This window comes from Thermobia domestica, chromosome 13 (genome assembly GCF_964235325.1).
Source record: "Thermobia domestica chromosome 13, izTheDome1.hap1.1, whole genome shotgun sequence".
NCBI lineage: Eukaryota > Metazoa > Arthropoda > Insecta > Zygentoma > Lepismatidae > Thermobia > Thermobia domestica.
The window spans coordinates 204,388,088-204,532,266 of NC_137466.1; positions in this window are offsets into that span (position 1 = coordinate 204,388,088).

The following is a 144,179-nucleotide window of genomic DNA, read 5'->3' on the forward strand; positions in this document are numbered from 1 at the left end:
GAGAGCCATAATCGAATTCTTAACGACAGAAAGAGTTTCGCTTGCCCAAAGTTTTCGACGGATACAAGTTGTGTAAAGTCTGCGTGAACGAGAGAACCGTTCGAAGATGGATCAATACAGTTAAAGGAACCGACTTATACCACTCCAAGCTTACTGAGAAGACTCGGTCTAGAAGGGTAGTAGGCCTAACTGTCACTGACATGACACATTAAGAACCGGTTGATAAGTAGATGCACGTATATACACGAATCTAGCAGAAGGAGATTATACTGCAGCCCAATATCTGTAAGGAACAAATAGAGTTCATAATCAAGGAACTGCTGAAATAATGGGAAATGTGCACAAGGTGGGTTCCAAGAATGCTGACAGATGAGATTAAGGTCCGGAGGGAACGGATGTCAAAAGAAAATCTGCGACGATAGGAGGCTTAGGGCAACGCTTTTCTGTGCAAAATCGTCACAGGTAACAAATCGTTGGTCCATGACTAGGAAGAAGAAGTCCAGGGAATACAGTCAAAGGTCCTCTAATTCCAATTCATATATGTGTATATATATATATATATATATATATATATATATATATATATATATATATATATATATATATATATATATCAAGGTATTGAATTCAATGATGACTCTGTTTTTCGATGTGGATGGTGTTGTGCACATTGAGTTTCTTCCCGAGGGTACCACTGTGAAAAAGTGGTGCATTAAAACCCTAAAAATGCCAAAGGCTCGACCGACACGCATCAGATCTGACAATGAAGTCCTTCTTCTTCTTCATGAGAACGTTAGACCCCACATCAGCAAGCTAACCATCGAAGCAATATTGAAGCTTGGAGATACACTTTCTTCTTCCCCCATAAAGCCTTGATCTTATACCCAGCGACTTGTGCATCTTTTCTAAACTGAAAGAACACCTTAAGTTCACCCATTACTCATCAAATGAGGACGTCCAGCGTGCTGTACGATCGTGGTGTCGGTCCTAACGTAAGAATTTCTATCATGACGCCACGGAAGGACCGTTGTGCCGTTGGATGAAGTGCATGGAAGCAAATAGTGACTTCCAGAACTGTAACCTGATATCAAGGTACACGTTCTTTTTTATTTCATTAAATTATATTCACTTTAACCCAAGATTTTAATCAACATAAGCAAAATTTTTCAGACCACCCTCGTACCATTAATTATGATGGAACAGGGTTTCGTATCATTCAAACTGAAGGTGTCCTGTATTTCTTTTTCTTCGTTTTAAAAATACGAATCTTCTGTACTACTACTACTATAACGCGTCAATCGTCTTTTAAATTCATTCCAACTTGACCAAATGTAATTTTGTTGTTAGGGTGATAAAACTGTTAGTAGTAGTAGTACTACTACTACTACTACTAACAGTTTTATCACCCTAACAACAAAATTACATTTGGTCAAGTTGGAATGAATTTAAAAGACGATTGACGCGTTATTATACATATATGTTCAGTTTCGTTGAGAATACGAAATAGTGAGCTCATCTTCTACGATAGCGGTCCGCGAGTACGTTTCAAACATAGATGTTCAGTTTCGTTAAGAATTCAAAATAGTCAACATGCCATCTTTTAGGACAGTGATGGCCAAATGGTAGTCCGCGAGTATATTTTGTTCGGCCTGCGTATTGAAATAAAGAAAATACATGATCTGTCCTTTCTTTCTTTTGTTTCTTCTAACAAGAAGAGTGAAAGTTGTCCAGCGCAGTGTAGTCACTAACGTTCTCGTCTTTGGTTCAAAAAGTTCAGGTTTCAATTTCCAGTTCGGATCATCGGCCAGAAAGGTACAACATCTTTTAAAAACCAGCCTCCTCAGTGAGATTTTTGTTGGGTTTTGCTGATTCACATCAGACGAATGACGGGACAGTACCTAACGTATAGGTCCTAGGCCTCTTCTACTCCGAATAGTATCCTCGCGATGGACGTCATTCCTTATACATGACGAGCTTTAAGGTCATAGATGACGGTAATACGCAGTAATGTGCATAAATAAATAAATCAGTAAATAAAGAAGAGCATAGCTGACAATAATAACAAGAGTCGGCTTTTAAATTGGATTATGTTTTCTTTAACCTTTCAGTTACCTCGCCCATTTTGATTAAGTAAGGCCGTTGATATCGAGTCGATTTTTAAAAAAATAGAGATTACATAGAGCTACATTCTAATATTTATAGTTGAGGTCCTAATTGGGGGAGAAGCAGAATACGCCAGTACAAACCAGTTGAGAATGCTCCAAGAGTATTGCCAGATCGTACTTTAAAAAAATATAGAGATAGAGTGGGAAGTATAACTGTGATTTTACCTATATGTGAATATACACAATTTTATCCGCGCCTTCCTCTGTTTCTCGCAAACATTCGCAAAATATGGTCTCTGTATGACTTACAGTTCCCGAGATATGGCTGCTTAAATCTTCCAAATTCCAACTTTTTTGGCCAATATTTTTGGAACGGTTGCCAGTTGGCCTGTGGCCACCGGTTACTATTTGGTACCAAAATGTTCACCGTCCTCTTAGGTATTGATCACCCGCCGTGGCCGGTCCCAAGCCCGTGCTGAGAAAGGGGGAGGGACCCCCTTTGGTATGCCGGGTCACACGCCTTGTGGTGGCTCGGTAACTCGGAGGGGGAGATAGGGTGACACTGGTACCCAGCGCGCTGCCGGTACTTTAACTACCATATGGCAGCGAGTGGCACGCGGTGTCAACAACCTACCGGCAGAGGTAAGCTTTCGGGGAGCAACCTCTGAAATGAGCGACTAACTCGTGCCATTGGATCTGGGAGAGTACGTGTGACCCCATCACGTCCTCAGTGGGGTAAGTAGCTTCGGCTGCCGTACCTACCGGCGGGGGTGAGCCCTCGGGTATCCCCCGAAATGGGCAACTAACCCGTGCCCTTGGGTCCGCGAGATAAGCCTGCGTGGTACCCCAACACGCTAAAAAGAGTGGGTAGTTGGTGTGCCCTGGGTGGGCGGATCCAACGCCCTACCGGGAGGATGATATAGGTACTGCCCTCAAAGAGAGTGTAATGCGTTCTCTTGGGTCCGGGATGGGATACCTCGTATCTTAACGCATACTCGTACCTCAGGAGCGCTGAGGAAGTGGGTCCCTCCTTCGTCCCAGTAGTGTGAGCTGGGTGCAGGAGCCACGACCCTACCAGGGGAGCCGCCGCTCCCAAATGGCCATTGTCTTTAAAGGTAGACAGTCTACATCAGCCATTGGGTCTGGTAATGTGCGGTTCACCTCTCCCGTAAGAAGAGGTAGTTCCGAATGGTTTGGACGACCCTACCGAAGGAAGGGTGTGGGTGTCCCTTCTAATGGTGGCTTACACGTACCATTGGGATTCGGACAGGTAGCCTCGCTACAACGTGTACGTGGTACCTAAACACGTTAAAGATAGGTAGCCCCGTATTGTTTGGGCGGGCCTACCAGGGGAGACACGGCTCCCAAATGACAATGTCTGCCTTTGAGCAAACGGTCTACATCAGTCATTGGCTCTGGTAATGTACGGTGTACCTCTACCGTAACTAGAGGAAGTCCCGTATTGCTTGGACGTCCCTACCGGGGGGGAGGAGTGTCGAATTCCAGCCTGCGGGAGGACCAACCGGAGGTGGGGGAGGGGCCAATCCCAGGAATCTGGGTAACGGTTCTGATCCTGCTAAAGGGAGGAAGTTCCGTGGGACATGTGCCGGCACCAAACCCAAATGGTGACTCAACACGTACCATTGGGTCCGGGATGAGATACGGGAGTATCTCGACGTGTGCGTGGTACCTCTACACGACAAGGTGGTTGCCAGTTGAACGATAGAGGTAGGCAGGGCCGGGATTGAACAAACCCCCTCGGACGTTGCCTGGGGCCCCGGATTGGGTTGGACTCTGCCGGGCTGTGGTCATACCGTGGGATTCGGTAGCTTGTGGGAGCCAATCCCAGGAATCTGGGCAACGGTGAACACGGGCGGGAGGTGAGCTTGCCTTATAACGCTCGAGCGCCATGCCTGCAGAGCATGGTAGGACTGACTCGCTAGCAGTCTGCCTCAACCACTAGGTCTACTGGTAGGCACTCAGGACTTTGGTCTGGCCGCGCAGTGGTCGTATCCCACTCCCTCAGAGAATGGGGGTGAAACACTTAGGTGTCAAGGTTAAGGGACAAATCTTGACGGTGCACTTCGTGCACTAGCAATAATAGCGTATATTGTGCAACTACGGGCGGGATGCATTACATTCTTGCAGAACCCGTCCATTAAATAGACCGAACGGTCGCGGGCATGCTCTCCATGCATGCAATTAAGCGTGGCATAGTAGACCACTAGCTCACAATGTTCCTGAGGTATGACTCCCTAAATCTTTTGGCTTATATCTCGGGAACGGTAAGTCATAGAGAGATTATATTCGTGTTGATCAATAGCTTAGAGGATAGTAAAAAATTTGGTAGCAATATTAACTGGTGGCCACTGGCCAAACCAGTGACTAGTTGGACAGTGCTCATTGGTTACTATTTGATACCAAAATGTTCACAATCCTCTTAGGTGTTGATCAACGCCCATATCATCTCTCTATACTTTATGGTTCTCGAGATATGGTTCCTTAAATTTCCCGAAATTGGATATTTTTTGGCCATTATCTCGGGAAGAATGACGCGAAAATTTCCATCACTTTCTCAGTTTCTGATGCTTTATCAAATGGAGGGCTCAAAATTGAAAAATTCGAAAATAACAGACAGACACACAGACAAAGAGAATTCACTAATGATCTTTTTAAGTTCGTTGAAACCAAGGACATTCGCATATTCAATAAACTATGGTTCACGGAAAGGGCGAGAAGCAGAGAATGGAAAATAATCAGTAGAGCAACCCAAAAGCATAAAAAGCATAAAGAACATAACAGCAATTTATACACATACCTATGGTTGGTACCTTGAACATGGTTGTGGTTGTCTAAGGGTCCAGAAGAAACTAATTTTAAAAGCATAATAAAGCATAATTTTGGAAAATAAAGCATAAAGTATAATTTAAAATATCAAGCACAATTCTTGGAAACTCTTATTAGAACAATTGTTGGAAAATTCTGTTTAACTACAAGTTTAACATACTTTATTAATCTTTTCTAAAACTAATATTTATAATCCAAAATCATTAAGAACATAACAATACAACAATGAAAAGCTTATTTTCAATTCTGTAAGCTTTTCGGTGTAATCCCTTGGAGTGGAAAAACAAAAACAAAAAAAAAAAAAGAAAAAAGAAAAGAAAAAGAAAGAAAAAAGGAATAGAAGAAGAGAACTTTCCGCCAACAATGAATAAACAATAGTTTTCTTCTAAGTGTAACTGCACAGTTATGTATGAGGATCCGAAATGTTCAAAAAGTGCACAAGAACTCCACATTATATTGTTATATGTGTCTCTTGAACAGTAGCGTCATTTCAGATTTGGCTTTGGGGGGAGGGGAGGACCCCTTGGCATATGAAAAACTTCGCGTTTTTCACTGACTTACTACTATTCTATTGATAAAATCTATATAAATCTCACTCAGGAGGGGGGCAAATGCCCCTTCCTGCCCCCCTAAATGACACCCCTGCTCTTGAACTTCAACACTTTCTGCACTTTTTGGTGGCATCTTTTACTTTCTCTTGTATGTAGCTGTAAGAAGCACACAAGTGATAAGAAAAAACTGACTCGAGTAAAGCACCTCTCTTTACAGTGTATTAAGTAGAAAGTTCATTAAGTATGAAACTGTTTTCATAAGATATGAATAAATAGATCAAGATATTTAGAGTATTTAATGTATAGTAAATATTATACATTATACATGATTAATGTAAAACAATGAAATTAACAATAAAGCATAATTAAACAAAAAAATAAAGCATAATGTGGGTTGCTCTAATAATCAGCCTACGAAATGTCTTTATTGCGCACTCCAGCACATGTTCGTGCTTTCGTAAATTTGAGTGATTACGTATACGTGGACTATAGAAATAATAGTATTTTTATACATCACATTACATTTCTGGCTATCCCCCTAATACGGTTCTTATTTCGTCCTGACCAGAGCCGCGGAGACATCATAGGAGCCGACACAACACCCAACACTAGGTTTATTTGTATATTTTGGAAACGTACATCCAATTTTTTTCCTTTAAATTCTTTGAGGGGCCCTTAGAGACTACCTGGTTACTACGTGATCGTAGAATGAAAGATGGCTAAAATATAGAATGTTGAGCAAGTCCAGGATTTGCTGGTATCATAATAAACAAATGAGTTAAATATGCCTAATCAAAAAGATCAATGAACTCCGAATTAAGGAAACCTTTGACATTTAGAAGGGCACAAAGATATAAATAGATAAATACCAACAAGATTAAATGGGTGTTTCAAGACTAACTACTTCTTTAAGAATTAATAGAAAGTTTTAAGCTACTTTAACAGACCGGCGGAAAACAGTAATCATTTGTCAAGTGTCTTTACAAATTAAGGCTAAGAAGTTAGATTTATAAAACAGTTGTGCTCATTTTTGCATCAAAATGCAAGATGAGCCATCTCGGAGCATCCATATTGAATAGAAATTTAAAACTTCTAATGGAAAGCAGAGTTGTGATAAGTGATTCTAGGTCCTCAAGTAAAAATTTTCCATGGGAATGCTCCTCAAAAATTCCATTTTTAAGACAAAATTTGAAATTTTATCTTAAAAATGGAATTTTTGAGGAGCATTCCCATGGGAAATTTTAACTTGAGAAATTCCCTTTATATATCATTGCTTAAAGGGAGAATTATTGCATATCTATGAATTATTATACTGTGCTCATATCTCTACAACGCATTTGTGCTTTTGATAATGACATTCTCAAGCCAGGCTGCTGAAGTCTGGTGAAAAAACAACTTTGTCACTTTGTGTGTGGGATTCTGGAAAGAATGCCACCGTCTTTCGTCATACTGCCGCAGTACTTAGTAGCATAACACTTGTTTAAAAGCTAAAATTTCCTACATTTTATCTCATATTTGTAAAATCTCCCTTTTTCCTTCCTTAAAAAAATCTTTACTAAATCTCCCTACGCCGCGGGAAATTTCCCTCAAACTGGGATCGCTGGTTGTGATCAAAGAGCAGACTTGTTTCCAAAAAATCATTGTTATACTTGTGATAACCGCAGCTCTCAAGTAAGGTTAACGACGAAGTTATGAGGTGTTTTGGTTTTTCTGGTGCAATGAAGGAAGATACCAGAGTTAAATGTATCGAAATTGTTCTGATATCAGGGGAACTAAGTGTGACAGTCATCGGAGATGATTTGAAATAGAGCCAGTCTGCACGGGACCCTACTCCACACAATACGACTGTTGCATCTTTCTCAAAGTAGGGGGGATACAGACAGGGGCGAATTAAGGATTTTGAGGCCCTGAAGCCGACTATTTATAGGAGCCCTATTATACAAATAATTCCAACGCATAAATTTTCTTTGTCACCTTCCACAGCCTACCCATTAACTCTTTCTGTAGTCATGGTTTTCACACAGAAGATGCGTGTTTGTTGCGTAAATAGTCTTTAAACGCCTAATGTCTGTAAATGTGGGAAGTACATTTACAGATAACACTGTACTAGGAAATAAGGGTCATATTGTAAAATTGTCTATTACTACACGAAATATGATCTTAATGCCATTATTGATTGAAGATAAGAATGCTGACGCTGCGTTAGATTCTACTTATCAAATATCAATAATTAGAGAAGATTTAGTTTACATAAGACTAAGATATTGAATATCGATACATGAATAAAAATAATTACTCAGAATTCTCTTTGGATAAACAAGAGAGCAATTGTACGTTTCAAAATTAATGGGAGAACATTTCATCATGCTTGTCGCGTGTTAAGTAAGTTTTTCCAAGACCTATTGTTAGGAAATGACTTTTTTTATCTCACTCAGAGAGCGTAAATTGTTTTGAATAGGAACGTTTTTACCGTGTAACGTGGGTTCCTGTCACTACGGCATGGCGCGTCCTCAGGTTGCGGATCGAGGAGAAGACCTCTAGATATATAGGTTAGCTGCGAATATACTCAATAAGCCGTGGCGAACAGACGACAAGGAGTGGTCCTCCAACTTGGGGGTTTGGGTAAGGCTATCACCCTCATCCTGTAAAAAAAAGGCACTTGTTCAGAAACATTCACAAAAGCCTCGGACAAGGACTGATAACTTGGCACGACCTCAACATGTAACTATACGGTCTAGTTGATTAATTATTAATGAAGATAATTTTAATTTTTTAAATGAACCTCGTATAAAAGCGCTCTCGAGAATTTTTATCTCAGCCAATAAACGAATATGCATATGTGTGTGTGCGTCGCGTCTGCGACGGAGATCTTGGTGTTCCTCTCGTCTCCCCAAATAAGGTGCTAAAATTCAGCTCAGGAAGCAAACGTCGTCTCTAAAAATTCCTGCCTATGGGTTGTCATAGTTATTTTTAGCTTTGACATCACCAGGTTGCATCGAGAGCCGATCTACTGCGTAGTGACGCGAGGAGACGGGAAGAAAAACTAAGTTAGTCTGACAAGTGTGCCCGGTGAAACAACAACGAATTATCATGGAAGCTGTGTTGGGGCGAGTAATCATATAATATTTGTTGAACAGGTGATGTACGTGCATTAATACGTTAAAGTACACTAATCACAAGAAAAATGTAGTTTAAAGATGAAAGCTCGAAATCTCAATTCATTTATACATAATTGTTAAATTCTAAATCGTCCTAAAGACGAGGAGTAGCAGAGCAGTGAAAAGCATCCCGTTCATCGCGAAGAAGATAGAATGACGACAAGGGATTTCACCCCTAACCTTTAGGACTTCCCCCTGGAATCACCAAAAATGATCTTCCTTCAGCGCCAAAGCGAGTGAACAGTGACAGTGAAATTGTGGAAACCAACAATGTAACAAAATACATCCTGTAACCCGCGACAACCGCGTCATCCGCGTTTACAGCAATAATTAATGGGCCGAGTACTAAATCTAATTATCATATTCAGATCTAAATCAAAGTGCCAGAATGTAAAGTAATATGTGTTTATTCAGTTTTAGTGTTATTAATTAAAGTGAAAAGTGAAATCTTGAGTATCCTTTACCAAAACAACTATTATGACATAAATTTGCATTTGTTAGTTTTAAGAAATAATCTGATTTACTTTCCTTTTCAGCACAAATAACCAGTGCCTATGCAACGTAATAATTTCTACATTATTCAATTGCATCAGCACTGAGAATACAATTAGAATCGGTTTTTGAGTCGATTTCCCAGAACGTTCTGACCCGAATTCTGAACGATCTTGCATCATTTGGCCTAATCCTCGTTTCGCCTAACCAATTATCTGACACTTTTATGACAGATAAAAGATAAGCTTTATGGCCGCCATTTTAGGCGAAATAAGGATACTCGTTTGGCCTAATCCTCGTTTTGCCTAAAATGGTGGACTATAAAAAAATCGTGGAGATAAAACTGGAGGAAAATTTTTCGAAAAAAAATATTCCCTACTATGTGAAGAACTGAGAAATACAGATGCAAAACCAGTTAAATTACTCTTCCATATTCAGTTTCATAAACTGTTAAATCACAAACCTGCAAATAACCTAATGAGAAAAGCAGAATCAAAGCCGGTTAATACTATATTTCAAACAATTTAAGGTTTCGTACTGTATAGTATTAGTTTAGTAATCTGAATATTTATTGCAACTCTTCGTAAATCATTCGAAATTTTATTTGGCAGAATTTGAAGTGTGTGCTTTCATTATTTTTTTATTTTTGGACTGAAAATTGAAAAAAAAGAAAATGAAATCTTGAGTTTTACGTCCCACGGTTATGCCGGTTAGGCTAAAGGAGACGGTGATGATGAGAAATGAATGAAATGGTGGAATGAAGAAAGTGGGAGGAAACGGGAGAACCCCGATAAAACCCACCAGCACGGTGTTTTTACATCACAAAGTCCACATGGCGCGAGCTGGGATCGAACCAGGGACCCCGAGCACCGGAGGTGAAAGCTCTACTACTGAGCCACCGCGCACCCTGGTCTGAAAATGGAGACACTATACGTCTTAACCTAACTCTTCGTGTAACTTTTCTGTGCTTATTTGCTTTTCTTTAATAATTACTAGACAAATGCACGCAAAATCGAAAGAAAACGACACTCTAAGCAGCGATGATCATAATTTTGTTGTCAGACAACACCAAAATTGTCTTGAAAACGTACAAGACACATGAAGAACTGGAAACGAAATGTAGCCAAAAAGACAAGGTGAGTGGACTATGGTTAAAAGTCGTTTGTTTTGTATTTCAGGGCAACTCCTTACTTTGAACAGAACATTGTTGGATTAGGCTAAGTTCTTCTCTAAACGGTCTCTTTCTTAAAATGTCTCGTGTTAATTTTCATTCAAAATTATAACATGCTTCTGGTACATGTTAAAAAATTTTGCCACTTATTTACCATTTCTGATTCTCTTTTGGCCACTGTTTTGCTCAAACTCAACATTTGCATATTTTGTTTTGCTATATTTCAAATTCATATATTGGGATAATTGGCAAATTAATATTCACCCTATGTTAATCCATAAAAGGTTACAAACTCTTCCAAAATATAGTCATTCATATCAGAAATGTATACGGATAGGTATAATTAACTCCGCTTGTAGTTATGAAGGGTTTGACGATTGAAAGCAGCTCAAAGCTCACGTTTTAGAAAAGAGGTTTTTGAGGAATAGAAAACCGAGAAAATGGTGATGCACCAGAGGACGACGACGATATGGATTTCCATTTAGTAGATGATGATGGGGAGGAGGTTACATAATTCAATTTTTTGCACATTGGGATCCATTGTTTTCAATTTAGAACAAAATTAATGTAGCATTTATGTATCCATATTCATTTGTGCCAATCTTGTGCAATGTATAGTTGATAATACATTTCCCTCCCCCCCCAATATTTTAGTAGGCATAATACTCATTTCTGACTCTGACTCCTTTTTCTTTTTTTTTTTTTTTTTTTGATAGGTTTTGTATCTTGAGCCTTAACAAAAATGGCCGCTCGTCCAGATGCAAAATCTGTTATTTCCATTTACATACGCAAAACCTGTTAAATCCAAACTATTTTCTTCAATAACGCAATTCACAGACTAGTGTGATTATACACCTTTCGACAGACCAACACTCTCATTATTCTTAATTTTATAATGTTCTCTAATTTCTAATGTTATTTTACAATTATGACGTGTTTAAACAGTTTTTCTCGATTTGTCACAAATTTTAACCCTTTCCGGCACCTGGTTTTTTGGGCTATTTTTTAGACTTTCAGTCAAGCAGCTACTGCATCGTCACTATTTATCCTAGGATCATGGTTCATACCTCATTCTCTTCAGGATGGAGCTGGCTTTCAAATGATACCACTTGCATGCTCATACCATTTCCAGGATCGGAAAAAAGGATGTCAAATGGAAAATTTCGGAGGGAAATTTTTTTTCTCGCACTTTGGGCCCCTCTGGAGCGGCTCTGTCTGAACGTAGCCATCTAAAAAAATCTGATAAATAGTGCTTGGTATACTGAATGTGTGTGCCAAATTTAAAGTTTCTATCTTGAATACCAAGGGCGGGAGAAATTTTATCAGGAATTCCCACCATGCCCCAAATTACCGTAAAACACCATGATCTCAGGTAAAAAATTTCCTGAGACATCCCTAATTATCCTAGGGTCATGTTTCGCCCATCATCCTCTTCAGCTTAGAACTGCCTTTCAGGCGGTATGACTCACGTGTCTCCATCATGTATCTAAGGCGGGAAAATGAGGAAAAACGGGATTTTTTGGGTCTAAATATCCTTTTTTCAAATTTTAGCCCCCCTAGCCCCCCTGTTTTAACGCAGAGATCTGAAAAAATCTGGTAAATACTACTCGGTGGGCTGAATGTTTATGCACAATTCCAATTTTCCAGGCGCAAAAGTAAGCCCGCCATAAAAAAAATATACCGACAATGTCCCATATTCCCGTATACAGAGGGAAATTTTTAAACATTCCCTGAGACATCCCTAATTACTCTAGGGTCATGTTTCGTCCATCATTCTCTTCAGAATAGAACTGCCTTTCAGGCAGTACGATTCACATGTCCTCATCATGTATCTAAGGCGAGAAAATACCGTGAAAGGGATTTTTTGGTAAAATTTCCCTTTTTCAACGTTTAGCCCCTCTGTATCTCCCTGTTTTAACGCAGAATTCTGAAGAAAATCTGGTAGATACTACTCAGTGGACTGAATGTTTGTGCACAATTTCAATCTTCTACGTGCAAAAATAAGCCCGCAAAAATTAATACCGAAAATGTCAAAAATTCCCCTATACAAAAGTATATTTTGTTAAAAATTCCCTGACACTTCCCTAATTACCCTAGGGACATGTGTCGCACATCATCCTCTTCAGAATAGAACTGCCTTTCAGACGGTACCATTCACTTGTCTTCATTATGTATCTAAGGCGAGAAAATGAGGAAAAACGGGATTTTTGGGTAAAAATTTCCCTTTTTTCAACTTTTTGACCCTCTGGATCCCCCCCTGTTTTAACGCAGAAATCTGAAAAAAATCTGGTAAATACTACTCGGTGGACTGCATGTTTGTGCAAAATTTCAATCACCTCCTATGTCTCGACGTAGGAAGGTGTGAAACCATACGTAATGTCTTCTACAATGCCTCTGGACTTGAAGAAAAAAAAAACGGACGAAAAAGCTCAAATAGGAGAGTTATAAGTAATGTACCATGAAACACCCCGTATGGTACAAATTGTACCATGGGATCCTCAAAGGGTTAAAATGTGAATTTAACGGGTTTTGCTATTCACCTACTCATATACTATATTCGTATATATCCATGGTCCTAGTAAATACATAAAGGAGTTTTGGTAATCCTAACTCCTCGAAAATAGTTAATATAATATTAATCTATATATTTTGCATTTCTTAATTCTTTATATATTAGGGAATTTTCTCTTATATAATTTCCCTCTAGTTGAATTTCCACGGTTTTTTCTTATTGTCCGCCATTTTAGGCGTAACGAGGATTAGGCCAAACGAGGATCCTTTTTTCGCCTAAAATGGCGGACAAAAATCTTATCATTTATCTCTCATAAAAGTGTGAGATAATTGGTTAGGCAAAACGAGGATTAGGCCAAACGTGACGACACGATTCTGAACCGTGTTGTCCAGTGGCTATATTGTCGGCTTTGGTGGACGATCCAAACTGTTATTAAAGTCTAAAGGAGACACCCAAAAGATACAGGATCGAATCCCGGATCGTAGTAAATGGCCTAACCCTTCTAGGGAACCACAAGACACGAACCACTTACTGTAATATATGGCTTATCCCGACCAGGGACGTACCTGGATCGAACCCCGATACAGTAATAAACCAAAGAAAATGGACATGAGATTTGGAACATGGAATATTAGAAGTCTTTATAGGGCAGGCGCGTTAAAATCCGTAACGAGTGAGTTAGAGAAATACAGGATGGACGTAGTAGGAGTTCAGGAAGTTAGGTGGGATGGAAATGGATCTGTGAATTCCGGAAATTTTATGTTCTTTTACGGGGAAGGAAATAAAAATCACCAGTTAGGAACTGGGTTTTTCGTTCACAAACGAATATTACCAGCAATTAAACGGGCTGAATTTGTTACTGACAGACTTTCTTTTATCATTCTTAAGAAACGGCGGTGTGATATTATTGTTTTAAATGTGCATGCTCCAACTGATGATAAGGATGACGATATAAAAGACAGTTTTTACGAAGAAGTGGAACGGGTATTTGATCAACTCCCGCGATACCATATTAAAATTCTACTAGGGAATTTCAATGCGAAGGTAGGACGAAAGGATATTTTCAAACCGATTATAGGGAACGAAAGTCAGCATAAGGAAAGTAATGACAACGGTGTTAGACTCGTGAACTTTGCAACATCCAAAAACCTAATCGTGAAGAGTACAAAATTCCCACATCATACGTTCATAAATACACATGGACCTCACTAGATGGAAAAGTACATTATCAAATTGATCACGTTTTAGTAGATAGAAGAAGGCAATCTAGCATAATTGATGTCCGGTCGTTTAGAGGGGCTAATTGTGACACTAATCACTACCTGGTAGCACCGATAATACGAGAGAGATTATCGTTGAATAAAGGTAATATTTAATGTCCAAAAACAGAGAGATTTAATTTAAAGAAATTAGAAGCGAGCCAGGTAAGAGAGGAATACCAGACTGAATTTTCGAATACATTCTCGGTTTTAGAAGATTCGGAATGCACTAGTGTTGAGGATACTTGGATTGAAATTAGAGATAGCATTAAAATTTCGGCAAAAGAAAAATTGGGACACGCGGAAATATGTAGGAACAAACCATGGTTTGACCAGGAACGCATTAAAACAGGCAAAATTACGCTGGCTACAAAATCCGAATGAAATAACTACACAAAATTTCGCAGATATCAGTCGGGAAACTTCCAAAACTTTTAGAACAAAGAAACGAGAGTTTTTGAAATCTAAAATTAAGGAACTTGAAGATAATAATAAAAATAAAAACATTCGGGACATGTATAAGGGGATCAGCGAATTTAAGAAAGGCTATCAACCTCGTGTTTATATATTAAAGAAAATTGACGGTACAGTTCTCACTGAACGGATAGCATATTAAATAGATGCAAAGATTTCTTTGACGATTTGGTGAACACGCACCCAAAAACTAATGTGCGTGGAGAAAAGGAGATACACACTGCAGAACCGTATGTTCCAGAACCCAATCGAAAGAAGTAGAAACCGCAATAAAGAAATTAAAGAAACACAAATCTCCGGGTGTACATGAAATTCCGGCTGAGTTAATTTTAGCTGGAGTCGAAAAATTGTGAACAAGATACATAAACTCATTCTCCTTATCTGGAACAAGGAAGAATTGCCACGAGAGTGTAAAGAATCAATCATTGTTCCAATTCACAAGAAAGGCGACAAAACTCACTGTAATAATTATCGAGACATTTCTCTTCTGTCAACATCCCATAAAATCCTCTGAAGTATTCTATTAGCAAGATTGACCCCACACGCAGATGAAATTATTGGAGATTATCAGTGCGAATTTAAACGAAATCGATCAACTATAGAACAAATATTTACCATTCGCCAAATACTTGATAAAAGTGGGAATACAATACCCCGGTACATCAAGTATTTATTGATTTTAGAAAGGCGTAAGACTTGGTTAGGAGAGAAACTTTTTACAACGTTCTTACAAAACTTGGAATACCGAGAAAGCTAATTAGATTAATTAAGATATGTTTAAATGAATCCCAAAGTAAAGTCCGGGTAGGAAAATTTTTGTCCACGAGCTTTCACGTCGAAAATGGCCTGAAACAAGGAGATGCGTTGTCGCCATTATTATTTAACTTTGTGCTGGAATACACTATAAGGAAAATCAAAGATAGCACTCAGAGCCTAGAGTTGAACGGTATTCATCAGCTATGGCATGTGCTGATGATGTAAATTTAATAGTTGATGATAGGAGAACGATCGAAAGAAATGCAGAGATCTTATTAAACGTTTGCAGGGACATGGGTTTAGAAGTAAATGCAGAGAAAACTAACTACATGCAAGTGCGTCGGGACCTAATACGGCAAATTGTGGATGCGTTAAAATTTAAATAATACTTTTGATACAGTGGATACTTTCAAATATCTAGGATCAATATTAACAGACGAAAATCATATTCACGAAGAAATTAAATGTCGACTAAAAGCAGGGAATTCGTGTTACTATTCGGTTCAAAATCTCTTGTCGTCGCGTATTCTGTCGAGGAATTTGAAGCTTAAAATATATAAAACGATAATCATGCCTGTTGTTCTGTATGGTTGCGAAACATGGTCGCATACACTGAAGGAAGAACATAGACTGAAAGTATTTGAGAACAAGATCCTGAGACGAATATGCGGACCCAAGAGGAACGGGAATGGGGAATGGCGGAAACTTCATAACGAGGAGCTACATAATTTATATGGTTTACCCAACATTGTTAGGGTCGTCAAGTCTAGGAGGCTTAGGTGGGCGGGTCATGTAGATAGAATGGAATAAAGTAGAAACGATTTCAAAGTCTTGACTGGAAGACCAATGGGAAAACGACCACTAGGAAGATCTAGACGCATATGGGAGGACAATATTAAGATGGATCTCGCACAAATAGAGATACAAAATAGAAACTGGATCCAATTGGCTAAGGATAGAAGTCAGTGGAGAGCTTTAGTGAACGCGGCATTCAACCTCCGGAACCTCTGTTTTTTAGTTAGGAACGTTTTTATTGTTAAGGAAATTTTGTACAACTTCTGGATCTGCTCTAGTAGCTCTAAGTAATGACAGAGACATTCAAAGGAATTGTCACTACAAGCTAATAATTTGTTTGTAACAGAGGCCCAAAATAGCTCACTCCCTCACAAAATAAGTATTGTGAAGACGTTGGTGAAAGAACACTTAACTCTAGCGATACCGCGTGTGTAACGAGCGAAAAAAAAAATTAGCATGGGTCTGAAGTCTATAATATAATAAGTTGTTTCCTATATTTTAATATTAAAGAGATTTATTTTCGGGGTACCAATAAGCCTGGGGGCCCCAGAGCCTGGGCTTCATTGGCTCCACCCTTAACGCTTATCCAGGCAACAGGGGGCCTTCATTTTTTTCGAATTTCTCAATAACCATACGTATTTCGATAAAAATTCTGGTCTTCTATCTTTAGTCGAAGTTAAAATCATGAATATATCGAGTTGGTAAAGCTAATGGATTATTTTTTTTTAAAAAAAGTTGAAAACATTTTCCTAACGTAACCGGGCAACCGGGGTCTAGGAGAGCCCGTATATCTTTAGTACAATTCCTGTGAAATACTAGATCAAATGGTCACATAATTACATATTGAACGCGTGGCTATTGTAACCTTTAGTCGGAAAAGTATGTGACAATAGACATTGAATTTTACGTGTTCTGCACTTAAAATATATATTGGGCCTGACAGGCCCCGGTTGCCAGTTTACGTTACAAAAATGTCTTGCCCGGAGAAGGGTTAAATCGCTCTTGGATACAGAATCTGTTGAAGATGGACCCCGGTGGATAGACCAAAAAGCGTTACGGACGAAGCAACAACAATAGAAGTGTTCACATCATTTAGTAAATGCCCGTAAAAAACAGTGATCGTTTGTCTCAATAAAGTAGCATCGGTTGTATATACATGGGAATAGTAAAATAAAGTCATATCTATGCTTATGAGAATCATAATTACAAGTATTCGAAATGAACAAATAACTTCTTTTCAAGAGTGTAACACTCAGGAATCAATAACATGCTTCTGATATTTTATAATTTATTAGGAGATGCGTTCCCTGCAATACGCTCGTACAATCTGCTAATAATGAAGGGTTTCATACGTAGAAACGATTCCGGAGTTAGATTCTTGATTTTACATTACCTGATTATGAGACATTTTGAAACATAGATGTCTCCTCCACTTACTACTTTTTGGAAAGCCAACTTATTCTTTACTGTCTTCAGAATTTGGCATTTTTCTTAACATAAAATTTCATTTTTTATATTCTTCTTTTAGCTCTTTTTCCTTTCTTTAAATATTATCCATATCTAGGTACCAAATGATCTCTATAGTAATCTTATTCCAAGTAGTATCATACCAATGATTTTATAAAATGTGCTTTTTATTAACATTTGTATCTATATTTATATGTTTGCGTATGTATAGAATAGCTAAATTAGGGTTGGAGACGGAAAAAATATTAGAAAGCAAATTTTCATCTTAACACGTTCTATGGACTCCCCTGATACTCCACAGCAAAATCCCAAAGATTCCCACCTGGGCAACCACCTGAAATGACATCATCAATATGGCGGCCACGTAACTACGACTACTTATGTTTATGCGATAATATCTCATCACAGAATTGAGATACAAACTTCGTTTTGGTGCTAAATTAAAGATAAAACATTGCTTAAGTGATTTCAGTCAACATTGTTCTTAAGTGTTGCCGCCATTTTTAAATATGGCGGTTATTATCTTAAAAATTAATTTTCTTCGTTTCATTTTATTTTTTCTATAGTAGACTACTATGAAACTATCAGATATACGGAAAAACACCTCGAAGTAAACGTTATAGAGTAGAGTCTCACCTTTCTAAAGATGCCAATATTATTTCTGTATCTTAACAATTAAGCGAACTAGTCCATTTTATGTAGCGCATTCAGCACAGATTACGCTAAGCATGTGAGAATATTTTTAGAATGAAAGGCGGAAAAACGTTTGGAAAACAAATTTTAAAAACATTTTTTAAACCGCTGAGAATCTGAGAAAATCGTCAAAAATAGCACATGGGCAACCACCTGAAATGACGTCATCAATATGGCGGCCATGCGAATACGTTCATTTATGATTATACGATAATATCTCATCACAGAACTGAGATAAGAAGGTCGTTCTGGTGCCAAGTTAAAGGAACATGATTCAAATTATTTCAGTTAATATTGTTTTTGTGTTACAGCCATTTTTAAATATGCCGGGTATTATCTTAAAAATTAGTTTACTCCGTTCCATTTTATTTGTTTCAAATCAGATTACTACGAAACTACCAAACACATACGAAATATTTTTAGTATTTTAAAGTAATATTGATCCTATCCCTAATTTACTTTGCTTTGTAATGGCAAAAAGTCTTTATTTCACATTATGATATTATCAAACAAGATTATTATTTAAAGTAGAAAATATTAAACATTTTAGTGTTATAAAATAACACAAATTAAAATTTTGTTTAACAACATAATACATATATTTAATCAAAATTTAGAAATCATTTACTGCATTACAAATTACATAACCTAGCTCTCTACAATTGATTCGTTGAGTTCGAAAACTGGTCATATCTATCGAAGCTAATTTGAGAGGAGAGACGAACAAAACCTATAACACGCCGATTGTAATAAGATTGTACATAGAGAACATCCAATAAGAAGCGACACGTATTTTTTATATCAGCCAACAAGGGTCAAATAGGGGGCATAAAAACGGGGTGAAAATGAGATTATGGGGGAAATGCGTGAACGAGAAGAGATATCGGAAAACGTTAAATGTACGAACTACCATCCATAGTCGAACAAGGCACTAAGGTAGAACACACCCATGAGAAGAAAGTAGAATATACGGAAATGAACCAATCGCGTGTACAACATTGTTACAATGTCTTACGGAAATGAGCGAAGAGTGTGGCAAAGGAGCAGGAAGAAAGAAAAATGAAAACAGAAAATATGTAGTTTTGCTTTTTGTGCATACGTCGCCCGTATGCGAAAGAGACGCAGAATGATCTCAATGCACGAAGATAAGAGAATACCCAGGAAGGATGCAAGCGCCGTTCGTATAGGCAGCCAGCGACACAGTATTGAGCAGTGGGTTGCACCGCGTAATGGGAACAAAAATGCATAGCTCATTAGAATGTAAGAGCAGGTGGTCCACATACGTAAGATAAACAGCAACAGTAATATCAGTAGCGCGCGCGAGTATCAACATTACATCACTATGTAAATACGCGTACAAATAACGGTAATAATAACATTTTTGTTTTTGTGTTGTTACTGCCTATACACATTTTCGTTTCTAACATCCATCTCATCGTTGTCCCCATTACTCGATATATGCAACCCACTACTCAGTATGGTGTCGCTGGCTGTCTATAACAACGGCGTTTACGTCCTCGCTTCGTGTTCTCTCATCTTCGTGCATTGAGATGATTCTGCGTCTCTTTTCATACGGGCTACGTATGCACCCAAACCAAAAAGACGTATTTTCTATTTTCGTTTTTCTTTCTTCCTGCTCCTTTGCCACCTTCTTCGCTCATTCCCGTAACACATTGCGACGATGTTGAACACGTGATTGGTCCATTTTGGGATGTGCTGCTTTCTTTGCATTGGTGCGTTCTACCTCATTGGCTTGTGTCGACTATGGATGGTATTTCGTACATTTAACGTTTTCCGATATCTCTTCTCGTTCTCGCCATATTCCCCGTAATCTCATTTTGAACCCATTTTTATGCCCCTATTTGACCCTTTTAATGCGCTTGTTGGTCGATATAACAAAATACGTGTCGTTTGTTTTTTGGATGTTCTGTATGTCTGTGCAATTTAATCATAATCGGTGTGTTACACCGGAGTACCCTGACTTGTTAGTTATTACTTTCATTCGTTTCTCCTATCATATTTTCGAACGTTGTCAGTTATGATTCAAGTCGGCAGTCGGCAATTACATCAAAACTAAGAGGAGCTGATAAGCGAAACTAGTGTTCCACACCAACTTGCAAGGATATCAACATAACGGAACTTTAGTTCTTATAGCAAAGGAATATTTACATCGTTTACTTACAAAGAAAGATAAATATATGAATTAAAGCAAATCAAGAAGGGGAGAATAAGTAGCCCGGGAAATTAGGTAGGCCAAAAGGATGTTTCCTTTTTCTTCTATGAATAGAATAAAATGTTAGATTCACTGATAAATGTTTGTGTGTATCATATCACATAAGATTCACCAATCTGCAATGTTTGCCATTAAAACTTCAATTTATGAATAAATTTAAATATATTTAACTCTCAAACTCAGACGGTCAATTGCCCCCTGCTTCCCCGTTTTGTGCATAACCCCCTGAAACAAAATCCTAAATATACCACTGTAAAGGAGTAATACCTAGGTATTAGGAACAAGAAGTTTGATACGTAAATATTAGGTAAATATTCTTTTTGTAGGAGAGATAGCGCAACAATGTACGGTACAAAAGTATTTAAAATCATCCAGAAGTTATTACGGGTATTAATACTGAAGAAGAAAGTACGAAATAGTTTCTAATCATTAGTTTTAAGCTAAAATGTTGACAGCATTTTAAACGCGAAACATTACTATATTACCGTATATGAAAGAATCTCTTAGTCCGATAGTCAGAAGAATTGATTTACCTTATTTGGTGCAAAAGATGGATGAACATTTCTTTGTTTACATATGATGTAACAATCTCAGAAAAGTCGTCTTACAAAATTCAGGTAGTGAGCAGCTGCAGGATGACTTAATCAATATGACTGTCGTCATATTATGTAGTTGTTTCATTAAAATATGCAGAACTTCTCAACTTTTCATGGTACTAACTGATTATTTTTGTAGTGGAATTTAAATCGAATAGCAAATACCTTGTTTCATGGATTTCCCGCTTCCAAATTCGGAACTACTATTTACTATAGGAATATTGTTTCAATTATAATTGAACTACTACTACTACTACTACTACTTTATGATGTTTCCATTGCTACTGTTGCAGGTTCAGGTGACGATCAATTAAATGAAATACCTACCTTTTCACTTTTATTTACCTCAAGACCTGATGTTGGGATGCTCCATATCTATGCAGTTTCAGCTCAATGCAGCAGCCAACCTGCACAAAAGCTATACCAACGTTGTTGTATTCTGATGAAGATCTTAATGTATTAATATTTACTTACAGACCTGCACGGGACGAATGTTTCGGCCCGAGCTCAATCCAGCCCAAATGTACCTAGGCCCGGCTCAGCTCGGGTCCGAAAAGTTTTGGAGATTTTCGGCCCGAGCCCGGCCCGGTCCCCGATATTTTTTTAAAAATTCTTGGCCCAAGCCCGGCCCGGGTCGGATAAATTTTAAAAGTTTCATTTTGTAACATTTTTCACTGGCACACTTCAACTTTTGCCTTTATTCTAATTATCGTTTAAAGAAAATCAATAATTATTAAAGAATTGCAATTAATCGGCCCCAGCCCGGCTCGACCTGAAGAGAAATCAGTGTCAGCCCGCCCAAACCCAGCCCGGCACAAAGAAATAACAGAGTCGGCCCGCCCCGTCCAGGTCTCTAACTTGGGGTCACGGTAGCTCAGTGGTAAAACCTTCATCTTTGGTACGTGGTTCCCTGCATCAATCCAAGATTGCACCCAATGAACTTTGTGGTGGACAATCACCACGTAAGTGTGTGTTTTATCCGGGTTTTCCTGTTCCCTCTCACTTTCTTCATTCCACCATTTCACTCTTTTTCATCATCACCGTCTCCTTTAGCCTACACGACATAACTATAGGACGTAAAATAGAAAGATTTCATTTAATTTTATACTCCTTACTTGTTTAAAATACGATTATCGACTTTTAATCAACGTTAAAGTCAATTATCCCTAGATTTCATATTTGGCATATACATACGATATATCACTAGATTCTTATTTTGCGAAAAACCTCCTTTTATGGTATTATTGTATCGTAATCTCTACGTACTTGACTTTGACGGTTATTAATACTCATCCTTAATTGTAATTTGTCACTCTTCAAATTAATAATATCTCAAAGAACTGCGTTTATGTTATTTTCCGTCACTCCCGTCGTGGAGGGCGACACCTTGCCCTTCGGTTCAGCTTTTCGGAAAGGTTGCCTCGCGTACCGTGTAGGAATACCGGTACCTCGCGCTACTGAATATGAGAATACCGTCAGAAATCAGACGGGCATGGATTAAACAAAACTGCTCCTTACAATTGAATCTGTTTCACATCCATGCTACTGATTTACCTCTTTTAATTGTTTGGAAAAAGATGGTTTAGATAGAGCCATGAAGGTTGAATTCAATCCTTTAATTTTGGAGAATACCTTAAACTAGACCTCGGGAGACGTATTTTTCATAAATAGACTGTACCTGATCTTCTTACAGAAGAATATGTAGGATACCCTGCTTTGTACAGAAAATTTTCTCCAAACATGGGTGTTACCTTCGTTTATAGTTAGTGACGCACTTGGATTGCTGATAATTTCTTTAAAATAGTTATTTCTGCTCATTATTTCAAGTAGTTTAACATTTCAGACTTTTTCAAATGCAGCTGTGAAATCAGACCATGTTGAAGTATGGTATTTAGGTAAGGTTTGTGTCAGAGCATATCCAAGATTCTCTGCGATAAAACTTGCATCAATGATCTTTCTGGTTTTGTTAAAAGACTGTAAAGCAATCAAACCAAACCTGAGAGTTCATGAAATACTGGTGAGGGTAAATCAAGAATACCAACAAATCTGTATGACTTTGCTCTGACCAGAATATTCTTTGCTCGAACACTAGTATGAAATATATTTTGGATGTGAGAAATTAATTCTTTCGACTATCTCTTGATGATTGTAAGTAAAATCAGAAACCTCTGTTGCTTCAACACTACCTTCCTAGAGTGTCTGTATGTAACATTTAGTAACTGCTCCAACAAAGATAGCTCTGTCAATTAACCCACATTAAACTCAAGGTTGATAGAGTAGCAGGGTTTATGAAAGGTTTTTGAAAATCCTTTCTATTCACTTGGATATATATTTTAATTACAGAGAAATGATAAAGACAAAAAATCAACTTAACAACTGACTACAATATTTTATTACAAACAGTTAAGCCCTTTCCTCTTTTAGAAGTGGTATTTTTGCAAACACTGAGATGTACTGTATGTTCAAGTACTTCTTATTGGGAATTTGTATACCTAATTTCAACCTCTTAACAAAGAGTGATGGCGAGATACTGATATCTTTGGCATAGAATTTTAAAACTCTCCTTTTTTCTCTGTAGAATACAGATTTCAATTCAATATAAAAAATGGTATGATAAAAACTCGCCTCGAGCATAATGCTAAATATGTTCGAATATTCATTTCAATTGATTCAACTATTTTCTCGTGAAAATGCAATACACAACGTCCTTTTTTATTTTTGATATAGAATACTCACTTGCTCCTCTCGTGACGTCATGCGCATAACAGCAATTTAAAATTGGAGCTGCGCTTTGAGGTAAGAGCTTCCCTTGCATTAATACTGATCGTAAATTTCAACCAGAGTGTACCTACGAAGTCATGCACTATGTTTTCTTGAATTGTATTACGCTAGTAGGAAATTAGGAGACAGAGCCAGATCCAGGGGTGGGCGATAGGGGGGATCCCCCCGCAGAAGACTTCCTTATTTTATATATAAATAAAGCTCTTAAAAGTAGTTCTAAGTAGCAGTATTACAACTACCCCCCCCCCAGAATCCGCCCTGGATCCGCCCCTTTTAGGAGATAAATGTCAATTAAGTAAAAAGAAAGTTTCGTTCTTTGTCATACTTTTCCCAAGTTTGAAATATAATCCGTGAAAAGCAGTTACGGCGCTAGCTTTAATTTTTTTCTTGTGGTGAGAGGACGCGACATTTTTTGAGGGTGCAGCGATTTTTTTTTATTTTTATTTATTTATTTATTTATTTGTATACTGAAGATAATGGTTCGATTGCTTACAATACAATACTGTATTTAACATACCTGAGAGAGCGGTCGTATCCGTACGATCCCATAGGTGGGGCGCCTGCCTTCCTGCCCCTCTAGCGTTCTCACTGGTGTAAAGGCATTATAAAAAGATAGCAATGGTATAACAAAGAATAAACAAATAAACATTTTTTTTTTCGGTATGTAGGAGCCATGAAAATTTCAAAATAAATTTCTTTCAGGATTAACATACTTTCTTCAAGTACTACCTAATTTTAAGGTGGACAACATCGTGTTTATGAGTTTTCTCGGGGTACTCCCGTGTTCTCCCACATTATCATTTGACCAGTTCTTCATTCGCTTGCCTTAATAACCATCTCTCTTAGCCAAACGGGTATAATCGTGGGACGTTAAAATGAAAGATTTGATTTCATTTCATATTTTTCTTCTCTACCATCATCGTTCGAAAAAAAGGAAAAAAAAAAAACATTGTTTCCATAAACCCTGGAGTGATTTCTTAACTAATTATTTGTTGCGATTTTGTAAAATTTCCCAAAAGTCACCTGCCATAGTACTCGATCTTCCACATTAGGACCTATGACATAATCTCTCCGAATTGCTCAATGCTACAAGATATGACCAAAAAGTACGGTGAAAGTAGTTGCACACAAGGACGCCCATCAGAGGGGCAAGGTGGGGCGCTTGCCTCCCTACAGGAAATTGCACTTCAGAATATCGAAAACCCAATAGAATTTTTAGAATAGTTACATCAAAATTTGAAACTATGTTTGAAATGTCGCTTACGCTTGCCCCCCCCCTTGGAAACCACATGGGCGCCCTTGGTTGCACAGTGGCATCTATCGATGTTGTATTCATTTCAACTAGTAAGCCCGGTAGCCTAAATCTTTGGTATAGTCAGTATCGAGTTTGAACAAGTTGTGACATGTTAGTTGGCTTCCAGAAGCGGAAGAGTGAGGACGTGTTAAGAGTGTGTGTCTCGCGCCACCATTAAGTTTTGTTCTAAACTGCAAAGAAGTGTCAAAGAAGCTCACGAAATGTCAAAATCAGTGTATGGCCATAAAGCGGTGGCATTGAAGACTGTTTACAAGTGCTATGAGCAATTCAAAAGCGACAAGGATTCTGTTGGAGATGAGCAACAATCGAGACGTCCTTCGATGTCAAAAACAGATGGAAATGTGCAATACTTGGCACAAATTATTTGTTCAAACAGGTAAATGACTATTCGAGAGAGTTCTCTGAAGAACTAAACATCTCATATGGGTCTGTGAAGAGCACTTTAAACGCCGATTAAATGGGCAAATGGTTTCCTTTTTCACCACAAAAGAGCGCCACGCCACAATTTGCTCTTGATCCACGAGTTTCTGCCCAGAAAAAAAAATCATGTCTGTCCACATCCGCCTTACTCACCAGATTTAGTATCATGTGACTTCTGGCTCTTCCCAAACATTAAAACCGTGCTTAAAGAAAAAACGTTTTGACACCATTCGTGACATTGGGAAGGCCACGACAGAGCAGCTGAACTGCCTCCCAGTCATGGATTTAACGTTGGGATAAGAGCACTGCTAGCCAAGGACAGTACTGTGAAGAAGTTTAAATCAGATTTCATGTAATGTTATTAGTTTGTTTCTAATGAAGTTATTCACCGTATTTTTTCATCACACCTCGAACATATGAATATTAACAATTGAAAATATGTTGACTGTGACGAGTTCAACTCGTTGATGTGGTGATAAGACTGTATCAACTACATTAAATTTAATTATTGCTGACAATGTTGGATGTTGAGTTTAGAGATCCAAATGTATGCCTTTTTCTAACTTTGTCTACAGGTTTTTAAAATGAAAAGGATGTGACTAAATGTACTCAATTAAATAGACCAATGGGCTATCCCAAGTGCCTGCAGACGCTATTATAAACTTTTAATTATTTTCATACTGTCTACTTGACCGTAACATTAATATTGCTAACATCACGAAATACTGTAAATTTCAGATCGTTAAACGTGCATAACTCTTAAGGGAGAACAATATATCTCCATAAGATTTCACATTCCATCCGAGTTCAAACAGCGAGTTAATAAGGATAAGAACATAAAGATTTAATGAGAACATTCTTGCCAGCCATCTAGGTTTTCCCTGGATGCAAACTCCCAATAAAAGACTTGTTTTATGGTAAATTAAGCTGCCAAAATGTATCAATAAAACGAATTATTTCGGTGCTATTTGCTCGTTTTACTTATGGAATTAATTAAAGTGCGTTGTCGTAGTGCTATAAACCAAAAGGGATATACGGTAGTCTTTCACTTCAGCATTCTAATCTTTTATAATACTACACGTTGTTTTTCTAAAGAACTTTTTTTTTTTAAAAAAAAGTTTTTATGTTGTGCTTCTTCTCAGAACTAATTTCATTTAGCTCTATTCCCGCCTCCAGAATGGAGTAAAGATGTCTCTAATAAAAGGAACATGCCATCATCGGGTACAATAGGGTTGCCACCTGTCCCGATTTTGTCGGGACACTTCCGATTTTGGAAAAAAATGTCCCGTGTCTCGACATGGCTCTTTCGGGACTTCAAAATATACCGATTTTCATATTTATTGATGAATTCGATAACTATTATTATTATTATTATTATTATTATTATTATTATTATTATTATTATTATTATTATTATTATTATTATTATTATTGGCATGTTGTTCGAAATTGTTATACAGAGTCTAAAATAAGCTTAAATTTAACAACAACGGAAGTAAGGTTGCCAACTAACAGGTATTTTAGCAGCAGGCCGGTATTTTTGACAGGTCGAATTACAGTTATTCGTCATCCATTTTGAGGATTATGAACTTGGGCCGGTAAATTTTAATTTCTCAGAGTTGGGAACCCTAAGCGGAAGGTAGGTGAACGAAAACAGAACTCTGGTGGTAAGAGCCCTTTCATACACAGGTAATTGAGTTGTACCACCGAGTTGCGCCACTAGTATGAACGGAAATATAAACCAAGCAACAAATAGCAGGCACTGACACCTTTTTTATCTGTTTTTTTTAAATTTTTTAACACCCATTTATTTTTCTGTAGTGGGACGGGGTTGCCAGGATATAAAAAATATATAGAAATATATATAGCACCTATGTACTAGTAGGCTATATTAGACGTATTAGATCTTTAGTTTTAATTCAAGCCACAGTAGGTGGCACGATGGTTCAGTGGTAGAGCGCTTACCTGTGGTGCCCTGGTTCAATCCCCGACGAAGTAAGTTTGTGGTGGACAACATAGTGTCCGTGGATTTTCTCGGGGTCCTCCATTTCCTCCCACATTTTCATTGTACCAATTCCTCCATCATCATTCAATTCCTTTAATCATCATCTCACTTACCATAACGGGCATACTTATGAGAAGTTAAACTGAACTATTTCATTTCATTTTTCAAAGCATAGTATCTACCACCGGGAATCAAACCCGGCCTACTGCACAAGCAGTGAAGTTCTAACCACTTACCACGAGGAATCCCATCGATGTATGCTTGGTTTTGTCAACAACATATTCTCCCTTTACTTCTCCTTAGTGGTTAAATAATAATAATAATAATAATAATAATAATAATAATAATAATAATAATAATAATAATAATAATAATAATAATAATAATAATAATAATAATAATAATAGATCCGGACATGCTTCTTTTGGCAAATAAGGATGGGTGGAAATCGTATTATTAATATGTATGATAAATATAGAAAGAACAAAACACAATAGACGACTCGTTAGTTCCACATTACAGAAAGATCAGGATTATAAAGGTAAGTTGGAAGATGGTAGGAAGGTAGATCAGAAGCAGACAACAATCTGTTCCTGGTATTCTATGCGTTCATCACAGGGATGATACCGCATTTTAACATAAAATATACGAACACCAGCTAGATGAAGGTAGAAAATAGAAAGGTCAACACAGGCACCGGCATAGTTGTTTTAAGACAGTCAGTAAACCATTGTGCACTCTTCGTCTCTGATCAGTAATCCTACTAATTTTATTATTATTATTATTATTATTATTATTATTATTATTATTATTATTATTATTATTATTATTATTATTATTATTATATTTATTATTATTATTATTACTACAAAAGATACACTGGCAACCTTGTACGGTTGCAGCCACTGCAATTGCCCCGTGCGAAAGCTTCCATTTAATACAATGATTCTTCACGAGTGGCGGATGCTGACAAGGGATCGTCTGATATTGATAGTAGCATTGCCCAATCAAACAATGGGCAATCGATAGAAGAGTGAAGAAAAGTAAGATATCCAAAGTTTTTTTGGGCTGACACCTAGAACCACAGGAGATACAGAGGAAAGAAGGATCTAGAATCATGTGAAGATAGCAATGCAAAAGATACACGGACACAGAAAGAACTTCAAAATGATTAAAGTAATCAAAATGATATTTACACAACAGTATAGTAAGCAAACATTGTATCTACAGATATACTCAATAACATCATATGTAATGCAGTGTTGCAAAGAGAGCACAAAATGAATTTTTGTTAAAGGGCGTGGAACACAAGTTATAACAAAACCAATAATGTGTAACTGTCATTTGGATTAATTTATTCATTTTGAAGTTCTTTCTGTGTCCGCGTATCTTTTGCGTTGCTATCTTCACATGATTCTAGATCCTTCTTTCCTCTGTATCTCCTGTGTTTTTGGATGTCGGCCCGTAAAACTTTGGATTTCTCACTTTTCTTCACTCCTCTATCGATTGCACATTGTTTGATTGTGCAATGCTACTATCAATATAAGATGATCCCTTGTGAAAGTTGCTCTAGATGGTTGCGCTAGAGCGGACGGTGGCAGCAACTGTTTTGGTGGAAGCAACTGCGCATGCTCCATACAAAAGCTCCAATTTAAAACAATGCTTCGCAAGCACTGGCGCAACTTGGTGGTATCTACAACTCAGTTGCTGCATTATGAAAGAGGACTAAGTTCACATTGTAATTGCTGAGAATGACTTCCCAAAATCGCATGTACCAGAAATATACATTTAAATGTACGCAACAACAGTAGACTTGGGAGTGGCAGCATCTGAAACAAGAAGAACAACAAATGTCATTGTTCCTACAAAATATACATAGGATATTAAAGTACTGGGATAGTTAACTATTTTTATTTATCACTTCATATGCATTTAGGTACGTAAGATGTAGGTTACATACTATGCAAATTGGCCATCTATAATGTTTTTCATTGTACAAGCCTTGTTTTTATAAGCAAATCTAATTTAAACTACTCGCTGTATATGCTTATGTTCTTAAGGGGGCAGACTTCTAAAAATTATACAAAAACTAACCATTTTTTTTCTGAAAAGAGGTAATGAAATATAACTTGCCACAATAATAGACAATGTTATTCTACAATTGAAAATACGAATCGGAAGAAATTTCAGTGTTGCCATCCATAGAAATTACAGTGTGGCCAGAATATGAATTACCCAAAAATTCTAGGTTTAGGCAGCGACTAGTAAAATGAACTCAATGGTATTAAATAATTGATGACTTACCATGTTGTCTTTGTTCCTCATTAACTATTTTTAAAATAATATTTGTATATTTTGTAGTAAACAGTACAAACTATATAATTTTGTAATGAACGATATTTTCCGTAATAATATTAGAAAAATTAACATAATACAGATAGTAGACGATTTTTGTGTCGAAATTGCAAATACAAGAAGTGCATACTTAAAGTTGTTGAGGATAAATTAATTTGCAAGAAAAGTAACTTGCCAATCAATTAGGCGGTTATAAAGCACACTATCATAATTATAATGCATAATTATCATAGCATTATGACGATATACGAGGTATCTTCAAAAATTATCGAACCTTTGGTTGACTAAAATATATTTACTGATGTGGAAATCCGAAACACTAATCGCCTTAAAAGTAGTCTCTTTCGTAATGCATGCACACACACGCACGAACACACTTCTCACAGCTCTCCCGCCATTGTCGGAAACACTTTTGGAACTGGTAGTTTTGGTGAGCAACCATGTCGTCGCATTCCGCATGATGTATTCTTTTGACTCAAAACAGATCCCTTTTAGCGGTATTTTTAGTTTGGAAAATAACCAAAAGTCACACGGAGCCATGTCAGGTGAGTAGGGAGCCTAACAACAAACAGGAATGTTGTGTTTGGCGATGAAACAAATTTCGCGGACACTCTCCTAATGCGCAATTTTTTTGTTAAAAAGTGCATGTACTGATCGGATTGAATGGCTTCCGCTTGGGTATCGACAAGCTTTTAGCAAAACTTGATGCAATTTTCCTGTTTAAATTGATGCAATATTACCAAAAAAAAAAAAAAAAAACGATGCAAAATTAAATTGATGCAAAATTAGCAAAAACTTTAAATTTTACTAATTTAATTTATTGATGCATTATATTGATGCAAAATTTAATTTATTGACGCATTATATTGATGCAAAATTTAATTTATTGATGCATTGTATTGGTGCAAAATTAGAAAAAAATTAAATTGATGCAAAATTAGCAAAACTTGATGCAATATTACAAAAAAACTGAAATCCGACTATCGCTCACTACACGTCTTCATTCGTTGGCCGACTACCAGCAACTGACACTTTCTGCAGGCGGGAAAAAATTCACGACTGCGCATGAGTGTCCCCTCTACATGTATACTGAAGAAAGTCTCCCGCGCTTCATTGGTTTACGCGGGAAAAAAGTAAGGTTCGATACATGTTGAACACACCTCCTATATTAAGTTAATTAATTTGCAGGTTGCACGGTGCCTCAGTGGTAGCCACTGACAACAGCTGAATAGTCCTGGAGGTACGGTACGAAAGTACGATCAAGCGGCGCAATCTATCCCGGGTTCGAGTCACACTGTTGAGCATTAATATACGAACTGTTCTCGAAGTTTGTGTTTTCATGTCCCTGTAGAGTCTAGCAGTCTTAAAAATGTCTGAAAGAGAAAATAAGTCAAATTATTATTATTATTATTATTAGTGAAAGTTGGTAGAGCGTTCACCTGTCTTGCGAGGTAACTCTAGTGTGTTACCAGGCCATGTGAGTTTCTTATGTACAACATTGGATTTTCTCTCAAATTCTACCTAATGCCCTTTCCAGTGGCGCATGTAGCCCGGGGCCGGGTGCTAGGGACCCCCATTTTTTGCGTGACAAAAATAATATAAGCTATTATTTATATAGTTTTGAATGCTTATAGTAAACTCACTATGTACCTATCATAATCTGACTGCCCCTCCCTCCCCAGTTTTTACCTTCGAGACACTGATTCATTAATCATCCATCTGTTTTAGATTACAAAGCATAATCACTGCACGAAAAACTGAAAGATTAAATTTATTTTCGTTTTCTCAAATTAATTTACGATTTTATGCTTGCGAAATATAACCATCTGAAAATAACACGTGATTAATGCTTGATGGAACAATCTCTGTTTCTAACATTAAATGACAGAAGTGTTTTCGTCTCGTTTAAATTGAAAAATTGAAGTTGGAGCATCAACATAAGAAGAAATATTGTTGAGTTGAGTGAAAACAAGTCAAGGAAGTAGCAGAAATGGCAGAGAAAATTATATATATATATGAAAAAAAGAGTGAAGTTCAGCTAGAGAAAGAAAAAAATTGGAAAGAAATACAAAAAAAAAAAAAAAACGAACTCCCACAGAGGGAAAATTACTTCGTTCTTGAGGGAGAAAGAGAAAGGGTTTTTGAGAACCCATTTTACTGCAGTAGAAGTTAACAAACGGCAAACAAGGTTTTATCGAAAAGGGGGAGAAGGTCGTTTGTTAGAATCACCAGTGATACATCACATCAACACAAGCCTTGGCAAGAGAAGGATAGGAAATTGGCTTCAACAGGGTTTACAACTCTAGAAGAAAACAAAACTGTACAGAATATATACTTTTATTATTGTTTTCTTTGCAGTTTAATGTCCCACGATTTTACTCTTTAGTATAAATGAGACGGATGATTAAGGCAAGTGAATGATGATGAAAGAATTGGCGGAATGAGAAAGTAGGAGGAAACAGGAGTACCCCGAGAAAACTCATGGACACGATGTTGCCCACCACAGATTTAGCCGAGAATTGAACCAGGGAACCTATGTACCAGAGGTAGGATTTCTGCCACTGAGCTACCATGTCCCTATTTTATTATTATTATTATTATTGTTATTCCAATAATCTTGTTGACTTTTTGTTTTATTACGTTCTTATTTAACATCGAGGTTATGGAGGTCGGGATTAATTATTATTATTATGGACTCCAAAATATGACCTCGATTTAAATCTGGTGCATCTGAAGGATGGACAGACCATTAAGTAAGATGATTTCTCACCCCAAGTAGCAAGAAAGATTTCAGTCGCTTCGCACGTTCTAAGCTTTTGGCTTTCTACCCTTGCTCTTTCAGAGTGCGCTTTCATACAATCTGCTTGCTAGCGATACTTTAGAGCCAAAGCATCACTGGCCGTTCATTGGCTATTGACTTGCATCAAGGTTGAATGGAACACTGAATCCAAGATTGCCCCCATGTAACCTCGTTATTGGAATCATGCTTGCACGCTTCCCAATCAAGCTTGATGTAAGCTTGCCGACTTCCAATGCAAGCTTACAGCAAGCGGTTTGCAAGTTGTGTCTGCTACTAGGGATTGTATAGGTGATTACTCGCCACATCCTCTCGCCTCTCAGAGAGCTGTGTCACAGGACTGTTCGTGATAGAAGGATCTTGTGTTGTGAGAGTCTTTTGCTCAAAGGAATGTTCTAGTCCACTTACCCTAACGTACCAAACTGAATTCACTAAACCAGTAGGCAATGCCCACTTACTTCTCCCACTAGATGTAATAGACATTTGAGAAACTAGGAATTTAGGAACTGAACAGAAAAGACACCTTGGATAATTAGGAATAGGGTTATTACGGTTCATAATGGGATTAAAAATTACTGAATCATGCTAATAAGTGATCCATTCTAAGTGATCAAGCATGTGCCGCTCGACCATCTCCAAAAAATCTATTTTTCATGAATGTTTATACTATATAAGAGTACTTCAAAACCTCAATTAATTATTTTTTCAACATCGCATGGCGACGCAGCGGCTGCCGCCATTTTGCGTTTTCTCGATTTTAAGCGTTTACGTTGTTTTGAATATCTCAGCATGTATTTGTGCTACCAAATTGAAAATTCCTGGACGTCTCCAGCTTGTGCAGAGCTAAAACTTTGATCTCTTAACAGTTTTGCCTAAACCACTTAAAAGGGGAGAAATCAGGGTCTACAGTAGCAACATTTTTGGACATTGAAGACATGTTTGGGAAGAGGAAACAACTGACATAGAGGTCTGAATTTGTGTGTGCATGTAGTCTGGAGTCATAAGTTTATACTAAAAAATTTGAAGACCTGTACCTGCTCCCAAAGGCATGAAAAACATTAGTAAATTTGGGAAATTATGCCAATTTGCCACATTTCACTATCCAATATCTCCAATGGGCCTGTATTAAAAAATCTGAAATTTTGGAAATAGTTAGTCCTTTAGTATACCATAACACACAAGAAAGCGCGTTTTGCGTTTTTGAGCGGAAGTGGGTCAAAGTATTAAGGAATGATGTCATACTCTAAGAGGTGTTTTGATCACAAATTCAACTGGAAATTCCTTGTTGTAAAGTAAAATAAAGTAGGATGAATGGTTAGTCCAGTCAAGGTTCTCAAGCTCGTTTCTTTCCTCTAGATGTTAGTCACTGTCTTATCACACCCACAGCAGCACTAGTAAAGAATGCCGCTGTCAGCAGAAGACGAGAAAAGTCAAACTGTACACTCGACAAAAAAGTCCGTAAGTACTCATTTCTCTTGCTGCTTGCTATATCAATGATATTTAATCATGTTTATTCTTGTTTTAACTGTCAAGTGATGAAGGAGACTGTTGTTCTTTCGTGTGATCTACATTCCCCAGTCAGTGATGAACACTCATTCGCTGTAAACAGTGCACATGCTTGATCCCTTAGAATGGATTGACCCTATCATGATTCAGTAATTTCTAATCCCATTATGAATCGTAATAACCCTAATCCTAATTATCCAAGCTGTCTTTCCTGTTCAGTTCCTGAATTCCTAGTTTCTCAAATGTCTATTACAATTTTCCGTTTTTCTCGATCACTTAGCATGGATTAACCCGATAATCATATTATAGATGTAATTTCTGGCAGGTCACTTGCCGTTATTGTTGTTGTTTGTCGAAGTTTAGCATTCGTATTCAGCGCCGAGGCTATATGACAACGCTGACCTACGCAGTTCAAGGTCGAATCCGAGTCACTGTGACCAGTTGAAAATTTCAATGTTCTCCCACTAATTTCGAACCTGGAAACCTGCGCACTAAAGGAACACGGTCTTTAGTCAATAGACCTGAAAGAAAAACTTCACTTAATGCAAACGTGCCATGAGACAAGACGAAAAATAACGCGAGGGTCGAGAAGAGATGAGACTTCTGGCTTACTAGTAGATCGTTTTCCTTTAGTTCTTTTAGTCTCCGGTTCTACCCTCAGCCAAGTAACTTTGCGATGCACAAGATCGTGTCCGTAGCCTTTCTCGGGGTACTCCCGTTTCCTCCCACTTTTTCATTCCACCAATTCATCCATCATCATTCACTTGCCTTAACCATCTGTCTCCCTTAGCCAAAAGGGATTAATCGTGGGACGTTAAACTGAACTATTTCATTTCAGTTTACAAAATTCACGAGAAGAGAAATTTCATAGCAAACACTAATTAGGAGTAATAGGAGAGAAAAAGTCGATTTTTTAGATGTATTAGAAAGGAGAAGAAAAGAGACTGTATCTTGAAAAATGTAACAGAAGATTCTTTGGCAGGAAAAGCAGGGAAGAGCGACAATGGCTACAGTTGATGGAAGGAATCAAAACAGAAAGATCGTATGTAAAGGCAAAAGGTTAGCTGAGGACCCTGGAACATGGAAGCTTCTTATTTGCGGCAATCTTCCGCTTAATTTCAGTTTAACGTCCCACGATTATCTTCTTTAGGCTAAGGGAGACGACGATTAAAGCGAGTGGACGATAATGGGATAATTGGTGGAATAAGAAAATGGGAGGAAACGGGAGAACCTCGAGAAAACCTATAAGCACGATGTTTTCTACCACAAACTCACTTGGCCGGGGTTCGAACCCAGGACAACACGTACCAAAGTATACGCGTTACCTCAGAGCCGCCATGCTCCTGCAGCAAACGAGCTGCTACTGATAGCAGAATATCTACTAAACCACAATATATATTTTATAATGGATACATATGTGTAGTTGCACATTGTCACCACCAAGGCTATATGAAATGTGGACCTAGAACTTAAAAGGGGATCAAATCATATAAGCTAGCACCAAGAACAGAACCCGGGTCTCCCCGCCGAAGAAACTATGCTAACGAGCAGCGAGAGAGCCCCAGTTCCGCGTTGCGTAATGTTCTCCATTTCAAATTAAGCTTCAAGTATTAATGCCAAGTGCTTGTGCTCCACTTAGTAGAGTAAAAAAATGTAATAACAGAGCCAGAGTGTGAAAAATGTCTCGTGAATGTCTAAATGTCCTAATATGTCATTTGTGTCGTTCATGGGGGACCTTATTGTGCGTTGACTAATGTCCTTATATGAGAGAGCAAAATGGCGATATCCCTGGGAGATAAGCATATCAAATAACTACAGCAAGTACACAGAGAACATTAGCCCTAACGAGTTAACTTGGAATGTCCAGAAAACCGAGAGGGGACGACAACAGGAATTCGTATCGTGTGAAAGACCTCCTCATCAACGTGCTATTGGGCTCAAACGTCACTAACTAGGGTGTAATCAGGATACCATATGAAAAGCCCTCTCGCACATCAACTTTGTAGTTTGTATGTGAAGGAGAGACTGGAGGGAGGAGAGAAGTGAGCGAACAACCACGGGAAAACCGTCAACGATCCCTCGTCGCCTGAGATGACAAATGAGCCTCTATGCTTAGCTACAGAAAAGTATCCTCGTCTTAATGACATCATTTTAGGTTTTAGTCGATACGATATCAAGACCGATGAGGACTAATGTAGACGTGAAGACAAGTATATATATATATATATATATATATGTATATATATATATATGTATATATATATATGTATATATATCGAGAGAGAGAGAGACGCCATTGCCTTCTATAAAACTTCTGCTGACAAATACGTGCCGGAAGGAAGGGGGAGGGAGACATCAAAACCGTTGTGAACTACCCTTAGACTGTCTATTCCATGCAAAAAACCAAAATAAATATGGATTTGTTGAGAGTACCAACAACCACCAATACGAAAAGAAATATTAACAATTAAAACTAGTTACATTCACAAATTACTGATGCAGAAAACCAGCGCCATCTTTGTTTTTTCTTTACCGCATTCGTGTCTATAGGGAACCATCTTTCTGTTTTCTTAAAAATGAACTGTAATTTTAAAGGTATGATTTGACTGACTTCGTCTCGAAATCTATTCAAATAATCAGTAATTCGAGAAAATTAAATTTTCTTATATACAGGGTGATCAGGTAAAGCATGTGCAAACTTCAGCAAGTAATTCCTGTAAAGGAGTCTACAAATAGGTATATACAGTATGTCCGGGAAGTTCGTATATCTTACTAGTTTTTTATTAGCGTATTGTATTATTTTTATTAGTGATATTAATAACAGTAATGTTATTATTAATAAGTAATGTTTTTGATGTAGCTGTTATTGTTGGCATTACCCTAGTAGCAGAGACAACTGGCAAACCGCTTGCTGTAAGCTTGAATTGGAAGTCGGCAAGCTTGCATCCGGCTTGATTGAAAAGTATGCAAGCATGCCGCAAGCTGGATTCCAATAACGAGGTTACATGGGGAGCAACCATGCAGTCATAGTGTTCTATTCAAGCTTGACGAGATTGTTTTACGCTTTAGGCAAGTCAATAGTCAATGAATGGTTAGTGATGCTATGACGCTATGTGAAGGATCTAAAGTATCGCTTGCAAGTACAACATAAGGCAAGCCAAAAGCTAAGCCAATGAAGGATCAACGCGCCAACTGGTCGAAAGTTTTCTTGCTACTTGGGTATTATTAAACATTTCCTTTCCTTTCCAAATTAAAAAAAAGAGTTTGAACGGTAGGGCTAAATTTCGATCAGGGGGCACGGTGACTCAATTGGCAAAGTCCCTTACTTTTAATACGAGAAGTCTCTTTTTCAATCCCCGGGCACTCGATTTTGTGGGGCACGCCATTTTATCCGTTGTTTTCTTGCGTTCTCTTGTCTCCTCTTACATTACCAGTCCACTAATTATTTCAAAATCCTTCATTTTCATTAATCATTCGCAATGGCGGATCTAGAGGCTAAAAACTTGGGGTGGGCAGACAGAACCCACACTATGATAAGTATATCATGAGTTTACTATACCCTTCAAAAATACCGGTATATAAATAATATCAATTTTATTTGTCACACACAAAATTGGTACCCCTTTGGCCCGAGGCTAGATCCACCACTGGTCATTCGTTTTCTTTAGCCTAAAAGATGTAAAGATGAGACGAAAAACTAGAAATTTAATTAATTTTCATTTGAACCCTGGAGCTAGTTCTCTTGTAGATACACAGAGAACTTAACTTTTAAACAACAGATGTCTGCCGTCATTTAGAGCTAAGTTGTTCCTCTCGCGCCTTTAATTGAAATATAGAGAAGCTATATATATTGTTGAATTACGTGTTGTGAATGAGAGATGAGGAGAACACAACTGTCACTCAAACATTTATCTGTCTTCCCTTCCTGTCAGTCGTAATAAGGAAGTGGTCGTCGTTAGAGAATGCAAATGAGCGTTTGATGGTTGTGAGAAATAAATGGGAAGGGACAGAGTTTTGTTAACAGTTTGCTGTGATGAAATAACGACGCGTGTAAAAGTGCCACAAAATAACTACAAGAAATGTAGAATGGCTTTCTAGTGTATTTTGTTTTTATTTTTTATGTAAGTCAATAATAACAATACCATGGATGACCGCTGCAAGGGACAAAGGGGATCAATTGCCTCCCCTGAAGTTTCGAAAAGAGTTCAGTTTTTCGAGATATACAGGTGTTTCAAAACAAGATCGACAACGTTTGGGAGGTGATTCCTGATACCAAGATAAGACAAAAAGTATAGACCAACCTGGGTACACAAATGCTCCCTTTCGGAGTTATAGGTTGTCAAAAACATGAAAAAAAAATGAACTTTAAAGGTCCATAGCTCCAAAACTATGGGACCTCCGTAGTCGAGTCAAGACTTCACTTAGGAACTGTCACAGAATATTTTGGTCCTAGAATATTTTTGTACCCCCAATAAATAAAAGAACATCCGAAAAAGAGGCAGAGCAATAAAAGTGACAGCGGTCATAACCGCAAATTATCTTTCCCTCAGAAGAAGAAGGACAACTTGGCCCGTGACACAATGATTGACAGGTAATAAACAGACCGCTCAGAATATGCTGCTCCCTTCAAAACAAATACTTTATTCTTGTCTAGCATATTTTGGGTCCTGCAATGAATAAAAGAACATCCGAAAAAGAGGCAGGACAATAGACCTGATGACGGTCTTAATCGCAAGAAGGACAAGTTGCCACGCGACATAGCGACAGACAGCTAATAAACCGACCTGTGAATAAAGAAGTAAAAGAGAAGTTTTTCTGATAGTTTTCTCAATTTTTTCTCTTCTTAACAATTGTGAATGAACATCTAAAAATCACGTTTAGATTTCTATGGAATAATGCTTATTTAAGAAGACAATATATATATAAGAAAAGAGGTATATAAACTGGTTATAAGAAAATGACACATATAAATGTTCAAAATTTCGGCTTTTATATATAAAAGCCGAAATTTTGAACATTTATATCTGTCATTTTCGTATAACCATGGCGTACGAAGATAAGGGGTTCGTGATTTAAACCTCCTCCTTAATCAAGATATTATAGAATGTATGTAAATGAAAATGAATGCTTTCTTTTGCCACTGCGTGTAATGGTTTATATCGGGCTATGCATATTAACCAGAAACAACTATATTCGAAATACGTATTCTAAAGGAGATGCAGGAGATTCAAATCTTTTTTGGCAAGATTAGTGTATCTTACAAGTTCCCAAAGTAAGGAAGAGAAAAGTCAGTATATGAATTTCCCATTAAAAGTAAACTAACAATCGTTGCAGCTTTTTTGGAAATTCTTTGCCCAAAGTAACAAATTCATATAATATTCGAATTTCAAAATATTTATTCAGAAAATACTCACAAGGAAGGGTCACGCAGTGGCTCCGCTGAGATCCGAACGAGACAATTGTGTTTGCATTTGATATGTTATAACTAGATGAATTCCAAAGTTATACGTGCCACCGAGCGGAATATCGTGAGTTACAACATATTTTGTAATGTAAGAACTACAAAAAAAATTACATGGCAGAATAGTTTGAACCGAGTCATTTGTTCGGAAACGGTTGGGTAGGTGGAAAACTCGGCCAACACGTATCCCATCATTTTCAACGACAAACATTTCTGGGGTAAAAACTTTGTCCCAGGGTCCCAGACGGGGCCCAACTCAAAATTTTCAAATGGCAAGGGGGGTTAAGTGGCATATCATTTGAAAGCTGTTGTAAAATGAAAGAAAATGCAGCAAGTCTTGTCTCTCTACAACAACCCTGTGCAAAATGGCGACGTGTCAAAGTGTAAACGAAAACTTAATTGAAAAGTCCATGGTTACCCCTATAAATCGGAAACGGTAAGACAAATGTGAAAACAGGAAAGGATGTGTGGCATTATCTGCAGCTATGGCAAACTGTTTATTACTAGGGATGCGCACGAGACAAAATTTGTGGCTGTCTCGTCTCGAAAATGTGCTGTAAAAGTGATGTCTCGACTCGAAAAATGTATATTTCTCTATTGGAAGAGCCGTGTCTCGACTCGAATTTTGTCAGGAAAATCCTGTCTCGACTCGTCTCGTGCGCATCCCTATTTATTACATTCGATTCTTAACGGTGAATTTATAATTACTATTGTCAGTTTAAGTGATATCCTGAACACTGCTGTTGTGCTCAGAAAATTCTTACGGGAAGAAAACATAGATGTGTACGCGGTACAGGAGAAAACAAATGCAATTGAAGTACTGAAGGAGAAGACAGTTTTTTCTATTATCTTTGAACAAAAAAAAAAGCGTAATGAGAACCATGGATGTCCTCTTCGCATTCTACGATTGACTGACAAACAAACCAACCGGACAAACTATCCCAATGTTTCTGATAATGAAGAAGCTAATATTAAGTCTTATTGGGAAAAAAAAAATGTGTGTACATTCCATTAGTAGATTGTGTTAATGTTGATCTTCAGAACCGTTTTATAAACAGTCTGTCAATTGCTACGATTTAAACATTTTAGTGCCCGTATAGCTGGAAGAAATCTCAGATATGAGTGATTGAAAGAAATAATTGAAAATATTTGTGACAAATGCTTCCCTCTGTGACAAATGCTTCCCTCTGCTTTCTCGCGATAGGGACACGATAGAAACGAAACTTTTACATGAAGTATGTTGTTTGAAGAAAAGTTGCAACTTCGAAATTATCAAAACGTTCAACACGGCGCTAGTAGCATATTCCAAAATTGATGGAAATATCTATCTATTTTTGAACTCTGTTACAAATATTGCTTACTTGGCCAATATCCACAGCGACAGCAGAAAGAAGCTTTTCAACTCTAAGAAGATTCAAGAGCTGGATAAGGTCTAGGAAGACAGAAGATAGGTCGACTGGACTTGCATTGTTGTACATACATCGCAATCTTACGTGGACATTGATAATGTTATTAATAGGTTCCTAATTTGAAAAACAGGATGTTTCAGTCCGTACTTTAAGCAGCACTAGTAAAGACAGATAGCATTAAAATTATGAAACGAATAGGAAGAAATTATTATTTTAAGACTTATGTGTCATTTCGAAATGATGCAAACTTTCAGTTATTGGTATAAAGTAATATGATATTTTTTTTTTAATCCATTGTTTTGCCGTGTGCTTTGATATGCACCTATAAATAGGCGAAATAAGGATTACATCTTTTTAAACTGTGTTTACATTCTGAACAAATTTGTATTTTTTAAAACTTACTAATGTCGTTTTGTTAGATAAAATTAGTAATTGACAAACACTTAAGCCGTATTCGAGTTGATTCGCCCTCTATTGCCGTCTTAAACTTTGTATACAATAAATTACTTTTAATAATGTGTGTTACCGTTGTTGCAATAAGTTACATCAGTGTGTACAGTGAAATTAATTTTACAATAATGAATTCTAAAGTTGCCATATATTAAAATTAGAATACCGGGGATTCTAAACCGTAAATACTGATGTAAACTTGTGTATTAGAAATACTAATCTCGGATCCTTCGGATCTTTTTTTTAAATTGATTTCCTTTTTAAGTGACACATCCAATGAACATTTCTAAAGAAACTAAAGTAGACAAATTTACTTTTTGCCTTTATTGAGTTCAACAAAAGTGAGTCTTGATTGTAAAGTAAGTATTACAGTAAGATATCTGTAATTGTAAGGATATATGTAACGCAAGTTTAGAAAAAAGCAAACGACATATGGCAGATATTGTTCATACGGTTTTCTCTCTAAGAAAAACAAAAAATAATTTCTAAATTTTTATCATAAGAAAGGTAAAACATATTTATTCTAATGCCACATTGACTTGATCCCTAGTCTTCCGTTGCAAGCGCTGCTATCGGCTGAAGGAATTCCACTTGCTTTCTCTCGCTTAGCAACAGCTGAACCCTTATTGGCTCAACGCGTGGGTGTGTGAGGGTGTGAGCTTTAGTTCACATTTTTGCCACGGCTCAAGACGTTTTGACAGCACAATAGTAGTCTTGGCTCATCTCTTATAAAATTTCTAATCATTTTTAAAGACTGCTACTTGAAATCGTACTAGCATACAAAATTACTACGGTTTCACAATATATGAAATACAGCATAAACATTTTAAAATAAAAAATATTAATAATGAATCTAAGCTAAACAAAGTGCTAAGGATCAATTTGCAATCATTTCTGAATATATAAAGACTAGATAAACGCGTAGACTAGGTAAAAACAGACTTGTTCAGCTGAACTGAATAGAATGGTCATCAAAGAAATACACATCCATGAGATCATACATTACCATTCATGGGTTGAAGCAAAATGTGTACGATTATGACACATTTTTTGAAGTTTATAAAGTCATTAATAATTCAAGTATGTTTGTCACAACACGATCATTCGTATATAACATCCAATACATTACAATAAAAACACATGAACTAGAAAAAATAAACAAATAATAAAAATAAAAAACACTGTGCATTAGAACAGATCTCTTATTAGCAAACGGCTCTGCGCACGCCCACTGGGCAAATAGCTCACAGCCTGAGTCTTGAGCTTGAGTCCAAATTTAACTCAATCGCGATTGAGATTGACACAGATATGTATCGGTTTACATTGAGTATAGTAACACTTTATCAACAAAGTGGTCTTAGATTTTTCTCCAATCCAAAAAATCGGGTGTTTTTTCATGATTAAGAGATGATTAAGCAAGGGAAGAATATGGGACCTAAAATCGGGTAATACCCGCTAAAATCGGGTAATCTACCCTATTTTAAAGTATTGTGAAGTTTGTGTTAAGGAACAATTGAAAGCCATCAAGACACTGAATTTTATTCTGGAAATTCTAGAGTCTGTGGAAACATTTTAGTTGGAAGGATATTAACTTCGTTCAAAGGTAAGTTAAGAAATATTTTGTTCTCTCTCATGAAAGTATTTTTGAACAAGAGTGTGTGCAGTAAAAATCATTATTTTCAACGATCTCAGATAAAGATAATTTAGTATTTTAATGAGGTTCTATACATTAATTGTAATTATCCGAATTTAACCTTTTTGTTTAGGAATATAAAAATGTGGGTGTATCTCTAAAACTGAATTCGGCAATATGAAGATAAATACGTATTACGCTTACGCCACACTTAAGTCTACATTTTTATTTAGCGAACCAAATATCAAAAATGTCTTAAGTTTATTTTTCAGACCTGGGCTCCCCCTCAGAAAATTCCTGGATCCGCCTTGTCTCTGCATTTGTATTGCGTTGCATATTACATTAGTACTTTAGCGTTATTTCTTGTTTTTCGTTCTTTTGCTTATAATATCAACTGTATTACAACACATTGTAAAATGTAGTACAGTATAATAAATGTTCTTTTAATTTTAAATTTACTGCGTTATTTATGTATACAGTGCTTATTTAATGCTTATTCGTGTAATATCTAGTGCATTTGGTCCTAATAGGTAAACGGTGGGCTTTTCTCCTATCTTTGGAAAGTTATAGAGTGTTTTTACTCTTTATAATACAATGTTTTTACTCTTTATAAAATGCACTGTAGTTCTGAATGTATCTCCACTATGTTCCGTCACTGAAAGTAATGTCGGGAAAACACTGAAGGCAACCTAGAAAATGTAAGAAAATTGTTGCCCAACAAATAGGGGATGTTATCTCCACTATGTAAGGTAAAAAAAAATTATTATATAAATATATATATATATATATATATATATATATATATATATATATATATATATATATATATATATATATATATATATATATATATTTCAATGTAATAGTTCTATCTCTCACTCTTCGGATCTGATCACTTTATATCTATATGAAAACTATAAACCTAATCGAGATTTTTTATCACCCCACTCTAACGAGTCTGCCATTTCTACCTTACAACAAAAGAAATAAATTCCTTAAGAAATAAATCGTCTGCTCGCTGTTGTCTAGGTAACAGGTTCAAAATACGGTTGAGTTAAAATTAAACACTCAAGGGATTTACGATGGATAACAAGATTTATTAAACTTAATATTTTTCTAATTAGGGTAAGGTGAGTGACTAAAATTTTGAGGTTCAAAGGACATTACTTCGCCCTTGAAAGAAAATCTTTAATATTTTCTCGGCTTCCCAAAGAACTCATCATGAGAGTTCAAGGAGTACAGACTCTAATTTAAATATCACTAATCATAAACAATAAAAGACTTCTCTAATATTTCTTTGGGAACTACGGTAATATGGAAAACTAGTACTCTCTCTACTCTAGGTCCATATTCCTTGCTTTCAAAGACTGATTAACTTCACTTCAGTAACAATCTGGCCTACACCTGGTTTGGACTCTCAACACTCTGAGAAATCCAGAAAAGGAAACTAACTAAAATCTTAAAGGATTGGTAAACTTAAGGAATTAGGAGTAGCAGCCGTCACTCATGGCCCAGCTATATTATTACGTCTTCCATTCAAGACTCTAGGTTAAAAGGTAAACACACACTCTAATACTTTCAAACACGAAAGTAGCAGTGTGAAACAAAAACACCAGGCAAGCCTCACTATTGACTGACTGTACGGGGAACGAACCCAAACCGCAACCTGGATTCAATTTTAATGGGGAAAAAACCCAGCACCTGGTAATTTTCAAAAAAACCTAAGTGCCCTGGGTTCACTCTATCCCTAGGGTCACCCCAAGAGCAAATTACTTTTCACTCCTTCTAACCATTTACTAGAGCCCATTTAAGTCATTACTCTGACGTAGAGCAGAGATGGAGTGGGTCAGTGGGTCAGTGGGTCAAGTGGGTCAAGTTTTCTGTGTGGGTCAGTGGGTCGTGGGTCAACAGCATGTGACCCACTGTGACCCACCACCCACCGTGACCCACTGCGACCCACCACCCACCATGACCCACTGTGACCCACCACCCACCGTTACCCACTGCGATCCACCGACTCAGTATGATCTACCGACCCTCTCTGCTCACTGCATTGTAGACAGTATCTTCTGAGGACTGGTAAATTTGTCTCCGTTTTACTTTCAAGACCTTCATTTCCCTTTCTTTTCCACTTGTTTCTGTCTATTTACCCGTTGCGTGTTACTTGCCACGGTTACCTTATCGGATATTTATCTATCTATGACAGCGTGTCCGTTGCCACGCATCTGCATCTAGATTTGACCTTGACGGGGTGGGAGTAATTTAATTGTGTTGTTTTATCTTGGCTGGAAAGCTCATTCTAGTTTCTTATAACAGCGAAACACACTTCCTTGCACAATTTCTTCTTTATATATATTTCTTCTTTAATGCTGGGCGTTTCTCTATTTCCTCAATTAATTTTTCATAGTCTTTATCACTAATTAAAAACATGATAGTCATTAATCAAAGAATGTATTAGTTTCCATTGCGAACGCTTCTTTTCACGCGCTACACACGGAACGAACTGTTAGGTGAAAAAACTTGTAGAAAACATTTATTTCTTACCTTTGTACTTGGAGATATCTCGACAACTTTTCTGTTGCCGTCGCCTCAGTGAGCGGACTCCCATAAGATTCAATGCAATTTTTAGATGTTGCGCAACTGTTCCGTCGCCGAGCTGTTGCCCTGCTGTCACCCTGCTTAGCAATACCTCGGCAACTTTTCTGTCGCCGTCGTCTCAGTGAGCGGACTCCCATAAGACTCAATGCATTTAGCCAGAGCAACAAGATAACTGCCCGACAAAATGTTGCCAGTGAGCGGTAGGCCTAAGGCAACAGCTTGGCGACCAAACAGTTGGGCCTACCGCTCACTGGCAACATTTTGTCGGGCAACTATCTTGTTGCTCTGGCTAAATGCATTGCGTCTTATGGGAGTCCGCTCACTGAGGCGACAGCGACAGAAAAGTTGCCGAGGTGTCGCCAAGCAGGGCGACAGCAGGGCAACAGCTCGGCGACGGAACAGTTGCGCAACATCTAAAAATTGCATTGAATCTTATGGGAGTCCGCTCACTGAGGCGACGGCAACAGAAAAGTTGTCGAGATATCTCCAAGTACAAAGGTAAGAAATAAATGTTTTCTACAAGTTTTTTCACCTAACAGTTCGTTCCGTGTGTAGCGCGTGAAAAGAAGTGTTCGCGATGGAAACTAATACATTATTTGATTAGTGACTAGCATGTCTTTAGTGATAAAGACTATGGAAAATTAATTGAGGATATAGAGAAACCCTCAGCGTTAAAGAAGAAGCATATATAAAGAAGAAATTATGGAAGGAAGTATGTTTCGCTGTTATACGAAACTAGAATGAGCTTTCCAGCCAAGAAAAAACAACACAGGTAGGTACATTTTTCGATAATGACATATCGCTGTCATACTACACACTACTACTTTCATTAATTTCCCACAACTAGAAAAAAATACATATAAAATTATCATTTTCAAGTTTCTTTCCATTTCAAATATAAAAAAGAAGAAAAAACTACTGTATAAAAATGGCCGATTTTAAAACGTGAAGAATACGCGGGAAGAACGAAGAAAGCCAATTTTTATTTTATGGCTATACGTAGAACATCTGAGAGTACAATTACGGTACAGTGTTGTCGGATTGCCGCTTTTGATAGTTTCGTTCTGTTAGTTATTTCCAGTCGTTTTATATTTTCGTTATTCTTGTTATCTTTTGATTCGAATAATTTTCCCGTTCGTATTAGCTTACACAATGCTGTTATTTTTGTCACTCATTGACGTTCAGGGACGTCATTTAGGGGGGGGGCAGGAGGTACAATTGCTCCCCAATAGTTTGAGGAATACATATACAGTGTGTCTATAAAAGAACTCCGGGGTTTTGAGGCAAAATATTTTAATTAAGTAAAAAACGTACATACATGTGTTATACATGATTGGAAAGCTTACATTTTCAAGTTTTGTTTTTAACCATTTAATAAAGTTCAATATGAGCCCCGCCGGGCTTTTGAGACAAAATAAGTTAAAAAAAACGTACATACATGTGTTATACATGATTAGAAAGCTTACATTTTTACGTTTGTTTTAACCATTTAATAAAGTTCAATATGAGCTCCGTGAGTGACACGGCACACATCGTAACGGTACTCTATTTCTTGCCATGTCCTGGCCAGCATAGCGCGAAGCGAAATCCACACGGCACGGCACTGATTCACTGACTACCGCAGCCGCTACGTCGCGTCGTCTCAAGGTCAACGCTCCGCAGCGCTGCCACCTGTTGATAAAAACATTTCCAATTAGTATGACCAAAACTCGTTGAGCTAGTCGTTTCAGAGAAATTAACTAAATTTTGCTCTCTTTTATCGTTAATAAGATATGAATTTTTAAAACCCCGGAGTTCTTTTATAAACACGCTGTACTTTAATCAATTGTCTACTAATATACTAGTACAAAACGTGTGAAAGTCTTATGTCGGTGATGCTCTTGCCCCCCTCAAGTGAAGTCTGAAATAACGCCCCTGTTGACGCTACCTTCGAAAGTTTATTTAAATTTATTTATTTAACCATTGGAATGGGCGGTAGTTTTCTTTTATGTCCGAAACCAGAGATTATGTGAACTGTTCCGGTTGCCGATTATGTAAATTGTGATATCAAGTGCTGGGCAACTTTTCTGTTGCCGTCGCCAGTGAGCGAGGGTATGGCAACAAAACTGTTTTGTCTCCGTGAAGTTGCTGACTGCAGGCGACAGCGACGAGATAGTTGCGCAACTGTTTTGTCGCCAGTGAGCGGTAGGCCTTAGGCAACATCTAAAAATGCATTAAGTCTTATGGAAGTCCGCTCACTGCGGCGACAGCGACAGAAAAGTTGCCGCGGTACATCCAAGCAGAGAGATAAAAATAATAGATGTTTTCTACAAGTTTTTTCACATAACAGTTCGCTCCGTGTGTAGAGTATGAAAAGAAGTGTTCGCAATGGAAGCTAATACATGTATGTCTTTAATTAGTGGTAAAGACAATGAAAAATTGAGGAAATAGAGAAACACCCAGCGTTATATAAAAAGAAAAGTTTGCATGAATATTCAAATATAAATTGAGAGAAGAAATTGTGGGAGAAAGTGTGTTTCGCTATTGTAAGAAACTGGAATGAGCTTCCCAGCCAAGAAAAAAAAAACACAAGTATTTACACAGGAGTCTATTACATTTTGAAATGAAAATGAAATGAAACCTTGGAGTTTTGTTCCACGGTTATGCCGGGTAGGCTAAAGGAGACGGCGATGATGAGAATGAATGAAATGGCAAGATGAAGAAAGCGGGAGGAAATGGGAAAACCCATCTACATGGTGTTTGTCTAACACAAACCCCACTTATAATCATTATGACGTGCGACGCGCAAGTGACAAGGTTCCTATTGGAACCACCTAGGAGTATGGATCGAATGTGATGTAATATATAAATCATTGCGTTTCTTCCATGCTTTCAAGCGGCAAAATGAGCGCTCGAATTACTGAAGAACTTCAATTGTTTGTGTTGATTTGCAAGAATACTCCTTTCATCAGAATCTTGCTTTGTTTCTTGTATTTCTTGCGAGTTTTGAGAGTTTTGTGACACTCATAAATGTAACAAGGCAGGGGCGGCATTTGCCCCCCCCCCTGAGTTTGAGATTTATATAGATTTTATCAACAGAATAGTAGCAAATCAGTGAAAAACGCGAAATTTTACTTATTTCAAGGGATCTTACCCCCCAAACAAAATTTGAAGTGACGCTTCTGTAACAAGGTTCCTATTTCTTAAATCAGAACTTTGCTTTGTTTCTTGTGTTTCAGATGATTGTCTTGCTTTGAAAATTGCTTGGGAAATTACTCCCACCCCCTCAAGGTCAAATCTAGACGTTGGTGCGTGGCAACGGACACGCAGTCATAGACAGATAAATATGCGATAAGGTAACCGTGGCAAGTAACACGAAATTCCAATAGTGGCAAGTAACACCGTGGCAAGTAACACGCAAACTATTTACCTGAGGTGAGTATATCTAACCAAGTGAAAAAAGAATTTCAGGCACTTTTGGATATTGATATTTTTAATAGTAATAATAGCAATAGGACTTACACTACTAATTGACTTTCGAGACCTGTGAGTTTTTAGAGTTAACTACTGGAAAAAATACATTTTTGAATAACTGCAATATATAAATTATTATAAAAAATTGAATGTAACCATGTGTGCCTGATCATCACAGTCAAATTGCAAAGTCAAATGAAATTACTTTTGGTATATAGTTAGGCCTTAATCCAAATTGGGATGTTATATTGCTTTTGTTATAATGCATAATATCCTAATGAGGTAGTGAGGATCCGAATTTTTGCGAAAAAAAAAATTAGATCTCGCAAGCCGTTAAACTTACGGAGATGAAATTCAGTGTATTAACTTTTTATTGAAAATAAACAGTGTGTGTCCTAGCATTTTTTAAATTCTCCTTTATGTGGGGGGAAGGGGCACTTTCTATATATGGAAAATTGGTAGCGAGTTGGTTTGTATAAATGATCGAAAACGATCGATGTTATTTAAGAAAAAAAATTAGAAACAAAAAATACAGTGTTTGGCTTCATATATCCATTGCTTTCTGCTATAATAATTGCTGAAGCTTATGTTTATTATATGGAGCGCTTACAGCACAGGGCAATCAACCCATAAAGTTGTGAGAAAAATAGGCATAAAATTTGTACTGTAAGCGTAATTACACGGAAATTTGAAGTTTGGATTGTACGCATAATTGTATGTAAAATTTTACACTTTTCTCCCTTTACGTTGGTCTACTAACTTTGATTTGGAACTTTGAAATTTCATCCTTTTTTCCACTGAAAAGAATTGATAGTTTAACAAGGAAATAATTATACTATGATAATTTAATTGAAATTCATCGTAATTTGGCACATGGCAAACAGCAGTGTAGTAATTGAAGTTGAAGAAGGAGGGAAATTCCCATTCAACTCTGAACACTTTCCAGGAACCTCTTTCGCTTTCTAGACGGGGGAGGGAACTTGGTAATGGTATCAAACCTTCATGTGTAATTACAAAAATTAAATTTATAAACAAATAAGAAATCATCAGTTTATCAGAATTTAATTGATAATTTATTCACAAGATTCCCTATCAAAGGCGTGGTAGATGAAGTTTCTGTTCTACATGGGTCGACATTGCCAACTGACATGGTCGATATGGAAAAGATGTATGGTGATAGAGAGATGATACTTCTTGCTGAGTATTTCAAACCTGACCAAGAAAAATCGTTATCAGACTTAAGTCTAACAAGTAGATTGTCGATGAGAAGTTGCAGAAATCGGGTAGAAATATTATCAATGTCCACGACAGAGTGCGAACGGGGATTTCCCCTTATGAATTTACAGATGACTAATATTAGAAATACACTAAGTGCTCAAACATTGTTTAACTTGTTGCTCATCAATGTTAATGGCCCACCGCTAGACAAGCTCAAAGTAGACGAGCTAGTTATTTCTTGGCTGAAGGATGGACATCATTCCACTGCGGATGATTTACCGCCAAAAAGTTACCAACAGGAAATAAATCCGATTTCAGATTTGTTTTAAGGTGGAAAAATACGAGTTAAGGAAAATGTATACTTGTATTACTAATGGCTTATTTGTGTTATTCAACTTTTTACCTAATTTTTAGTAAGTCTCTTCTTTGTTTTAGGTAAACTACTTTGAATAAATATTCATAATAATTGCAATTATGCATATTTGTAATTTAAATTTAACGTGGTGTTTTATTGATTACACAAATTACAATTATGAGCATACTTTATGGAGATGCTCTCACAGAGGGTACCCGAGCACCTTTATACCCTATGAACAACTGATTTTTCAAGTCTTTTGTGAGAAAAATACTGTGAACTGAGAAACCATAACCTTTTCCATATTGTACAGGGGTATTTTCCTGCGAATAGAAGTTTCTTGTGGAATGCGTTCAGAAATTAACACTTGAAAGAATACCCTCTTAGTACAAGTATATTTTAGGCACACACTAATTTCTCCCACCTCGAACTGTTTCAATTTCCTCACTGACAAACACTTTTACCATTTTATATCGTAAAGGTCAGATCCACTGTTATTGTAACAGAGTGGTGCTTGAGCGATTGACTAGAAATTCAAACTCCGATTAGTGACAATATCACAGTCTTGTTTTATTACAAGTGTAAACTCTTTAGCCAGTTCAGAAGAGGCCGTGGATCGTGTTCAGAGAGTTGATGACGATGATTTTGGTGAGTCAGAGTAGGTCAAACTGGATGAAAGTGGTTCATGGTGGGTGGTGGGTCAGAGTGGGTCACCATGGGTGGTGGGTCAGAATGGGCCACCGTGGGTGGTGGGTCAGAGTGGGTCACCGTGGGTGATGGGTCATGGTGGGTGGTGTGGTGGTTCAGAGTGGGTCACGGTGGGTGGTGGGTCAGTGGGTCGTGGGTCACGGTGGGTGGTGGGTCAGTGGGTCGTGGGTCAAGTTTTCATTGACCCACGCCAACTCTGCGCTATTTTATTCTTTAATTCCTATTCCTAACTCTGGAATTTCACCTAAGTTACGGCCAGAGACCACTTTCCCTAGCAGGATAGGAAGCCACGGACTAACATATGCACTGGTCATCCAGTAACTAATCTAAAGGACAAACTCCCAGGAAAAAGCTTACTTGCTGATTCCCTTTGGACTGAACAGCCACCAGCATAGACCTCTACTCTACAAGCCTCCCTAGCTGAAACAGCAAAAACCATGTAAAAAATCCGCCTTTTTATATGTTTTGCCGGGGACAGAAAAAAATTAAGTATTCAACGGTTCTAGAAACTTCTACAGGAGTGGAAAATTACTGGAAAAGCAAGCAAGAAAAGAGAAATCTTCAAAAAACTATAGTGGGAGCGAGAGTAATACTCGATCTAACTAACTGAATCTTGATCTTAAAAGAAAATTTGGCATTTATAAATGAAAGGGATAATGCACTAATTGAGATTTACATACATTTACATATTATAAACATAGTAAGATTATATATTACGATATACTTATTAAATAAATAGTACTAGATAAATGTGTTAGATAAATACGTGTCAAACCTGATGTACTAATTAATATACACAACTTAATTATACATATATAGATTTAATCAGTAGCGGCGGTTGGACGTCAAAAGTTGGGGGGGGGGGGCAAGACATGATCTCAACATTTGTATATCAATGTTAGTTTTTTGGTTGCTTCTAACATTTTGTTTGACGAAAGGTTGTATAACTATTAGGATACTGTATTTTGCAGTTAAAATACTGTATATCGTGTTTCATATTTAATAAGTAAATTGGCAAGAGCAACGCAAGTAGATACTAGCCGTTTGTACTCTTAAACAACGAAGGTGTAAGAAGAGATTTGATTCCTTGCTCATGAATATCTTAAAATTCTGTCTGGAAGATTGTGTGGTCGGATTAGGGGCTTATTTGATAAATTCGCAAAACAAACAGAAAGGATAATATTAATCGAACAGTAATGAAGAATGAGGCTTGTTTCGCAAAAGTTATATTGAAACTGGAAATTAATGAGCAACTTATATTTTTAATTCCATGCATGTTATTACATGTTATTACTCTTAGAAAAACAGTAAACACTACAAGCATATGCTGCGACATTTAAAGAAATGCTTTTGCAGCTTCCCGAAAAATGTTGGTTGTCATTAGGTACAGTTTTCACTTTCTTGGAATACATCAGAACTCAACAATACTTAGAATCACTCCAGACTCCGGTTATGCAAAATAATCCTAAAACTAGGGATGCCCACGAGACAAGATTTGAGGCTGTTTCATCTCGAAAATGTGCTGTAAAAGTGATGTTTCGACTCGAAAAATGTATTCTTCTCTATTGGAAGAGCAGTGTCTCGACTCGTCTCGTGCGCACTCCTACTTAAAGTCTAGAATTATGTTGAATTCACTAAATTTAATTGTATATACAAAATTGTATACAGTATGTATACCCCTAAATTCATATATTACACTGCAAAACAATGCCGCGCCTTTGACGTGGGAGACCCGGGTTCGATTCCTGGCGGGAGATCATGTTGTTTGTATTCCACGTTAATCAGTAGGTCCACGTCTCATATAACCTCACTGCTGAACGGGATGTTAAACTCAGAAAAATGAAATCAAAATATTCCTTACCATTAGAAAGAAGAAAAGACATTTTAGGAACTGTCGATTTTTGTGCAATTAAATAATTTGTGAACAGTGTTTCTTCCAGACATGCTTTTGGGAAGCACTGCCCCCCGAAGCTCTGAGAGTATCCCACCCCCGAACGAGACCAAAATAATACGTCTATAATATAATAATAAATAGAATAGTACAAGCAGTGCTCCCCCCGGAATACTAAGTGTGCGCCCCGGAACATTGTTCCTGAAAGAAACACTGCTTGTGAAGAACTTCTTTTTTTGCGAAATATTATCTCATTTAGTTCTAAAGCCACTGACTAACATATCAAGCCCTTGTAAGAAGAAATGAAAGTACACTCGAATTGTGGCACTCCAATAGGTTAATTTTTGGGCCATTTTTCGTGGCAATTGAAACGGAATTCATGTAACTTTCTTCACTGGACGGGAAGACAACCAATACGTACTCACGGAACGGCAAATATTTTATGGCACCATTTTTATTCTATGAACCATTAATACATACAAAAACTTTATATTTCCAAATGAAATTATATACATTGATGGGTCATTTCAAAAAAGTGGGGGGCAACTGCCCCCTTTGCCCCCCCTAATCGCCGCCCATGGATTTAATATTAAAATATATAACATGAATAATCAAGCAAGGTAACGAAGTGCCCCTTGCAACTACCAGCTTCATGAGATGTTGGAAACATGAATGATTAAATCGTATAATTCTTTCATTAAAATACATGAATAATAAATTCTTGATGTAGCTTTAACAGTTGTTATTGTAATTATAAATCAAATACACAAAATGCATATTTGAAAAGATGCAGCAGAATTTGAGTTGGTAAAATAAGAATCTTTGGTCTGTAAAATGTAATGGTTTGTAGTTTAAAGTTTCTTCAATATTTCGGCTGATTACAATACCTTTATGTATCGAGGTAGCCCCATGAGCTGTCGTCCAACGAAGTTATTTCGTGAAAATCTTATGCACACTTCCCCCACAAACTTTGTGTTCGTGGTTTTATTCAAAGCTGTTTTACAAAAGCCCACCCCTTTTCTTCTCTTCTCCATAAAAGGTAGTAAACTTTGAATGTTAGGGAACACCCACAGTCAGGTTGTCATGACGTAGATCGAAAGTTCTAGAAGGATTAGGACAAATCTCCAAGGTTCAGTACCTCAAGCATTACCCTCAATCGACCTCACAGGAGGTGACATCGTCCAACGTGAATTTATCAATACAGCTGATTAAAGTAGAAAAGATGGATTTCTACACTAAATATTGTTTATGTATGCCGATATAGATAACACCACTCTGTAGAAAGCAATAGCTGGCATGTTAGTCAATATCAAAATATTGACTCGACAAAGTAACACAACAAAGTATAGCTAACACATAACAAGATGTGTGTTGTGTAAAAGTAGCAAGTAAGGGAATAAAAGTCAAGATATGGAATATGATGTAGATATGTGCAGGGCGAAGGGCTTCTGCTATTGCACCTAGTTTAGTGAACTAAAGAAGTTTTTACAAAATTCTTCAAAGAAGTTTGAGGCTACACGAGTGTATTTCTTCTTGAGGGAAAAAAATACAGTTTTGTGACATCCCTAGAATCGAACGACGGACTTCCGGGATCATATCCATCAGTATGTAAAACTTGGTTTCAGAAAAGTCTCGTCAAATATGTTCTTTAACCACTTCTATTTTATTCATTTTAAGAATCTGTCATGGGATTCTCGTACCTAAATTTGAATGATACGAATTTGTAGAAAATTTAAACAGTTAATTCTTACAATTAAATAAGTTATATTATGTAATTCATGTATAACTGCAGATTTTAGTATTACAAATGTACCTGTTACCGTTGGAATTAGCTACATTCGTAACATTATTGCCAAGTAGTTACTGCATCGTCGCAGTGTCGTGTGGTGATGGCGAATTTCAGAACTAAGACAATTGAATGAAAAATGGACAAGATTTGAACGGCATAAGACCTAAATGGCACCATACCTAAAATTTAGGTCTAGTGCTTATTTTTTTGGGTCTTATGCCGTTTAGATCTTATGAATGTTACCCCCTACATCACTACTTGTTGCCGGGAAGAACGATAGACTCGGATCTGTACTGTCAACAGTTAGCGCTAGTGCACCTAACAGTTCAAAGAAACTGTCGGAACTGGTTAATAGAAGTGATGTCATATGGCTAAAACACCAGATCGCATACATCTTTAAAGATCCGTTAATATTGCGAGAACTTGCCTGGGAGCTTTTAATGCAGTACAACCCGGATCTTGCACCATAAAACTATCATTTAATTCGGTCTCTGTAGAACTTCCGGAACGGTGTTAAGAGTCTTCATCCCGGCGAAATTAATATACCGCTAATTTTACAGTAATTATGAGATATCTTCAAATAGGTAAAAGATAATCGAAATGTGGAACAAGAGCGCCCTAGACAATATTGTTTTACATGAGAAACCGTTATCACAACTCGCTTATCTGCTTTCGATTTCGAGCCATTTTGAAAATCGGCATTTATTTTCGCGTTTCTAAACAGCTGAAAACGGAAAGCTACTAGGTGACTTGTGATAACGGTATCTCACGCAAAATAATATTGTCTAGGGCACTCTTGTTCCATATTTCAATTATCTTTTATCTATTTGAAGATATCACAAAATTACTGTAAAATCAGCGGTATTTTAATTTCGCCGGGATGAAGAGACTTGTTAGTTTCAAAAAAGACTTGTGAAAATCACGTTTATTTATTTACTTTTTTTTTTTCAACAGAAAGCTTAGAAATTTTATAGCGACGGGATGTTGCTCGAAAAATTACAAAAGTTCACCAAACAAAATATTACATATGTGTTTTCATAATATTATTTTCAAATAACAATAAATTTATTCTCAATTTTGACCTTTGAAGGCTCCATACTTTTTTTGACAGCCTGATGAAAGGACAATGTGTCCCGTCACCGAGCATGATTTTACTAATTACTAATGTTGGCCATATGAGATCACGTATTGGTTCACGAAACATTCTCGTCTCGTCAGGGTTCTCGAAAATTCTTCTCTCGTATCGATTTCTTATTTTATTTAATTGACTTCTGTTTCTTGGAAGTGTTATAACTAGCTTTGGCAGAACATTTCATTAGTAGGTATAATAGGTAATACAACTAACTGCTATATAGGGATAACTATTTAAGTTTTTTCCTTCTTAAATACTGATCACCCACATTCTTAATTAATACTCATACGAAACTAAACTAAAAGTCACTGATTTCACAAAACTACTAGCATATAATTTTGAAAAATAGAAGTTCGAGAATATAGAATGGAATGCAAAAATCCTGACTAAACATCTGACCTATTACAGGTATCAGCATGGGCGGTCGAAGGGGAAGGCAGGAGGGCCCTGGCTCATGAAAATGTGTACGTAATATAGCAAACCAAATATACCAGACTTAAAATAGCAACCATGGAGATGTCCCTCCCTAGAAAATTTTCTTCGGACAGCAATGGGTATCACAAATATAACGCAAGTTAAAGCATAAAGTTTCTCTCCCCCTAAAAAAAAAAAAGCTTTCCATTAGAAATTTAGCTTAGGTTCAAAGTGGCGTACCTTACTTTTTCAATAAGGAAATAATTACTAAATAATAAAACATAACTGAATATCACATATAAATAACGAATTTAATAAACTTAACTTTCGGAAGTACAGACAAGAATCTAAAATCGTTAGAACATAAACACATTGAGTATATTTATCAAAAACTATTAGTTTAAAACTTCAATTATTCTCAATTATAAGAAACAAGGCAACAATATCTCAATCATTATCATTCCAATCAAGTTAAATGGAGACGAATTGAAATAGCTAAACAATTGCAACACAATGTACAGTAAGTCCGTATTTCAAAACTCACAGACCATTTAAATACAGAAACAATACTAAAATACCCTCACTGCTCCATAAGAAATGCAATAAAAAGTCTTAAATTAAAAAGAATTACCATCCTAGATCCTAGATGTCATTTTTTAAAACATACTTAAGACATGTATTGAAGTATTAATTTTATTATTACGTTATATACAATGTCATGGTAAATAATCAAATGCTTTAATATTTTGCTAGGTAACATGTGTGTGTCTCCACATATGCGGGCTGTAAAGATATTGAATACCTACTGTATATGTAAGGTTTTCTCTCTCATTGAAAGTAATATCGAAATGTTGAAGACACTTGAAGTGTTCGAGACTCGAAATGTTCGAGATACTTGAAGTATTCGACACAATGTAAATGTTTTAGACACTAAGTGTTCGAGACTCGCGAAATTTTCAATACATTTGAAATGTTCAAGAATTTGCATATTCGAGACACTTAAGTGTTAGATACTGGAAATATTTGAGACACTAAGTTTTCGAGACTTTCGAAATTTTCAATACATTTGAAGTGTTCGAGATTCTCGAAAATTTCAATACACTTGAATTATTCGAGACTCGAACTGTTCGAGACACTTGAAGTGTTCGAGACTATGGAAATGTTTGAGACGCTCTAAGTGTTCGATACTCTCGAAATGTTCTTGAGTTTCGGATTGTTTGAAACAGGCTCGTAGCCAGGGAGGGGCTAGAAGAGGCACTGCCCTACATAAATTACTTTTCTTCCCCTCTAAAAGTGACGCTGAAGAGAATTTTTAAACTGACTCAAAACCAATTAAATTCTTCCGATGATATTTACCAAATTAAATTCAATTTTAAGAATTCTACTCATTTCTGTGTAAAATCATATGTTTCTCGGTAGATGCCCCAAATATCTTTCATTGTCTTTATCAACACTAACCGCATAGCCACGGAGGACCTCTGTGAATATTTTGAGTTTGGATATTATGTTCTGATAGGAATAGCATTTTCCAGGAGAATTGTTGGTCACTACAGTAATAATAATAATAATAATAATAATAATAATAATAATAATAATAATAATAATAATAATAATAATAATAATAATAATAATAATAATAATAATAATAATAATAAAATGTTTCCACTATGGTTTTCTTTTCTTATAGGTTAATTCTCATTTTCGTCTTTTTTCTCGAAACTTTGAAATTGTGGATTAACCTTGTCTTTCAACACCACTCAATTTCAAGTGTAGAAATGAAGGACTAACGTTAGGATTGGTAAAACTAAGAAAAGTAAAGAAGTACTGACCATGATATTACCTGTATGTGATTGTTAATAGTAATATGCGGTGAATCTGATTCTTGGACGTGTTTAAGTAAATAGCTAAAATCTAATGTCTCAATTTTCCCATATTATAACTGTGTCCATACCCCTACTTTACCAGTCTCGATTGTCATTAATTTTTAGTTTCATTTGAGCGTTTTGTACATTTTTTAATATTTTTAAAAGGTACAAAAAGCTTTTTATTTCTGTTGTTGTCAGATAAACAAAGAAAAATTCGATTTAAAACAAATTGTTAGGAAGAGGACGCCTTTAAACTACATCCTTTGTAGGAAGACTAATTAGATTGGACACATCTAGCGAAGAAACTGTCTCCTTCATAACGCCATAGAGGGAAAATGGAAGGAATGAGAGGAATAGGAAGAAGATTGAAACTGATCGATGATTTGAGAAACGGAAGAAAGTATTGGGAGTTGAAAGACATAGCTGAAGATCAACAAAGGAGGAGAAAACATTTCAAGACCCATACCTGAGGAAACACACGCACACATCAAGAAACACGCTCAGAGAAACACAAAACTCTTATTAGTCCCAAGAAAGGCGACAAAACTGACTAATAATTATCGAGACATCTCTCTTTTGTCAACATCCTATAAAATCCTTTCAAACATTCTATTAGCAAGATTGACCCCATACACAGATGAAATTGTTGGGGATTTAGAGAAATCCATCAACTATCGACCAAATATTTACCATTCGCCAAATACTCGAAAAGAAGTGAGAATACAACTTTGTCCTGGAATACGCTATAGGGAAAATCAAAAATAGCAACCAGGGCCTAGAGTTGAACGGTGTTCACCAGGTTGTGACGTACGCTGATGATGTAAATTTAACAGGGGTGATAGGAGAACAATAGAATGGAATAGCGAGGTCATATTAAAAGCTTGCAGGGACATGGGTTTAGAAGTAAATGCAGGGAAAACTAAATACATGGAAATGCGTCAGGACCGTAATACAGCAAATTATGAATGCGTTAAAATATTAAATAATACTTTTGATAAAGTGGATACTTTCAAATATCTAGGATACTTTCAATATTAACAATCGAAAATCATATTACGAAGAAATTAAATTTCGACTAAAAACGGGATATTCGTATTATTATTCAGTTCAAAATATCTTGTCGTCGTTAATTCTGTCGAGGAATTTGAAGTTTAAAATATATAAAACGATGTTCTGTGTGGTTTCGAAAAATGCTCTGAGGGAAGAACATAAACTGAAAATATTTGAGAACAAGATCCTGAGACGAATATTCGGACCCAAGAGGAACGAGAATGGGGAATGGTGGAAACTTCACAACGAGGAACTACATAATTTATACGGATTACCAACCATTGTTAGGGTCGTCAAGTCTAGGAGGCTTAGGTGGGCAGGTCATGTAGCTAGGATGGAAGAAAGTAGAAACGCTTTGAAAGTTTTGCTGGAAGACCAATCCGAAAACGACCATTAGGAAGACCAAGGCGCAGATGGGAGAACAATATTAAGATGGATCTCGCAGAAATAGGAATCCAAAGTAGAAACTGTATCCAGTTGGCTAAGGATAGAAGTCAGTGGAGAGCTTTTGTGAACGCGAAATTGAACCTCCGGGTTCCATAGGCCATAGAGTTAGTTAGCTTACGAAGCATGAGTAGATGCCTAGGCTGATACTACAAATAGATTAAATGCGCATTTAATGAAAAGATGGGTTCTACTGACATTGAGTAGTCTATATACTCTTCGTATGCTAGAGCATAGGAGAGAGGAGAAGATAAGATTTCACATCAGGTTACGTCACACACAGTCGCACACCCTCATTTTCATTAAAATTGGAAAAGCCAAGAGAAACAAATTTCATCTCACTTTCCTTTGTGGCAGTCGGACGCAAATCATTAGGGATGCGCACGAGACAAGATTTGTGGCTGTCTCGTCTCGAAAATGTATATCTCTCTATTGGAGGAGCCGTGTCTCGATTCGAATTTTGTCAGAAAAATCCTGCCTCGACTCGTCTCGTGCGCATCACTACAAATCATCACACTTATCTGCAAAAAGCACTTTTCAAATCGGATTAATGGAAGACCCTCCAGTTCCAATGTTCGGGGGACATGTCCCCCCCCCATTTCCCCGGAATTTGTGCCCGTACCTACAGCTGAGACAACTTTCTAGCATGAGGAGAGGGGCATATCCTGCTCTGGCGTTTTTTGTACCCAAGTAGCGGAAGTGGAATTAATACATATTGATGAGATTACTAAACGCACTACAGCACGAAGTTCAGTTTGAAATACTACAGAATACGATTGTTTTTTAAAAATGGAAAAGACAAGAGAAATCAATTTCATCTTAGACTCCTTTGCGGCAGTCGGACAAAAATCATCACACTTATCCCAAAAAGCACTTTTCAAATCGGATAATCGGGGAGAAAGTCTTCCCAAGGTCCAAGATTGGGGGACATGTCCCCCTCGTCCCCCCGGGATTAGCGCCAGTGATTAAGAGTGATCGTTAAAATGTTTACAGAAAAGGGGAAAGAGGTGTACGTGGTATTTATTGATCTAGAAAAGACTTTTGACTTCGTGAATTGGGAATTGTTGTTGGAAGTTCTGAATAAAGCTGAGTTGAAATGAAAAGATCAAAGACCAATACGAAACTTTATATGAACTAACAATTAAGTGTTAGGATAGGGAAGAAATGGTAGAGGAGAGTGCAATTGGAAGAGGAATTCAACAAGGATGCTGTCTCTCACCTACATTATTTAATGTCTATCTAGAAGAGAGAGAGTGAAAAAGAGTCTACAAAGTGAATGATGTATACGGCTTGCAGATGATACGGTGCTTGTTGCAGAATCTGAAAAGAAAATCAATAAGATGTTAGCAAACTTGATGAAGGGCTGTGAAGAATATGAGGTGAAAATAAATGTTAGAAAGACAGAAGCCATGGTGATTGGAACAAGGAAACATTGTCAAATATAGAAGTAGAAGGAGAGAAGGTGTATTATTAGTAATGATCTGAAATGTGAACGTGAAATAATAGCAAGAATGAGAATTGCGAAGGAGGCCTTTAGGAGGAAAAAAAATACTGTTTTGTAGGGCCTTGAATAAAGAGTTGAGAAAAAGACTCTTAAAATGTTTTGTTGAGTTGAGTTGATTTTAACGTCCCGTTCAGCTTAGAGGCTATATGAGACGTGGACCTCCTGATTAACGTGCAGTCCGAACCATACGAGCTCAAGCCGATAGAAAATGCTTCGTTTGTAGTATTGTACTGTATGGGTCAGAAACATGGACATTACGAAAAAAAAAAATTATGGAAAATGATTGGATGCTTTCGAAATATGGGTGTGGAGAAGAATGGAGTGAATTAACTAAGCCGAAAACGAATAAGAGGGTGTTAGAAATGGTGGAGGAGAAAAGGAATAACTTTAGATATTATTAAGAAGAGGAAGAGAAACTGGTAGGGCATTGGCTTATAAGGAACTGTATCATGAGAGACGTGCTAGAGGATAAAGAGAGGGAGGGGGCGAAAGAGAGTATAATTGATGGACGATATAAAAATAGAAAAATCGTACGTGAAGACGAAGGTAGCGGAAGACTGTGGAGCATGGAAGCTTCTCAGTTGCGGCAAGTGACCTGCCAATAATGGCAGAATACCTACAATGATGATGATGATTTCTCCCAGTAACTGCCATGCAGCCTTATTTTTCTTCTACTATCATGTTTCTTCTCTTCGCACCCACAGGAGTCTTATCTCATGTCTTTCCAAATACAACAGATCATCACACAGACGATCATAGAAGATCAGTGTTAAATTCAGACCTTCTTCTAAGGATGCACCAAGAAAATTTAAGGAGTTTGAGCGTTGACAAAGTTCACACTCATGAAAATTAATATGAATAAAATTGTAATTTTTCTCGGAAGAATAAAGTGCACAAAACCAAAAAGTTAAGAATATAGCATGTCGAAGCGAGTTTTAAAAAGTTGCTTCATTTGTAAAATAAAATAAAAAAAAAAAAAACCTAGAGCATTTGAATAGATTTCAAGTCTAGCAGTATCTACTTTCATCAGAACACTACAAATATATTTTTCTGGAAATTTAGAGGTTCGTGAAGAAATCGAAGCGGACTTTCCCCCTCTTCAAGGTGCTTGAATCATCACTGCAGGAGATACAGCAGGAAGCGAGAACTTGTGCATACATCGGACAGTGTTTCAATCGTAGGATAAAAAAGAGATACATATTATTTATTTATTTATTTGTTTATTTGTTTATTTGTTGCCAACACAACAGGCTATAGCCCAATTACAGTGTTGTAAATTATGCAATTACATGTTCATAACTCTTGATAACATAACTTGAGGTCACAACTCTTGATAACTCATGATAATGCCATTTCTAAATGTCTTAGGCGACATATCACATATGTATATCAAATTCATTGTTATTTGTACACATTCTATTATACAAAGCTGTTGTCCTCCAGATTGGCGATTCCATCATTATATTAGTTCTTGATTTCTTGCTGTAATAAAGACCAGTGTTTCTACATACTTTTAATGTGGGAACATGAAAATTCAATAAAGAAACAAAATCAGAACAATCCAAAATATTTTGCGTTACATTTTGAATAAATAATAAATCAATCATATGTCACCTTTGTTCTAGTGTAGGAAGATGAAAGTTAGCAAGTATGGTTTTACAGCTGTCATAAGTAGGATAAATATGAGTTTCTTTATATGTTTGAAATTAAAAAAAAAAAAATGTATGTATTATTTCTAATTGCATACGATGTTTTATGTGAGTCGGATTCCAAATAGTAGAAGCATAGGCGCCGACTTTGGGGGGCAGGGCACTTTTGGCCCCCCCAATATTTAAAGGTGGGGTCCTGGACCCCCAATATAATCCAGTTGAGGAAGAATTACCAAAGAGGAGCAAGAATTTCTGTTGTAAATTACGTCGTGCCTTTAATTCAATATTACGAACAGCCTTCTTATTCGATGAAAAGCACCGTTTTCAAATCGGCGTGTAACCTTTTTAGAATTTCCACTTTTTGAGGTAAATTTTAGACTTTCACTCAAACAGCTACTGCTTCCTTACTATTTATCGTAGGATCGTGGTTCATACCTCGTTTTTCTCAGGATAGATCATACTTTCCAACGGTACCACTCTCTTGTCCGTATTATACACCAGAAATAAGAAAATTGAAAAAAGAAACATGAGATTTTTCGAAAAAAAAATTGAAATTTTTGTGCCCCTCTTACCCGGGCCTGTGTTCACGTAGGGATCTGAATCTTTTTTAAAAAATTTTGTTAAATACATAATATGTGCGCAAAATGTCGTTCTTGTATCTTGAAAACTGAGATCGGGAGAAATTTTTGAAAGTCTGAAGATGACCCATCTTTTCATATATGTATATAAATAGAGGAAGTTCGGGGATTATGGAATAGTCAGATAATATGGAATACCTCATTAGCTCGCCTCTGATGTGTTGCTTCCAAGCGGGGAGGAAAGAAACTACTACTTCACGTCCCCATGATGCTCTACAGTCAGTCTCCATGTGATTGTGACATTCGTTGTGTTGGTAGACGTGAAAATCTGATTTCTTATTCAGGAATACTTTTATAGGTAAGTGGTTTACAACCTGTATTTTCCTATTGAAATGTAATAGAACAACAGTTCTTTATTTACTATGACGTTGGATATACAAAGTGGTAGTTTGATAAGCGCCATTATCCTATACGCCTTCGAATGCGTTTAACAGCTCTTTCGTTTCCAAGCTGGCGTGAAGGGCAATATGGAATACCCGCAAGAAAAGCATAGTATTCCGTATTCCGTATGGTATTGCGATTACAAAAATATCTATCGGTATTGGGCAATTAAATATACATTTATGATGACAATAATGCTAAGTGTATTTTTTATTACAGCAAATTGTCTAATGATACAAGGGGTGAGCTTGGGTCCAGCGTTCATCATGTTTAATGTGAGCACACAATGACTGTGCCGACCCTGAAGCAGAGTATTATATTTATGACTTGCAAGTAATCACATTCAGTTATGGCTTGGCATTCAGAATTTTCATATATTGTCACTGTATTCATTGTATGTTCAACAGAAAACTTTTTTCTTTTCTATATAGGATTTGTATTCCATATTACCCGACTATTTCATATTACCCTCCAAAGTGGTTTCTTTACAAATTATAAATTTTATCCACCCCTGTAACGAAACTTCTTTATCAAGATATACATAAATAAAGCCAAATATGTAAGGCGTATACTTGTTTTCCTTTTTGTTTCAATGTGCAATTATTAACTGAGTTACAAGCGAAACAAAAATGGTATTCCATAATACCCGATCTTCCTCTATATATATCCATGTATAAAATATTTTAAAAAATGCACTGCGTCATTCCTATTTAGCTTAGAGTCATGGTTCAAACGCCATTTTCTTCAGGATAATAAGCCCTTTCCAACAGTATTACTCACATGTCCGTATCATACACCTAAACCAGATAATTAGGGAAAAACTCAGAAGTATTTTTGCAAATCCAACCAAAATATTTTGCCACTCTGGTCTAGGCTTGGGTTGTCGTAGGGATCTGATTTTTTTTTAAAAAAATACATTGTTATGTACATAATACGTGTGCAAAATTCCAATCTTGTATCTTAAATACAAAGGGCAGAAAAATTGTTGAAAGTCTGAATTTAGGCTCTCTCTTTATACACACTCATACGTATATACTTGTTATAAAAATTTACTGCGTCATTACTATTTAGGCTAGAGTCATGGCTTAAACGTTATTTTCTTTCGTATAACAAGCCCTTTCCAACGGTGCCACACACATATACGTATCGTATTCCTGAACCAGAAAAATCGGGAAAACTGATTTTTTTTCTGAAAAAATCAGCCTCTCGGAACATTTGCGGTCCTCGTGCCCGGACTCGGCTTCACGTAGAGATCTCAGAAAAATTTGAGAAATATCCAAAGATACATACAATTCCAATCTGATATCGTGAAAACTACAGGCGTGAAAAATTTTTGAAATTTGCCTTAAGAAAAAGTAAAAAGTCACGCCCTTCCGCACCCACTTGGCGCAGCCAAGTTGACCATCTGGTTCCAAAACGCATCTGGGGTGTTCTTTGGTCCATCCTTGACTTGACTAATAAAAAATGACTTAAGTACCTGTTATAGAACCTAAATAAGAGGTCAAAGACCATAGTACGCCATGGTAACAAAAGTTACAAAAAATCCTAAAAGAGTTAATACAGCACTGAAACTTCAACAAACACCATGGTAACACTGATATGAGAAGTGAAGATCAATGTGGTGCAGTGAAGTTCCCAGAATTTGAACTTGAATTTGTTTTAATGCGTTTACACAAATTTTACTTAGGTCATGAATTTAGCAGCGGAGCTTATGCAGCAGACCGAGATCTGGAGAAAGGGGGCCTTTATCCAGCAGTTGGTAGAAAACGGCTGAATATGAACATATATTTATTCATTGTTTTGGCCCCCCCAATATTTTCTTCAAGTCGGCGCCTATGAGTAGAAGCATACTCTAACTTTGAGCGAACATATGCATTGTACAACTTCTGTAATGTTGAACAGTTCTTAAATTCTTTTCCCGTTCTAATTATGAATCCTAATAGCTTGAATGCTTCACTTGTTATATTTAGAATGTGACTGTCAAACGTTAACTTAGCATCAAACGTAACACCAAGATCTTTAACTGAATCATGCCTATTTACTATATATTTATTAATTTCATAATCAAAGTGACAAGGTGATTTGCTCCCAGTGAATAATAACACTTTGCACTTGCTTGCATTGACCCCAAGTTGATTCGAAGAGCACCAGTTACCAATATAATCTAGACCTTGCTGCAGCTTTATATTGTCCTCCACAGAATTGATTTTAGCATATATTTTTAGATCATCGGCATATAGTAATAATGTCTAACGATATGTCCTGTAGGCTAAATGAGACGGATGATTAAGGAAAGTGAATGGTGATGGGATAATTGGTGGAATAAAAATGTGGGAGGAAAGGGGAGTACTCCGAGAAAACTCACGGGCACGTTATTCATCACAAACTTACTTGGGACGAACCAGGAAGCTCACACACCAGAGGTAAGCGATGTACAAGAGCAACAGTAACTCCTATTATACAGATTGACCAAGAGGTTTAAATCAATACAGTATGGTTAGTGATGTCCCTAAAAGTAGCACTTGATAATCTGTCCTACACGGGAGCATCAACGTTATTCCAAATCAAACGATTCCGACACTACGTGAAAAAAAAAAAAAAATCAGAGAGGAGATAATAAGAGCCAAATAACTGTTTCATACTCTTAATATCCTTCATTGAAGCAGACGTGGATAGTTATATCAACTTAATTTTGCATTCCGCAAGCGTTTATTATAGATTATTATTTTATGATACCTGTTTTTTATAAACAAAACGATAACGTTACGCTTATAATACTAGAAATACGAAAACCTAATCGCAGAAAAAAAATTGAGTGGGGGAAAGTTGATATTTATACAAAAAATGAAATTAATTAACAAGGAAATATAGTGCAAAGGTATCAAGAAAATTATTTGATTGCTAAGTTCTTTCATTTAAATATAGCATCTATTTTAGTACGGAGGCTTTATAAGACGGGCACATATAGGTTAAAGTGGGATCCAAATCATATGAGCTCCCGCAGGAACATAAGCCGGCTTTCTCGCGCCGAACATGTAGTCACCATATTGTCACGAAGGAGCTCTACAATTAAAAGGTGAAAAATTCAAGGAAGCAAAAACGAATCTGGTACGATGGACTCCTACTGCGAACTGATATTAAGTAAAAACCTACCTTTTCCCTCGCACACGTGAGATGTGTTTGTTGTTTCCACAGTTATAAAGTGTTCCTCCATTTTTGAGACGTACAAGAAGAAATATCAAAACCATCCGATACTTATGAATACATGGAATAGATGAAGACAAAGATTGCAGCTGACTAACTTTTCTGCCTGGCACCATTACTGAAAATAAATCTTTTGATAATATCACGTTGGTGTGCTTAAACCTATTCCATCTGTCCTTATAACTTTTCGGCAATTCTGGTCTCACGAATTATTCACGAGAATACGTAGGACATATGTCTGGAATAGTATTCTTTCTTTCTAAACTAATGAGTAAACTCATTAAGAATACCAACTGATATCAATAGACAATGAAGAAAACAATTCTTCATATTCCTATCATTCGGTGTACATCTCTATGAAGTTTTTTTTTTTTTTTTTTTTCATAGAAGCATAGCTTTCTTTTTTTTCGAATTCGTGTTAGGACGAAAGAGAGAAATGCAACACTTGCTCCACGGAGGTTTTGTTTTTATTTATTTATTTAAGATAAGCTATGGTAAGAATCGAGATAAAACTGAGATTAAACAAGAAGTGGCTTTCGGATCAACAATTTAACGGGTTGTTACAGTCCGTGTCGGGAATAGATACAAAAGTAAGATCCGGGTTAGATACCTGTAACATAGAGCTCTTTGTGATAAAAGTTAGTTTCAGAAACACAAAAGACTTGAAACGCCAAACTAATGTAAAGTAACTGCAAAATACCCTGCATGTTGCTGCATCTTTTTGTAGCAAGCGGTGTCCACTGGCACAAAAATCGTGTTAAGATCAGTAAAATGGAATTAAGTATTGCTTTGCCGAATACATCCACTTCCAAACTATAAGAACAACATTGTGTTCATTAGGAAAAAAAAGAAAGAAAGAAAGAAAAAGTACATAGCATTTTGTAAATGTTGTTTGTGATCTTGTCATGCATAACTGTAAATAATGTCTTTTTATACTAGAGAATGAATTCAATTATACGTCATAAGCTCTGTAAACAAGTATTTTTCAAAATTTTTTTTCTAGATATTGTAAATTAGTTGGCGGCAAATTTTGCATCTAGTCGGGAAATTTCATGGATTCGGACTGGAATTTCACTGTTACCAAACTGGCATCACTGTTGTACTATCGAATAGCGTGACTATGGGAATAGCGCACGAGTCTCTGGCGCGGAAGAGCGGGATTCTATTCCAGGCAGAAGCTCATGTGTTTCGGATCCCACGTCCCATATAGGTTGCCTGCTGAGAGGGACGGAAAACTAAGAAAATCAAATATACAGTCCGCTATTAGGTTTCTGTGGTCATAATGTATGCACTGACCACATATCGAATTCAATGAAAAGATTGTTTAGTTTTGCTTGTAATCCTGGGGCCGCAGTGGCTCAATGGTAGAGCGTTCACCTTTGGTGCTTGGGGTCCCGGGTTCGATTCCAGCCCCCGCAAAGTGAACTTCCTGTTGGACAAAGACCGTATGCGTGGGTTTCCTCGGGGTTATCCCGTTTCCTCCCACTCTCTTCATTCCACCATTTCAATCATCATCACCGTCTCCTTTAGCCTAACCGGTATAAACGTGGCACGTAAAACTCAGATTTCATTTCATTTTTTTTGCTTGTAATCCATGCTAAGGGGTTGTCCACATATTACGTAACGCGGCAAAGTGTGGGAAGGGGTTTGGCCTTGCGTTACGAAGTGTGACAAGGGGGAAGGAGGGGGTTTACATTTTCGTTATACGTAACGCGTTTTTTTTTTAGCTGTAATATTTATTTTTATTCTCAGGTTTATATGCAGTCTTTCAAACTAGTTTTTTCAATTCTTTTCTTTTCTATAAATAAATAAATATTTCTATTGTTTTGGGAAATTGTGAACTACAGCCTGTATAAACTTAATCATGCAGAAGGGATTCGAAAACGCTATTTGATAGTAGCATGACTGCTGACGAACCTTGCGGTTATTACAATACAATAAAACTCCGTTGAGTTGATTTTGAGTTTAACGTCCTGTTCAGCAGCAAGGCTATATGAGACATGGACCTACTGATTATCTTTGAATCCGAACCACATGAGCTCCCGCCGGGAATGGAATTCGGGTGTCCCACAATAAAATTACGTTTTGTTACTATCCCAGCATTGCATTTATGGCATACGCTTTTCTGCAGGTAGTTATTAGTGATTGTAACTAGTATCGCGTTCCCACTAGTATCGCTATTTCTGAGAATATTAGTTTCTGCGACGGAACGATCCTCGATTTGCATCAAAAAATAAGATATTAAAAACCTAATTCGTCGGATATTCATTTCGTACGGAATTTCTTTATTTTTGGATTTGAATGTTTCTGGAGAAATCGATTTTTTTTACGCATTTTGGCACTGATCTAGAACAAGAACAATTTGAAACGGGGCAAACTGAAGTCCAAAGAAGACGCTCGAAAGCAAGTTCGCAAACGAGATGTCCCTGCTCCTTTACGAGTGCAGCCACTTCTAATCTGTGGTCGACGAGGAAGAAAACTTCTTTGCATTGTCACCACTGGTGAACTTAATGCATGCCTAGATCGTGAAAAAAGCAGTCGATATAAGTTCTTTAGATCTTATTTCACCTGCATATTCCGGCAGTATTTCCTCCTTGCCAATCATCGGTCACCTAAAAGGATGGGTGCGATATCCTTGGGAAAACGACAGTATGAAATTTCGAAGAATTAAGACTGGTTAGTTACAAAACTTTATGGGGTTAAAATACTTATTATTACGTTAATACAAGCATTTTATAGTAAAAAAAGGTCTACCATTAATAATAGTTTTTTATTGTAATAACCACCAAAATAAGCCAAATTGCTGAAAAGCAAGAATCAAAAAGTGTTACGTAACACATGGGGAAGGGGTTCGGCCTTGCGTTACGAAGTGTGACAAGAGGGAAGGAGGAGTAAAAAATTGGTTAAAAATAGCGTTACGTAATATGTGGTGAGCCTCTAACTAAGAGCATCAAATGTTTCACGTATTCATTATCTAGGCAAATTGTTGTCGTATTCAAAAGTTATTACTTTAAGAACAACTAGTAGCTTGAAACTCATAGGTTAAAATCTGCAGAAATTGATAATATGATTGTTTTTATTATTCTTTTCACACGTTTACTTGGTTTCTGCGAAAAAGGAAAGTACAATATATGTGTACTATCAATATTTGTTATGGATATTAAAAAAATGTTTATCGTCTCATGGTTATGGCAATAGGGTTAGGCAAAATGAGACAGGTGGGTATAGAAATTGAGCTATTATAAAATAATTGGTGGAATGAGAATATGCGAGAACATGAAGAATACAAACGGACATGATATTGCCCTCCACAAACTCGTGTGGGCAAGGATCAAAGCAGGGACCACCCATGCATCAGAGTTGAGTTTTGTATCTCTCTTTTTTTAACAAAATAAACTTTTTTGATTGTTATTTAAGTCTTTTTCAGCTGTTGAGAAATACCGGACACTACAAAGACATAAATAAAGAATCGAGGATAGTTAAATTACCAAAGGCTCTCCTACAGGGAATCGAATCCGGAACCACGTACACCAAAGGCACACGTAGTAGCCACTAAACAGGCAGAGAGGGCTACGATATTGATGATATGGATAAAATTGTAATCCTAATCTGCCGCATGTAATGGACATTCGGTATGCTAACCACCAAACTACGCCGACAACTATTTGTTCCAATAAGAATAGGAATTTGATATTTTCAAGCAATTTGTTACATTTTCGTTTTATTTCTTCCTTTCGTTGTAGTTATTAAAGATGTTGAATACTTGCACCATCTTTGATTTTCAGCCCATTGGTTTGTATGGGGAAGTATTTTCTTTCTTAATCAACTGAAATTTTAATGGTTCGATTTTCCTGATTTCGTTGCCAAATCTATTTTGTGAAAATTAAATTTATTAATATAATTTTTATATTTAGTAATCAAATTTTATTTTACTAATATTAAATTTATAAGTAATTCAAATGTATTTTGAAGAAGCAAGGAACATTTAACTAGATTTGAGGAAAAAATAAATAAAATCACGTCATGAAAATTCCAGTTTACATAAAATAAAAATAGAAAAGTAAGTCTACAGAAAAATTAATGGCTTAAAAGTTAAAGATGGAATGGGTTCTTAATGAATTAATCATCTAAACTGCTGTTTAATGCGACTTTCACGATGAGAATCAACAAATAATGAATATATATGTCAACGAAGCCTTTTTCTGCATTTAGCAATCGGTTTATCGAACTCACTGTTCCTGTATGGCTACTATACACGCCTTCGCTGGGAAAGATCCCGATGTAGTTCTAATGTTGTTCGGATTCATGTGAAGCTGTATGTCTACATCTTATGCATCTTTGGTGCTCCAAACCAATTGAAAACCCAGTTTCTCAGAAACATTATATAATCTATCCTTTTGCTATTTACATATATCGTCCCCAGAAAGCAGAAAGGTGCTAAGCGTCAGTTTCTTTAATTTCCAGCTAAGCGCATATCCTGACTACCCATTCCATGTTTAATGCTGTGCAGAAAGGAAACAAGTGGCAGGAGACAATATGAAAGGTTTGTAGTGAAAACTGAATTCTAGAAGAAAGAAAGAATCGGAATTAATTAGTGTTTCATTCGTTTTTATTCATCTCCTGAGAAATTTGCAATTTGGCGCTTAGCACCTTTCTGCTTTCTGGGGTGATGTGTTATTTCAAATGCATTTTACAAATTCACAACGGTTGTCAGTTAATAACTATTACATTTAGTACTGAATCGTGATTTTATGTGCGTTTATCGAGATTGATTCAATCGTTTATTATGCCATTTAGAGATGCTATTTTTAGAGAACAAGAAACACTCTTAAACTTCGCATCTTGGAAAAGATTCCAGATAAATAGCTGGTTCCAGTCAATAACCGGTTAAGTTGAGAAAAGTAATTTTTACAGGAGAGCAGTTTAAAGTTAAATTTTACAACAGTTACCATGCTAATTTTGACAGAACGAAATGCTGTAACTTCCTCAATTTTATGAATTCGCCTTAGCCGCTTCTACACAATGTAGAACTATCAATTTTCAAAGAAAGTCGACTTAGGCGGTTTTTCACGGTCAGCATTTGCCATGCTGTATCTGAATTAGATCTACACCAGATAATGAAAGTGGCGGTTAGTCCTATAGGTTGCATGATTGTGCACAGAGATGACGTGGGTCAATAGAAACTTGACTCATGATCCACTGACCCACCACCCACCGTGACCCATGACCCACTGAACCCACGACCTATCATAACCCTCTCTGACCCAGCACCCACCATGATCTACTGTGGCTCACCATGACTTACTCTGGCCCATCATCCACCGAAACCCATTGTCATCAACTTTGACCCATGATCCACGCCTTCCACTAAGTAAAGAGCTTACACTTGTAATAAATAAGGTTGTGAAATTATCACTAATCGGAGTTGAATTTCTAGCTGAAGCACCGTTCTCTTACAGTACCGATGGATCTGACCTTTACAACATTAAATGCTAAAGTGTTTGTCATTAGCCAAAGTACAATGAATTTCAACATAGTTATCATATATAATTATTTCCTAGTAGAGTTACAGATACTTGTCAGTGGAAAATAGGATGAACTTTGAAAGTCTCAAATCAAGGTAAAGTAGGCGAATGTAAAGAGGAAAAATAAATAAATAAATAAATAAATAAATAAATAAATAAAAGCAGTGCAAAATTTTTCATACAATTAAGCATACCGTCCAAGACTTGAAATTTCCAAGGAACAGAGTTTACAGTACAAATTTTATGCCTGTTTTTCTCCCAACTTTATTGCTTAATTGCCTTATGCTCTGAACTCTACATATAATAAACATAAGCTTAAGCAATTATTAAAATAGAAAGCAGTAAATATAAAATTCGAAGCACTGTAGTCTCTTTTCTTTTTCCTTTCTTTCTTCTTCTTCTTCTTTTGTTTCTCAATTCTATTTCAAATGTGACTGACCCGAATCCGAACTATCTAACCTAGTTATCCATTTAATAGGTACATAATATTTTAGATCAGCACACGAAACTGAGATTTCGGCAATAAATTCTTAAAATTCTGACCAATCTTTATCTTTTTAAGAGTGACAAACATATTCCAGAATTCGATTCAGGATGTTTGTTGCAAAACACTAAGGGTAGCCCAGAATAGATTTAAAAAAACTTATAAATATAAATATGTTCTACTGTGTTCTTTGTAAAAAGAAGAAAGAAAAAGAAAACAGAGAAAGGAAATTGGGAACATTCGTTGAAGGGATCTGCAGATTCTGAGCGGTCTGTTTATTACCTGTCAGTCATTGTGTCGCGTGCCAAGTTGTCCTTCTTCTTCTGAAGGCACAGATAATTTGCGGTTATGACCGCTGTCACTTTTATTGCCCTGCCTCTTTTTCGGATGTTCTTTTATTTATTGGGGGTACAAAAATATTCTAAGACCAAAATATTCTGTGACAGAACTAATATGTGCGCTATCCAAAAATACAAGTTTCAGAATCCTAAGGTAGTGACGCAACTATTTTTATAGAGGGAGTTTGGTTACGGGTATGTAATTTGAAGTACTCACCAACTACTTCTATAAAAATTGTTGTGGAAGTACCGTAGGATTCTGAAACATGAATATTTGGATAGGGCACACACTACGTGAAATTTTGACCTGACTATGATAGGTCTCATAGTATTGGGGCTAGGGGCCTTTAAAGTTCATTTCATATCCTCGGCAGCCTATAACTCCGAAATGACGGATTTATGCACTCAGGTTGGTCTATACTTTTTGTCTTATCTTGGTGTCAGAAATTACCTCCCAAATGTTGTCGGCACTATTTTGAAACATTCTATATCAAAGCAGATTTGCTTATTGATTGACTGCAGTATTTAATGATGATCGTTTTGCATGAAGTTCTACATATAACAAAGGTATGTGTATTCCCGACTTCCTTTTGTGTCGGTCTTCCCTATTCCTCACTGAAAAAAAAAGAACTCCAGGAGTTCCTGAACTATGACATACGAGGGGTTAATTTTCTAGCCTCTTAGTAAAAACATGACGCCAGGTACAGAGTGATAGTAGTTTATTCAACGTAGTTGCCTTGTAGGTTGTCTCATTTAATGCAACGATCCTGCAGCAATTCTATTCCATGATAATAAAACAATTTTTCTTGTGCTGCAAACCATGTCTCTGCAGCTGCTATGACGTCATTAGTATCTCTAAATTCAATATCTTTGAGGTTCATCTTAAGTTTTGGGAAAAAGATAATAGTTTGAGGGACCAAATCTGGATAATAAGAGGGATGGTCAATGATATCGAGCTTCAGTTCACATAGTTTGTACATTGCGATGGCAGCTTTGTGGCAAGGAGTATTGTCTTGCAAGAAGGCGATGCGTTTGGACAGTGTTCCTGGCCTCTGTTCCTTCAAGTTTTCAGCAGTATTGAATTTTTCCAGGAGGTTCACATATCCTTCAGCATTCAATGTGGTGCCTATTTCCCGAAATTCCTGTGTTGGGCCTGAAACTTATTTAACCCCCTCTTATTATGTAAGGACCTTCACTTACTTTATCACTTTCACTTTTTACCCAACAGTTTTACTTCTCTATCTTTCGTTTCCTTTCCTTTTTAAATAGGATTAGGAATAGGAATTAGATTTCTTTGCATTCGTCATTTATGGCTATGTTAGCCTGTCCGATATTAGGGATAACGTTGCTTGGCAATCATAATATCTGAGGAAAGGAAAGTGAGAAAAATTAGGGAAGAAAAGTAGCGGATTGGGACCTATATGGATCCAATGCGAAGTGGTCCAGAGGTGGTTGCTCGACGATCTCCGAAAATTCTAAAAATTTGAGTGTGATGAACCTTGTGTATGAGAAGGTCAATAACATAATTCACGTTGTCGTATGTACGAGTGTTCCTGAATGGCGGCCATCTTTATTGTCAGTAGAGCGCCAATTTTTGCATTTGCTAGCGTTTACGAAAACTACAGTTGCTCAGAATGTAAGAATCAAGCGAACACGAAACAAAAACGAATATTTAGAAAAGAGACTGAGGTACACGGAGAATATAAAGTTTTGCGTCTAAATAAATATGCAGGGTTGCAAACCAATACATGAAATCACCAGGAAAACTAGAGAAAATTACACTTTTAAACGGGCTGTATTTTGGAATGGCATAAAGTGGGGGTTCATAAGTTTTGTGCTGAATACTATTGCATGTAAGGAGTCTGCAGAAATATCCACAATTATAATAATATTGGCATCGTAGATTTATATGGGTCCGAAATTTGAAGTTTGTGATTTTGATGCCATTTTTAGAGGGTAATATCTCAGGAGGGCAAAGTGCTAAAAATTGCTACTTATGCCACAAAGTAATTCTGTATATGAATAAACAATTGCAAAAATATCATGACTGATTTTACATGGAGAAAAAGGTGAGGACATCGTAAAAACGCGTAAAAAACTCCGCGTCACGATGGTCGTAGCCCGGAAAAATTTAAATGTTTGAATATGTTTCATGCTAAATCTCAAAAACTACGCATGGTGCAGCAATTAGGTCCACTTTTGTTTGTGTTCAGTTGGCAAAAGTATGAGAGAGGCGTTTGTTCCATCTTTCTAGCTCCATGATCATTGCCACGTCTATATGGTAAAGGGGTTAGCTCCCTCTTGCACCCACGACACCCATCGTCGAACTGGATCGCGGTATTAAGGCAGTTAATGTATCAGCAGAGTAATATTGAAATCCAATCCAAGTTACGGAAGTTAATATGTTCACAAAGTGGCGTTACATCTATCTTAACTAAATATGCAGGGTTGCAAACCAATACATGAAATCACCAGAAAAACTAGAGAAAATTACACTTTTAAACGGACTGTATTTTGGAATGGCATAAAGTTGGGGGAGCTTCATAAGTTTTCTGCTGAATACTATTACATGTAAAGAGTCTGCAGAGATATCCACAGCTCTGGCACTATAGATTTATGGGGGTGCGAATGTTGAAGTTTGTGATTTTGATACCATTTTTGGGGCGTAATATCTCAGGAGGGCAAAGGGCTAAATATTACTACTTAGGACACAAAGAAATTCTGTACGTGAATAAACTATTGCAAAAAAATCATGACTAATATTACATGGAGAAAAGAGTGAGGACATTGTAAAAACGCGACGAAAGCACCTGCGTGACGATGGTCGTAGCCAGGAAAAATTTAAATGTTTGGATATGTTTCATGCTAGATCTCATAAACTACGCATGGTGCAGCAGTTAGACCCGCTTTTGTTTGTGTTCAGTTTGGCAAACGCTTGCGACTAGAGTTTGTTCCATCTTTCTAGCTCCATGATCATTGCCATATCTATATGATAAGAGGGTTAGCTCGCCCTTGCACCTAGGACACACATCGCCGAACTGGAGCGCGGTATTAAGGCATTTAATGTATCAGCAAAGTGTCATTCAAATCCAATCCAAGTTACGGAAGTTAATGTGTTCATAAGGTTGCATTATATAGGATAGATAGATGTAACTTATGCCATTCCAAAATACAGCCTGTTTAAAAGTGTAATTTTCTGTACTTTTTCTGGTGATTTCATGTATTGGTTTGCAAACCTGCATTGGTTTGCAGACGCAAAAGCTTATATTCTCCTATACTTCAGTCTTTCCTCTAAACATTCGTTTTTGTTTGGTGTTCATCTGATTCGTACGTTCTGAGCAACTGTAGTTTTCGTAAACGCTTACAAATGTAAAAATCGGCACTCCACCGACAAATTCAGGAATACTTGTATATACACATACCACACAGTGAATAGTGTTGTTGACCTTCTCATACACAAAGTTCGTCACACTTCAATTTGTATAATTTTCGGAGATGGTCGAGCAAACATTTTCAGCACATTTGGATCACTTCAGATGGATTGACCCATATATAAGATACCATTTCGGCATTTGCCAGGTGTGAATGAAGAAAACTCAGTGAAACCTCATTTATGGTGGCAGGCCTGAAAAAGGCTTTTAAACTTTTTGGAGAGGTTGTCCTCAAAGTTTTTTTTTTTTTTTGTAAATCTTTATATATAAAAATGGAAGTGACTATGTGACTTAGTACCTCTTCAAGCACTAGACCTACCTCAATCCAATTTTCAACAGACGAGGTTCGGGACTGGGATGGTTCTATCATTTTACTTGATATTAATGGATCAAGGTGAAATTTTCAGTTTAAATTGAACATAAAATAGGACATATAAATACATTTTATTATTCATCTACTTTGCAGTATGGCCACGTAATAACTAAAAGAATCTCGAAAAGTAACTTTTTAAAGGGAAATTTTCTTAAATATCCCTCAATTATTTTTTCCTTTTTACGCAGAAATGTCTCATTCATTGCCCAATTGAGGGGAGTTATCACCCCTTTTACCATTGGTCTAATAGTGAGATGAAATTGATGTCCCTTGTTGTATAATATACAAAAGGTTCACCTCAGAAATCAGATTCATCTACCATAATATGAGTCTCATCTCCCCTCCCCTAGAATAAGCCTCAAATCTTCCCTCAAATGTTGAAGACAACTCTGCTCTCTTCATCCTCTGTTTTTCAACATCATAAATATTTTGAACATTGCAAAAAAAAAAAAAAAAAAAAAAAAGAAGAGAATGTTCTTACCCGTTTCCCTTCCGAATGTTGAAGATAGATTTTTCCTGATAGTTGTGATTCTGTTGGGGACTTGTCTCTCAGGCACCATCTGAAAACTTCTTAATTAATGTGAAATTATGTTTAAAGCACAAAAGTGTCTAGCGTTGGAATGGGGGAAATAATGTATCATTCCAAGAAAGCATGCCATAATTAACAGGTCGGTAACGTTACGTCTGTTAATTATAATTTCCATTAGTCTAGAATTGTAACTTTTTGTAGTAGAATTTGTTAGTACTTTTAGTCTAAAATAGTTTTATTTCATTTTTTTTTACAAGATGAATTGAATATAATAACAGGGTTTCAATTTTGAAATTCATGTCCCTCTCTTTGTTGTACACATACTAAAAAAGTCACTACTATATTAAACTCGTGCTTTTAAAATTGACATAATGTAGTTCGAAAAGAAAAAGTAACCACGTTGTAATTACTTTTAGAAGTTTCTGGCAATGTGCAATATTTAAAACTTTCTTCCAAAAATATTATTATGATTGCTCTATATTAACGGTGAATTTCTGAATATTTTGTTCGTAAGGCTTACAAATAATTTCAGAAAATGAAACAAAATGTTAAGTTCCTTTTGTGTTGGGAGAAAAGTTGTTTTACAGATACAATAATTTCAAGCACGTTTCTTCCTTTATTGCTGCTTAAAAAAGTGATCATCTATTAGCCATTTTATACACCTACTAAGCAATGTTTTATTTAAATTGTTTCAAGTCTGAACCCGGTAATAAGATTAAAGAGACAGGTCGCCATTTTTCAGTTGTTTCACATGAATAATCCAAATGAGTATTGTCAAACTTAAATATTTGACCACAATTGTCGATCTTTTCAACTGGAAATTGCTCTGCTTTAGTTTGTCATTGTTTTTGAGATGATAACAGTGGTGTATTTAGAGGGGCTATCGGACTCAAGTCCCCTCCAGAAAAAAATTGTTTTCGTATTTCACGCACAACAACAATCCTTCTTACCATTTCTTAGAATTTCATTGACTTCGCATTTTCTAATGCTTTTCGTTCAGAAATAATACTGTATTTGTCAAATTTCATTCCATGTAAGAACCGCGTTCTTTTTTCTTTCTTTCGTCCATTCTACTTTTCTGTTTCTTTTTCTTAGTTGTTACATTCTTTCATTTCACCTGTCATACTTTCGACCGTTGTTAGTTGTTATTCAAGGCGATTGTCGTCAGTAACACTAAAACTAAGAGGAGCTGATAAGCGAAACTGGTGTTCCACACCAACTTGCACGGATATCAGCTAGGGATGGCCACAAAGTTCCGGTTCCGGACCTGGATCCGAAAACCAGGTTCCAGAACCGGATCTTAGGAACCGGTTCCAGACTTGGATCCGAATACTCGGTTTCAGAACCGGATCTTAGGAACCGGTTCCAGACCTGGATCCGAAGAACCGGTTCCAGACCTGGATCCGAAGAACCGATACTAGACCTGGATCCGAAGAACCGGTTCTAGACCTGGATCCGAAGAACCGGTTCTAGACCTGGATCTTCTAGAACCGGATCTGTTCAGACACGAAAACCGGTTCCACCAGGAACCGGTTCTGGCCATCCCTAATATCAACATTGCGGGGCTTTACTTATTATACCAAAGAAAGACTTACATCGTTTAGTTATACAGAAAGGTAAATGTTTGAATTAAAGAAAATCAAGAGGGGGGATTAGTAGCCCGGGAAATTATGTAGGCCAAGAGGATATTTTCTTTTTCTTCTATGAATAGAATAAAAGGTTAGGTTCACTACTGAATTTTTGTGTGTATCATATCACATAAGATTCACTAGTTTGCAATTCTTGCCAATAAAACTTCAATTTTTGCATAAATCAAAATATATTTAATTGAAACTCAGGTGGGCAATTGCCCCCTGCTTTCTCGTGTTGTACATAGCCCCCCCGAAACAAAATCCTAAATACGCCACTAGATGATAAATTTTGCAAGTACAGAACTTGCACTGTTGTGTTCTGAAAATCAGTACTCTAAAGTCATTATCTTTTTAAATCTACATTCCGAATCTGAAATCCTCAATGTCCGAGTCTGTTTAAAGGAACCATTTCTAATAAGCTATAGAATGATTAGTATTTCCACTAGACGAAACAAGACGGAAAACAATGTTTCCTTGTGTCGTCTCATATTTCTTTGAAAAAAAAAGCTCGTCTTGTGTCGTCGTCTCAAATCTTTTTTTTTTTTTTTTTTTTTTTGCCTTGTTTTGTAAGGTTGTATACAAAAATTTATGCTCTGAGTTTTTGATCGGAGCCCTTCCATGTCACTAGAAGCCCATGGAAAGTATGATATGGAAACATTTAATCATTATTTTTCTTAGAGTATATTGTATAATGATTTGTGTATCTTTCAAGTTGTTAAATGCTTTTTATTATGTTCAAATTTTCACTTTATCAATTTATAGTTTCTATACTATAAATCGTGTAACACTAAATAGTGTTTGAGACTTAAAGAGTTTGATGAAGTATTGCCCACGAGGCTCATGGAATTTCGCATCTCCAAAATGAGAAGAAAAATATTTTAAAAAATGAGACGAGATGAAGCACATGAATATTTTCTCGTTTCGGTTCCGAGACGAGACAAAGAAATGTCTTGTCTCGTGGTCAATATTAGTGTGACGTGGGAGCATGCTTTTACGACTGCATAATAGATAGAGAGAACAGGTAAGAGTAAAGTAGGAGAGGGGCTACAAGGTAGGGGAATGAGTAAATGTTATTTTGGTAGTGTAGAAATAGTTGACGATCTGCTGGTAGCATATCTATGAAACCACCGACTGCGCCACTAATCTTCTTGTTGATCTGTCATCAATATTATCAACGCCATGTTTCATATATAATCCTTGTTCTCTCGATGTAGTTTAATGACAATTGGAGCAGGAAGCGGTGACGTCAGTGGATACCGAACAACCAATCCTGTTGGAAATGATGGTCTGTTCCGGTGGTTTTCAACCGTTTTCATTCGTGTGCCACCCACCAACTCGCATGTCACGAGCAGTACACGTACCACAGTTTGAGAAACTATACCTCTCTATGCCATTGATAACCAAACAACGTTTTTTTTCTTTCTTTCAGAATTACTGTCGTAGTATTTTAGAAGTTAGTATAATACTTTATACTGCGTATTTTATTAGACTCACGCAAATGGGACTATTAATAGTATAGTGAAATTAGTATATCAGTATGTACACTCATGTTCAAAATTATTGTCGCGTGTCTATAAATATGTTGTTGTAGGAATATAATTTGGTAACGAATTCGCCCGGTATTTCTTACAATGTTAGTATGCATATAATCGTCAAAGACAGGTATCTGGCAAATTTCATGTCAAAAGAGCAGTAAATAAGAACAATAAAACGAAAATAAAACTTTCTTGTTCATTTAGCAACATTTTGTTTTACTCATTCTAATTTTCGTATTTATAATTCTTTTCCTATGAAATTTACCACAAGTATACATTTCCTGATTATACACATAATATCAGTGTTAAAGGTACCCTGCAAAATGATTATCAAATTATATTCTTACAAGAAGACAATTATAGATATGTGGCAATCATTTTGAAAATAAGTGTACGTACTGTATATTCGGTATTCCACACGATAACGCTTAAACGGAAGCCAACTTTTGAATTAAGATTTTCGCAATAAACAGCTGGAATAATAATCTTGGCGAAGTTTGTTAATAGAGTCAATTCGTTTACATCTTTAGGGTAACGGTTAATTTAACAGTTGCTATCTATAGTCCTTTTTTTCTAGTATTGAAACAAAGGTAGTAGAGGTTACATATTTGGACATGGATAGCGTGATCCTTTTTTTTACTGTCTACCAGATTCATTAAATTGGGGTTTGATGTTCTGTTAAGGAAAGCAGAGTTCATTTTTCTATGAAAATCACACACACACACACACACACACATATATATATATATATATATATATATATATATATATATATATATATATATATATATATATATATATATATATATATATATACAGATGGTGATCAGATAAATGGAAACACCTGTAGTTGGCAACACGTCAGATGCATGGGTTGGCAGTGGTGTCGTGGCGCCCGCACCGCCGGACCGCTGGTGGTGGTGTGGTAGGTCGGTATCCATACTGCGTCAGGCGCAGTGGAACAGCAGTGTCCAGTGGCTGCAGCAGACGGAGGTAGTGTAAAATGGGAGACCTCTCAGATTTTCAAAGAGGGCAAATTATTGGTGCGCGGTTATGTGGAGTGAGTGTGACGGCAGTGGCTACTGTGTTAGGTGTGACGCGTGGGACAGTGTCGAAGCTGATGACGGCCTATACAATACACGGGAAAACCACATCGGGGAAGCGGAACAGTGGGCGGAAGAAAATCATGAGTGACAGGTCACGCCGGCTATTAAAGCGCATTGTCACGCATAACCGCCGTGCCACTGCGGAGCAAGTGACGGAGGAACTCAATCAGCACTTCCCCCACCCTGTTTCGACAATCCCAGTCCGCCGCGAATTACATGACATGAACTTACGAGGTCGTGTTGCACGGGCCAAACCGCTCATCAGGGACCATAACGCTTTCGCACGCCGCAAATGGTGCCGCGACCATGCAACTTGGACCGTTGAGGACTGGAAACGTGTGATATGGTCGGATGAGTCATCCTTCATCCTATTCCCAACCACGGGCCGGTTTTATGTGTGGAGAACGCCCAAAGAAGCTTATGATCTGCAGTGTCTCCGCCCACCTGTGAAACATGGCGGCGGCTCGGTGATGCTGTGTTCCACCATATAATGGTTTTCATTGGTTCCTGTGATCACACTTAGCGGACGAATCACTGCCAACGTTTATGTCGCAATTTTAAGAGACCACTTGCAAGCTATGGTCCGGATGTTGTTCCCGGACAATGACGCCATCTTCCAGGATGATAATGCACCTGGGGGGGCGCGGTGGCTCAGTGGTAGAGAGTTCACCTCCGGTGCTTGGGTTCCCTGGTTCGATACTACCTCGCGCCGTGTGGACTTTGTGGTGGACAAACACCGTGCTGGTGGGTTTTCTCGCGGGTTCTTCCGTTTCCTCCCACTTTCTTCATTCCACCTTTTCACTCATCTCTCATCATCACCGTCTCCTTTAGCCTAACCGGCATAAACGTGGGACTTAAAAACTTAAAGATTTCATTTCATTTTCATTTCAAATCTTTTTTTTCAAATATTCTTTTATTCGAGATTTCTTGCTACTAAAATACTTACTAACATGTCCTAATTTTAAAGTCTTAACAAACTAATATATGTTGCTAGTAAAATAGTTTAAATTGATCAAGCCCCTGGTGTGATAAAAATATTTCATGTGAAACTCTCCCCCCCCCCCTCATTACGAAATCCTGACTAAACGAATCAATATATGTTACCAGTAAAATAGCATAGAATAATCGAACTCTGGTGTGATAACCACAGTACTTCATGTCTCGGACCCCCCCTATTACGAAATCCTGGCTACGTGCCTGACATATGTTTTTTAATGTTATGAGAGAGTTTGACAGAACATAAAATTGTCAGCTGTTGATGAAAGGTTTGCATTTTAGTAGGTACTATAGGCCTCCTCTCGCCCTATATTATACAGTGCGTTCCACGAATAACACTAAGACCTGTCTCTTGAAGAAACCAAGGCAAATAGAAACATGAAACCTTTAGTAACCTTCAACTTACATAAAAGACACATCGTATCTAGGCAACATCATCCTAGCGGTCCGGGGTTCGAGTCTCGGAGGGCTTATTTTTTGGTGAATATTATGGTACTCTTGAATTCTTTCCAGGTCTCAGTGTATCCAGCGCTTTCTGCCGCCCCTCACTGAATTGGCGACACCATCTCCGTACCATTTGTTTTTACGTCACATCAGGCCCACAGACGTCGACGAGGCGGTTATGGATTTCTGCTCCCGATACGACACGTACTCATTCATAGCGGACAACCGCTCACACTTCCTCTTTTGACCACGACGCCTTCACCCCATAGCCAACAGGCTCAGAATGAGAGTCTCATTTCCGATTTGCGCAGGAGTTGTGACATGCTATCTGCAGGAAGAGCGGGCGAAAGATACACACTTATGTGTTGCGCGTGCAACCGCTGTCTTGTTTAACCCATAGCTGTTCGCTTTCCTCGGTAAATTGAAAGGGGAAACTTACTTCCGGACTCCCCTTGTGGTTTCTAAATGTTTCTAGATTTATCATCCCACAAATTAGTAGGAAGTTCAAATTGGAACTGTTTAATGTAATAAGCAATACTAAACAAGTTGAAGGAAATAATATGACAATAAAGTAAAGTTCGGGTAGGAAAACTTTTGTTCACGAGCTTTCACGTCGAGAATGGCCTGAAACAAGGAGATGTGTTATTGTCATTATTATTTAACGTTGTCCTGGAATATGCTATAAAGATCAAAGATAGCAACCAGAGCCTCGAGTTGAATGGTGCTCATCAGGTTATAGCGTATGCCGATGATGTAAATTTAATAGGAGATGATAGGAGAACAATAGTAAGAAATGCAGAGGTTTTCCCAGGATGAAACGCTTACTGGGACATGGGTTTAAAAGTAAATGCAGAGAAACTAAATACGTGGAAGTTCGTCGGGATCGTAATACGGCAAATTATGGATGCGTTAAAATATCGAATAATACTTTTGATATAGTGGATACTTTCAAATATCTAGGATCAATATTAACAGACGAAAACCATATTCACGAGGAAATTAAATGTCGACTAAAAGCAGAGAATTCGTGTTATTATTCAGTTCAGAATCTCTTGTGGTCGCGAATTCTGTCGAGGAATTCCAAGCTTAAAATATATAAAACGATAACCATACCTGTTGTTCTGTATGGTTGCGAAACATGGTCGCTTACTCTGAGGGAAGAACATAGACTGAAAGTATTTGAGAACAAGATCCTGAGACGAATATTCGGACCCAATAAGAAAATGGGGATGCCGGAAACTTCATAACGAGAAACTACATAATTTATACGGTTTACGAAACATTGTTAGGGTCATTACGTCTAGGAGGCTTAGGTGGGCAGATCATGTAGCAAGGATGGAAGAAAGTAGAAATGCTTTGAAAATCTTGACTGGAAGACCAATCGGAAAACGACCAATCGGACTGGAAGACCTAGGCACAGATGGGACGACACTATTAAGATGGATCTCGTAGAGATAAGAATACAAAGTAGAAACTGGATCCAGTTGGCTAAGGATAGAAGTCAGTTGAGAGCTTTTGTGAACCTTCAGGTTCCATAGGCCATAGTTAGTTACTTAGTTATAATTTTGTTTTACACATGGAAATTATTTATTGACCTATTTCTGTAAGATATTCAGAAATTTTGTACTAAACTGCAGTATCTACAATGTTATTATTGAAAAAAGAAATTAGGTAGGTTGTCGAAACTGGTGTTATAATACTGACTTGTATCTGTATCTAATCTATCGTGATAATCGTAAGGATATTTTTCTTGATACCATATTTACAACGAAAATCTCGTAAAGACTGTTATACACCACTCAGAGTATTATTTTCCATATACTCGTACATAAACACTTTTCCAGCAGATTATCATGTCACCTTCTTCCTTCATCATTTCAGCCATCGGCATCTTCTTCATCTTTTCCCACCATAGCACTGTCTCTCTACGGCATTAATCAGGGCTTACTCCATGTTTCTCGTTAGTCATGACCCGCCCCAGGACAGGAGATTAACCTCCATTGGTCTGTTCAAACATCTAAAAGTAATATTTAAAAAAGCATGTATAGAAAGTACTAAAAGATAAGAAGTAATAAAAAAAGGATGTTTACAAACCACTAAAAGGCAGAAAATAATTGTACATGTGAAAGTTACAGTAGTGTAAATCACTTAATTAAAAAAAAAGTGAGTTATATACAAAGACTAGATCTAGGTAAATCAATTCATTATTTTAAAATGGGAACGAAGTTACAACCTTATTCTGTAAACTGTGAAAGTTATGGTGATCAAGGAAACAACTGTTTTGTTTATAAGACAAGTGGTAAATTTACACTCACCCCATTAACAGGCGCTAAGAAGCAGGAAATAATAACAATAGTAGTAAAGAAAATAACTCGAGAGTTACTGCGTTGAATAAAAAGAAATGAAGTTTGTGCCAAGCCAAATAAATTATTGCCTGATATTAAGTTATAATTTCAGTGGCATTTTTCGGAGGCTTTATTTCATTCCGCTTGGCATAGACTTTAAAATTGTTAATGCAGTTCTTTCTTTACCAATGGATTTTTATAGAGCTCAAACAGTCAGAGAAAGGGAGGATTTTTTTAAAACAATAGATTCAGCATCTGAAGAGAAAATTCTATTAGCTCCCTTCTCCATATATTAAAATTGGAACTGGTAAAATTCCATTCCCCCTTATCCATATACTGAAATCGAAACTGATAAAATTCCTTCTGCCCCTTATCTATCCGCCTACTAAAACCAGAACTGATAAAATTCCATTTGCTCTATTATCCGTATACTGAAACCTAAACTAATAAAATTCCATCCGCTCCCTTATCTATCTGCCTACTAAAACCAGTACTGATAAAATTCCATTTACTCCGTTATCCGTCTACTGAAACCGGAATTGATAAAATTCCATTTGCTCTATTATCCGTATACTGAAACCTAAACTGATAAAATTCCATCCGCTCCCTTACCCTATACAGAACCCGGAACTGATAAAATTCCATTTGCTCCGTTATCCATATACAGAAACCGGAACTGATAAAATTCCATTTACTCCGTTATCCGTATACTGAAACCGGAACTGATAAAATTTCATCCGTTCCCTTACCCTATACAGAACCCAGAACTGATAGAATCCCATTTGCTCTATTATCCGTATACTGAAACCTAAACTGATAAAATTTCATCCGCTCCCTTACACATACAGAACCCGGAACTGATAAAATTCCATTTGCTCCGTTATCCATATACAGAAACCGGAACTGATAAAATTCCCATTTACTCCATTATGGGTCTACTGAAACCGGAACTGATAAAATTCCATTTGCCCTATTATCCGTATACTAAAACCTAAACTGATAAAATTCCATCCGCTCCCTTACCCTATACAGAACCTGGAACTGATAAAATTCCATTTGCTCCGTTATTCATATACAGAAACCGGAACTGATAAAATTCCATTTGCTCCGTTATCCGTATACTGAAACCGGAACTGATAAAATTTCATCCCAGAAAACGAAACGGAACTGCGTACGTATATGCGTAATTAAATATGCATTTATTTCAGCAAACTACCCTTATTTTTAGGTCTAGACAGAAACAACTAAAAAGTCTTGGAGTACCTCATAAAACGTTATACTAAGAATTACGCATCAATACCTAAAACTGTGATTTCTAGTTCTCTTCACAAGGGGTTCACTACGAGATTGATGAAATCCACAAATCACTTTTTTGACTTACATATATGGATTATAAAACGTGTTAATCTCTTTGAAGTCTCGTATTCGATTACACGTTTCGAAACTTTCCTATTGCCACTGGAAAGTAAAAGTAAAAAAATATAATAAAGAAAATACCACACAAAGATATATTTCTTCATTTTTTCAGTCTTACTAGCACCACTGCGAAGAAAAATTCGTTGCATTAAACCAAGCAATTTCGCCCTATTCTCGTGTGATCCACTCCTTTGTGCTGTTCCCCCACATGAGAGTTTATGACGCAATTTATCTTTCTTATTATGGCTGCATTGCACGGCTCTAGTGGTGAAGAAAATTTTCAAATACATTTCAAGAAAAATTGAAAAACCCCTAATGCACAGGAGATGGGTCGCAATTTCTAGCTCAACAGAGAAAAGTAATTGGAGGAGAGATATTTATCTTTCATGGCTCAGAGCATTTTCTACTATAAAAGCGTAGAAACTTCTAATATACAATAGTTGTTCCTTAAATGTGGCAGTCATATCATATAATGGAATTTGTATTGTTGTTTACTGACTGCTAATATTTCAATTTGAAATATTTTCTGAGAAATTACGAGTTTTTGTCCTTCCATATCAATTAATTTCACTTAATTAAACTGACATTTGTCTTCTAGTCTTTGCTTCAACGAGCGTCTAAAGCTCTGTGTTAAACAATAAACTGTTAACTAACTAATATTTTAAGTGTACGTTAAAAAGATGAGTTGATTTTGAGCTTAACGTCCCTTTCAGCAGTGAGGCTATATGATACCTGGACCTACTGATTAACGAGGAATCCGAACCACATGAGCTCCCACCGGGAATCGAACCCGGATCATGTACGTTAGATAGGTTATTTTAAATTGAGTGGTCTGTGACGTTACCGCTAAGTGTTCCTATTCTTACTAATCTACACGGAGAGGACAAACGAAATGATACATTGATGAAAATAGTGGTAACAAGCAAGAAACCAACATGGATTGTTTTGTAGATAGGAAGCAGATGTCAAAATAAAATGAAATCTTTACATTTTACGTCCCACGGTTATGCTGGCTAGGCTACAGACAGCGGTGATGAGAAATGAATGAAGTGGTGGAATGAAGAAAGTGGGAGGAAACGGGAGAATCCCGAGAAAACGCACGCACACGGTGTCTGTTCCCCACAAAGGTCAGTTGACGCGAGCTGGGGTCGACTCAAGGACTGCATGCACCAGGTGAACACTCTACCATTGAGCCACCGCGGCCCTAGAAAAGAAAATCAGAAAAAATATTTTTTTTTATTTTTCTACATACTTACTAAAAATCTCCAAGTATTTTTCGTTTTGTGTCACAAGTTTTCATAAAACTTTATGTAGAAATCGATTTCCTAAGACCAGTGTTGCTAATTGAACTATTTTTATAGCTAAATTTAGTCATTTTCATATACTTATTAGCCATCAAAATTGAACTTTACCTATTAACTTAAATATTATCCAATTTTATGGTCAAAATTCCTCATTTCTAGCCATTTGTCTTAGAAAAATATTTTTCAATCAAATCTTCTTTAAGTAAATAAATAAGAACCAAATAAAAAACACTTGCTATTTCTACTAAACTCTCTGCTTGCAATATTGGCTAATTGCATTGTCACACCATAAGGACCAATAGTTATGTTATTCCTACTTATACCATTCTGACTTATGTGTCACTGTTTAACGGTAAAATGTGATTCCAAATCTTCCGCCTAAGCGGAAAGTTGACTGAGTTTTGTACGAAGTTTCGTTTTTGCTTTTTCTGTGTGGCAAAATGTGATTCCCAATCTACCCCCTTCCTGGAAAGTTGACTGATTTCTGTAAGATGTTTCTTTCTTTTTGCGTGGCAAAATGTGATTCCCAATCTATCCCCTTCCTGAAAAGTTAACTGATTTCTGTATGAAATATCTTTCTTCCTTTCTTTCCTTTTGCGTGGCAAAATGTGATTCCCAATCTTCCACCTTCCTGGAAAGTTGACTGATTTCTGTACGTATGGCAAAATGTGATTCCCAATCTTCCGCCTTCCTGGAAAGTTGACTGATTTCTGTATGAAATTTCTTTCTTCCTTTCTTTCCTTTTGCGTGGCAAAATGTGATTCCCAATCTTCCACCTTCCCGGAAAGTTGACTGATTTCTGTACGTATGGCAAAATGTGATTCCCAATCTTCCGCCTTCCTGGAAAGTTGACTGATTTCTGTATGAAATGTCTTTCTTCCTTTCTTTCCTTTTGCGTGGCAAAATGTGATTCCCAATCTTCCACCTTCCTGGAAAATTGACTGATTTCTGTACGTATGGCAAAATGTGATTCCCAATTTTCCACTTTCCTGGAAATTTGACTGATTTCTGTACGTAGTTTTTCGCGCGGCACAGTGTCATTCTAACTCTTCCGCCTTTCTGGAAAGTTGATTTATCTCTGTGTATATATTTTCACTGATTTTGAAGCTTTGATCTGTAGCAGTTGTGAACTCTATCGTCAATAGTTTTTCGTAGGATCTTACTAATTGGCATCCATATTTCTCATCTTTAGAGATTTGGAAAGCTGTTTTTACACCATGTGGTTGAAAAAAAGTTATTAAAAAGATCGTTGTTTTCGTCAATTATATTTTCAGTCTTCCCGATCGGCCATGATATTACTCATATGCACGTACAACAACAACAAATTTTTCAGTGATCTTACTTGTTGATTATATTAGAGAGTCTTATATCTAATTTATAGATTGTTATACGTGGGATCCGTACTTTTAGGTCTCAATCTATACAATCTACAAACACATTCGCATTCTATACATTTTATATCTAGAAATAGGCGGTAAAATATCGAAATTTTTAAAAGTCTTAATTAATGTCAATAACACGCGTCACTAAAACGTCATGCACGTGGTATGTTGGAAGACGTTTTATCTTCAATAAAAAGGCAGCAGGCTAGGGATCGTTTCCCTGTGCCGATTTTGAAGAAGGTGTTTCCTTGTTTCTTTCTAATTATTTTTTAAAGAGGCTCTTAGTTTCACCTGTATGTGTGTATGTTTGTATGTATTGTATAGTTGTACAGAATTATCTCAGGAACTTTTGATCATATTTCGATGCTAATTTCACTAATCGAACAACACTATCCAAGAAATGGGAAGGAAGAAAGCGGTCTGCAACCTGAATGACTGGTACCATCCCGGCATTTGTCTGATGTCAATAAATGAAACCCAGGACAACCACACTCAGAATTGCTGGCCTGAAGAAAGCTTTTTACATTTTTTCGATCGAATGTCTCCACTGGGTATCGAACCCGGGACCGCTCGCAAGAAAGACGAGAATATTAGCGTTAACTTAATTTTAAAATAATTTTCATTAGAAATTACTTTATGTCAGTGAAGACTCTTGAGGGATGCGACATAGGTAAAAAAAAAAAAAAAATTACCGTTCCAATTTAAAAGAAAATATCTTACGTAAAATATACAGCTTTTTGGAGCTGTGTGAAGATTTCATCCTTGAGTTTGTTGAGGGACAAATTACATTTTCACATATGCGACCTGTCCCAAGAGCCATTACAACTTTAAGTAAAAATAATTTTAAAAAGTCTTATATTTCAGTGCAATATGTTTGTATCAATGCAACCAAATTATAAAGCGATTTGGGTTCATAAAATCGACTGCAGAAATTAAGTTGCCTTTTTCCTATATTGTGAATATGACGTATAAAAAATAACAAAAGAAAAAGACAGATAGAGTAGTTAATATTACAGCTCTGATTACGTTGTTAACATCTCTCTATACTCTGAGTAGAAATATGATATATATAGAGAAACTAACAAACAAAATTTGATTTAAACTTTTATATATTTTCCTCTCTTTTTTCATTTTAGAAAAAAAAATATAAAGTAAAATAAACACGAACAGTATTTCAAAAGCATTCTGAACACGTCACAAACAAAAGGATTAAATACGTATGTGTGGTATCCTGGCAACGAAACATTCATTAACGGCTGTTGAAATAATATCCAGAAAGAGAGGGAGAGAGAGAGAAAAAAAACAAAGCAGTGCGTGAAAGAAACATAGATATACAAAATGAACTTTTAAAAAAAAACATGTAATTTAAAAGTTTTGAAAAATAGTAGAATAGTGTGGTCGCCGGCTCATTTAATTAAAATAATTTTGAAGAGATATTCACATTAAATGATCCGGGGACCCACAAACCCTCACAACAAGTGAAAATTTCACCGTTGTCGGCCAAGGCAGCTAACAGCAGGAGTACGCTTTCTAATTACTTAGTTAAAACGCAGGTAAAACACATGTGAGAAAAGCTACAGTAAAGGCATGCGATTCAAGCAGGTGGATGGACGAAAACAATTGAATATAAACGACAATTTTTATTAGGCTGATGGCCTCAAAAATTTAAATATACAATTTAAAATGTTTATATTTCAAAGTATTTAAGTAAATATTTGTCCACTGTTCAGAATAGTAGAATACTTATGAAGTTTAGTTTGCCGTCCAGCAACCGTCCTATTCTTCTCTCTTGATTAGGAGCTCACTACTGCTCCTGCCTGCTCCAGCAACCGTCGCCTTCGAAGTGGACGAGCCTCTCTTGCTGCCTTCCGAGTATGTCCGCTTCGTAGGCTCGCCGACTGGACATCAGTGTTGCAAACCCTTTGTGTGACGTCACCTGCATGGTTCTGTGGGAGGGGACTACCACAGATGGTGCTCCGTAGACGGGCGAACTCACGAAGTACAGGTCGACTGGATCTGATGAAGTGGAACTGCGCCATCACTGAGACTCCTGGGCCTCGCTGGTACAGTGAAGGGAATGCAACTATGAATAACAGGAAAAAAAATGCATTAAGTTTGGCGATTTAAAAAAAAAATGAGATGCAAACGCTGCATGGAATTGTTGATACTTAAAGTTTGTTGGACTTTTTTTTTTTTTTTTTTAATGACGTGGACTGGTGTACACTACACTCTTCTTGAATATTGACGAATACAAATATATATATATAGAGAGAGAGTACACGAAATAACATTATATATATAAAAACAAGACGATGGTTGATATATACATTGAAAATCACTGCAGTTTTTTTTTCTTTTTAGGACATGAATGTACATATAAGCGTTCTAAACACTATGTCATTCGATGTAACGCATTTCCACTGAGTGGGACACTTGAACACAAGACACACATGAGACACTGGATTTCATTTTGAAGTGTTCCTGGTGGACATCTGGAGATCAAAGTCTATCCGTGGAGATTGATGACAGCTCACTATTGTAGTTATTTTGCACACATTCTGGGAGATTGTTCACAGTACACAATGGGACAGTTTTTTTTTTTTTTTTGTTCAATGAGATCACACCATAAAAACTTTTTTTTTTTGTTTGTTTGTTTGTTACTGAGCTTGACGTGGGATGTTGACACTAAAGTTCGTGCTGGACGATGAGTGAATTGAGACACTGGTTGCACTTTTGGGATAAAGTTCGAGGCACTATCAAATATACTTTTTTTTTTTTTTTTTTTTTTTGCAATGAAAATATTGAGCCTCCGCCTGTGCACTGTGTTCAATCAATCGTCTCAGTCACCCACCTTCGTCTGTCCCACGCCCCGCAGCCACTTTTCCCGCATGTGTGCTGTTGGTCTCCACAATTTCAAATTGTCGACAGAATGTGTGCCGTGCAACGAACCGTCCTTCAAGTCTAATAGGTCAAATACTTTATTGCCCACACGCCTGTGACAAAGATAAGGCCCCAAATAAACGTCAAAGAATTTATAAATTTGCTTATTGATGGCACTGCTGACCGGCCTCGACCGCAAGAACACGAGATCACCAGTTTGGATTGAGGGTAATTTTTCTCCCTTTTCTTTGATCTTGTCGTTCCTACGATCAATCTTCCGACGTCTCTTGATGTCAGCCATTAGAAGACGTTTTCGCCAATCTGAAACGTCGTCGTTCAACCCCTGTTCTCTCAAAGAGACTTGCCATACCCGTTCGATGGCAACACTAGGGTCATCATTGAAATGCATCTCTATCGCCGACATTCCAGAGGATGAGGAAATGGAATGGTTCAATAAAATTACTATTTGGGACACAAAAAGTGTCCAATTTTGATGTTTTTGAGAACAAAACAATCGGAATAGCCGTGAAATGTCCGAATGTACACGTTCAATGGGCGATGAAGAAGGATGGTAAGGTGTCGTACGTAGGTGTTGTATGTTATAATTTTTGAGGAACCGTTCGAATTGATGGGACACAAATTGTGGGCCATTATCGGTCAGAACTTTAAGGGGAACACCGAGATGCTGAAAGTACCTGCTCTCCAAACACTTGATTATGGTCTGCGTATTCGCGGATCGCAAACAATATGCCTGTACTAGGCGAGAAAAGCAATCCATGACGGTGAGTAGATATGTTTCTCCATGTTTACCTCGTGGAAGAGGCCCATATAAATCAATCGAAATTAACTCACCCTTGGTGGATGGAATGATGGACCCCATGGAAGGTGCGGTATGAATTTTGTGGTGTTTGGTACGCATGCAAACGACACAATCGTGTACATAGCGAGCGATATCTTTTCTCATCCGTGGCCAGTGGAAGGAGCGGGATATACTGGACAAAACTTTGTCTTTTCCGAAGTGTCCCATGTCGTGGTATGACTTTATAACTTTGAATATGAGCTGTGAAGGCAGGCAGATGCGGAAACGCTCGGGAAAACGGAAGTCTTTGATTGTGAGAACGCCGTCCTGTATGCGGTACAATGTGTCCCAAGTTTTCTTGCCCGGTGGGACTGCCGTGTCTGGGGACACGTGGGACGCGGCTTTTGCTTCAATGTATTGTATGATCTTGGCGTACTCGGTGTCACTACGCTGCATTTTAATGAGTTCTTGCCTCGAGACACTAGCGACATCTTCATTAAGTACATTGAGAGCATGCGTTCTCACCACCTTCTGTTCGAGGGACGGGATTAGTCTCGTGAATGCATCAATGCACTCGTTCTGTTTCCCAGGAACGAATTGAATTGAAAAGTCAAATTTTTGTAATTGAATAAACCAGCGAGTTAATCTGGGGTTCCACGAGCATATGTTATTTACGGAAGTCAGAGCTTTATGGTCTGAAATCACAATAAAATGGGTGCCCAAAAGGTATGCCTCCCATTTCTTCACAGCACACACAATTGCATAGGCCTCAATTTCTGTTATTGTGAATTTAGACTGCGCCGGTGAAAGTGTTTTTGAAAAATATTCGATGACTCGTCTATTGCCCTCTTCATCGAATTGCAAGAGAGCTGCGGCGACTGCTTGCAAATTTCCATCAGTTTGAATGTAAAATGGCCTTTCATGATCAGGGAAAGACAACATTACATCATCTACCACGTGATTGACGAGTTGGGAGAATGCCTTTTCGTGAGCTTCTGTCCACTGCCAACGTGAATTCTTTTTCAGAAGCTGGAAGAGGGGCGCCGCTAAAATAGAGAAATTTGGGACGTAGCGACGATGCCACCCTATTATGCCTAACCATCTCCTCAAAGACTTTACGTTATGAGGTTTTGGGAGACGTTTGATGGCTTCAGCGGCCTGGGGATTTTTTCGATATCCACGTGGTGTGATCTGAAAACTGAGAAATTGCGTTTCAGACTTGAAAAAGTCACACTTGGCCAAATTCAGTGTCATGCCTGAATGTTTAATTTTTGAAAGTACTTCGTCTAGCAACGACAGGTGTTCTGCTGGCGTGGAATTTGCAAGGCAGAGGTCATCAATGTATTTGATGGTCTGGCGAGCGAGTTCGTCACCAAGCACATGTTGCAGGCACATATTTAAGGCAGTTGACCCATTCTTTTGTCCGTTTGGTACCTGGCACCACTGATACTGGACACCACCATATAAAAATGCAGTGAAAGGCCTGGAATTTGGGGAAATACCTACTTGTTGGTACGACTGTGAAAAGTCTAGGGTTGAAAATATGCTCTTTCCGCTAAATTTGGCTAGCAATTCATCAATCTTTTCTGGTCTCTGATGGTGCAAGGGGGTAACAGCATTAGCACCTCTCAGATCTGTCACCAAGCGTATAGATGGAGTGCCATCTTCATTCACAGTCTTTTTGGGGACCACGTGAAGAGGATTCAAGTGAGGTGACGAAGCTTTCTCTAAAACCCCAAGGAAAAGCAGCTTGTTTATTTCACGATGGACTGCATCTCTATATTTGTGTGCAACAGGGTAAGGCTTTCGTACAATAGGTTCCGTGTGCGTGATGTTAAAGTCGTATTCAAAATCGCGACACAATCCTGGGAACTTGGCAAAGACATGTTTGTGCTTAAATAGAATGTTAGTAAGATTATCTTTATACTCTAAAGGAACGTGTGATGACTCTACTGCTTTCATAATTTCTTCATCGGAAGCAAAAAGTTCGGGGTGACTTTCGTGAGATATACCCCTCCCATTGAAAACGTCAGTATGAGAGTCTGCACAATTCTGCGCGTGAGCTACAAGCATGGCCTCGCATTCTTGTGCGCACAAAATGCTTTCCGTGTCGTCAATGATAACGTCATCAGGACTATAGCACAATTCGTAATCCTGTTCTGAGTGCTTCTCGGGAGTTAACTTTTGCAAAAACGAGTCTTCCGTATTGGACGGGGCCACACTGGAATGTAGGACTATGTTGTTTACGGTTTTGCGAACTTTTCTTTCACTGACCACGGGCAAAAGGTTGCAAATAGCATAAAAATCCGAATGGTGAAATGTAGCGGTGCAGTTACCGTAATCTAGAATGGTACGTAACTGTGACAATACGTCAAGACCCAAAATGATATTTTCGTTGATGTTCGGAACTACTAAAAATTGTACAATAATTTCCAGTTCTGCAAGTTTGATAGGAATGCAAGCTTTTCCTTTCACATGTGCTCTCTTTCCACCATGAAACCCTACAAGTGATACATGTGAAACTGGGCTCAACCGTGGTGACGAAACTATTTTGCTTATATTTAACCACATATCTAAACTAAGAAGTGAGCATTGTGAGCCTCCATCCAAAAGACACGTGTACTCTTTCCCAAGAATTTCCACCTTAATATTTGAACTGCACGTGCACTCAAGAAATTCTAATTGTTTAGTGGATGGAGCATGAGGTTCATCATCACTCTCTGAATCACTGTCACCTAAACTTTCAAAATTGACAATATCACTTGACTGTTCCACGTTGAGAAGAGACTGCCTCACGAAAAAGCTCTTGCAATCTGTCTCGCAACTTAAATTATCTCTAATGGAGGATTTGCTTACATTATCGTTACCCGTGCCATAGCTATTCTTGACCTCCGAACCAAGAAAGCTCTTTACAAGTTTAAATGACTCTGTTGTTCGTGATACATGTCATCGTCGCTCAACGGTCGGAACGCCGAGGAACTGCGTCGTTCGTCACGATCATCAGTTTCCGGTTCTGAAGACGGTGATTGAAAGCGCACGTGATTTTGCCTTTCGTTCCTGCTCGGACGCTGACTGTGTGAAGGCAGGCTACTGTTCCGGTTCCGTCCACGATGTCCATTACGGAACGAACGTGACGATCGGGACTGAGCGTTACGAGAATGCTGCAAAGTGTTTTGATTTTCACGCGCGGTTTCGTTTTGCTCATACGAAATCCGGTTCACATGACTCGGAAACGTCCGTGACGACGTATTGTTATTCAAAGAAGCAGAAGTTTGCGTGTTGTTGGCGCGCGGAACATATGACGATGTGTGTTGTCGTGTGTTGAAATTACTGCGTGGTGTAGTGAAACGTGACGCGTTGTGAGACGTGGAACGAGTCTCATTAACTGATCCCTGCAAAGCTTCGAGTCTTTGTACGCAACTTACAAAGTCGTGGAACCGTTCATGTTGAGTTGCGACTAGATACGTTTGAAATCGAGTGGGGAGCAAAGGAATGACAGTTGAAATTATTTCGGTATCGGTAATAGAAGGACATAACGCCTTGATATCTTGGAAGCGGTTTACGACGAATGACTCTACCGAAGCGTGCTTCGTGGGCGTGAAACGTTCTGTACGAAGAGCTGTAAGTCTGTTCGCGACGATGAAGCTATTTTGATAATGTTGTTTCAACGCGACACAGAATTGACTGTAGTTACTTATTTTGGTGCGATTGAGATGAAACCAGGAAAGCGCGTCACCCTGTAAACAGAACTCAAGCATTTCAAGATATTGGCTGCGCGGGACGTGTAGGAAAGTCATTTCCCTTTCGAATTTTGTAAGAAAGCTGTCGGGCAAAATTGACGCGTTAGTTCCGCAGAACTTAGTGAGATGGGCAATATCGGAGAACCTAACTTGCACACGTGGCACTACACGGTTGTATTGTTCACCTTCCCCGTCAGACAATGCACTTTCATACGCTTCGTCACGATTCTGTGATTGCGTGGGAATATTGGGGGAGGGGGACGTTCGTGAAAATTGACTTGGTTGCGAAGAGAAATGGGATGGCTGGGCGTTGAATACGGTCACCGGAGGCGGTTCGTGTACAGGTGTAGTGTTACGCAGCTCTTGCACCTGCGAGAGTACAGATTGTGCTTTGTTATAGCTGATGGCCTTGTACGTTTCCAGTTCTTGTGAAAAACTCAAGAAGAGTGCATTATACTGTCGCACGAACTGAGTAAGAGACGAATCGACCTGATGAACTCGCGACGCTAAATGCTCGTAACCTTTAGTACAGTGATCCTGAATGGTTTTTGTATCGTTTGAAATCCGTGCTGTATCACGCTCGAGAGCCACGATACTACTCTTATTCTTCGCAGTTACGGTTTCAAGGCTCGTACAGCGTTTGTCAAGAGACTGAATGCAATCACGTGTTTCTTCCAGACCTTTCTCCGTGTTTTGCATAACTGTAACAACGACGTCGCAAAGTGACGACAATTCCGTTTTCATCTCGTCATTCGCGGCACTAAATTCAGTACGTAGATTTGTTTCTAAATCCTTTATTGAACCAGAAAGTTTTTGTTCCACGCCTTGTATTTGTCTGGTAAGCTCATCCTGGTTAGATTTGAGCTGATTGTTTATATCTTTTGCCTGATCGTTCATTAACGATTTCATCATTTCTTTAAGCCCTTCCATGCTCATAGCCATCTTGATTTGACCACTTCTTAATAACATACAATTATCATGAAAACTCTAATACCGTCGCAAAGGAAAGACTGAAATTGAACTTCGCGAGAAAGAAAAAAAAAACTCAAAAACTGCAGAATGAGGGTTGCATGTGAATACAAATGATCTACAATCGATGGTCTAAAAGTACAGATTACGTTGACTTTTTTTTTTTTTTTTTAAGATGAAGGTTGAGTTATACTGATATCAATATGAGAGCAAGTAAGACCAACATGCATGGGGGCATGGAAACGCGTGATCAAACAAAAACTTTCTGATAGTACTAAATGAAACGGACATATAAATACACTTCACTCGCGTGCTCTAAAATCTTACATACTACGGACATTTATGGCACTTCACTCGCGAAATACAAGCAAAACAAAACAAAAATAAATGCACTGACACTTCATTAGAAAAATGTGAACATGGACAAATATTCATGAATGGAAATTGCTTCCATGGGATCTGGTGGAAAAACTGATAAAAAGTACAAGGAACGTCAAAATGAAGGTAGAAATTAAACTCAGAATGCCAACGATAGTTCTGCCGAAAATAAAAACGTGATCATAAAATAGCTCAAATTGACTCTTTCCTTTGTCACAAAACAGGCGTGTAGGCGTGTTAGAACCTGAAATCGGAGGGGTCGCTACCGACATCCACTCTGCATGCCACGTGGTCGAAACTATGGCGACCTTTAGCTAGCCTTGTACGACACAGTGTTATCTCGTTTTGCGAGCAAGAAAACGAGACTTGAGTCTCATAATCTATTAATTTGTGGTCGCCGGCTCATTTAATTAAAATAATTTTGAAGAGATATTCACATTAAATGATCCGGGGACCCACAAACCCTCACAACAAGTGAAAATTTCACCGTTGTCGGCCAAGGCAGCTAACAGCAGGAGTACGCTTTCTAATTACTTAGTTAAAACGCAGGTAAAACACATGTGAGAAAAGCTACAGTAAAGGCATGCGATTCAAGCAGGTGGATGGACGAAAACAATTGAATATAAACGACAATTTTTATTAGGCTGATGGCCTCAAAAATTTAAATATACAATTTAAAATGTTTATATTTCAAAGTATTTAAGTAAATATTTGTCCACTGTTCAGAATAGTAGAATACTTATGAAGTTTAGTTTGCCGTCCAGCAACCGTCCTATTCTTCTCTCTTGATTAGGAGCTCACTACTGCTCCTGCCTGCTCCAGCAACCGTCGCCTTCGAAGTGGACGAGCCTCTCTTGCTGCCTTCCGAGTATGTCCGCTTCGTAGGCTCGCCGACTGGACATCAGTGTTGCAAACCCTTTGTGTGACGTCACCTGCATGGTTCTGTGGGAGGGGACTACCACAATAGCTTAATAGCTAATGGTATGCATATGTGGGAAATGCGTAGGCTACTCATTCAATTAGTCCGTGAATATATGTTATGTTTGTGTTTTTTTTTTTTTTTTTGCGTAGGAACATAACATAACCCCGCCCGCCGTTTTACTTTTCTGTAAATACCATCATATCATTAATTTTTTTAAAAAAAATAAGAAAAATAAAACATACATTGAATCGCATATTATATAATGTTGGTTTGTGTAAATTTGTTGTACAAAGGTAACTTGTTAATATTTTAGATGTAATTGGATTTACCAAAGGCAATATGATTAATTCATTAACCAGAAACTACCACTGCCGGGTTTTATGTTGATACAATTGCGCAATGGAATTGTAACAATTTAGAAAACGTAAACATTTTTCACTTTTAAAAAACAAAAAGATGGGAAATCAAGCTGTAACTAAAATGTAAAGCAGTATTATTCTTATGTGGTATTAGTCAAGTTTCGGAAAACCTCACATTTTGGAAAATTTACGGGCAAAATTCAATAGTCTAATGAAAAGACATATTTATAAGGAACAAATTTCTGCAGGTGACAGAATTAACCACAAAGTAATAAAACTGTGTTTTAGGTTTACAATTGTAGAGTTCCTAATGAAAGTTATTACAAGTGATTTCAAACGGGTACTGTGAGGAAGTGCATATGGAACATGACTATGTTAGATACTACTTTCTACCTGCAGTGTATTTCTACACAGTGTACAGAAGCTGTATTTAATGTTTACAAGCAGTGGGTTAATAGCATGAAACCGTGGCAAATACTATTAAAGCTCGTATCAATGCAAAAACATACTTGTTTCTACTACCTTCGCTTACGCGTATACCCATCATCGCTGACGGTATTCGGACGAACTCTCATGCTATTGCGCGGGCCCATTCGCTTCACCCTACCCTGGCTCGGTTAGATAGCATTTATGCTTTTTTTAGTGGACACCTAGCACAGATCGGTTTGAGCTTTTCTTGCACTGAAGTTTTTGTGCCATATATCTGGACGCCGGATTTATACGCAAATTGTAAAAGAATTGTAATTTTTCAACAATTCCCTCTAGTGGCCCCTTTGAATTTTATCTGTGCTAAATAGGGTAATATCATGTCCAGTGCAAATCTTTTCGAGAACAATAAGAAGGAAATTAGTGAAAGAATTATAATAATTCTTCAACAATTATTTCTTGTGGCGTGCTAAAATGTGACCTGCATGTTATATATGAGGGGTGTAGATGCAAAAGTGGCAATCTCCACTCGGCCGAATTTTTCAGGACGAGCGATTATTTGATATCTCGTAAACCCCATAAGATTTTAACGTACAGTTTTTTTTGGCATAGTACATCGTAGCAATATTATAGGGTTGAACATAAATTTTCCCCAAAGAAAGTCCTTCATTTTTTGTAATTACTGTTTCAAAATTGGAGATTGCAAGTTTTGAAAATGAACGTGGAGATTGCCAGTTTTGAACTTAAATAAATTTGGAGATTGCTTGTTTTGAACCTGAAGACCAATCAAAACGTGGGTTTTTCGTGAAAGGTGAGCAGACAAACAACAAGATTCTTTTTGTACTTTTATTATCTTACCAAGAAACATGCGAAGTTTGAACAAAATTATCCTTCTTTTTCCCTAATTACAAAAATCTGTGGGAAGGATTTGCAAATACACTTTTTTTAAAACTTGTGAACAAAGCACACTGAATTTGTCAAGAGTTAAAACAGTACTAGCAAAAATCTCGCTGCTTGTTGCCTTAATCTAAACAGCATTTATTTTTATTTTTATTACCTTACAAAAAAAAAAAACTTACTTTGAACAAAAAACTCGTTTCCGCGCAAGTAACAACACTCTTTGGGAACAGTTTACAAAGGAACTTTAAAACGTTTTAACAAAACACACTGAACTCGTCGTAATTAAAACGGTGATAGCAAACACTGAGCTATTTTCCCTTAATCTCTAACCTCAACACGGAAAAAGCCTATGTGCATTTTGGCATGGCGTATAATCACTTGGCAAAAAAGGAAAAAATAAAATAATACAAAAACGAACGCTCTCTTAAACGTGTACACGTTAAAGTCTTATGATTAATCTGATCTAGTAGTAAATCACTTGCAAAACAGTTTGCATTCTGACTAGACCTACACAGTCATCGTGTCAGTCTGATCGGCGACGTATGAACCCTCAATGAGACATTCCTCGTTATTTTCACAGGCGGCATCGGTCACATTTTCAAAGAGAACCTTATAGAAATTAAGTTTTGTCATATCCTTCCAACCCTCTCCAAAGTGCTTTGTCAAAAGTTTGTCTACATTCTTCAATTTCAAGGGACTCACTGCGACGCCTTTCTGAATTTCCTCAGGATTGATCATGCTTACATTTTCCTTAGCTTTGCATACATTTTTTGGCATGCCGACATCGGTGCGATAATTCGGTTCACCCCGAACCAGTACATTATTAGTTCCTGCCTTGGTGAAACTGATTCTCTTACTTGGGTTAAACTGAAAATGCCATGATCCCGTATTTTTTAAATCATCGTAAGCCTCTGAATTCCAATCGAATACCTTACAATCTTCGCCCTATGGAATTACAGTCCCAAATCGCTCGAATACACTTAGGTACTCATCTGGGTTTAGAATAACTTCCATTTTGCTTACGACCGTTTCTATTCTACAAAAAACGCGATCACTTGGCAAAAGAGAGTGCCCAGTCACAGGATAAAACAATTCAATATCGGTAAGGGTGACGGAGCTCTATCTAGAAACCACTTTGCGCAGGTTGCAACCACAATACAGTTTTATTTTTGGCCTCCGCACTCATCACACATTAAAGGCAAAATTTTTACGCCGGTGAAAAATGTTTCACAGAGCTGATGGTACAATGCCGAGGCAATTTCATTCGAACCCTTTGCAATTTCTTTTTCTGTCCAAACGTACATGAAAGTGTTTGTAGTAGTTTGCTTGTCATTAGTTGACCAATGAACAAAGCACAAATTGTAAATGTACAGCAGACGGCTAAGGTAAGCCGACTGATCAGGGACTTTTGGCAAAACCTGATTTTTCTGGCAATCAAAGCTAAGTGTTACCATGTTGTCTGTTTTCTCTCTAAGGGCAGCGAAGAACGATTTAGCGCGAAGCTTGTGTACGCGTTTTTCAGTCATTAAAGTGCTTTTTTGCTGGGGATCGTTTTCGTTTTTGATTTGTTCATCCAAAGACAGGCAAGTGAAGCAGACGTCGCACAGTGGGGCCAAACAACCGTTGTACGGGCAAAATTCTTGATAATAGTGTAATATTGGTAGAAGAAACAGACGATGCTGTGCTCCCTTGTATGTTGTGGTGGTGTATCAAATGGAACCATTTCCTTAACGTTACAACTGACTGCACTCAAGATTTCGCGAGATATGTTCGCAAACATAACATTAAATTGAGCTGTGTGAACTTCTGATGCTAGTCGGTAATATCTAAAACAGTAGAATTTGAGGAAGCCCGACTCTGCATAATATTGTAGAATAAGTAAATCATAGAGAAATGACATATACAAAATGTGTGCTAAACACAATGTGTTATTTTATATCTTAATTATAATACAAAAAACTGTACATTTATATGAGTGTTTTTTTAAAGTCTCTGACTTGTAAATTACAAAACATAGATTGCAGTCTTCAAAAACGATTTTTGTGTACTGTGAAAGTGAAAAAACAACTTGCTTTTTTCATGTCGGAGAAAGGCTGTTCATTCTATTAACAACGGTGTAAAAATATATATATTCTTCTTTTATGTATAACACACTTTAGAAATAATTTACAGGAGGAACTGAAAAGACAAGTATTTTTCAAAGAAAATCAAAATGTATAATCCTGTAGCTTCAGTAATTAGAGGAAGATGTTTCTTCTTTAGTTCGGGCCTCAGGAAAGTTATGTATGGGTCTGATGACTCGAGGATTTCATGGAACGCATCTTCATTGGTGGCTGTACGGGAACATTTTCTTGTATGGTGAAGCCTGTAATCCTTATTATCTTTATGAAGAGTTTCTTGCGCTTCCTCTGAAAGTAACCCGATAGGCAGAGCTGCAGCTTGTATCAGCCCCATGTATCAATACTTTGTGCACTGTAGAAGGCATATAGTACCACGGATATAACTGTATAGCTAATTTAGCCGTTTCTACTGTGTACAATCTAAATTTATCTGAATCAATTGCAGAGTTGCTGTTAATTACCTCCAGTATTATACCAAGTCGGCGAATCAAGTTTTCGTCTATGTGTGTAATCTCTGCTGTTAGAGAAAAATGTCAGAAGAATATCCTGGAGGTATTTCCGGTACTCGTTGAACCATAACCCTGTTTTACATCAACTTTAATCCCGAGCTCATTCACGAATCGTTGTTGGATGTGTTTCTTTGCAGCTTCTTTGATTGGGAGAGTATCTCTCGCACTCCTCCACAACTTGAATTGTTGATTGTAGCTTAGATATAGTACATATTCCATGAACTTGATTCGAGCATGAAGAGGTGAAATTCCAAGCTTCAGTCCGTTTTCATTAGATTGCTTCAGTTCAAGTTTCGATAAGTCGTTCATCTTCGATTGGCGAGCCCCACAAATGAAGCAGTTACTTGCTGCAGATGTCTCACTATGTTGAGCAACTTTTCCGTCCAACATTGTCAAGTGTCAAACATGTTTTACATTGATACAGTTGGGCCCTAGGTTCAATCGTGTTTCTTGCAAGTTCTTGATTTCTCTTTTAACCCTCAATTTCTCAGTTTTTATTTTTCAGGTATCTCTTTTATGAATTGATATCTGAGTGATCGACAGTGTCGCATCGAGGAAGGCCAAGGATTGACCCAAATTTATTTATCTTCATTCCCAGGTAGGGTTATTTGTAAAGGCACATTAGACGTCATAAATAAATTAGCATCTGATCTCGCGTCACTTTCACTCACAAACCGTTGAGAGAACTCGTTCTGGCCAGACGAACCATCAAAACCCCATTTTGTATGCATTGTCAGTGTCTGACAGTTCAACTTTTCTAATTCCTTCTCATTTATTATTTTTAGGATCCTTTCGGCTGTATGGTTAAGTAAACTTTGGAGCGGGACTTCTGTGGAGGTCTCGGTAATTTTGATATCATTAGGGTGACAATCTTTCTTGCGTGCTGGATTTTTTTATAGCTGGGGAAAATATTGAACCCTTTTTCTTTTGTGGCATCTCTGATTACCTCGTATTGATATTTGGAAATCTTAGTCTTTGTAAAGATCGATAATGCAAAATCAGAACTGAAACTTTCCGATGTGTTTCCTGAATGCGACGAAGCAGCAGCATCTATTTCGCTTTGGGAATATGATGCTCTTAGATAGTGAACTTTACGCCTTTTACTTCTCTCACAACAATCTTCAAAACACTTTTTAGGCCTTCCAACATGATTGGAAGACTTCGGCGAATGAGCATCATCACTGGGGAAACTAATCACAAATTCACCATTCATCCACTCACGATACTTCTTGCGAAAATATGTTTTACTGTGATTAACTATTTTTAGTTTTTGTACATAATGCGGTATTTTTTTTTTATTTATTTCATCACAAATTCGAGAAAGTTTATCTTTATGCATGTGCTAATATCTTTCGCGAATAAAACACTCCACTGATCCACCTGTAAGTAGCACTTCACAAAGTTCGGCATATTTTACTACTTCTTCCATTATGCGGGAAGAGCGCACATTCTCTCTGAAACAACTACTGTAACTATTGAATAGAAACTTCATGACAGCCAATTGACTTTCTAGTACTCGCTGCACACGGCCCTATTTATACTTCCTACTATGTTGCTCCACGGGAACTGGGTTTTCTTAACGCAGTCAGCCAACTTACAATGGTGCTATGGCTACATTTTACGGCATATTGTGATGCAATTTAGAGAGAAAGTAGTTTACTACAGTAGTTTCATGAAAACGTTTTAATTAGAGCGGAGTTCAGCGGAGCTTTTTCCTATAGGCCTAGACATGTGTGCAATTCCTTGCAAAATTCATTATTTTGCTCAAATTACTCCTTCTATGTAAAGTTTTTTTTTTTTTTTTTTTTTTTTTTTTTTTGCGAACCAATTGTTTGTCGCATGCTTGCCTGTATTCACATCAGTCATGTCAGGGCAGCTATTTTTTTTATCCCTTAAAGCAAAACTGTATTTTACCTCTCAATATACCTACGTAAACTCAACAAATTCAACATTGTTGCGTTTTAAATACAATTTACTAATTGCAAAAGAATGCTAATTGCAAAGTCATGATCACAACCGGATTCCTCGGTTCATTTACTATAGAAAACGTATAGATTATTGCCCAAATTGTCACTTTCATGACATTCCATTTTGTCCGCCTTGGCCCCACTGTGCGTCGGTTCGCGGGCTCCCAAACCCAATGTTGAAGCACCTGTTAAGAATGCATCTAAAAAAGTTTTTTTTTTTACCTTTAAATCATCCGCGGCCTGGTCGTTATACATCTTTGATATCTGCCTAATGTTTAGTTCGGAGGGTGCATACAGGCGCACGCATAAGTCTGCTCGCGTGTAATGAGCTTCAACACATTTGAATGATTTTATGCATATTTTTACCGCATCGCGCTTTGGACGGTTTACCTCACTGAGGCGATCTCCTCCTCTCCTCTTCTTTGGCGATAGTCCCTTCCCGAAGTTCTTCATTACCTGCTGAAGTCTTCCTCTAGATATGCCTAGAATCTTCCGAAAGGCTCCTGTGCATACATGTATTTCTTCCCCGTGTCGGTTGGGGTCGAAGCATTTCGTGGTGTGGGTCTTTGGTGAGTGTTTGCTGTTCTTTGGACGACGGCGACTGTACGCTGGAAACTTGCAGTATCGCAGAATGAATGCGTCTTGCATCACCTTCTGTTTCGTTGCATAAAACTCCTTATGGAACTTCGCGATTTCTGTCCTCTTAAGCGTCGTGCACTTAGAGGTTTTAGTGCAGTGACCACAGTTTAGAGATTCTGGCGGTCCGGCAGGACTGTACCTGCCGACTAGTGCTCTCAAACGGGTCGGGACGGGTCAGGTCAACTCGGGTCGGGTTGTCGGGTCGGGTCAGGCTACTCGGGTCGGGTTATTCAGGTCGGGTCAATCGGGTCAGATCGGGTCGGGTTATCGGGTCGGGTCAGTCGGGTCAGCTCGGTAGGGTTGTCGGGTCGGGTCAGTCGGGTCAGTTCACTTTGGTCAACTGAGTTTAGGTTGAGTTTAAACTCGGCTGGAGTCGAAAGCTGCTGTTTTTCACTAGCTGCCTAATTAAAAATAGCAATTTTCAATTGATTTTATAGAAACCATAAATCTATTTTGAACACTTGCAGCTAGTGTTTTTATGGTAAATGCTTATTTTTGTACTTGTGTGTACTATAATTTTTAAATGTGGAAGATTGATTTTACCAATCGACTGTAATATTAATATCTACGCCAATATGGAGTCTGAATTTAGAACAAAACTAGAAGTTGTTTAAGCAACACCAAAAGAGATAGGTATATTGGATATGGACGACCAAGCCCAAGCAGGGCCGCGGTGGCTCAGTGGTAGAGAATTCATCTCTGGTGCATGGTGTCCAGTAGCGTAGCTAGAGTTTTTTTCAGGGGGGGGGGCAAGCGGATTTTGAGGGGACCATCTCCAATATATATATATATATATATATATATATATATATATATATATATATATATATATGTGTGTGTGTGTGTGTGTGTGTATTCAAGGTGAATGTTTTCATCTTTGTGGTTCATGATTTTACTCTTTGGAAAACAGTGAAAATATAAGAATTTAGTACCTCACACAACTACGGTTCATTAATGCAATTGATTTCTAATATAAGTAAATAGTTATTTAATCATGGCGTTTAAAATATGTGTAGCTGGTTGACTTAAGTGGAAGCAAACACACTTTTACAGGTAAAGAAAATAACTTACAGGTTCATGCCTCTACTTGAAGAGGATCTTTCTATTCATGTGGGCAACAGCAAACATATCCACAACTTTTTAAAGATCTAACGATTTAGCAATTTTCTTCTCAATATAAAGTAACACCATCGGCGCAAATCTGTCTTCAACATTGGGGGGGACGGGTAAGACCGTCCCTATATATATATATATATATATATATATATATATATATATATATATATATATATATATATATATATATATATATATATATATATATATATATATAGATAGATAGATAGATATAGATAGATAGATAGATAGATAGATAGATAGATAGATAGATAGATAGATAGATAGATAGATAGATAGATAGATAGATAGATATAAGCGATGATCAAAATATTTATGAAGTTGAAAAACAATCCTGTGAAGGATCAGGGGAGCAGAATTGTCTTCAGTGGCGTATTTAGGAGGCTATCGGGCTCAAGCTCCTCCCGAAATAAATTTGTTAGTTTTTCGCATTCCACGTACAACTATAATCCTTCTTACCATTTCTAAGAATGTCATTGACTTTTCATTTTCTTATGCTCTTTGTTCAGAAATAATACTGTATTTGTCAAATTTCATTCCATGTAAGAACTGCGTTCTTTTATTCTTTCTTTCGTCCATTCTACTTTTCTGTTTCTTTTTCTTGATGTTACTTTCTTTCATTTCGCCTATCATACTTTATCGACCGTTGTCAGTTGTGATTCAAGTCGGCCGTCATCAGTAACACTAAAACTAAGACGAGTTGATAAGCGAAACTGGTGTTCCACACCAACTTGCGCGGATATCAATTTGACAAGGCTTTAGTTATTATTACAAAGGAAAAATTATATCGTTTAGTCATTTTTAAAAGAAGGAAATGTTTGAATTAAAGAAAATCAAAACGGAGGAATAATTAGCCCGGGAAATTAGGAAGGCCAAGAGCATGCTTCCTTTTTCTTGTATGAATAGAATAAAGGGTTAAATTCACTCCTAAAGTTTTGTATCATATCATATAGGATTTATCGGTCTGCAATTCTTGCCATTATAACTTTAATTTATGCATAAATTAAAATATATTTAATTCTCAAACTTAAGTGGGCAATTGCCCACTTCCTTTCTTGTGTTGGGCATAGCCCCTCGAAACAAAATCCTAAATACGCCAATAGTTGTCTTCAACATTGGAAGGTGGGCAGATTTCAGGCTTATTCTAAAGAAGGGAGATGAAACTCATATTACGGTAAATGAATCTGATCAACTGTTGTAGAGTATATTATATATTAGGCGATGTAGATGAAGTAGTAGTACATATCAGTATTACAAATCACTGCCGTGAACACATTCTGAAATCTTGATACATGCATATTTATAATTGGTATGTTTGTAATTAGGCATCCACAAAGACACACGTTAAAATTGTTTTATAATAATATAATATAAATAATGACTTCCCCAAAATTATGAAGAAAGAATATCAATTATGTAAGACGCAACAATACTCTTTGAGCAAAATGATGATAATCTCAATAATATTACAGGAATTGTTAAAGAAATGTCATATACTCTTTAGTTAATAGATGCAACCTTAAGGTTATGGAGAAAAATATTCCAGCAATTGAATTCTTTTCTTTGCTTACGAAACATCTTCTCTCAAAAGAAAAATCGGGACACGCGGAAATACGTAGGAACAAACCATGTTTCGAACTAGCAGAGAAGAGAAAACAGGCCAATTTAAGTTGGCTACAAAATCCGAATGAAATAGCTACACAAAATTTCGTACACATCAGGCGGGAAACATTCAAAACTTTTAGAACAAAGAAACGCGATTTCTTGAAAGCTAAAATTTAGGAACTTAAAGATAATAGTAAAAATAAAAAAATAAAAACATTCGGGACATGTATAAAGGGATCAACGAATTTAAGAAAGGCTATCAACCTCGTGCTTATATTAAAGAAAGCTGATGGAACAGTTCTCACTGATACAGATAGCATTTTAAATAGATGGAAAGATTTCTTTGACGATTTGCTTAACACGCAACCAAAAAATAATGTACGTGGAGAAAGGGAGATACACACCGCAGAACCCTATTTCCAGAACCCAACCGAATAGAAGTAGAAATCGCTATATAGAAATTAAAGAAACACAAATCTCCGGGTGTAAACGAAATTCCGGCTGAGTTAATTTTCGCTGGAAGCGAAAAATTGTGGAACAATATACACAAACTCATTCTCCTTATCTACAAGGAAAAATTGCCACAAGAGTAGAAAGAATCAATCATTGTTCCAATCCACAAGAAAGGCAACAAAACTGATTGTAATAATTATCGAGGCATCTCTCTTCGGTCAACATCCTATAAAATCATTTCAAACATTCTATTAGCAAGATTGACCCCATACGCAGATGAAATTATTGGAGATTATCAGTGTGGATTTAGACGAAATCGATCAACTATCGACCAAATATTTACCATTCGCCAAATACGCGAAAAGAAGTGGGAATATAGTAGCCCGGTACATCAACTATTTATTGATTTTAGAAAGGCTTATGACTCTGTTAGGAGAGAAACATTGTACAACGTTCTTACAGAATTTGGAATACCGAGAAAGCTAATTAGATCAATTAAGGCATGTTTAAAAGAAACCCAAAATAAAGTCCGGGTAGGAAAATTTTTGGCCACGAGCTTTCACGTCGATAATGGCCTGAAACAAGGAGATGCGTTGTCGCCATTATTATTTAACTTTGTCCTGGAATACGCTATAAGGAAAATCAAAGATAGCAACCAGGGCCTAGAGCTGAACGGTGTCCACCAGGTTATGCGTACGCTGATGATGTAAATTTAATAGGGGATGATAGGAGAACAATAGAAAGAAATGCAGAAGTCTTATTAAACGCTTGCAGGGACAAGGGTTTAGAAGTAAATGCAGAGAAAACTAAATACATGGAAGTGCGTCGGCACTGTAATACGGCAAACATTGGATGCGTTAAAATATTAAATAATACTTTTGATAAAGTGGATACTTTCAAATATTTAGGATCAATATTAATACAAAAATCATATTCATGAAGAAATTAAATGTCGACTAAAAACAGGGAATTCGTGTTATTATTCAGTTCAAAATCTCTTGTTGTGCGAATTCTCTCGAGGAATTTGAAGTTTAAAATATATAAAACGATAATCATGCCTGTTGTACTGTATAGTTTCGAAACATGGTCGCTTACTATGAGAAAAGAACATAGACTGAAAGTATTTGAGAGCAAGATGCTCAGACGAATATTCGGACCCAAGAGGAACGGGAATGGGGAATTGCGGAAACTTCATAACGAGGAACTATATAAATTATACGGCTTACCAAACATTGTTAGGGTCATCAAGGCTAGGAGGCTTAGGTGGGCAGGACATATAGCCATGATTTAAGAAAGTAAGAACGCTTTCAAAGTGTTAGCGGTAAGACCAATCGGAAAACGACCATTAGGAAGACCTAGGCGCAGATGGGAAGACAATATTAAGATGGATCTCGCAAAAATAGGAATCCAAAGTAGAAACTGGACCCAGTTGGCTAAGGATAGAAGTCAATGAAGAGCTTTTGTGAACGTGGCATTGAACCTCCGGGTTCCATAGGCTATAGAGTTAGTTAGCTTAGGAAGCATGAGTAAGTGCCTAGGTTGATACTACAAATAGATTAAATGCGTATTTACTGAAAAGATGGGTTCTACTGACATGGATAATCTATATACTCTTCATGTGCTAGGGCCTAGGGCAGAGGAGGATATAAGATTTCATATCAGGTTACGTCACGCACAGTCGCATCAAAAATGGAAAAGCCAAGAGAAACAAATTTCATCTCACCTTCCTTTGTGGTAATCGGACACAAATCATCACACTTACCTGCAAAGAGCACTTTTCAAATCGGATTATTGGGAGAGCCTCCAGTTCCAATGTTAAGGGGGTGAACATGTCTTCTCTCTTCCGACGAATTTATGCCCGTACATACAGCTGAGAAAACTTTGCAGCATGAGGAGAGGGGCATATCCTTCTCTGGCATTTATTGCAATTTGTGCCCAAGTAGCGGAAGTGGAATTAATACATATTGATAAGACTACTAAACGCACTACAGCACGAAGTTCAGTTTGAAATACTACAGAATACGATTATTTTTAAAAATGGATAAGCCAAGAGAAATCAATTTTATCTTACATTCCTTTGTGGCAGTCGAACACAAATAATCGTATTTATCCCAAAAAAGATAATTGCTTTTTAAGTCAGATTATTGGGGGGGACAGTCCCCCCCAGATCCAAGATTGGGGGGGACATGTCCCTTTCGTCCCCCCCGGGATTTGCGCCAGTGAGTAACACTAAGTTTTTCAACCTATCATGAGTCATTGAATTGCGTATACAAGTCTTTAATCTTTTCAAAGAAGAGAATGACCTTTCACATGTAGCACTAGAAACTGATATAATCACAGAGATGATACCTAGCTTGTAGGTTTCTAGGAATGCGTTTTTGTAGACACAAAGAAGAACAAACAAATTCGTTAAGGAATCAGCTCTGGTTTTCTTCTCGTCTTCATACAACTTAATTGTTAGAGCATCCCTATTATGCTTTATTTCTTGTTTAATTATGCTTTATTGTTAATTTCAATGATTATTTTACATTAATTGTGTATAATATATAATATTTATTATACATTAAATATTCTAAATATCTTGATCTATTTATTGATTTTTTCTGCAACTAGTTTCTCTCATATTTAATGAACTTTCTACTTAATTCATTGTAAAGAGATGTGCTTTGCTCGAATAAATTTTTTCTATCATTTGTGTGCGCCTTACAGGCAGGGACAGCGCCAGGAACGCTTGATCGGGTGGGCGGAAAGAGGCGGACCTAGTTCCTGGGTAGGCGGACAATGCAAATGAGAACTGGGCAATGTAAACATTTTTTCACAATAATTAAGTTTCAATTTTTATAGTCTTTAGTTAGCTAAGGCTCAGACCGAAATTGGGGAAACAAGGATGTGGAAAACAGCTGTCTTGGCCTTATAGAAGGTACAATTCCGGCATTCGCCTGGTGGGACTGGAGAAATGCAGGACTTAGGATGGGCTATAGGCTCGACCTACAGAATTCCGCGTGGCAGACACACTACCTCTACTTCCAGTTTTTTTTCTTTTCTTTTCTTTTCTTTTCTTTTCTTTTCTTTTCTTTTCTTTTCTTTCTTTCTTTCTTTCTTTCTTTTCTTTTTAAGCAATAATAACGGTGTGTACTGTGTAGTCGATGAAGTTCAAGATAGCTTTAACTCCTCTCCCTCCAAAAATGTACATGAATGCATAGAAATGAAAGAAGGTTCCAACAACACAGACTAACAGATAATACTCTACTTTTCGTTAATAACATAAAAATACACAACAAGTAGGTAAAGTAAACCAAGGATAAAATAGGCTACTGCAAACATTTTTATCTCTGAGGGATTTATTACAAGAAAGCAAGAGACAAAAAGTATAAATCAGTATATTCAGAAGCAATACTGTCGTCTTCGCTCTCTCCAGCATCTAGTTCATTTTCACTTTCTTCGTAATCGAACACTTCAAATTGAGAATCCTGGTTGTCACATGTATTTGTATTTTTGTCTTTTTCTCTATTGAAGAAGAATTATCACTAACGTCAACGGATTGAAAATCGCGTTTCTTTGAACACAAGGAAGACACTGAGCCTGAGAAGAGATCGGTGATAAGTTTTTTCGAGATATTAGCTGAACAAGCACCGACCACCGAGATTTCTGAACGCAACAGAGATCAACTCAACAATGCTGTAATAAGGGTTTTTTTCAAATCTGTTTAATGCCACACAGATAAGACATGTGGTAATTGGTACATTGCTGTAAACAATTGCAAGTTGCAACCCTTTTATAAGACGCTATTCCCCTCCCTCTCTTTCTGAAATGAGACAATAGACAATACTGGCCACCTGTCCATTATTTACTCGGCTTTTTAAAATATACTTTTTTTTTTCAGTGCAGCACATACAAACACTGGCGTTTCAATAGCACAATTGTGTATGTGTGTGTTAAACTTTAATTCAATTATCACGACTTTTGTCATCATTATATTACTATAAGTATCTGTCTTAAAATCATTGTTCATTGCAGAGTTAAACAGAGTCCTAGAACTTATTACATTTCAATCGAAAGTAATACCTATTGCTTTTGAAGTATAGGATGTCACCTTCAGTGCCAGATTTACGTATAAGCTTGGGGTCCCAAAAAAAATTTAAAGAAAAATGGCTATAGTCATTTCCAAATAATACGAAAAAGCGACTGCCTCCCCAAACATTCAGAATGGATCCGCCCCTGACTAAAGGAAAGGATAGGAGCACGAATCATAGTGATTTCATCCATTCGTTATAGGCATATGAGTCGTTCGTTCGTATATATTAACAGTATTTTATGTATTGTTACGTTCAGAACTGCCCGAATTTACGTTGTGTAAGTTAGTATGCAGCAGACTGAATGCATTAGGTTATCGGCACTAGTTACTACATAGCAAGGCAAGGTACCAACATCTTTTCACGTCGCAGTAAAAAGATGCTACCTACATTTATAGGACTTATAATAATTTTATTGCAACAGGTTTTTCAGCCAGAGACGTATCTAACCAGGGACCGGAGAGGTTTAAGCCCCCAGTTTTTTGGGTGACAGAAATTATTGAAGCCATTACTTACACACTTCTGAAAGTTTATAGTAAACTCACAATATATCTATCATAATCTGGGTTTTAGTTGCCCCTCCTCCAGTTTTAACCTTCTAGATTCGCCTCTGCTTCCAGCGAATTGTGTCGTATTACACCTTGTGTAATCTTCAAGAGTTGCATTCCATTTTGAGACTCTAGTAACCTGGCCTGGAAACAGCTTACACGATTAGTTGAGCTTCAGGCAGTAATTAGCAACCCTGGATGATATTCAGATTGTATTTACTTACATCGGATCACTGGAAACATTTCAAACTTTACCCAACTGACTAGAAACAACTGGAAATGAGAAATGATGCGGTCTCCACATATTGTAGAAGCATGGCGTGGAGCGTTGATCATAGTTGGTGCAAAAAGAAAACAGAGAAGATCGGCAAGGGGCTTTATTGGGACCAAATGAAACTACCGCTAATTTTATAAATTTTACAGTTTTTCTGTAATGTATTCAAAACAGTAAGTTAAGATAACGAAATATATGCGAAAACGTACTAAGATATGTATTAGGTCCATAAATTACCATATAGCATATATTCAAATAAAAAAGTCGAAATTTTGTCTCTGAAAAAGAAAGCTAGAAATACAAAGAAACCCATTATCTTCAATAGCTTAGGGCCCCATCAAACCTAAATCCGGCACTGGTCATCTTCATTATTCTACTTCTGTTGGGGTGGGCGAGACCATCCATCGGGTGGGCGGTCGCCCATCCTCGCCCACCCTTAACGCCGTCCCTGCTTACAGGTACATATATACAGAAAGGGAAAGTAAAAGATGCCACCAAAAAGTACAGAAAGTGCTTAAGTTCAAAAAGTCAACATAACAATATAGTATGGAGTTCTTGCATACTATTCATTGTTGGCGGAAAAATTTTCTCCTTTTACTTTTTTTCTTTTCTCCACACCAAAGGATTACACCGAAAAGTTTACAGAAATGAAAATACGCTTTTCATTGTTGCATTGTTATGTTCTCAATGATTTTGCATTGTAAATATTGGTTTTAAAAAATATTAACACAGTATGTTAAACTTTCAGTTAAAGAGAATTTTCCAAGAATTGTGCTATATATTTTAAATTATGCTTTATGCTTTATTTTCTAAAATTATGCTTTTAAAACTAGTTTCTTCTGGACCTTAGACAATCACAATCATGTTCAAGGTACCAACCATATGTGTAAATTGCTGTTATGCTTTATATGCTTTTTATGCTTTTGGGTTGCTCTATTAATTGTGTTTGGGAGGATTTTGAGTTCTCACTTTAATGTTTGCAGATCACTCCATAATGCTGGGTTATAGGCTCGACAATGTTGTAATTTTAAAAAAGTTTTTACTTTTTGGATGTAGAGTGGTGATTGATCTGATGATTTTGCAACATGAAACAAAGCGGTTTTCCATATCAGAGATTGTCTATCAATAGTAGGGAGAAAAATGTCTCTTGATAGATATATTATTTTTAGAAAATTCGTTTTCTGCATCCAATGAAGGAAAAGATTCATCCAAAATGAATTTGTGATATTTCGATGGCGGATGTCTAGTTCGTTTCCACGAGGAACCTCTATATTCTATTTGTTTCCGGCTCGAATTCGAGACCATTTTCTTTGCACATCTCCAAACATTCTTGATAAATTTGTTCGAATATTGTTCGTTGAGAGTCATAGTTACCAGACCTCATCTTGGACAGCGTTTGAACTAGTGTAACTACAAGGATCAAACCTTCTGACATGTCTTCATCTACTTGAGATAAGGCGAAACTCAAAGTTATAGCATGGCACCAGTAATCTTAATTTTAGCAGCCTGAAAACATTCCCTCGTGTACAGATCACACTAATTTTCCGGAGGGAATGATGGAGGTAAATAAATATCAGAAGTTCCAGATTTGTTTTAATACCGCATGATAATATAATGTGTTGAAAACAGATTTTATGAAAAAAAAGGGATAAATGGATATAAAAAAAAGTGATAGTGCTTAAGTGAATTATAAGAAAAGGACTTGAAAAGTAATCAAGAGGAACCATTAATATGTTTTTCCTTTGTTATAATAACTTGTCCTAAGGGACAATGGTGATAGAAACTAATGAGACTTTATAATTGCAAAAAAAAAAAAAAAAAATCATAAAACACTTAATTTGAAATTAAAGATTGATAACATTTGGTAATATAATGGGGATTCAGGCTGGCAGAGGGGGAGAGTGAAAACGGAGGCAACAGAGACGTTCTTTTTTTTTTTTTTTTTTTTGGGCCATGTGCAAAGAGATTAACCTTGGACTTCGGGTGAGATGTTACCATATACTCATGTGAGTTTAAATTGCTACCACTTGTAAAAGTTAACTAAGAAAGACAGTTTGAGCATAGTTTTAGTTTCCTAGCGTAATTAGTTTTTGTGACAAGTAACTCGTATATGCAAATAGCATCGTTAATATCATCTTGTATGTTAGAATTGTCTTTGTGTAAATAAAATTGTAATTAAGCATTTCGAGGTAAAACAGGTTCTCTCAAACGGGTCGGGTTGACCCGACCCGACCCGTCTCGGGTCGGGTTGTGTCAGTCGGGTCAATCGGGTCAGATCGGGTCGGGCCAACCGGGTCAGCTCGGGTCGGGTTATTGGGTCAAGTCAATCAGATCGGATCACGGTTCGGGTCAGTCAATTCGGGTCACGGGTCGGGTCGGGTCGGTCTTCAACCCGACCCGTTGAGAGCGCTACTGCCGACAAGAAACACAATATAAAACTTGCTACTACAGATCGAAACATAAAAACGATTCAATAAAAATAAATAACTTATCTTTAACGTTGCTGAAAACTGTCACTCAAGTTTATTATTGTTTAAATTCCGGGTTTTTTAGGTACTTTTTAGGCTTTCAGTCACGCAGCTACAGTACCAACACTATTGACGCTAGGATCATGGTTCGTACCTAGTTTCTTTTTCTTTCTTTTTCTTTTTTTTCTTTTCTTTTTTTTTGCAATGAAGCAGAGTTTCCAACTACATCAGTCAAATTTTCTTATTACATACCAAATGCGAGCAATTCCCGCTCAAAGTGCGACAAAGGGATTTTTTGAAAACAAAAATCCTCTTTTATCGCAAATTTCTCCGCTCAAGTATATGACACGCACATGTGAATGGTACAAAAAAAAAAACTGCTTCATTGAGAAAATAATGAGGAACGAAGAATGTACGGGAAAAATAGTCTTGACTCTATAGCCGATTTACCAATTTTCCCTCGATAATACCTTATTTCAGTCAATTTCTATCCAATCCGCTCCAGCATAAAGACTAATCATTGTAGGAACATGAATCGTACCTCACCTCGTTTTGTTCGGCATGAATTGGCCTTTCGAACGGTATAACTTGTCCCTATCGTGCACCTCAGGGGAGAAAATTGGAAAGGGGCCCAAAATTGGAAAAAAGGGGATTTTTTCACAAACATTTCCCTTTTGGGAGATTTTTTCCCCCTCAGGTGAACAAAATAATTGTCTACAACAAGCAGGTTTTACAAGATAAACTCCGTGCGAAGGCGGTATTGCTGTCACCACGCTGATTTGTTATTGCTGTTGTGGTCAGGCCGGCGTGGGTGCCTTCGTATACTCGTCGAGAGTGAAAACAGTGTTGCGGTTTTATACAAAACAGTGAACTAGTACAGACTTCTTGACTCAGTACAAACTAGTGAGGAAGTTTGGAACGATTCCAGGCAAGCAACACGATCGCCATTGCAACGTATGACGCCAGCGGGCTTCTTATTGGCTGAAGTGGAGATTGCACTTTTGAACCGCACCGGGTAGTGGAGATTACAAGTTTTACTTCACGGCTCGGTCGGGGACACTTAAAACAATACAGTCCCACCTCTAACTCAATTTCTCAAAAAACTGAAGATTGCCTCTTTTGCATCTACACCCCTATACTACCAATACATCATTGCTTCAAAACATCTCTCTCATAACAATATCCATGTTCTCCGTGCACTTGTGGAGCAGTCTTAATCTACGTAAAACATTAAAAGAAGGAAATTACAAAAAAAAAAAAAAAAAAAAAAAAAGTCAATTGGTTGAATAATCTATGTAGATAATGCATTTCCCTTGCCCGTGTCTGTCTCACCATATATATACTTTGACTAACTTCTCGGCGAAATTTAGAATTTTAATGCTTGCTTCAAATTAGCCTGATTAATTACCACATATTTTTAATGACTAATTCAAGTTTTACGTCTTATTTTAGCTCCTACAGATTTCCGTAGTTGCCACTTGGATTCCTTATATTTGCACAATATACCGCTGTCCGGATAATGGCTTTTTCTCAGTGTGTGATATACTGTATAGGCAGACACGAAAAGACAAGGGATAATTCTCCAACTTGGGAACATGGCGTGAGGCTAGCAACCTCATCCTGTAATAAATAAATAAATAAATAAATAAATAAGTAAATAAATAAAGCACTTGTTCTGAAATGTTAGGTCTCCGGATTCTCATACGTTAAAGAAAATTCAAAGAAATATGTTTGAACAGATGCATATTGAGAACAGGGAAGGACAAGTGAATCGCGATTAGATTTCAAGATAAAATGCTGGACATTAGTTATCAATTTTACAGCAACTATGTACATTAAACAACACTTCAAACAAGTTAGAAAGTAAACAATACATCTGATGTGGATCTCATTACAAAAGTGTAAGCAAACATCAAGAATCCACTTAGGTTATTCTTGAGTAATTAAATTTGACAAACGTGTAGCCAACATTAACTCTAAAGAATTTTAAGTACTTAACAAACTTTTTTTTTTCACTTTTACTTACCGTAAGAAGTACGTATTTGTTAATGAGTTCAGAAACACTTAGAAGGATTTCATGTACTCGTTGTTTTTAATTTCTTCACAACTTATCGTTTCTCAAGATTTTCGTTGTTGCTTTGAAGGTTCATTGAGATTTTTCCTTCTTCTAGGTAAAACATAAACTGCTTGCGCTCCTCTGTGAGAAAAATAAGTATCAGCCGCTTTAAATAAAAACCATCAGAAAAGCATGATTGAAGCCATATTCTGAGAATTCGTTAGTGTCAGCTTGCTTGTGCACATGCGTCTGCATGGTGCTGAGTGATGGGTGGGGGTTATATAGCACTCTTTTCATACATTTTCACTACACAGAACATACCCTTTATTCGCTCTACTTACGCATCACACATATTTCTTACATTTATTTATTTATTTATTTATTTTATATTTATTTACGAATTATCGAATACAGATTAGAGACAATTTTATACTGGATATCCAACAACAACAATAACAATGGAGAAGATTTGGGAAAGTATCGGCCAGGACCTGTTTAGTAGGTACCATCCCGGCATTTGCCTGGTAGAACTGAGGAAAACACCAGTGAGTGTGGTTGACAGCGGGAATCGAACCTACGACCTCCCAAATGCGAAGCAACGCTCTACCACTTGAACTATTTTTCGGTAAAATTTATATCTTGTACAGCATTCTGTTTCTCATTATACAGTTTTTCAGTTTCCCCCCATTTTTAACTCTATCTACCTGAATCTTCACCCTTTTCAACTGTATTAACTCCTTGCAAATTTCAATTTTGACATCTCTTTTTACCCAATTATGACCTCTACTTTTCACATTGTATAACCTGAACATATTTATTACTTTGAACGCTTTCTATTACTTTATCACATTTCTCACTTGACCCTTTATATTACTTACCACACTTATCACATTATTCACCTTTTATTGCTGTGTGAATTTACCGTGAGGTAAGTCTTATACCAGACGTTTCACAACGTGCATTGTTTTTGTAGCTCTTGTGAGAAAAAGAAGCAACCAAACTTTTATATATAGAGAGAACAGAGAAACAGAAACAGTCAAATTTTCATAGAGAGAACACAGAAACAGAAGCAGCCAAATTTTTTATAGAGAGAGCAGAGGAAGAGAAGCAGCCAAATTTTCATAGAGACAGGAGAGAAAAAGAAGCAGTCAAATTTTCGGTTTGGGTACAAAACCTCGCCGTGGCAATCTCGAGGACCAAAACCTCGCGGGTAAAAATCTCTCCGGGCTGAAACCTCCCCTGGCCAACTCCTCGCCGACCAATATCTCGTGGGCCAAAACCTCGCCTGTTCAAAACCTCTCCGGGCCGAAACCTTGCCTTGCCAAACCATCGCGGGACAAAATCTCGTCATACCCAAAATCTCGTGATCCTGATCTCGGTACACAGAATCTCGCCTGGTTTAAACTACGTAGGACGTAATCTTGCCTAGGAAGAAATGTCGTCACGATTTCTTCGATGTAGAATGCTCTATATATTGCTATATGTATATACTTTGTAATAGAGATGCAAAAAAGCCGGCTTTTTTGAATCGATGGTTTTTTTCACATAAAAAGCCGGCTTTTTTGGGAAAAAAACGAGAATTTTGGAAATTTTGGTTTTTTTCAACTTCATGATTTTTCTATCTAAATAGCTTTCTTATAGTATATTCTATAGTTAGATAAAAATTCCATGACCTGAATGTGATATTTCGCTCTGAAATTCACCATCAAGATGGATGGAGCACATGCTTTACGAATTAAAGCTAACATGAAGAATGTAGTATTTGAGGGTAATTTTAGAGGCTATTTAACTTTATTTTAACTTTTGAGTTATCGACATCTTTTTTCTTCTCTAGTTTGTCATCCGTGTTTCATTTCTAAGAGCTTTTAGTACTCTAGCTTCTAGCGCAAAAGTTAAACTTGCCCGTTTTTCTATTTATCCGTCAAAGCGTACGTTTTTCAATATATCCGTCAAACCGTACTTCCACATTTCTGTTATACTGTAGCTGTGAAGTGATTTAGCAATAATTTTCCGCACACAACCTTGAATACCAATTTATACAAATAATCAGTAGCGGATTTAGAAAAGTACTTTAGGAGGTTTTTTTCTGATTGTTTCGTTTCCTAAAAAGTCCTAATTTTATTTGGGAAGTGCTTGAAGTTTATGAGTACAGGCATAACTGATATTTCGTTTCGTTTAGATGTTTAGCAATAATCTTCCGGATACAACTTTAAAAATCATTTTATACTGAGAATCAGTGGCGGATTTAGAAAAGTATTTTGGGAAGGGTTTCTTACTAATGTTTAGTTTTTTTTAAACATTCGTAATTTTTATTTGACGGGAGCTTAAAGTTTATGAGTAAAGGCATAAATAATAGATATTTCGTTTGTTGCAGACATTCCGTAACTTTGGGGAACGGGCTTCAGTCCGAAAGACCGCCCCCCTAACCTTCGCAAAACCGTCACTGCTGGTAATTAGTAATAATAACGATTTAAAAACAATAAAAAAGGAAGTCGCCCAACTCACAGTACACGCACTATTTCTACATTCACAGATGGAATGAAGAAAAGCTTTGTCAGAATGGTCGAATGCTGGTTGAATCCCGGACTTCCCGATAGAAGCGCAAAAGCTAATCACTCAGTCATGTTTGTTGTGCAGTTGTATTTAGGTTAACTTAAATATATTCCGTAGTCTTTTTTTTTGGGGGGGGGGGAGTTCCGTAATGATATGTTGAATCCCTCTTGTTAAAAATTCAGAAAACTTGAGGATTGGGTAAACTGTGATGGTGGTTCTATAAAACTTAACTGTAGAATTTCAAGAATATACAGAACCAAAAGCTCTAGATGTGCAGCCTTTAAGTGTATCATATAAATCTAAGTATTTCTCTTATGTTTTATTTTAATTTTATTTTGTTTCAAAAAGAGGGTATGGAATATTTTGAAGTAAAAATACTACATACTATTTTGCTAGTTATTTGTGTATTCTTTAAAAAGAAGTGTTTACTTTTAGGGTTGGCTGGTTTACACCAACTTTTTTTTTTAATAACTGGTTTAAACCACAAAAATAAAAAGAATGAAAAATGCGAATCGTGTGAACTTCATGGTGACGTTTCCAGATATCAAACTACCTGCAATAGTTTTATTTCCCTTTCACCTTTTAATCAAGATGTCCCATGTTCAATTCTCGGTCGAACCACAATCCTTCTTTCATGCGTAACCCAAGTAGCGGCTCGGATGTCAGTTTAAGCGAAAGTCTTCTCCTTGATAACCTCGGTATTTCGTAAGGATGTTAAGCCTAAATATACGAAACAAACCAAATTGTATATTTCTACATGCCTAAATGCGTGTTGTTTTATAAAGAAGCCAATATTGCTTAAATATATTGATAGAAATTGGCAAAATTTATCGATTGCCTACGTAGCTTCCAACATTAGCTTGGATTGGACTTTCAATGATATCTACGTACCGGTACTAAATTTGTAATTTAATACCTCAGTTTTAGCGTACTGATTATGGTACGTTGACCTTTAAATTTTACATGCAAAGCAATAACAGGATTTTCCCGTTATTGTCTTACATTTCAAGTAATGACGGGATTTTCCCAATGGCTAGGGCGGGAGATTCTCAAATTAAGAAATTTACTGACCGCACTTCTTTAAGCTTATGGGAGTTCTTCCGGCATAACCCCGCTGTTGCATACAAGGTCTGTATGATAAGTAATGAGACTCGCCGCGCCGCGGCGCGCGTGTCGCTGGAGCGGGTTTGTCGGTGATGGAGGATGTAGGGGGGGGTCCGAGCAAAGCAACGCACCGCGCGTCAGTTGGCTCCGAGCCTTAGTGGAGCGCGGACAAGCCTTGGACAAAGCCCTTGTGAACATTCTTGTCACGGCGGAAAATCAACAAACATGGAGGGTTCCATCGAACAGCGTTATGCGATCAAATTTTGCGTTCGCCTGGGGAAAACGGCTACTCAGACGCTTTCTCTCATCACGGAGGCCTACAAAGAGGAAGCCCTATCCAAAGCCCAGGTGTTTCGTTGGCACAGTGCGTTCCGGAACGGCCGGGAAAGCGTTGAGGATCTGGAGAGGGCTGGACGCCCGACAACAGTGACTACGGACGAAACTGTGGCAAAAGTGAGGGATCTCCTGAACTCAGACCGTCGATTATCGTTGAGATTGATTGCTGATGAACTCGATATGAACCACACAACAGTGCACAAGATTGTGACGGAACAATTGGGAATGAGAAAAATCTGTGCGAAACTGGTGCCGCGAGTGTTGACTGACGAACAAAAGCAACGACGTGTTGATTGTTGTCAGGAACTGTTGAACCTCATGAACAGTGACCCTAACTTTGAAGATGACGTCATAACAGGTGACGAGTCGTGGGTGTTCCAGTACGACCCTGAAACGAAACGTCAAAGCGCGGAGTGGCACACTCCTGCGTCCCCGCGCCCCAAGAAGGCCAGAATGTCGAAGTCAAAGGTGAAAACAATGTTGATTGTTTTTTTTGACAATGTGGGGGTGGTCCACAAGGAGTTTGTACCCCAAGGACAAGCCGTCAACGCCGCCTTCTACAAACAAGTCCTTGAGAGACTGCACAGGAGCGTCAAGCGGAAAAGACCGGCGATCGCTAGCCGGTGGAAGTTGCATCACGACAATGCCCCTGCCCACACCGCCTTCTTAGTGACCTCCTTTTTGACCCGGATTGGGGTGGAAGTCCTTCCACAACCACCCTACAGCCCAGATGTGAGCCCGGCCGACTTCTTCCTCTTCCCGAAGCTGAAGCCACGCTTGAAAGGAACCCGTTTTGCAGACGTCACAGCCATCCAAGCAGCCGTGACCACATTTCTAAAGGACATGCCGGCTGCTGACTTCCAGGGGGCGTTTGCAGCGTGGAAACATCGATTGCAGAAGTGCATCGACGCAAGAGGAGAGTACTTCGAAAGCTTTTAAGTCCCTGTACAGATCAGATCAATAAAACAATGTTTCCAGACCTGGTCTCATTACTTATCATACAAACCCTGTAATAACATCAAGGCGAAACAAACTTAGGCTATTTCTGTGAATATGTAATACTATAAATACATAAAGCAAAAAATCTAAGTCAAAAAAGCCTGGTTTAAACCAAAAAAGCCTGGTTTAAACATCCCCCAAAAAACGGGTTTTTGGCATTTTCAAAAACAACCACGGTTCTTGCCAACTCTGCTTACTTTTATATATAGGAGGTTAAAAAATTCTTATTATATACATTGGTTAATCCTGTGGAATTCATAATGTAAATATGTTGAAGAAAAATTGTTTGAAATTTTTTTTCGAAATTCATAGTTTATTTTCGATGTTTTATATTATTATCAGCATCAACCACTAATTAAATGATTTTTTGTGTTATAGAGAAGCGATACAAAGTCTGTTTTGTCAATTTAAAGCAGTATTTTGAAAAAAGCCCAAAATTTCCGAAGCAAAAAAGCAAAGCAGAAAAAACCGAGTTTTTTTTCCAAAAAAGCCGGTTTTTTTCCGAGCCCTTGCATCTCTACTTTGTAATAACACATAATTGCATTAAAATAATGACAAGAAACAGTCTAACGCGTGCATTGAAAGTCTATCCTATCTAAAAATGAAAATGACTATGTGACATCATGCTTCTTGAGCCACCCAACCGATCTTGATGAAATTTTCAACATAAATGAGGTTCGGGCTTGGGATGTATTTTAAATTTCATTTTGACGGCAAAACGAAGAGGGAGATATTTAACGGGGATGGGGATATATTTAAAGGGGAGGGGGAGATGTCTAAAAATAAGTAAAACTTAATAACTCTTGAACGACGAGACCAATATAATTTGTCACACATATAAGGTTAGAGCTTGGAATGGTTTTTATCATTTCAGTTTGACAGGAACGGGGAGACACATAAAAATACGCAAAAATGAAAGTGGCTGCGTTTGTGACTTAATAATTCTTGAACTTCTCGACTGGTCTCGATCAAATTTTCAACATATATGGGGCTTGAGCCTGGGATGGTTTTTGTTTCACTTTGATGGTGACCTTAGGAAATTGTAACAAAATCTAATAATATTTATGAAATCTTATTATTATTTTTTGTAAAATGGAATTGCAAATTAAGATACTCATTGGATAAATTTTAAGGAAAAGTTCCATTCTGCAATGTTTTGGCATAACGAGATTTTAGTCCGCAAGGTTTTTGGACGGTGCGGTTTCGACTAGGTATATTCGGCGCAAAAATAGTGCTTGCAACACGAACGAACTTGTGTTAGGTGGCCACTAAAAAGCACGAATGATATCTAACAGAGTCCGGGCAGGAGCTCAGCAAAGGAGCGAAGGGGTGAGTCCGTAAAGAGCAGGCGCGTCAGCGGCAATGGGTATACGCTTAAACGAGGATAGTGGAAAAACACTTTAGGTGCTATAAAATGCATGACTTATGTGTTGCACAGCTTTGGGGGAGATACTAATGCTATTGGAAGAGTACTAAACTAAATTAGGTTAGATTAGATTAGGTTTGGTTAGATGTTCCTCTTCTTTTCTGTAGTTTCAACTCGTTTCAACACTTACGACTAACTTTTCGCCTGTTTAATCCTTTCATACAATTTCAACAACTGGCACTTCTTACTTTTGTACTATTCGATAGAACTCAAACACGATATGTCACAATCTTGTCGTTTACACAGGAGCGGACAAAGACAAAATTTTCACCCGCGCAAAGTGACTTTTTTGGCGCCCTCCTTAGTCCTAGCCTATATTTTATATTTTATTACAGTGATTTTAATATTTTATATTTGAGTATCAAAATTAAAAAAAAAATGATATCAAATGCATGGTATAGGTGTATTTTGTACTCAAGAGTGGTATATTCGATTTCACACAGAATGTCGAAAAGAATGATTTGGCAAGAACTGTGCATAGCCAAACAATAACATCTCCTAAACACTACTTTCAGCAAAGAACGAAACTTTGGCACAGCTCTGTCGTTTCTAAGAAATCAAAAGTAAGTGCTGTATATAATGTTCTCCCTCCACTACCCCTTTAAAAGAGTAAAATACATAAAATCCAATAACATTCATTGCCTGCGAAAAGTTCACAAAAAACAGGCCCACTATAAACAATACCAACTTCTTCATTCTTTCTTCTACATGCCATGTCTGCATTTGTTGATAAAGCCCCTCTAGTACTATGAAACTCTCATCTTCCATGGTGGAATAGAAAAACATGATGTAGTTGACGCTACTTTACAAGAATATAAACCAAAAAAGTCAGTAGAAAACACGTTGGAAAATTTACATTTTAAGACTCGTTTTGCCGCCTCCGTGACTGCGGCATTTACGCACCATTTCCACACTCAGGGCTGGCCTTAAATGGTGCGAGGCCCGATTGGTAACATTTTGCGCGACCCCGGGTTTACAACTAACTTACACCAAGGTCTGTAGAACCAATATATAGCGTACTTCAGGACAAATATAAATAAATATACGATATATATATATATATATATATATATATATATATATATATATATATATAGTGGGGGTCCAAGGGGGTTATAGGGGCTATAGCTGCCCCCCTTGACGCTCAGGTATACACTGGATAAAATGGGCTTCAATCCTACTTTACACTGGATAAAATGGCAAATTATGGTTTAGCCCCTCCCTTGATCCGTCACTGTATATATACAGGGTGGGCCATTTTAATCAATCCACAGAAATATCTGAAAAATGATAAAACATAGAAGAAATTTTTGATATGAACGTTATATATTGCTAAGGGGGAAAACCAATCCCGCCGAAAGTACCCCTCCTCGCCCCCCCTAAATGGAGGTAACGGGGGGCAACTTTGAAATGTCAAATGGGAACATGGGTCGAGTAATACCTTGTTCGAAAGGTCTTGGAAAACTAAATAACGCTGTACCAAAAAATGTTTCATATTGTGCACCAGTTTCAAAATGGCCGCCATGATATGGTTCGGAAACTCCAGTATCCGTAGTATGAAAACCATGGAAGGTAAATGAATGGAACAAAATTGAAATACGTAAATATAATAGGGCATATCGAATGGTGTGGTCTCTGTGATCCCAGTGGCCTCCCTGAAGGGGTCTTGGGGGCTAACTTCAAGATTTCAAATAGTAACATGAGTCAAGTGGTACCTCGTTCGATAAATCTTGCAAAATCAAACATCTTGCAGGAGAAAACGATTCAGGTGAAATGGCAGTGTTCTCAAAAGGCCGCCGGAACATAGTATCCGTGTCAGAGAAAAGGTTTAGTACCCGTAGTATGAAAGCGATTGGAGATAAATCAACAGAAGTAAAACTGGAGTAGGTAACTGACGTAAGTGCCACAGAAACTTTTATGCAATGCGTGTTGGTTATTCGGAAAGCATTTCGGGGATATACGTACACACTGTTTCGTCCCTCAAGCTCACAATATGACATGAGTGCTAATAGTTAGTCAACATGTAACTGTGGCCATCCGCATTAACTCAGTGCACCAATTCTCTATCCCCGAAGTCTGCCTTCCAAACAGCATTGGGTAGGTCAAGCGTACGCCCGAACCATTGTCCGGTCGGACATTGAAATTTTGAAGTTAGCCCCCAAGACCCCTTCAGGGAGGCCACTGGCATCACAGGGACCACACCATTCGATATGCCCTATGATATTTACGTATTTCAATTTTGTTCCATTCCTTTACCTTCCATGGTTTTCATACTACAGGTACTGGAGTTTCCGAACTATATCATGGCGGCCATTTTGCAACTGGTGCTCCATATGAAACATCTTTTGGTACAGCTTTACTTAGTTTTCCAAGACCTTTCGAACGAGATATTACTCTACCCATGTTCCCATTTGACATTTCAAAGTTACCCCCGTTACCCCCATTTACGGGGGATTGGGAGGGGTACTTTTGGCAGAATTGGTTTCCTTCCTTAGCAATATATAACATGTATTTCAAACATTTCTTAATTATAAGCAGTTAATTATTCAGAGAAATAATTCAAATAGAAATGCAGACAGTGAATGAATTTTAAAATACATATGTCACCCTTGTGGCTCGCAATTTTTCAAAAAGGTTTTGTACTAGTATTTTATAGTTATCTTCTCTTACAAGGAACCCTATCGATGTAAAAATCTAGTTTCTTGACCAAATTTGGCAGAGAAGTAACATCAAGGTAAGAGGTGGAATATCAAGAAACGAGCGTAAACAAAATTTAAAGTACTATCGTCCATAAAGACGGCCGCAGTGATCAAAAACCTGATTGATCAGACATAACAATGTGTTTGAAATTTGAAAATTCCATTTTATTTGTAAAACGGGTAAAGGGATGAAAAACAAAACACATTAACCGACACCAGGAGGTAGTAGACATCTATTGAGGGTATTCTTATGAAAGCTGCCATCTTGAAGTTCGGCACCTTGCATCTCGCTCGACTTTTTTAAATAGGAAGGGAGTCATGTAATATATCAAATAGGTTAGAATTTTACGAGAAACACAATGGTGAAGTCTAAGTTTCCATAAGTTTATATTTGTAAAACATAACGAAATGCCCATTGATATGAATTCGTTGGTTCAAAGATTTCTTAACAGCTGTATCTTTTTGAAAACAATTAAAGTCGGGAAAACCTAATGTACGCTAGTGAGAACATCGACGGTATAATTTGTTTGAAATCGTTATCAACTCAAACAAAATGAAATGGTGGTGAGACGATCAACAAACTTTTAAGAACTGATGGAAGATGGATGGCATATTTTCCATTGGGTTATTCGAGTTAGAAGACAAAAATTCATAGTCAGCCAGCCACATATTCAGTTCGCACTAATATACATTCGGTTTTCCTGACATGATTTGAAACAAAATACATCCACAGGACTTTTTGCAGGAGAGGGCAAAGTTTGTCTAGCGCGCTCTTGTTCCACATTTCAATTATCTTTTATCTATTTAAAGAAATCACATAACAACTGTAAAATTAGCGGTATTTTAATTTTGCAGTGATTAGGCGTCTTAAGTCGTTTCTGAGAAAGTAGTAGAAAAAAAAAAAAAGAAGACAGTAAACTATGCTTACTAAATTTTTCAATCAAAAGTGATATATACTAGGGGTATCGAAGCTGTGTAGCGCTCTTCCCTAAAGTGGCGCTAGAATTGAATAATGTCATAAAAATGAAACATTAAATTCAACACATATACTTAATTCTGCACAAATGAACTGTATCAGATAAGATGTCTGGCTTCGAAGAGAATTATTACTCCGGAAGAGCGTCAGTAAAGACAGTGGTGACTGCTTGTAGAATACGGGTGACTTCAATAAATTAGATGATTCCAAACAATCTCATACACTCCATGAAGTTTGCTAAAGATTCAAGTATTTTTTTTTAATATTGTTTAATTTTTTTCTATCTGTATTAATGAATTTTAACACGAATATCTTACTTGCATTACACTGAATTGATATCTGCTAATAACATTAAAAACTATTAAAAAGGACAGAAAAAATAGTTCCTTTTTGGTTCTTTTACGCAGATAACTAAAAGTATTTGATATGTAAGTAGCCGATTGTATATAAAAGACTTGTCAGACAAATAAAAAAAAAAATTGTAAAATAAAATAAAATAAATGTGTCTGAAAGTACTACCATGTGATATTTTATTGATGAGCAAACTTTTTTTAAATTTTGTATATTCCTATATATTTAATGTATTTCAGTGTGCATAAATGAGCTTCCTTCTTCATTAGCATTCGTGACTTTGCCACGGTCTCTTCTCACCGAAACACCACTTGTAGTAGACAGCGACACCACACCAACTCTCAACGGGAACGGTTGCTCAGTGATAGACTGTTTACCTCTGGTACGTGAGGTCCCTGGATCGACTCCCGGACAAGGGAATTTGTGGTAGACAACATCGTGTTTTCTGGGAGTACTTCCGTTCTCTCTCTGTCACATTCCAGCAATTCTTCCATCATCATTCGCTTACTTTAATCATCGTCTCCCTTAGTCTAAAGATGACATAATTGTGGAATGTGAAAATGAAAGATTTCATTTCATTTTATTTGCTAACAGACATTAATTGTCTGCAAACTATATAACGAAGCACTGAAAGATGGATGCTAAGCATAACGTGCAAAGCTAACTTAGAAAAATAATCAAATGGATCTAAAATATGAGGGAGTGATTGATATTAATACGCAAACAAAAGTGCTAAAGTAACAGTGTGCAGAACAAGTAAGAAGAAATGATTGAAAACAATGGTTGACTGGATACCAAGAGTGCAAAAGTATCTAGAAAACGCCCATGTACAAGATTGTTTCGAATGCAACCACCATTGTACTGTAGAGCAAACGGGGAAACTATACCTCCAAGATATGGGGTTGTGGAAGTGAGTTGTTGGAACCTTCCACAGCAAGATACAGGGCCGTATTTAGGGAGGGTGCAAAGGTGCACGTGCACCCCCCCCCCCTTCGTTGTAAATATACACTACCTAATGTGAGAAGCTAGCAGTGAGTTTTGTAAAATCAATAGTCTAAGTCAGTTTTCTGAAGGTTGAAGGAAAAGAATTCATGGAGAGCAGACACTTAGCATTTCCAGTGCATTTCCTTATTCACACGATAAATGCCTAAAGGCATTTTAAAATCTTAAATTTAGTTCAAATGTACTGGCAGTTAGTTGGTGCACCCCCTTAAGAAAATCCTAGATCTGGCCCTGTCTAAGATGGACGATTAAATGCAAGCGATAGAGAATTAAGATTTTCCATCAGTGGCGGATATAGAAGGTAAAAACTGCGGGGGGCAGCAGCCAGAACCCAAGCTATGGAAGGAATATCATCAGCTTATTGTAAACTTTTAAAAATATACAAATAATAGCTTGACTTATTTTTGTCACTCAGAAAATTGGGGGACTTAAGCCTGCCCGGCCCCAGGCTATATCCGCCACTGTTTCCACTTGACTGAGTTTGGAAGAATGAAACTTTCAGATGGAAGATACCTTAATTTCCTTGAAATGTTTTAGTGTATATGTGTTTATTTGGGGACTGTGTTTCCTTTTGAGATGGTGGGATATGCTCCAGGCCCGTAGTCAGCCCAAAAATGTAGGGGGGGGGCCCGATCCAACCATATTATACTTTATCACCAAATTATAGTTCATTTGCAAGCCTACCGTAAAATTTTAGGGGGAACAAGAAAAATTTAGCGGGGGCGGCCCCCTAGACCCCCCTGGATAGGGGCCTGATGTGCTCCCTTTTCCCCTTAGAATAATTCGTGCATAGAAAGTTGTAATTTCTACTGAGAAACAATATATCCATAAGAGTAGAAAGTGCTGGTCTCCGAAATTCATGTCCCGTTATTATAGGTAGGTAGTGAAAAGTTAGATAACGTTTTCCGCTGTAATTAATCTATAATAAGAAAAGTGTCAAACTACCGAGCAAAGTTGAACCTAATCGATAAAATCAGAATGTAATTCTTTGATAGCTGATTTCTCTCCTCTCTTTCGCTATTCCTCGCTTTTATTACACATCAATCACGTCTCGATGTGAAATGTCAAGTTGGCTACAGAACTTGCAGTCTTTTCTAAAACTGTGATAGATGGCACTGCGGTTCTGAATGGAGTGTCATGAAGATTATGGCTTAAAACTGAACGATAAATTTAAGGTTGGAGTTAAAATAGACAAAAGTAGATTAAGAAATAACAGATATTTGATTTTCTTGTTTGAAAATCAAAATATTGCATACATCTTTTACAAGACACTCAGAGAGCAGAAGTTGCAATTGTGTAACTTCCAGCTATTTAAATATTGCGTGTTATTTCAACACTAATTGTTCTAAGTAACGGTAGAAGGTATTAAGATCTCTTGCACCAGTGATATTTATTTTCATCGTAGTCAGGTTTCTGCCACGTGAGATACCAGCGGGAATTGAATTCGGTTCTCCCACACCAAAGACGGGTAAGCTTATTGCTTAGCCACCTGGAAGCTTTTTAACGTCCTACGATTACGCTCTTTAGAATAACGAAGGCAAATGATCATGAAAGTGAATGATTGTGAAATTAAACTTTTGTGTTCTCCCACCGGAAATCGGACCCGGGACCTCGTGCATCAAAGGCACACGCCCTAACCACTGGACAGGCACGTAGCCAGGATTTCGTGAAGGGGGGGGGTCCGTGACATGAAACACTGTGGTCATCACACCAGGAGCTCGATCATTCTAAACTATTTTACTGAAACATATATAGGTTCGTTTAGCCAGGATTTTGTAACGGGGGGGGGGGCGTGACATGAAATTCTGAAGTCCCAGGACCCCCGGACCCCCCTTGGCTACGTGCCTGCACTGAACCAGCGGGAAGATCTATGTTTATTGCTGTAATCAATACATACTTTTATGATGAGAAATGAAATGATGTGGTACATTAAGGCTAGAATATAAATATCTAATAACCGGCAATTAGAATTTGCATTAGCTGATGTTTTTTGTACTACTAAAGCTTTACGCTGTATATTGCACGTTTATACCAAGTAACGAACAATGTATGCTTTTTCCTGTAATCCATCACGGAAATAGTTTCGTCAGTACATGGATTTTCTGACATTCACATAAGTAGAAGTTCTGCCATTTGTTTTTTCTATGTCCACTAGGAAACATTACATCACACCAAGAATATTGCAAAATTTTGTTTTGCTCATAGTAAAAAAAAAAAAAAAAAAAAAAAAAAAAAAAAAAAAAAAAACCAAACTAGTAATGCACATTCTCGCTCTACATTACTATAGTGAATGCGATAACTAGTGAAGCCTGGGCTCTACACAAATCATTGAACTATTTCCGTCACGTGTGATGTATCGGAAGAATTCGGGAAGATTCGTGTAGCTGCCGTCCGAACGCACATTAATGAGAGAAGGTGAAACAGCAGAAATTTACCAACACTGTTGCCAAACTTAGAAAACATGGCAAACAAGCAAAAACAACAACAAACAGCATTTAAAGGACGATAACACGAACACCACCAACTATTATCCAAATTAAATGGTCATAATAATAATAATAATAATAATAATAATAATAATAATAATAATAATAATAATAATAATAATAATAATAATAATAATAATAAAATACAAAGTCCGCTAGAAAATGTATACACTGTTTAAGAAAAAAATATGTATCAAATATCTTAATTACACATTGTTCAAGCACGTGTTACGAATCTTCAAGTAAGCATATGTTTACATTAGATGTTCAAAATGTTGGCCGTTGTTTGGATCGCTCGAGAACCTTCGCCAGAAGATTACAGAGGCATGTGCATCGGTCTCCATTCATACACTGACCGCTGTAGCTGCAGCAAACGCTCGTCGTTCCATGGGCTTCAAACTTGTCAACAATGCGTTTGATTGTTAGGCAGGTTGGTGATTTAATACCAAACTCCCCTCTCCACTGACGCTGTACTTCGATTGCATTCCCAAACTTGATAAAACACTTCAAAAGTTACTTGCGCTGCTCGAACGTCAAGCGTGCTCCCGCCATTTTCTTATCTCACTAACTGTGCTGACAGTACCGACATCTGTTGAGCGAAAAACCATACTATAACATACTTAAATTTCAGAACAATTGTCAATGCCAGTATTCTGATACACGATGACAAAGAACGTATACATTTTTCTGGCGGTTTCTGTACAAAATAACGACCACAACAACAACAACAAAGCGAAACTTAGCAGCAATCCGACAACACTGTATCTTCCGAGAAACGACATTGACAAAATGTTATGGGTGAAAGCTGACAACCGGGACACACCTTCGAGTTCTATTCGGTGGTAAAATTGGTAAATATATTTCAAACTTCACGAGTCATCGCGATCAGCATAGATATTTAAGATAAACCAGGAAGGCAATGTCCTTGGTGTTAAAATAACAAGCTAACAGTGGCAGAAGTTGAGATGTTTTAACATCATATTCCAATTAAGACAGGGACAAGAAAAGAACATATAAGTGCATCTTTATGTGTAGTGTTACAGAAGCTGCAGTCATTTATATGAAGACGACAGTTTTTGACCTATCAAGCAGTTTGTACGAGGAGAAGTCAAAAATAAAGGGACCCGCAATTTCTCGCACTAGGGTTTGGTAACACTGCTAGTATCCCGCGCGGAATTAGTGTCGTCTGTAACACTTCTATGCAACATGTCACTCTTATTCCCGCGTTAGTCGTTAGAGTTGAATTTCAGTTTAGCGTCGCTTTCAGCAGCGAGGCTATGTGAGACGTGGACCTATTGATTAACGTGAAATCCGAACCACATAAGCTCCCGCAGGGAATCAAATCCGGGTCTCCCGCGCCAAGGGCGCGTACGCTATCCGCTTAGCCACGGAGGAGCTCCGTTAGTCGTTAGAGTGTAGCAGACCGTTAAACATGGCAGCTCCATTGTCGATCTGCACCAAGAAAGAAATGAGGGCAGTGATTCACTTTTTGATTGCCTGCGGAAGATATTCGTCGAATGCAAGCGCAGTATGGTGACAGCGGTTTATCGCGAAGCAAGATCTATGAATAGATAGAGCGTTTCAAACAGGGAAGAACTTATTTATGTAACGAGGAAAGATCTTCCAGGTCATCGACGTCAACGACTGAGTACAATTTGAAAGTGTTGAGGGTGTGGTGATGGAATACAAACGAATCACAGTTGACGAAATCGCCAATTCTTTATATATCAGTCATGGTTCAGACAATTTTATCTTCCATTGAGGAACCGCTTAGGGGAAGAAGATTTGAAACTGATATTTTGTATATTGTTATTTTATTATTTAATATGTTTATGTATTTTTTATGCATATTCTTTAATATATTGGATTGGATTAGATTGATACACAAGACATTGATGCGGTGCAAAATTCGTTACAGGTGGAACCGAAAAACTTTTTCCCGACGGAATAAAAAAAAGTGTGAAACGTTGGGAAAAGTCCGTTGAAGTGTAAGGAGATTATGTAGAAAAATAATGTATGTTTCAGTTTTCTATCATTAGAATAAATGTACCTTTTTTCAAGTGCGTTGAAGTGCAGGGAGATTATGTAGAAAAATAATGTATGTTTCAGTTTTCTATCATTAGAATAAATGTACCTTTTTTCAAGTGCGTTGAAGTGCAAGGACATTATGTAGAAAAATAATGTATGTTTCAGTTTTCTCTCATTAGAATAAATGTACGTTTTCCCAAGTGCTTTGAAGTGCAGGGAGATTATGTAGAAAAATAATGTATGTTTCAGTTTTCTCTCATTAGAATAAATGTACGTTTTCCCAAGTGCTTTGAAGTGCAGGGAGATTATGTAGAAAAATAATGTATGTTTCAGTTTTCTCTCATTAGAATAAATGTACGTTTTCTCAAGTGCATTCAAGTGCAGGGACATTACGTAGAAAAATAATGTATGTTTCAGTTTTCTCTCATTAGAATAAATGTACGTTTTCCCAAGTGCTTTGAAGTGCAGGGAGATTATGTAGAAAAATAATGTATGTTTCAGTTTTCTCTCATTAGAATAAATGTACGTTTTCCCAAGTGCTTTGAAGTGCAGGGAGATTATGTAGAAAAATAATGTATGTTTCAGTTTTCTCTCATTAGAATAAATGTACGTTTTCCCAAGTGCTTTGAAGTGCAGGGAGATTATGTAGAAAAATAATGTATGTTTCAGTTTTCTCTCATTAGAATAAATGTACGTTTTCCCAAGTGCTTTGAAGTGCAGGGAGATTATGTAGAAAAATAATGTATGTTTGAGTTTTCTCTCATTAGAATAAATGTACCTTTTCTCAAGTGCATTCAAGTGCAGGGACATTATGTAGAAAAATAATGTATGTTTCAGTTTTCTCTCATTAGAATAAATGTACCTTTTCCCAAGTGCATTCAAGTGCAGGGACATTATGTAGAAAAATAATGTATGTTTCAGTTTTCTCTCATTAGAATAAATGTACCTTTTTTCAAGTGCGTTGAAGTGCAAGGACAATATGTAGAAAAATAATGTATGTTTCAGTTTTCTCTCATTAGAATAAATGTACGTTTTCCCAAGTGCTTTGAAGTGCAGGGAGATTATGTAGAAAAATAATGTATGTTTCAGTTTTCTCTCATTAGAATAAATGTACGTTTTCCCAAGTGCTTTGAAGTGCAGGGAGATTATGTAGAAAAATAATGTATGTTTCAGTTTTCTCTCATTAGAATAAATGTACCTTTTCTCAAGTGCATTCAAGTGCAGGGACATTATGTAGAAAAATAATGTATGTTTCAGTTTTCTCTCATAGAATAAATGTACCTTTTCCCAAGTGCTTTGAAGTGCAGGGAGATTATGCAGAAAAATAATGTATGTTTCAGTTTTCTCTCATTAGAATAAATGTACCTTTTCTCAAGTGCATTCAAGTGCAGGGACATTATGTAGAAAAATAATGTATGTTTCAGTTTTCTCTCATTAGAATAAATGTACGTTTTCTCAAGTGCTTTGAAGTGGAGGGAGATTATGTAGAAAAATAATGTATGTTTGAGTTTTCTCTCATTAGAATAAATGTACGTTTTCTCAAGTGCTTTGAAGTGCAGGGAGATTATGTAGAAAAATAATGTATGTTCCAGTTTTCTCTCATTAGAATAAATGTACGTTTTCTCAAGTGCTTTGAAGTGCAGGGAGATTATGTAGAAAAATAATGTATGTTTCAGTTTTATCTCATTAGAATAAATGTACGTTTTCTCAAGTGCTTTGAAGTGGAGGGAGATTATGTAGAAAAATAATGTATGTTTGAGTTTTCTCTCATTAGAATAAATGTACGTTTTCTCAAGTGCTTTGAAGTGCAGGGAGATTATGTAGAAAAATAATGTATGTTTCAGTTTTCTCTCATTAGAATAAATGTACGTTTTCTCAAGTGCTTTGAAGTGCAGGGAGATTATGTAGAAAAATAATGTATGTTTGAGTTTTCTCTCATTAGAATAAATGTACGTTTTCTCAAGTGCTTTAAAGTGGAGGGAGATTATGTAGAAAAATAATGTATGTTTGAGTTTTCTCTCATTAGAATAAATGTACGTTTTCTCAAGTGCTTTGAAGTGCAGGGAGATTATGTAGAAAAATAATGTATGTTTGAGTTTTCTCTCATTAGAATAAATGTACGTTTTCTCAAGTGCTTTGAAGTGGAGGGAGATTATGTAGAAAAATAATGTATGTTTCAGTTTTCTCTCATTAGAATAAATGTACGTTTTCTCAAGTGCGTTGAAGTGCAGGGAGATTATGTAGAAAAATAATGTATGTTTCAGTTTTCTCTCATTAGAATAAATGTACGTTTTCTCAAGTGCTTTGAAGTGGAGGGAGATTATGTAGAAAAATAATGTATGTTTCAGTTTTCTCTCATTAGAATAAATGTACGTTTTCTCAAGTGCTTTGAAGTGCAGGGAGATTATGTAGAAAAATAATGTATGTTTCAGTTTTCTCTCATTAGAATAAATGTACGTTTTCTCAAGTGCTTTGAAGTGGAGGGAAATTATGTAGAAAAATAATGTATGTTTCAGTTTTCTCTCATTAGAATAAATGTACGTTTTCTCAAGTGCTTTGAAGTGCAGGGAGATTATGTAGAAAAATAATGTATGTTTGAGTTTTCTCTCATTAGAATAAATGTACGTTTTCTCAAGTGCTTTGAAGTGCAGGGAGATTATGTAGAAAAATAATGTATGTTTCAGTTTTCTCTCATTAGAATAAATGTACGTTTTCTCAAGTGCATTCAAGTGCAGGGACATTATGTAGAAAAATAATGTATGTTTGAGTTTTCTCTCATTAGAATAAATGTACGTTTTCTCAAGTGCTTTGAAGTGGAGGGAGATTATGTAGAAAAATAATGTATGTTTCAGTTTTCTCTCATTAGAATAAATGTACGTTTTCTCAAGTGCTTTGAAGTGCAGGGAGATTATGTAGAAAAATAATGTATGTTTCAGTTTTCTCTCATTAGAATAAATGTACGTTTTCTCAAGTGCTTTGAAGTGGAGGGAGATTATGTAGAAAAATAATGTATGTTTCAGTTTTCTCTCATTAGAATAAATGTACGTTTTCTCAAGTGCTTTGAAGTGCAGGGAGATTATGTAGAAAAATAATGTATGTTTCAGTTTTCTCTCATTAGAATAAATGTACGTTTTCTCAAGTGCTTTGAAGTGGAGGGAGATTATGTAGAAAAATAATGTATGTTTCAGTTTTCTCTCATTAGAATAAATGTACGTTTTCTCAAGTGCATTCAAGTGCAGGGACATTATGTAGAAAAATAATGTATGATTGAGTTTTCTCTCATTAGAATAAATGTACGTTTTCTCAAGTGCTTTGAAGTGGAGGGAGATTATGTAGAAAAATAATGTATGTTTCAGTTTTCTCTCATTAGAATAAATGTACGTTTTCTCAAGTGCTTTGAAGTGCAGGGAGATTATGTAGAAAAATAATGTATGTTTCAGTTTTCTCTCATTAGAATAAATGTACGTTTTCTCAAGTGCTTTGAAGTGCAGGGAGATTATGTAGAAAAATAATGTATGTTTCAGTTTTCTCTCATTAGAATAAATGTACGTTTTCTCAAGTGCTTTGAAGTGGAGGGAGATTATGTAGAAAAATAATGTATGTTTGAGTTTTCTCTCATTAGAATAAATGTACGTTTTCTCAAGTGCTTTGAAGTGCAGGGAGATTATGTAGAAAAATAATGTATGTTTCAGTTTTCTCTCATTAGAATAAATGTACGTTTTCTCAAGTGCTTTGAAGTGCAGGGAGATTATGTAGAAAAATAATGTATGTTTGAGTTTTCTCTCATTAGAATAAATGTACGTTTTCTCAAGTGCTTTGAAGTGGAGGGAGATTATGTAGAAAAATAATGTATGTTTCAGTTTTCTCTCATTAGAATAAATGTACGTTTTCTCAAGTGCTTTGAAGTGCAGGGAGATTATGTAGAAAAATAATGTATGTTTGAGTTTCCTCTCATTAGAATAAATGTACGTTTTCTCAAGTGCTTTGAAGTGGAGGGAGATTATGTAGAAAAATAATGTATGTTTCAGTTTTCTCTCATTAGAATAAATGTACGTTTTCTCAAGTGCTTTGAAGTGCAGGGAGATTATGTAGAAAAATAATGTATGTTTCAGTTTTCTCTCATTAGAATAAATGTACGTTTTCTCAAGTGCTTTGAAGTGGAGGGAGATTATGTAGAAAAATAATGTATGTTTGAGTTTTCTCTCATTAGAATAAATGTACGTTTTCCCAAGTGCTTTGAAGTGCAGGGAGATTATGTAGAAAAATAATGTATGTTTGAGTTTTCTCTCATTAGAATAAATGTACGTTTTCTCAAGTGCTTTGAAGTGCAGGGAGATTATGTAGAGAAATAATGTATGTTTGAGTTTTCTCTCATTAGAATAAATGTACGTTTTCTCAAGTGCTTTGAAGTGCAGGGAGATTATGTAGAAAAATAATGTATGTTTGAGTTTTCTCTCATTAGAATAAATGTACGTTTTCTCAAGTGCTTTGAAGTGGAGGGAGATTATGTAGAAAAATAATGTATGTTTGAGTTTTCTCTCATTAGAATAAATGTACGTTTTCTCAAGTGCTTTGAAGTGGAGGGAGATTATGTAGAAAAATAATGTATGTTTCAGTTTTCTCTCATTAGAATAAATGTACGTTTTCTCAAGTGCTTTGAAGTGCAGGGAGATTATGTAGAAAAATAATGTATGTTTGAGTTTTCTCTCATTAGAATAAATGTACGTTTTCTCAAGTGCTTTGAAGTGCAGGGAGATTATGTAGAAAAATAATGTATGTTTGAGTTTTCTCTCATTAGAATAAATGTACGTTTTCTCAAGTGCTTTGAAGTGCAGGGAGATTATGTAGAAAAATAATGTATGTTTCAGTTTTCTCTCTTTAGAATAAATGTACGTTTTCCCAAGTGCTTTGAAGTGCAGGGAGATTATGTAGAAAAATAATGTATTATATGTTTGTTTTCTGCAGAAAAAAACAATGCAGTTTCCAAGTTTGCAATTAAATTGTTACAACACTTGCACAAATGTACAAATTGTCTTCACACTAACACCATCTATTCACATTAGACAGGAAGTACAAGTAACGAGGACATCTATGAAAACATTTGTTAACTATTAGTAATTAGCGTTACACAAAACCGACGAGTGAGATATATCTCTGTTATAATAAGGATTTTAAGCAGTGACGGATATAGCCTGGGGAAGGGGGCCTAAAACCCCCAAGTTTTTTGAGTAATTAATGTTATTTAAGGTTTTGTATACATTTTTGAAAGTTTATAGTAAACTGATGGTACACCTCTCATAGTCTGGATTCTGACTTCTCCCCCCGAATGCCCAGTTTTTACCTTACAGATTCGAATCTGATTTTAAAAGTTTATCTCATAATTTCTTTACATTCAAAATCAACTAAATAAAAATGAAAAGTGTTTATGGCAAAAACAAGCAGAACTGGAGCCCCTGCTATTAGGTAACCAAGAGCTTGTGCTTGTTTTGAGTTCAAGTTCCTTATTTCTATTGACGGGTAGGATCTAAATATGTAACAGTTAGTGGATATCCTAGTAGCACGTAAGATTAGTAGTATATCATATAAAAAGTGGAAAAGTTTTGAAAGGAAACCAGAATGACACAGGTATAATTTAATTGTGTAAATACGCAAAGTCCAATTCGCTTTATTAACTTCATAAATAGTAACATCTAGCGTTGATATTAATGTTCAATCGTAATATCATTGACGATGCACATATATTAGGGTGATCAAATATCCCTTGTTTCTAGAAAGTCGTCCGTTATCCAGACAAATATGCAAAAATAAACCAAAACGTCCTGTTTTTCTTAAGTTCTCGTGCTTCGCTCGTAGTTTCGTAGTACATTAGTTATTTCTTGAATGATCTTCTATAGTTTCTTGAAGAGAAGATCAAATCTTCTACAAGAAATTCAAAAAATCTTTAAATCTTACGTCGCACGTTATCCCGGTTAGGCTAAAGTAGAGGTGATGATGAGAAAGCAATGAAATGGTAGAATGAAGAAAGTGCTAGGAAACGGGAGAACCTCGAGAAAACCACACACACACAGTGTTTGTCCACCTCGAAGTTCATTTGGAACGAGCTGGGATTAAACCAAGGATCAAATGCACCAGAAGCAGTGGCGGATCCAGGATATGATCAAGGGAGGGGCTAAACCATAATTTGCCGTTTTATCCCGTGTAAAGCAGGATTGAAGTCAATTTTATCCAGTGTAAAGCTGAGCGTCAAAGGGGGGGGGCTATAGCCCCTCAGCCCCCCTTGGATCCGCCCTTGACCAGAGGTGAACGCTGTACCACTGAACCAACGCGGCAACTACAAGAAATTCAGTCATCAAAAAATATGCCATTCAAGATACTATCAATATCCCTAATCCTTGTTTCCATTATATGTTAAAGGTCATATAAACACTAAAATTGTAAAAAGAAAATAAATATTGGGTTATATTTCAAAGCTAGACTTCTTGAACACTGGCATAAATAGCAACATACTGTAATAATGACTATACATACGTAGATTGCAAAATTATGCCAGTTTGCCTAATGTCCCGTTTCTTATTCTCAAAATCAGGACACCCTAACATACACCTTGTACCCATTGGTTTTACAGACATCAAATAATTAGTTCGATTTCCAAAGCATCATTTTGTGTTGGACAAATACCGCGAGCGTAGGTTTCCACGGGGTTCACCCGTTTCCTCCCACTTTCTTCATTCCACCATTTCATTCACTTCTCATCATCACACTCTCCTTTAGAATAGCCGACATAACCGTAGGACGTAAAACAGAAAGATTTCATTTCATTTCCAAAGCAACAATACAAATCTAGAGTGGTCGATTTAGTTTGAAAGTCGTGATTCCGAAAGTTTAATGTACTATTTTCAACTTGAAAATCCTAATTTTAAAATAAAAATGATGAACTTACTATACTATACAGTGTATTGTAAAATAACCTTGCTAATTCAGTAGCAATTCTGTAGTTTTGTTAGTACATGCGATTTTTCTAACATTTTCCCACAAACTTATACTATCAAAAATCGTGTTATATACAAATATAGCAAAAATTACTAACTGTGGCCCGGAGACCACTATAGAGGTTTTCGCTGTTAAATGGATGGTCCCTAGGACTAGGCAGCCAAAACAAAGGACACTCCAGAGCTCCTCGCAGACTAAGGTGTGTGGTTAGGAACTCTAAGTGAGCCACACGAGCAACAAGAGTGTGGTTAAGTTTCCACAGAGTTCCAGACAACCTAAATGAGAGAGGAACTCAGAACTCTAGGCAAGCGAAGAAGTTTGCGTTAAATAGTCTCTCAAAGCTCCACGCAAGCTAGGAGTGGTCAGTGGAAACTAATACCGTTGCAAGTTTTGGGGCTACTTTTATATCCTCTTCGTAATGGTGCCGGAGTAACTGTTCCTTTTCGGTGACGTGCAAGATAGGAGAGGCCAGTCGAAACTGAAACCGTTGCAAGTTCTGGGGCTGCTTTTATATCCTCTCCGTAGTGGTGGCGGAGCTACTGTTCCTCTTCGGTGACGTGCAAGTTAGGAGTGGCCAGTCGAATCTGATACCGTTGCAAGTTGAGCGGCTGCTTTTATATCCTCTCCGTGGTGGTGCCGGAGCTACTGTTCCTCTTCGGTGACGTGCAAGCCAGAGTTGGCGTGGGTCAATGAAAACTTGACCCACGACCCACTGACCCACCACCCATCGTGACCCACGACCCACTGACCCACCATCCACCGTGACCCACTCTGACCCACCATCCACCGTGACCCACTCTGACCCACCACCCACCATGACCCACTCTGACCCACCACCCACCATCAACCACTCTCATCCACTGTGAACTACTCTGACTCACCAAAATCTCGTCATCAACTCTTACACATAATCCACGGCCTCTTTTACTGACTAAAGAGTTTACACTTGTAATGAAACCAGACTGTGAAACTGTCACTAATTGGAGTTTGAATTTTTACTGTCAATCACTCAAGCACCACTCTGTTACAATAAAGGTGGATCTGACCTTTACGATATAAAATGGTAAAGTATTTGTCAATGAGGAAATTGAAGCACTTCGACAGGGGGGGGGAATTAGTGTGTGCCCAAAATATACTTGTACTAAGAGAGTATTCTTGCGAGTGTTAATTTCTTAACACATTCCAAAAGAAACTTCTATTCGCAGAAAAATACTTCTGTACAATATGGAAAAGGTTATGATTTCTCAGTTCACAGTATTTTTCTCCAAAGACTTCAAAAATCAGTTTTCCATAGCGTATAAAAGTGTTCTTACTGTCTGTAAGAACATCTCCATAAAGTATGCTCATAATTGTAATTTGTGTAATCACTAAAACACCACGTTAAATTTAAGTTACAAATATGCATAATTGCAATTATTATGAATATTTATTCAAAGTAGTTTACCTTCTAGTTTATGAAAAGGAAAGAAGAGACTTATTAAAAATTAGGTACAAAGTTGAAAAAATACTAGGGATGGTTACTTGCGAGTTTTCTTTGAAACTCTACTCGACTCGAAACATACATCTTTCAGCTCGACTCGAGAACCCGACTCGAAAACTTTCCTCCAACTCGACTCGAATTTGTTTCGAGTCGA